At 41.9% G+C, this 144,179-nt stretch overlaps 1 protein-coding gene across 2 annotated transcripts; it reads right to left on the minus strand.

Moving 5' to 3' along the window:
• Positions 1-618: 618 nt before the first annotated feature.
• Positions 619-116,831, minus strand: LOC124612742 (2-acylglycerol O-acyltransferase 2-like). 2 transcript variants are annotated; one of them, XM_047141124.1, is made up of 6 exons: positions 116,744-116,831; positions 52,690-52,914; positions 22,078-22,343; positions 16,948-17,122; positions 15,310-15,500; positions 619-1,012 (listed from the first exon to the last, which is right to left on the minus strand). In XM_047141124.1, the coding sequence occupies exons 2-6, from the start codon at positions 52,911-52,913 to the stop codon at positions 852-854; spliced, it is 1,017 nt and encodes a 338-aa protein (XP_046997080.1). In that variant the 5' UTR covers position 52,914; positions 116,744-116,831; the 3' UTR covers positions 619-851. The 2 variants fall into 2 exon arrangements, with proteins under 2 accessions (XP_046997080.1, XP_046997081.1); XM_047141125.1 differs by having other exon boundaries at positions 116,740-116,791.
• Between the last annotated feature and the right edge of the window lie 27,348 nt (positions 116,832-144,179).

The raw sequence follows: 144,179 nt of genomic DNA on the forward strand, positions 1-144,179 counted from the left end.
TTTTCCTCTCTGCACTTGAATATTTTATTTCCAAACAACATTGGGTAAATTCTCCAAAAGGATTGAATATTTTCAATTTTTTCAGACTAAATTTTATCCATAACAAAAATTTACTGTGCACATTGCCAAAAAGAAAAAGAATTCTGTACCAACCAGGTTTAAGTGATACAGTATATGCTAATCAGAATAGCTGCTACAAAATAATTTTGTCCTTATTCACACAAATAATTGAGTAACCAGTAATAAATTGACAAGATAAATCTCAAGTCTCTTCAGCACAAAATTATTCTTACTTTATACTTATATTAATCCCTTGAATCTATTACAGTTACATCTATTCTTATAACTAATCACAGCCATTACTGTCTTGGAAAAGTTTACTCCTTACAAACCTGCCACAATACAGAAGTTTGAAATAAAATACCGGTATCAATTTATAGTTCATTGAATGTGTTTTCTGTTTTATATGTGATACTTAATCTTCAATAAATTTTAATCTAAAAAAATTAGATTTAACATAGTGTTATACTTCAGCATTGCAGCAGATTTGTATCTAAGCAAAAGTTAAGTAAAATTTGTATATTTATCATACAGACTGTTTTGCTTCAGAAGACACACACACACACACTAAATAATTTCATTGAGCAAAATGACTTACAATAATTTGTACAATTTCTGGCATATTTAAACAGGAGTAACAGTGGTCCTTTTCCTATTAACTGAATGCAGGAATGTGAATGCATTCATATTACAAGAAAAAATCAAATGCATATTATCCAATACTGTAAACGACAGACAATTGGAAGTGATGTATAAAACAGAGTCATATGCTCTGCTGACAACTAAGATAGTTATTCTTCAATTTCTAAATGTACATTGTCTGCATCTGAAATGTATTTGTGCTTGTACTTCTCAAAAAAGTTTACAAGTTCTTCAGAGAATTTATTGTGGAGCTCAGTGATTTGTTCCTGTGTCGGGTCTTCAACTTTCTTCACTTCAATTGGTGAGCCAACTGTAAAAAGAACATGTTAATGTGTTAGTTGGTTTGTTATAAACAATTAAATTTATTTCCATTTTCATTCACTTACTTAAGGTCACAAAAGTGAATATTTCTACTATGTATTGATAAATTCCTCATACTGTAATAACAAACGACAATACTGACTTCACAAAATCTTATTTATGCACTTCAGTGCTATCCTAGAAATACTTTTTTTCATTTCAGTCAGTTCCAGCAACAAACTATACAGGAACAAGAGTTCAGGCCATTATGTACAGCATTTTTTGTTCAAACTGTCAGTGTAAAAATGGAACAACTGCTGTCTTGACTCTCCACATCCTTGATCAGGATACCCAACCGAAGTTTTTGTCTGACTGATGTCATTATCAGTCTTTTCCCTTGCAACAAAAGTGACATTTAATTATAACCCACCTCATTTATGTCGGTGAATTATTTAATGTACCAACGCATGTGTAGCCAGTTTTCAATATTTTTGGCACATTGAGTTAAAAATATTTTGGTACCTAATTGACTTTACCATTCAATGAAGGGTACCTACATTTCCCATATAACATGTTACCTCTTGCTGTTTAACCTTAATTCAGCTTTATGTTTAGTAAAGGGAGTTCCTGGACTGACTTCAGTTTTCTTTGCCACAAAGTAGCTTACTATTTCCTTCTCAAAACAGAAAGACATCAATCTCCTAAATTTCTGTCCAACAGTTGCTACAGTGGATGATCATAGTTCATTTATAGTCTGATGCTGTCTATGTAAGTCACACTGTGGTTGGGATTCCACATTAATATTTAGGTTCACTTATAACTATATGCGTGAGCTGCTGCTTAAAGGCAGGCAGTTCTATGAAGAAGAAATGACCTGATCCCTTGTTTTATTTTGATATCACATTTTGTTGATTGCTGTTATTTTTGGCTATTTGTATCGGTGTCACATGTTGGCTATTTGTACTGGTATCTGCATTTTACGTTGAGTTACATTCCATCTTGCATTTTCCATTGTTGAATTGTGTAGTGCTATGTAGCTTCGGAGTTTTTTTCAATATCATGTTTCATTCTTTCTTGTTAGCTTTGGCTATTAGCATTACTGGCAGCCTTTAGCTTTTTGTATTGGTATCAGAATTTTAAGTAAAGCTCATAGGTCAGGTAACATTTTTGTTAACAGTTCTAGTTTGTTTGCGCAATATGCATTTTTTCATCTTCGAAAGCAACTATCGTATAGTGTTTTTCTTTGTTTCATTTTGTATGTTTTACTATTATCAAGATTTTGAGGCAGTTATTTTAGGTTTTTATCCATCCCTGCACAAAACCCCCAATTTCTCCTGATTTTCCCTGCATATTCAATGTTTATTATTAAGAATTTGTATGAGTCTATTTGACATTCATTTTTTGCGCCATGGGAACGGACAATGTCATTGGTCATCATTTTGAAATCACCTTTGTGTTGCTTTTTTTGTAGCCTATAATGCATCATTGGTCAAAGTCAGTAGATGATATTCAACACCTGGATAAACCATAGTCTTCAATCATAAGAATCTTTGACTACTTGTCCACTGATGTAAACAATCTGATGGAAAATAACATTAACTTCAAAACAAACAGAAATCTTATCTGGTTGACAACTACTCTGTTCTCTAGAAGAATTTAAACATTTTTAAGCTGATGAGGATGTCAGTACTTATTCTGCCCTGACTGGACAGAATGTTGTTAAATTGTAGAGTAACAATACTAATTCAAAATAATACAGTCCCAGATAAATTTTACAATGAAAGTAGTCTTAACATTCTCCAAGAGCATTACTCTGATTTCAGCCTCCAGGTATTAGTGTGTGCCGGCATTTCAAGGCAAAGTACTTGACAAATACAAATTTCAGAATGGTTAAAAAATATGATAGCTGTATGTTCTTGTATACAGATTACTTATGCTCTTAGAGTAATTATTTGTATCAAGTTCAGCTGGGCTTTTAGGGCACTACATTCAATCTGCAAATTATTTTGTTTAAGGTTATTCATAAGCATCCCTGGGGTATATGAAGATGTTTGCATGTAAACAAGACATACAACCAATGAACACTTGTCAGTGGATAAAGCATCTACCAAAGTTTGTAAATCATAGGTGCTCAATATGACCATTTGTAATACTGAGGCAGTTCAGCATTGACGTACTCATTAACATATGAAGGCAAGTGTGGTGGAGCACCATCTTGTTGTAAAATGAAGTCTTCATTGTACTGCTGGAAGTGTGGCACAACCCATTGTTGCATTGTGTTCAGGGACATGGAACCACCTCACAATTTTTCTACAAAGAAAAATGATCCATAAACTTTTGAAGAGGACATGGCATGAAAGATGCTAACTTTATGCGAATCATGAATGCATTCCACAATCTTGTGTGGATGTTCTGTGCCCCAAACATATGCATTATGACGATTCAGCATTCCAGACATGTGAAACATGACTGACTGAAAGCCAGCCTCTTTGCAAAATGATTTCCCTCCAGTAGTCAGTACAAGTCATTGTGAAAGTCAGAATGAAACTTTTTCAGAGTAGTCAGTGCATGTAACAACTGCAGATGATAAGGTTTTACACACATATGTATGTTTAATAGGTCAGACAGTTTATTGCAGTATCTGCAGTTCTCTGCTTGGACATGTCTATTCTATGGGCTCCTGCCTATTCTATGGGCTCCCATCCATAAACTTCTCTGCTGATTACATCTGAAATCTTTTCTTCACAGTGTTACACCCCCAGAATGATATTCCGGATAGGTGTGAAAATATCCGAAGTTTTTCTGGCCAGTACCAGAGCCACAGTAGAAGTCAAGGCACACTAACGTACAATATCTAGATTGGAATGACAACCCAGAACAGCAGCCAGTATTGCATGCAGCTTGAGCACACCACCAAGTTAAATTGCCATAAACTACCCGAGCTAGTGGACTAAGGTGTCAACAAAGTGAAGTGACCCCATGAGGAAAGCAGGATAATGTCATTCTGTTGACCATGTGCAGGGAAGTAACAATACCAAAGACATACACAAGAACAGCTTTCAGTGCACACGGTGCAAAAGCAAGTGAACAGGAAGAGTGAAGAATGGAGTTAGTATACCACAACAGGGTGTAGGCTGCTGACAGGTTCAGAAAACTAGGGCACATTTGGTCATTTTTGCCGCACAGTAGCATCACCACTGCAGACTGATCTGTAAAAATACCTCTACTTCTGCAGCTTACTTCCCAGTTTGTAGTTTACCAGTCCCAAGGTGGGCCCTGTGACACTCCATCTGTTGCCCACCTAGATGACTACAATTTATGCTGCAAGAGCCAGCCCATTGTGAAGGACTTAACTGCCACAGGCTGCTGCTTCCCCATCATTTATGCCTTCAGCCTCCTACCACCAGGCCGCTTGGAGGCCTCGTTGATGGTACTTAGTGAGTTGTTTAACTACCATCAACTCAAAGGAGCACAGCAGCAGCTGCTGCCACCGCCCAACATATGTCTGCGAGTTGTAATGGTACTTGAATTATGTAACCATTACAGCACCTCATCTGAACCTCTCGATACCAGTAATATTCTACTGTGTTTCTGTGAAGTAGTTTACATATTTCTGAGACAACATTCACATTTGATTTCATTTGTGATACATCAATATGTTTATGTTGCAATGATATTATTCTTATGTGTATTCTTTCTTTTGCCACTATGATCTTTGCCATACTTTTAACTCTGATTTTTGGGCACATAAGCAATAGTTAGTTAGTTAGAGTCGGACCTTGAAAAAGTCAAGTCTTGGACGTCATGTTGGAAAGACTCATAACGTAGCCAGTTTATAAAATGTGAACTTTAACAGTGACTGTGAGGAAGATGTTTCCAAGTATATTTTGTATTGTGAAGTGAAGTTGTGTGTGTTACGTGATATTGCAATAAAAGCAATTAAAAGGTAGTGTAACTTAAATTCGGAGTGCTGATTATTTTTTTACATCACTATTGTGCTAACTTTCAAAGATTCATCTTCAAGAATGGTTTGTGAAGCGCATCTACAAAACTTTTGAATATAGCAGAATAAAACCTAGGCCTTTTCGCATCTGAGCTTGGAATCACCACCACCTAGATTTTCGACGATTGAACCATGATTTTACAACAAGACCAGTGTGGGAAACACAAAAAGATGAGTGCCTAGTTTATTCATTATTACATGAAATGACTTTATTAACTGTGCTCTAATGACACCTGCCACATAACAACTATGTTGTTGCCCAAAAATGCACTATTTAGCAGCGTGAGCAACACCACAATCATTATTAAATTTTGACCTTTGTTGTGGTAGGGTTGTTAGAGAGTGAACACTGGAATCACTGGCTGGTCTCTCTCTGAGGGGCCATGACTGAACACTTCATGACTACAGCCAACTTATGCCGAGCTGTTGGCTGCCTTTCTTTGGCACAATCAACAGGATCAACGAAAGTGCCCTGGTAACCCACTGGCCATGTCTTATGCTGTCAGCACCAATGCAGGCAGGCAACACTGACCAACTTATGGCTAGCTAACCGATGTTGCAGGGTGCCAAGAACACACACCTCTCTCAGTGGCATTCAGGTGTGCACAACACGCCGGCCTCAGTGCATACCGGTGTGGCCAGCACCCTTATGCTCCCCTGACTACTGGCAACCTTGAAGAAAGACAACTGCGTAACTATGAATAATAAATGTGTATTTAGAGATGTCATATTAGCCCTTCTGGTGTTCAACAGGTCCTCACCACCAAGTGTCATTCTATGCCATCTTGGCAACATAAAGACCACAGATGCAGTCTTCTATATTTGGTGTAAGTAATTGGATACCATTGGTAGACATTTACACGTGGTACCACACCTGCACATCTGCAGTATCAACAACCTACATTATCTGTCAAGCTGCTCCTTTAGCTCTCCTGCTACATTTTACACTTGCCAAATATCCGGTGTGATGAGAGACTCATGCGTGCGTGCATGCGCGCGTTCATCTGGTTTGTCATATGAACTTTGAAGTGTCATTTGTTAAACTACAGAAGTCTGGAGATCTGTCTCAGTTCCATGACAATTTTAAGGAAGCTTTCTTTCACCTGGTCAGAACCCATATTTTAATTTGTCTCTATATGAATTGCCACATATGCAGGCTGTGTCAGATATATGTAACATATGTAAAATGTTTGGAACGAGGCACATTAGTTTGCAGATTCTTTTTGGGCCACAATATGTTGCAAGGATTAATATAGTCTGTTTCTCATACATGCATTGTGGGTACAGTTTACCAATGTTTTTCCTTGTATGACAGCAGATGGAGGTTACACAAATTGTTTACTGTGCATAACAAGCAGCATTCTATGTCTGCATACATTTGTAACATGTGGCAATATGCTGTTTAAGACTTTTCCAACGTCGGATAATGTAGTGGAAGTTGCACAATATTTCGACAAGACAGCTGCTCATCATCTTCAGGTGCCAATGATTGCACAATGTTATCTGACATGACAGCTGTTAACTGATGAAGCATATGTGACAGTGTTACATGAGACACTTAAAGCCTTGAAAGGGCAGATAGTCACATGGTTGGAAACCACAACCAAACAGAAGGAGTTGAATGAAGCATTATTAAAGAAAGTAGCACCATTGGAAACTATTAGTGAGCAAATACAATCTGATCTGGGTGAGGCAAAAGCCTCATTCAATATACCAGTTCCTTAAGTTGATCCCATAGCAGGTAATCTAGCAACTCATTTTTCAGCAAAAACAGATGAGGCGTGTACCTATCAGTGATGTGAGGACCACTGCTAAATTTAGGCAATCGGTTGGACAAAACTTGTTTAAATATGATAAGTTACAGTTAGTGGGTGATGCAAAGACATCATGTACAACAAGACCCTTAGCAAGGCACAAACATTTGATGTGCTGGCTACTGGACTCATCCAGCATTATCACTAACAGAAAATCATGAGGGTTTTTTTTTTTTTTTTTTTTTTTTTTTTTTTTTTTTTTTAGGTAGAAACTCAGTGGATTGTCTCAAGAATACAGCAAGTGAATGAAGTCCTCCTCTGATAAAGTTAAGCACAGACTAGAGCTAACACTGAATGTAGAGACTAATGTTTTGCACGAGTTGGAAAATGGAACTTCAGTTGTGTTTTTGAGGGGTATTTCCACCAGTGTGTCAAGAAGACTGAGGGTAGAAAATCAAAGCGATTTGGTCACTGTCATTAGGATCACTACACAGCTGGAGGAAATTGACATTGTTATTCTGGGACAAAGTGACCATAGTGTTTTCTCCTCTGAGGTGAAGTGTTCTAGATGTGGGTGTATAGGATACATCAAGAAGCAGTGCCATCAGACAAAATGTTATGAATATGTAGCAGTAGGGCATGAGGTGCAGTGTAGCTAATGCAAAAGGCAAAATAAACACTGTCTGGGTAAGTGTTCATTAAATGCACAAGAGGGTGCCTCAACTGTCCAGCGGCATTCTCAGTGAAACAAAGTACTGTACAAATGTGAACAGAAATAGAATGCTGCTTGTTATGCATAGTAAACAATAGGAAACTAGTTTTTGGTGGACATGGCTGCCCATGTGTATGTCATTGGTCGGGATCTCTTAGACAGGAAGAGAGAGGGATTACATGGGTAAGGTTATAATGTCCTCATATCATTGGGGACAACACTGCTCAGGTTTAGCGTTGTACCATGCATGGTTTGTTTTGTTTTTATACAATATTTGAATGAAATCATCTTCACTGAACTTGTCACCCACAACTCTCTGTAAGTTTGTAACATATAGCAGTTTTGTTATAGTTTACCAAGTCAAAATACTAGTTCTAGTACAGGAAATCTTTTTTTAATTAACAAAGCTTGAATAATGCAAAAAGTACAAGTTGGAATATCAACAGTATTAGGAACCACACATTGTGCAACAGGATGGTCTACTTTGCTCTTGGCCAGAAGTTTGGCAGTGGCTGTTATACTGGCAGTCAGCTGACTGGTAGTCATACCAATCCTCTAAGCTGTGCAAGCATTGCAGCAGAGCTGGTCTACAGCATGCCTGCTTTGACAAGAGGCCCAGCTTTTCTGAACTGCACCGATAATAGTTATCGTTACAACACATTCTCTGCTCCCAAAATTTTCCTGCCTATGGTATCCTACTGTCACCACACCATCAAACAGTTCGTGCCTTCCCTGCTCTATACCTCTCCCACATGCTGTGCTGTGCTGCCTTTTTGTAATATTGTAAATACTATAGAAAGTATACGAGAGTGAGAAAGTGCTTTCTTTTGTACTGTATTTTTGTTGGTCCTGTTTATGCATTTGACATTGGACAAATTAATTTATATATATATACAAGTTACAGTTATTTCTATGCATACATAGTACAATTAAATATTTTATATAATACTCTCCATACATTTGAATATTCAGTGGAGAAAATGCAGTGATGCTGAAAACATGTCTTTGGAAAATTTTTTAAGTTTTTGACTCCAGTAATTGTTTTTATGTTGTTGGGAAGCATGTTATAGATTTTTAACTCCCATGTGGAAATTACCCTTTCGGCACAGGGATGCTTTGATTTGGGTGATCAAGTTTTTGTTTTGTCTGGTAAAGTGATGATGAATCATTTTTTGCAATCTATTATCCTTACCATTTACATTTATTTTAACGAATAAAATATTTTCCATAATGTAGATGTATATCCATATTTAAAGTGATTATTAAAGTAGGCTCAATACACACTCTTTACTGTCTTATCGCTGCAGGAAGATTTTAGTGAACAAACAAGGTGGCAGCTCTTTTTCAATTTTGCTTTAAGATATCCTATATACTTATTCTACTTTGCATTGTTTTGTAGTCATAATTTTAAGAATTTGGCATCTGTCCCGTGACAAATGAGTTCACTATTGATACAAATGAGTTGTACATAGCCCTGTTCACAGCACTGATATTTTAATGCAATAGTTTTTTTTCTTTTTATTAAATGCTGATTATTGTGTGCCACTTGCCAAGTTTACAAGTAACAATATTTACTGATTACTGTAATTCTTCCTAACTTTCCACCTTTAATATGATAGAGGTGTCATCTGGAAATATGACTTTTTATTAGTATCCACATTTAAACTTAGTTCATTAATGAACAAAAGCAACAGAAATTGTCTCATCACTAATCCATTGCATATTTAATTAGATTATAATCTGATAAGTGTTCAGAAATAGTTTTAAGGTTGACAGTGGGCTTGATGCTCACTGCTTGCTTATGATTGCTCAAAAAGAAATGGATCCATCTGTTGAACATACCTCAAATTTCTTACTTACCAGTCTTTGGGAGCAGACTCTTATGATCTACAATGTCAGAAGCTTTCACTAGGTCTACAGACACTGCTCTTCATTCCTTTTTAGTGTCTGTCAAGCTTAAGGTACGTTTACATCTGTGCACCTTGGGACTAATCAACACGTTGCTATAGCTTTCCCCACATGGAGAAAAACACCCCGTTTGAATGGAACCACTAGCACACACAAACTGAGGAAGAGAAATGCACCTACACACATCCCAGTACTTGCGTGCGTGGCAAGAACAGTTGCACAGCGATTAAGTGAAAGGCTCACACATGTAGACGCACCTTTAGTACGTACTTACCACACTTCATAAACGGCAGTAATTGTTGACTTCTTATTTCTAAATTTGTGCTGATTATTACATAGTATTTTGTTCTTAATTACAGTTACCCTAAGTTTGTCATGCATAACCCTTTCTGTTTATGAAATGCAGGAGGAAACTATGGTAGGTGCATAGTTACTTATATATTTTTATGCATTGAAATTACATTAGACAGTTCAAGTAGAGCAGAGAAAGTGCCTGCTTGAAGTGAGCAATCTCAACAAATGTGTAGGTAGTTAGCTGAACCAGATCAGAGCACTTATCTTTAATATTGTTGCAGAGACTCTATAAGTGCCTACAAGTTGGAGTTTTGTCATTTTATTGCTTTTGCTACTTAATCTTGGGTGACAATTGTGATTTACATTGATCTACTACACATGCTTATTAATTGGATTTAGTATTGTTATTTATGTTTGATATCGTTTACTGTCTGCAATACCTGTAAAAAATAATGTTAAGTCAGTTGGCTACTTCTAAAGAGTCTGTTACTTTATTTTATTGTGGTAGTGTTGTATTTTTACATGATGCTCTGTTCTCACTAGTTTCTGTTTCTATGACACTCCACCTGGTGATTGCTTTATGTGCTGAATTATTTATCATTTTGCATTATTTTTGGTACTCTCATTACTTTTCTTAGTATTTTGGAAAATTTTTGTAATGTGTACTTCAGGTGAAGAATTATTCAAGTTACACATTTTATGTATCAGTCTTCTTCAGGCTTGAGACCCCTCATTCCATAGTGATCCAACTGTTTGCTCTACGATGTCCTTTATGGTTACAGTTTTCTGTGAAAATGCAACTTGAAGGTAATACATTAATACATGAAAGAAGTGTTGTATGTGTCACTTAGGTCAGTAATTTTAGAAACTTATCATTTTCTTTGCACAGTAATCTGTTTAAGTAGTTTGTTATCCTGACTGTAGCACCTACATGTGGTACTTAAAGACATGTGGTACTGAATACTGCCTTTTACCTTCAAGGTTAGTATGTGAAGTAGATAGGCACTAAAGCCTGAACAGAACAGTTTTAGTGAAATGTTGAATAAACGTTGTATAAACTTTATTTTACTAGAAACTGATCTAAAGCTGTTTCACAAGTGTGTATTACTCAGATAGCAGCATATACTACAGCATTTAAAGTCTAGTAAGTAGTAAGTTTCAAAAGAACCTCTGTCTACTTTTTGTAAGAAAATCAATTTTTAATTTGTTAATAATTATGAAGTCACATTCCATTTTGTTTTCTTTGTTTAGTAATGATTCTAATTTATTTAAGAGAAGTTCAAAATTTCCAGATGGTGTTTGATAAACTTTAGCAATAACCAAACTGCAGTCTCATTGTCCTCAACATTTCTTTGAGTTAAGGGAATAGGGCCATCAAAATCTACATTTGCCTCTATGTACATCACTACCACACCTTACTCGCTGTCATTCCTGCAATAGTAGGAAGATATAATGAATGTAGTTATTTATGTATGTTTTCCCGAGGGCATGCAACTTTACTGTATGATTAAATGATGATGGCGTCCTCTTGGGTAAAATATTCCTGAGGTAAAATAGTCCCCCATTCGGATCTCCGAGCAGGGACTACTCAAGAGGATGTCGTTATCAGGAGAAAGAAAACTGGCGTTCTACGGATCGGAGCGTGGAATGTCAGATCACTTAATCGAGCAGGTAGGTTAGAAAATTTAAAAAGGGAAATGGATAGGTTAAAGTTAGATATAGTGGGAATTAGTGAAGTTCGGTGGCAACAGGAAGAAGACTTCTGGTCAGGTGACTACAGGGTTATAAACACAAAATCAAATAGGGGTAATGCAGGAGTAGGTTTAGTAATGAAAAGGAAAATAGGAATACAGGTAAGCTACTACAAACAGCATAGTGAACACATTATTGTGGCCAAGATAGATACGAAGCCCACACCTACTACAGTAGTACAAGTTTATACGCCAACTAGCTCTGCAGATGAAGAAATTGAAGAAATGTATGATGAAATAAAAGAAATTATTCAGATAGTGAAGGGTGACGAAAATTTGATAGTCATGGGTGACTGGAATTTGGTAGTAGGAAAAGGGAGAGAAGGAAACTTAATAGGTGAATATGGATTGGGGCTAAGAAATGAAGGAGGACGCCACCTGGTAGAATTCTGCACAGAGCACAACTTAATCATAGCTAACACTTGGTTTAAGAATCATGAAAGAAGGTTGTATACATGGAAGATCCCTGGAGGTACTAAAAGGTATCAGATAGATTATATAATGGTAAGACAGAGATTTAGGAACCAGGTTTTAAATTGTAAGACATTTCCAGGGGCAGATGTGGACTCTGACCACAATCTATTGGTTATGACCTGTAGATTAAAACTGAAGAAACTGCAAAAAGGTGGGAATTTAAGGAGATGGGACCTGGATAAACTAAAAGAACCAGAGGTTGTACAGAGTTTCAGGGAGAGCATAAGGGAACAATTGACAGGAATGGGGGAAAGAAATACAGTAGAAGAAGAATGGGTAGCTTTGAGGGATTAAGTAGTGAAGGCAGCGGAGGATCAAGTAGTTGAAAAGACTAGGGCTAGTAGAAATCCTTGGGTAACAGAAGAAATATTGAATTTAATTGATGAAAGGAGAAAATATAAAAATGCAGTAAATGAAGCAGGCAAAAAGGAATACAAACGTCTCAAAAATGAGATCGACAGGAAGTGCAAAATGGCTAAGCAGGGATGGCTAGAGGACAAATGTAAGGATGTAGAGGCCTATCTCACTAGGGGTAAGATAGACACTGCCTACAGGAAAATTAAAGAGACCTTTGGAGATAAGAGAACCACTTGTATGAACATCAAGAGCTCAGATGGAAACCCAGTTCTAAGCAAAGAAGGGAAGGTAGAAAGGTGGAAGGAGTATATAGAGGGTCTATACAAGGGCGATGTACTTGAGGACAATATTATGGAAATGGAAGAGGATGTAGATGAAGATGAAATGGGAGATACAATACTGCGTGAAGAGTTTGACACAGCACTGAAAGACCTAAGTTGAAACAAGGCCCCCGGAGTAGACAACATTCCATTGGAACTACTGACGGCCTTGGGAGAGCCAGTCCTGACAAAACTCTACTATCTGGTGAGCAAGATGTATGAAACAGGCGAAATACCCTCAGACTTCAAGAAGAATATAATAATTCCAATCCCAAAGAAAGAAGATGTTGACAGACGTGAAAATTACTGACCTATCAGTTTAATAAGCCACAGCTGCAAAATACTAACACGAATTCTTTACAGATGAATGGAAAAACTAGTAGAAGCCGACCTCGGGGAAGATCAGTTTGGATTCCGTAGAAGTACTGGAACACGTGAGGCAATACTGACCTTATGACTTATCTTAGAAGAAAGATTAAGGAAAGACAAACCTACGTTTCTAGCATTTGTAGACTTAGAGAAAGCTTTTGACAATGTTGACTGGCATACTCTCTTTCAAATTTTGAAGGTGGTAGGGGTAAAATACAGGGAGCGGAAGGCTATTTACAATTTGTACAGAAACCAGATGGCAGTTATAGGAGTCGAGGGGCATGAAAGGGAAGCAGTGGTTGGGAAGGGAGTGAGACAGGGTTGTAGCCTCTCCCCAATGCTATTCAATCTGTATATTGAGCAAGCAGTAAAGGAAACAAAAGAAAAATTTGGAGTAGGTATTAAAATCCATGGAGAAGAAATAAAAACTTTGAGGTTCGCCGATGACATTGTAACTCTGTCAGAAACAGCAAAGGACTTGGAAGAGCAGTTGAACGGAATGGACAGTGTCTTGAAAGGAGGATATAAGAAGAACATCAACAAAAGCAAAACGAGGATAATGGAATGCAGTCGAATTAAGTCAGGTGATGCTGAGGGAATTAGATTAGGAACTGAGACACTTAAAGTAGTAAAGGAGTTTTGCTATTTGGGGAGCAAAATAACTAATGATGGTCGAAGTAGAGAGGATATAAAATGGAGAATGCCAATGGCAAGGAAAGTGTTTCTGAGGAAGAGGAATTTGTTAACATCGAGTATAGATTTAAGTGTCAGGAAGTCGTTTCTCAAAGTATTTGTATGGAGTGTAGCAATGTATGGAAGTGAAACATGGACGATAAATAGTTTGGACAAGAAGAGAATAGAAGCTTTCGAAATGTGGTGCTACAGAAGAATGTTGAAGATTAGGTGGGTAGATCACGTAACTAATGAGGAGGTATTGAATAGGATTGGGGAGAAGAGAAGTTTGTGGCACAACTTGACCAGAAGAAGGGATCGGTTGGTAGGACATGTTCTGAGGCATCAAGGGATCACCAATTTAGTATTGGAGGGCAGCGTGGAGGGTAAAAATCGTAGAGGGAGACCAAGAGATGAATACACTAAGCAGATTCAGAAGGATGTAGGTTGCAGTAGGTACTGGGAGATGAAGCTGGCACAGGACAGAGTAGCATGGAGAGCTGCATCAAACCAGTCTCAGGACTGGAGACGACAACAACAACAACAACAACAACAACAACATGATGTATGTCTACTTAACTCAGGCTTGCACCAGTGTTCATAAATGCATATTTCTGAGATATCCTTTCGCCGTTATCTATTAGTAATACATTAGTTTCACCAATGTTGTTATCAGAGATTTTACATATAAACGTTATAAATGTTTAAATCAGGCTCATTCACAGCTTGGTAGCTGCATGTAATATTTCCAGTATCTTACGCCTTTAGCTTATATTCATATTGCCAATAGTGTCACCACCTTCATTGTTCTTGTTCACACACCAGTCCATAGTTCTTTACAGATCTATACTCTTGCTTTGTTTTGGCAATTTCACTTTGTTACAGTGTTTTTTAACCCATCTATCCATTAATGTGTCATTTGTTTTATTTGTACATCTGAAAATAAGCCCATTAGGTGCCCTCCTGTTTCTCCTTTTCTGCGTATTTCTGCCTATTTCTGCTCACATACTGGTCCATAATTTTCTTTCTGTTCTGGTTTGGTGGTTGTTCTTCTTCAGGGCAGTCTTTTTATTTACTTGTTTGTTCATTTGTGTATGCTGTATTGCTGGTTCTATACTAGGCTTTTTATATTTGCTAAATGTATGAAAGAGGCAAGTCTACTGCAAATGTGAATCTTTATCTGTTTAGATGTAAATCATGAACTGTGTCTTTGCTTTTTTCCAGACATTCCATTTCAAAACACTCCGACAGTCTCTTCCTACAAACAGTAGTAGTAGTAGTAGTAGTAGTAGTAGTAGTAGTAGTTGTAGTAGTAGTAGTAGTAGTAGTAATTGTAATTTTTTTTTACTATGAAATGATAGGCCATTTTTCCATTCAGGTCTTGGGCATCATATTTAGAGGTACTTTCAAGTGGTTCAAATGGCTTTGAGCACTATGGGACTTAACACGTGAGGTCCTCAGTTGTTCCAGACTGAAGCACATAGAACCGCTCGGCCACTCCGGCCGGTTTAAGAGGTACTTTAAAAATTGTTATATTCATTTTGTGTCTTAGTTTCAATATGCATCCTAGAGGATCTGTAACGTTCATTGTCATTTGAGTAATCAATAACTATTAATCTATTGTTTACTGTGAAATCCTTAGTTAATTTATCCAGTTTTTGAACAACTTAATTTTGAGCTTACACAAACTTACCAACAGTAGTAACAGGATTCCTACGAGGTACAATACCGAAGGAGTACTGAAACAAACCACGACCAATTGGAAGCACTGGTGCCATTCCAGTAATCTTGCGGCAAAAGTGCTGGAATTTCAGAAGTCTTGTACCTTCTAGTTGATCATAGAGATCAGTCTCCCCAAATGAGATAACAGGAACCAGTGGACAACTGAAACAAAAGTGAAACTTACAATTCATTTTCACTTATTTTCACCTAGTTTTAATTGATCTTTTTTCCTTTTGCTTTCAGTAATAGTTCTTTATTTTTGAGCCAGTGCAATTAAACAACCACAAAAATAAAAAGAGGTTTAACAATGACTTGGAACTTCACAGATTCAAGAAGCATAAACTAAAAAGTCACTTTACTATCTAGGCACTAGGCTTGGAAGCACCAGTAATTACAGATGAGCATCATATTTATTTTGCAGATAAACAGCATATTACAATTTCAGTAATGACGTGTGTGTGAGGGATTTTTCAGCATCTGTAAGTCATTTCAAGACATGGTCAAAGGTGTATGAAACACTAGCAGACAATGTGATTAAGCTGATTAAGTGTTATTTGGGGCTGCATGATAAGATGAGTCTTTTTTTTTTAATATTTCTCGTGTATTCATCCAGATGGCATCATCCAGAAGACATTATATTTTGTTAAGCCGGGAACCCCGCCTTGTAGCTGGATCTCTGATGTCTCTGCATGATGAACCAATAAAGGAAGACAGCAGCTTTCGGGTAAGCAAGATCTGGGACCAGTATGGTGCATTGCCAAAGCACAGCAATAATCTATGTGCAAATACACTTCTGCAATGGCAATTTAAGAATGCAGATCCATTGTTGAACATGCCAGTAGCTACCTGCATCCAACACCAACTGAAGCACAATTGAGGACATTGCATTAAGAGAGAGAGAGAGAGAGAGAGGGAGAGAGAGAGAGAGAGAGAGAGAAAATGCCTGAAGATGGCAAGACGTCTGTTTACTAAAATATCACAGTTTCTGACTATTGCTACCCCACTGAACAGCCGAGAAATAGTCAAAATTTTCTTACGGCCAGAAAACTAAAATCACGCAAGGTGAGTGGTGTTTTGTCGCTTGTTAGCAACATGGCAGAAACTGCCAGAACAACTTGCTCTAGTGTGTTACACCTACTTTGGAGCCAGCTATCCTTGGCAAGACTTTTCAGTGTATGTGGACAGAAAGAATTACTTGTCCATGCAAATGTCAAATCTCTAAGAAGGTGAATATTATGGGAAGAATGTTTTGATGTGGAAAGTATCATTTGTCAAAACAGAATCACTGATTATTTTTAAATGCAGTGTGGACAGGTAAGAGAAATCAAAAGTGAAGGACACCTCAATGAAAGTTTACCTGTTGATGAAACAAACATGTGATGTGGATCTGACAGAAGGTCTTTAACTCTTCAGAGAAGTGGACAGAATGACTATGAAGCAGTGAATGTTTCCTACCAGTAAGACGTGGTTGTGTATCATGGATAGGCATTTAATATGAGATTACACATTCCCAATGCACGATCTCCATATATGTTAGCATTTGTTAATATTACAAAAATTTCTGCAGCACTGAAGCATGAAATGATAAAAAGAAAAATCTTGTACATACCCATGTTTCAGTGCTAGCCTGATGAAACCACGTCGTCGCTTCAGAATTACTCGATATGTGCGAGGTTTGCATTTCAGTGCTTCAGATGCACCACCCACAATTAACACAGCAGCATTTCCTCCTCCCGGTTTGTCCATAAGATACCCAATGCTTTCTGCAGAAGCAGAACATCCACCTAAAACAAATGATTTTTTTTTTTTTTCTTGACAGTTCAAAAGCGGGTTGACAATTTTCTACTGTGAAAACTGAATTAATTGAAGTACAGTTTAGTTTGTTCACTCAAATTCTAGTCTACATGAAACTGCTAAAAGTTACAAAGTATCTATTACCTGTGGCTTGGTGCTGCAAAATACTAAAGTAGTTCTACAGTTGACATTAATGAACTTCGTAATTATTTTGGGCAAAGCTGTGATACGAACATCACAAAACAGAGTGCAAATGAACAAGTGTGACAGCTTGTGAGTCTGATTCTGAGCGATGTCCTTTGCTTTGACATATCTTCAGTAATGCCTAGCATATTTTAACATTTGAATCTAATGTGATATTAAAAACTGTTTCTTTGCACAGTGCAATTATTATGACTGATTGAATGATTAATGAGGTGGACATTCCTTCATTTGATAACTTAACCTTCTACCATTGCTATGATGATTACATTTCTAGCGTTCATGTAATTCTGCAGCCCATTGTTGGGGTCCTGTTTCCACACAGTCGTCTATCGTATGTGTAGCTCAGAACTTATGTTTCAGAAATATTATTTAATATTACGCTGATTGTTTTCATATTTTCACTATACAACTTTTCTGTAAGCTATTTGATGTGAACTGTCATATTACAGGTACAATTTCTGGAGGAGTATTATCTAGCAGAAGGTGAACTTTATATGAAACTTCTGTTTTATGAAAGGATTGGGTAATATATTCTTAGAGTATGTTAAAGTATTTCCTGATGGTTAATTACAACCTACACTCTGCAAGAAACACTGAGGTGCACAGCAGAGGGTATGTCCCCTTGCACCAGTTATTAGAGTTTCTTCCTATTCCATTCATGAATGACAGACAGGAAGATTTGTCCGCCTTCGAGAGTCTGCCAGTTCAGTTCCTTTAATACCTGTGACACTCTTCCATGGATTAAACAAGCCTCTGACCACTTGTGCTGCCCTTCTCTGTATATGTTCAATATCCCTTGTTAGACCTAGCTGGTATGGGTCTCTCTCACTATAGCAATATCCAGAACCAGTCACATCATTTAAAGTAAGTCGCCAATCTCTCTACCACTTTGAAATCTTAAGACCTTACTGGATATTAATGCAGCTCTTTTCATATGGAACTTCATTATAGATAACTGCATCACCTGCAAAAAGCCTTATTATACCATTAATATTTTCCACAAAGCCATTAAAACATGACATTAATAGTAAGGGTCTCAACCTTTCCCTAGGGTACACACAAAGTTACTTCTACATCTGACTCTCCAGCCAAGATAACATGCTGCATCCTCCCTACCATAATGTCCTCAACCCCATGCGTTCATGCTTTTGACAATAAGTGTAGGTCTGGTACCAAATCAGATGTTTCTTTGGTTCTATTGGTAACAGAAAGGTAGGATCAAGTGCTGTGGTAGGGACCATTTCTATACACAACAGAAGGATTGTCTGTGTCAGTATCCTACAGTACTGGCTCAAAGTATGAATATTACACACTTTTGCCTGGGTAGGCAAATGGAGCAAATTATTTGGTTCTTTTTACATTTCATGTGGTCTATGGTGGGACTTATGAAGGGACCATTAGTTCATGGGCAGTTACATAAAAACTCAAAAAGGTGGTTTTTTTACAATTTTTGTATCAAAATCCAGGCCACACATTCTGAGAATAATATGCACAGCAAATGGCTGAAATTTTTGTGATATATTTCTAAGATCCTGATCTCAAAGAAACCCTTAAAATTTTCTTGGTATCTTTATCCATTTCCAGAAGAGAAGTTTGAAATTACACTATTTTTACATGTCAAATACGCATGTAAAATACGCATGTAAAATACGCATGTAAAATACGCATGTAAAATACGCATGTAAAATACGCATGTAAAATCTGGTGTGAGGCGAAAATTTAGTTCATGAAGTGATGTAGCTTGGGAGAATATGCTATAACGTGACATATCTGAAGGATTCTGGGAACCCCATGTTGTACTGAAGCACATGCAAACTTTTGTGTATGTAAATTGCGGTCTGAAGTGTAAAATTAATTTTGTGTTATTTCAGTTTAACATAAATAAACTATCAAAATTTTACTGACCCATAAAATTCTTTTTATATGAGTGACACGTCTCGTGCCAAGGAAAAGAAAGTAACAGTGAAAAAATGCTAATTGAGCATGAAAAATGCAATTATGATTCTGTTTGAAAGACTGGTTGAAATGTGGGGTACCAGCTGCCTCATTCTACCTCCCTCAGCATGTTTAAAATTTTTCCAAAAATTTTGCCATGTAAACATACACTATGTGATCAAAAGTATCTGGACAACTGGCTGAAAATGACTTACTAGTTCATGGCACCCTCCATCAGCAATGCTGGAATGCAATACGGTATTGGCCCACCCTTAGCCTTGATGACAGCTTCCAGTCTCACAGATATATGTTCAATCAGATGATGGAAGGTTTTCCAGGGAATAGCAGGGAGTACTGCACTGAGGAGAGGTATTGATGTTGGTTGGTGAGGCCTGGCACGAAGTCGGTGTTCCAAAACATCCCAAAGGTTTTCTATAGGATCCAGGTCAGGACTCCACGCAGGCCAGTCCATTACAGGGATGTTATTGTCATGCAGCCACTCTGCCACAGGCCATACATTATGAACATGTGCTCGGCCATGTTGAAAGATGCGATCACCATCCCTGAATTGCTCTTCGACAGTGGGAAGCTAGAATGACACTATCACACCATAACAACAGCGCCTCCGAATTTTACTGTTGGCACTACACAGGTTGGCACATGACGGTCACTGGGCATTTGTCATACCCACATCGGATCGCCACAATGTGTACCATGATTCGTCACTCCACACAACATTTTCCCACTGTTCAATCGTCCAATGTTTACACTCCTGACACCTACTGAAGCAGCATCTGGTATTTACTGGTGTGATGTGTGGCTTACGAGTATCTGCTATGCCATGAAATCCAAGTTTTCTCACCTCTCACCTCACTTTCATAGTACTTGCAGTGGATCCTGATGCATTTTGGAATTTGTGTGTGATTGTCTGGATAGATATCTGCCTATTACAACCCTCTTCAACTGATGGCAGTCTGTCGGTCACAAAAATGATTATTTGCAACAATGTTAAACAATGCTATAAATATCTGAAATTGTGGTTTTCTTTTCATTTTAGTATCATGGTTTCTAAAAGGAAACTCATTCTGTTTGGTATTAAGCAGATACTCTAAATTTTGTTAAGTTGAACTGAGGTTCCGCACAGGAAGATATTGCTGCTGCACACAGTGCTGGATGAGCAACTGCTTATTACATCAAAAAAGAAAGAGTTATTTGACAGTACAAAACCCAGTTCGAGAATGAGTTAGTAAAACAGAAGGTTATGTGAAAGAGAGGGAATGAAGTGGTCATAGCTGTTTACAGTATGAGAAAGATAGATGAAGATATCATAAGCATGTAGGAAAGTAATAGTGAAAGTGATGAACAGGCCATAGCAGGAGAGAACAAGATCTCTCACACTGATAGTGCCATAGCTGCAAACATGTTCCTGGAGTATGCTATGCAGCAACCTTGTACAGTACTGATGTTATTGCTCATAAAGCAGCTGCGGGATAAATCTTTCTACTGTCACATGTCACTGTGACAACTGAAAATTTGGGGCATGTATCATAGTGAGTTATACTACTGGACATATACAGATGTAAGGACCAACTTTTCTATGAAAATGAGTTTTTCTTTGGCTTTAACGAAGTATAGTCTCTGTATGTTTCAGACAGTATCAATGATCTGGGAATTCCACTAAGCCAGCACCCACACATCCAGGAATGGCCAGATTACTGAGATTCTTGTGTATTAAAGTAGTTTGTGTGAACTCCATAACCATAATGAAGTCATAAAAAGCATGAGGGCATTGTCTAGTAGAACTACACTATGATGGAAGAAGAATGGGGAGACGGCAGCAAAAACATTAAAGTGAGAGTAAAAATACTGGATAACTATTGTGAATGTATGCATATCTATATTTCTTTTCAGTATTATTTCTCATCATTCTATCATTCACCAATTTTCTCTCTTCAGTCTGTGTGTAGCACATTTTTTCATTTCACTACACCTCCACAACTGTTTTATCTTTCATACAATGACAAGAGCTGTTGTGGTGTAGGCATATCACTTTAAAACATCAACTTCTCAACAAAAGTATTTTTGATCATTTAATTAGACATATAAGAATGAGTGTTTCCCATGATAGTTACTGGCAGTTTCATTTATATAAATCTGCATTCCATATTCAACTACAGTGCAGTGTTATAGGAAATATTACCCTTTAAATATGACTGTCATTGAATTCACATGTCAGATCATTTACTTACTTGTTATTGAGTTGCCCTGTATATAGTTACACTCAAATGGCAACTTTTTTTTTTTAAATGCATTCTTGTGTATCTGCAGACAATCATGATTTCTCTCTCTTTCCTTTTTCCCTTCCAGTCATGGAATTAGTTAAAACACTAAGCACATGCAACAGAACATTTAAACAACTATCTATCCATTCTGGGATACAAAAGTATTTTTAGTTATTTGACTAGGATAACTAGGGAGGGGGGGGGGGGGGTTGATGTTGCTGATAATATTTTGATTACCAAATAGAAATGTTATTAAGTGCAAGTATGACTGCAGGGTTTGTGTATTGTATGCTTCCATATACTCTGATCCTTTCAGTCAAATGTGCCACTGCATAAAGCCCAATTCTAGAATTTATAACATAACTATCTTATGAAATGATAATTAGTAAAGTGTCTCCAATTCTCATAAAGATTCATATAAAATTTTTCATTTAATTTATAGACCCTTTATTTTTTTTTTATATATTAATTCTATGTCACAAATAAACTATCTGATTATTGAAAAAGTAGAAAAGTAAACCAACCTAAGGATAAGCAGAGCTCTCTGAAGAAAGGAACCTTGAAATGTTGTTCCAGTGTAAGAGGATAAACAGTAATTCCTGGGAAAAGTTTGTCCCACCCCATATAATCGGTGGAGAAGCAGCCAAAAACCCCTGCACTCAGCACACCATGTGGAAACGCACAGAACAGGTAATTGCGATTTGGATCCAATGGTTCAATACGTTCAAGGCGTAATGGAAAGAAGTCCCTAAAGTAGCGCCACCACAGCCATCGCCGTGCCCATTGTAACCTGTAACAAATGAATGTGTTATGTCAGGTGTCCAGTTTCAGAGTATATTGTAAATGGCAAAGAATAAATACTCAAATGTGAATGGACATGATTAGAAAAGGTCAATATCAGTCTCTGCAGTTGTCATTTACTTCATAATGGGGTTTAGGAACACACACACACACACACACACACACACACACACACACACACACACACACACACACACACACACACACACACACGTCACAAATATTGTTAGTATTCATACTGCTCTAATCTTTATCAGGTTGAAGTGTACAAATACCATGAGCTTTCAAATTTAAGTCAAAAGGTAGATCTATATTTACTTACCAGAAAAAAATGAATGTAAGGGTAATTGTTTACTTCGAACTATGGAAAGTGCTGATGATTTGAGCTTTTAGATATCTGTTTCTTCTGTGCTCAAAAAAATTAGATCAAGTTGGGGCACCAAAATGTGCACACATATAATGATTCAACTAGTATTCATAATATGACAAGAAAGTCATTAATTTTAAATACTATGTTGTTGAACCTGTGTTAGCTACTGAAATAACCACAGTCTAAAGAGGAACTGTGGGGCTTGACATCAGAACCACTGATATTTGGTCATTTTTAGAACTGACACTGGATTATCACTAAATGTTAATAAGACCCAGTTTGTGCATTTCCAAGTAAGGAAAAAGTTGAGGATGAATTAAGTATTACATTGAATGGCAGTGAGTTACTACAAGTTGAGTCAACCAAGTTTCTGGGAGTACACATTGACAACAGTCTAAAATGGTCTGAATATATTTTGCATCTCCACAAAAAACTGAGCTCAGCAACATTCGCTGTTCATATGATTTCCACTGTATGTGACCGAGACACCACAAAAACTGCTTTTTAGTTATTTCCATGCATTATTGCTGTATGGAATAGTTTTCTGGGGTAATCAGCCACTATCAAAAAATAATATTAATTGCCCAAAAGAGTTATTAGGATAATGAGCGGAGTCCAGCCTAGACATTCTTGTAGGAACCTTTTCAGAAAGTTAGGGATACTGACAACTGCATGCCAATATGTCTACTCCGTGTTATGTTTCATTGGTAAAAATGGACAATCGTACAAAACCAACGACTCATACCATACTCACAATACCACGAGGAAGATGGACCTCCATTATGAATCAAAAAACCTTACTATTGCACAAAAAGGAGTCCATTACATGAGCTGCAAGATGTTCAGTGCTCTCCCACCATCACTGAAATTACTCATCCATAAGCTTCCCAAATTTAAACAGCAGCTCAAACAGTATTTATTAGATAATTCCTTCTATTCGGTAGAAGAATATTTCAGTAGAGTTAACTGTAATTGATTTTTTTCATTTACTAATTTGATGTGCTATTGTGCATTACGATACTCACAATCACTGTTAACATACTGTGTCTTTCATTTAGCTATTAAGATATACCATATTTTTAATGTAATTTTTAATGTAATTTTTTCTATACCTATTAATATGTATTTTGTTTTATACCAGATATCCTCTTGCAAGAGGTACTTGTGTGTATTCCTTTTGTGTTATTTGTAATAATTCTGACACATCCTACATCCATGTGAATGCCTCGCAGTATTGGATATGTGGGATATAAATAAATAAATAAATAAAAATAAATAAAAATAAATAAATAAATAAAAAATCGCTAATGACCCAGGTGTTTGTTTCCCTTTTATAATCCTGTGTCAGAGGGTTATTGTAGCTACTATTAAATCTTTTCTTTGAAGTATTGGATATTTTATTATAATCTCACCAAAATAAAATAACTTATCACCTTATAAATTATGAGAACTTTTCTGAGTGTCCATATTAACTAGCATCACACACTGAGCACAAATTATAATCTTTTGATGTGCATTTTTTGCAGACAGTTTTTTTACACATACCATACTTTACAAATGATTTGTTTCCAGCACTTGGACTTGACAAGGCAACATCTGGCTTCTTTTTCAGACCAGCCTCAATTTTCACGTAAGGATGCATAGTGCTGACAATCAGGACATTCTTGCTGCTCTTTCCCTGATAAACAGTAATGTCATTCTTCGACAACACTGTACTATGTAACACTTTTTTAGCTTTTTGACAGAGGCTTGTATTTCCCTGCAAGATCACTTTATGGTGCCCACATTACTTTTAGCATTTGCTTTCAAGGTTTCAGACACATCCAAGGAGGTTAAAAAATGGTCATTTATAACATTTCTTCCTGTATTCAAAGGAGGTCAGGCCAACATGTAAACTTAATTGTTGCAGTTGGCAAGTATTTCTATGCAGCACACAGATAAACAAAAAATAAAACTATAAACATGCATATCTTCTTCAGCATTAAGTAAATCACTATGTAGTGTAAGATCATCATCTTACAAACTACAGGTTGTGGCAATTCTTACTCAGATGGAAACCCCAGTGGCTCACCTTCAGATTCACGAGTCAAAATCTCTCTTGTAGCATTTACAATGTCCTCCTCTGTTCTCAGATATTTTTCCATAATAAATATTTATGTTGCAAGCACTATTTATATAGTTAGAGTCCCCTATTAACGTCTTATTTCATGGAACAAAGCACTGGCAGTGAGATACTTGTGCACACGTTCAGATGTGTTTCAACCTGATCTCTCCCCTCTTCACTGCTGCAGAACTGAACCATCATATACTGACAAAGTGAGTTTTGAGATTGCGGAGCAAACAATATTTCAAAATAAACATGAAGACATATATGATGTGAGATTGCTAAAACAGATGTAGCATAACTGACCTATCCACACTTCTAAGTGAATCTTTATTTTTCTCTTTCAGTGTTTCCCCATAAAAAGTAAAATAAAATATGATTGTTAAGCAACTTATTTGCTACAAAGTCATAGAAATTCAGCAGTTTACACAATAATATAAAAAGTGACCTATGGAAGAATTAGGGGATGGGTCATGACCAGCTGCAGTTATGTTAAGAGTACACAGATTACCATCAGTTGCTCTGCAAGGGGAATGGGATGAACAGGAAAATTAGAGGGAGAAGGAACATCATAGGCTGTGTGCCTTTATCTTTGACTATTTACACACTTGGATATCCATAGTTTCCTCGGTTAAAAGTCTGAGTTCAATTATTGCCATCACTTTCTTCATTGTGTGAGAAGCATAACATGTAACTTCAGTATTCACTTAGGTGTTATCATTTAACACAATAATGTACAAATCTGGCATTTTACAGTTTCTAGAATGTAATTGTGTGTCACAGATGCTCTTCAATCACTTTTCTTTTCATTGATTACATATAGCTTTATTACAATTCTTGCTTGCAAGGACAGATTGACATTTGCACCATGAAAGAAAGCCAGATCTCCCAAGGGAATTTTTATTTTATGAAGAGCAGTTAAGTGGAAACCTGAGACCCTCATTCAAAAGTAATCACCACAGCCATCAAGACATTTATTCAACTGGAAGAAGAAATGCTCAGTTCCTGTTTTGTTGAAAGGTGTCAGCTGTTGATGGATACACAACTACATCTGCTATTGGCTCCATCTGACAAACTGATGTCCATGCATATCTTTCTTTAGGTTGCCAAAGACATGCAAATCACATGGTGAAAGGTCTGGGCTGTACAGAGGATATTGCAGTGTTTCCCAACGAAAATGCTCACTCATAGCCTTTGTCGACTAGTGGTTCTTTGCTGAGGAACTTGTTTCCATATGATCACCAGAGCTGTGCTGTGAACACATACAGACAATGTCTGCTACACAGCTTTCTGAAGAGCAGTTGAACCATAGGCACTAGTTGTATGATAATATGACAGTTGGATGAACACATTAGGCCAGTCCACAAATTACATAGGCCAGAACCCAACAGCAGCTTGCACCTGTGATGTGACATTATGCCATTACCCTACCACAGCAGTGACAGTATCTTAATTTTATAGTGGTGCCACCTGTTGCAGACACTGTGTTATGGCAGGTATTCAGTTTTCATTTGACTGCCCCTTATAGTAGTGTGTCTGAAGTTTACTAGCAACACAATGTCTGGCATTGTATGCCAATCAACTCCAGGAATGCAGGATTATTGCTGTATAAGCACTAACCTGTTCCTCGGAGTGGTCTGGTTCAGCTAAATTTTATATGCCAGTTGCCAAGTTAGTAGTGGCCTTGGAAAGAAGTCAGAGTACAATAGCACTTCACAGCACTTCAAACTGGTGAATCAGCAGCATCTGCTCACAGAGCTGTGCATGTACTCAATCAAAAACCTTACAGTGTAATGTTAGTACATCTCTTTAATACAGAGACTGTTGTTCAGCTTACGTACTGCAACTGGCTATTGCAGCCAGTACACAATGGGGAGGCTGATCCTGAAATGCTCTTTTTCTGATGAAGTATGGCTGTATTTATTGAAGCATTTGGACTAACAACTGACATATGAATTTTGAAAATCCTGAATCACCTCACTGTTGTGTGAAAACATGACCATTGTGTTCAATTAAAACAAAAAATAATTTTTGAATAATATTTTTTTTATGAAACCTTAACTTCTGATAGGATATTCTGTATCATCAGGAAAACCTCTTAATACTGTGATAGACATGTTGACAATAAGTGCTCTTACACTGTCTTGTGTGAAATAACTGTGGGTTTTTTCATTGATTGTTAGTTCTGTTAAAATTGCTATATATAGTTCACATACCTTTGAGGCAACATGGTTTGATGGAGGACAATCAGTCCAATCTCCAATGACACCAGCACTCTACAAACCACTATAAAGCGTGTGTCAGAGCACACTTGCCATTGTACCCATTATTAGGGCTTTATTACTTCTCATTTACATATGGTAATGATTGTGTTTGCTGCGTTACTGCAAACCTCGGTCCCATTTTCACATCATGCAAAGACTCTCAATGTAACTGATGAGGATTTTCTGAACTCCAATGTCAATTTGTTCTTCAAGTTCAAGTACCTCAATAAAGGCAGCCACAGTTCAGAAAAAAAGAGCATATTAAACTGGACATACTTGTTGCAGTATATGACACAAATTGATTGTTCCATTAAGACTGTTTACCTTTGAACTATGAGAAATTATCTGAAGAAATAATAATAATAATAATAATAATAATAATAATAATAATAATAGCAAATAATAGCAATTACAGAATACCCCAGAAGACATGACAATGTAGCAAAAATAATACATCAACAGCTTGCCTTACAACATAAACTTACAAAACAACACATTCCCACATACAAGTATGCACCACAATATGTACTGGAGAACGATGAATACAAATTGTACTGGAACAGAACCATTATAACAGATAAAACAACACCACATAACAAACCTGACATCATACTCACCAATAAAAAGAAGAAATTAACACAACTAATCAAAATATCCATACTCAATACAACAAATATACAAAAGAAAATAGGAGAAAAAATTGAAAAGTACATCCAACTGGCTGAGGAAGTCAAGGACATGTGGCATCAGGATAAAGTTGACATTATACCAATTATACTGTCAACTACAGGAGTCATACCACACAATATCCACCAGTACATGAATGCAATACAGCTACATCCAAACTTATATATACAACTACAGAAACCCGTAATTATTGATACATGTTCAATTACCCGAAAGTTCCTAAATGCAATATAACATATACCGTACAGTTAAAAGGAAGTCACGCTTGATCAAGGTCCGCGTCACTTTCCATTTTTGACCAGACATAACGTCTGAGAAAAGAAATAAATAAATAATAATAATAATAATAATAATAATAATAATAATAATAATAATAATAATAATGGGCCTCTGGTATGTTCTGCCAGTCATTAAAGGCAATGAAAAGAACAAACCACTAATAGGGCTAACCCCCCTTTTAGTGTGATTAGTTGGTTCAGGACAGAACTAAAGAAGCCTCGGACAAGCGCCGTCATGGTCGGGGACGACGCTTGAACCCTATGCCCGCCCACAGTGGTAACGACACTGCTAGCCAACTGGAAAATGATTTAAATCCAAATAGAGGTGTTTTGCAGGATATGCTTCCTGCAACCACCCTAGAAGGAAAACAAAGACAGAGGATGAGATGGTCAGATGAAGTTAATCGACACCTCATGTTCTGTTATTACCAAGCAACAAACCTAGGAACCAACACAACTGGATACAGATCACAAGTATACACAACATTTATTACCAGATACCCATAATTAAAATTTTCAACAGAACGACTAGCTGATCAGATCCATGTAATAATAAAAAATAACAGGATACCCCAGTCAGAATTAGAAAACATCAAACAACAAGTACAACAAATACTGGAACAAAATAATGTGCAATCAGAAGAAGAAGAAAATACAGTAATGGACTCAAACATCCCAGAGCAAACAAAGAACAACACGCATCAATTAAACAATCAGAGGAAAACGAAATCTTAGGACAGCCACCAGAACAAGCACAAATAGAACACGAAGTGACACACATGTTAGATATAGAAGAATAATTTTAGCTGATATATATATATATATATATATATATATATATATATATATATATATATATATATATATATAATACAAAGACACAAATACAGACATTAGACCATTCTTGCATAGACCGCCAAATAACCCCCAAGTTGAAACAACAATAAAAACTATCAACACAATCATACACAACAAAATAAATGAAAACTCAACTATGGAAGAGTTACAATTACTGGTTTATATAGGAGCACTCACTACACTAAATATACACACTAGGCAGAGATCAGAACCAACCAACACACACAAGAAACCCACAAAACCAGCATGGCAACACAGGCTACAGATCAGAATAGAAAAACTGAGAAGAGACATCAGACAGCTAACAATTTATAAGAAATTAAATGTCAGAAAAAAAACGAAAAAGGTTAGGTAAAATCTCACAACAAGAAGCGATAGAGCAATTAGATGAAAAGAAGCAGAAATTACAAGCATTGGCCAAACAACTTAGAAGATACAAAAAAAGTGAAAATAGAAGGAAACAAAACCAAACATTCAACACAAACCAAAAGAAATTTTACCAGACAATAGATAACACACACATTAAAATAGACAATCCACCAAACATAACAGACATGGAACACTTCTGGAGCAACATATGTCAAACCCGGTACAACATAACAGGCATGCATGGTGGATACAAGCAGAAACAGACACATACAAGATAGTACCACAAATGCTTGAAGTGATAATTTTGCAACATGAAGTCACCCAAGCAATTAATTCTACTCACAATTGGAAAGCCCCTGGAAAAGATAAAATAGCAAATTTCTGGCTAAAGAAGTTCACCTCAACACATTCGCATCTAACTAAATTATTTAACATATATCTAAAAACAAAGATGATGTGACTTACCAAATGAAAGTGCTGGCAGGTCGACACACACACACACACACACACACACACACACACACACACACACACACACACACACACACTCTCTCTCTCTCTCTCTCTCTCTCTCTCTCTCTCTCTCTCTCTCTCTCTCTCACTCACTCTGTGTGTATGTGTGTCTGTCGACCTGCCAGCACTTTCATTTGGTAAGTCTTTGGCAAGTCACATCATCTTTGTTTTTAGATATATTTTTCCTACGTGGAATGTTTCCTTCTATTATAAATTATTTAACAGTTACATTGCAGACCCATACACATTCCCTGATACACTTACACAAGGAATAACTTCTCTGAAACCTAAAGATCAAGTAGAGACAGCAAACCCAGCAAAATATCACCCCATAACACGCCTACCAACAATATACAAAATATTAACTTCAGTCATTACGCAGAAATTAATGACGCATACAACACAGAACAAAATTATAAATGAAGAACAAAAAGGCTGCTGCGAAGGACCACGAGGATGTAAAGAGCAACTGATAACAGATGCCGAGGTGACATATCAAGCTAAAACTAAACAAAGGTCGCTACACTACGCATACATTGATTACCAAAAAGCTTTTGATAGTGTACCCCACTCATGATTACTACAGATATTGGAAATATACAAAGTAGACCAGAAATTGATACAGTTCCTAAACATAGTAATGAAAATTTGGAAAACCACACTTAATATCCAGACAAATTTAAATAATATCACATCACAGCCAATACAGATTAAGCGTGGAATATACCAAGGAGACTCACTAAGTCCTTTCTGGTTCTGCCTTGCTCTGAACCCACTATCCAACATGCTAAATAATACAAATTATGGATACAATATTACTGGAACATACCAACACAAAATCACACATTTGCTATACATGGATGATCTAAAACTACTGGCAGCAACAAATCAACAACTCAACCAATTACTAAAGATAACAGAAGTATTCAGCAATGATATAAATATGGCTTTTGGAACAGACAAATGTAAGAAAAATAGCACAGTCAAGGGAAAACACACTAAACAAGAAGATTACATACTGGATAACCACAGCGACTGCATAGAAGCGATGGAAAAAACAGATGCCTATAAATATCTAAGATACAGACAAAAAATAGGAATAGATAATACAAATATTAAAGAAGAACTAAAAGAAAAATATAGACAAAGACGAACAAAACTACTGAAAACAGAATTGACAGCAAGAAACAAGACAAAAGCTATAAATACTTATAAATGATGACTAATGACAACCTCAGCTGCTGACAGGTGTTGTTGATCTACCTCAATGTGGACAGCTGAAAATGTGTGCCCCGACTGGGACTCGAACCCAAGATCTCTCGCTTACATGGCAGACGCTCTATCCATCTGAGCCACCGAAGACACAGGTGAATAGCGCGACTGCAGGGACTTATCCCTTGCATGCCTCCTGTGAGACTCACATTCCCAACTGTCCACAATTCTACACATGTATTTTACCTTATAGACATTTGCCCACCCACTCATTACTCACAGGAAGCGTGCAAGGGATAAGTCCCGGCAGTCATGCTATTCATCTGTGTCCTCAGTGGCTCAGATGGATAGAGCATCTGCCATGTAAGCAGGAAATCCCGGGTTCGAGTCCCGGTTGGGCCACACATTTTCAGCTGTCCACATCGAAATATACCAACACCACCTGTTGGCAGCTGAGGTTGTCAGTTAGTCGTCATCATTTATTCCAGGGGAAAGCAGCATGGTCATCAACAGTAACTGCTCTTTCGAGAACAAGTTACTGTCTTTGTATATAAATACTTATGCTATACCAATATTGACCTATTCATTTGGAGTAGTGAAATGGAGTAACGCAGAACTAGAAGCACTCAATACACTTACACGATCACAATGCCACAAATATAGAATACATCACATACATTCAGCAACAGAAACATTCACAGTAAGCCGAAAGGAAGGAGGAAGCGGATTTATCGACATAAAAAACCTACTTATGGACATTTAGACAATTTAAGAAAATTCTTTATAGAACAAGCAGAAACTAGCAAAATACACAAAGCAATCACTCATATAAATACATCGGCTACACCATTGCAATTTCATAACCACTTCTACAACCCTTGAGATCACATAACATCAACAGATACGAAGAAAGTAAATTGGAAAAAGAAAACACTACATGGCAAGCACCCGTATCATCTAACACAGCCACACATCGATCAAGACGCATCCAACACACGGCTAAGGAAAGGCAATATGTACAGTGAGACAGAAGGATTCACGATTGCAATACAGGATCGAACAATAAACACCAGATATTACAGCAAGAGTATTATTAAAGATCCCAATACCACAACAGATAAATGCAGACTTTGCAAACAACAAATAGAAACTGTAGATCACATCACAAGCGGATGTACAATACAAGCAAATACAGAATACCCCAGAAGACATGACAATGTAGCAAAAATAATACATCAACACCTTGCCATACAACGTAAACTAATAAAACAACACGTTCCCACATACAAGTATGCACCACAAAATGTAATGGAGAATGATGAATTCAAATTATACTGGAACAGAACCATTATAACAGATAAAACAACACCACAAAACAAACCTGACATCATACTCACCAATAAAAATAAGAAATTAACACAACTAATCGAAATATCTATACCCAATACAACAAATATACAGAAGAAAACCGGAGAAAAAAATTGAAAAATACATCCAACTGTCTGAGGAAGTCAAGCACATGTGGCATCAGGATAAAGTTGACATTGTACCAATTATACTATCAACTACAGGAGTCATACCACACAATATCCACCAGTACATCAACGCAATACAGCTTCATCCAAACATATATATACAGAACTACAGAAATCTGTAATTATTGATACATGTTCAATTACCCAAAAGTTCCTAAATGCAATGTAACATATACCGTACAGTTAAAAGAAAGTCACGCTTGATCAAGGTCCGCGTCACTTTCCATTTTTAACCAGACATAACGTCTGAGAAAGGAGAAATAATAATTTATTATTATTATTATTATTATTATTATTATTATTATTATTATTTCCTTCACTTTCTCAGACGTTAAGTCCGGTTAAAAATGGAGTGACGCGGACCTTGATCAAGCGTCACTTCCTTTTAACTGTACGGTGTGTGTTATATTGCATTTAGGAACTTTCGGGTAATTGAACATGTATCAATAATTACGGATTTCTGTAGTTGTATGTATATGTTTGGATGTAGCTGTATTGCATTGATGTACTGGTGGATATTGTGTGGTATGACTCCTGTAGTTGATAGTATAATTGGTATGATGTCAACTGTATCCTGATGCCATATGTCTTTGACTTCCTCAGCCAGTTGGATGTATTTTTCAATTTTTTCTCCTGTTTTCTTTTGTATATTTGTTGTATTGGGTATGGATATTTCGATTAGTTGTGTTAATTTCTTCTTTTTATTGGTGAGTATGATGTCAGGTTTGTTATGTGGCGTTGTTTTATCTGTTATAATGGTTCTGTTCCAGTATAATTTGTATTCATCATTCTCCAGTACATTTTGTGGTGCATACTTGTATGTGGGAACGTGTTGTTTTATAAGTTTATGTTGGAAGGCAAGCTGTTGATGTATTATTTTTGCGACATTGTCATGTCTTCTGGGGTATTCTGTATTTGCTAGTATTGTACATCCGCTTGTGATGTGATCTACTGTTTCTATTTGTTGTTTACAAAGTCTGCATTTATCCGTTGTGGTATTGGGATCTTTAATAATTTGCTTGCTGTAATACCTGGTGTTTATTGTTTGATCCTGTATTGCAATCATGAATCCTTCTGTCTCACTGTATATATTGCCTTTTCTTAGCCATGTGTTGGATGCGTCTTGATCGATGTGTGGCTGTGTTAGATGATACGGGTGCTTGCCATGAAGTGTTTTCTTTTTCCAATTTACTTTCTTCGTATCTGTTGATGTTATGTGATCTAAAGGGTTGTAGTAGTGGTTATGAAATTGCAGTGGTGTAGCCGATGCATTTATATGAGTGATTGCCATGTGTATTTTGCTAGTTTCTGCTCGTTCTAGAAAGAATTTTCTTAAATTGTCTACCTGTCCATAATGTAGGTTTTTTATGTCGATAAATCCCCTTCCTCCTTCCTTTCTGCTTAATGTGAATCTTTCTGTTGCTGAATGTATGTGATGTATTCTATATTTGTGGCATTGTGATTGTGTAAGTGTATTGAGTGCTTCTAGGTGTGTGTTACTCCATTTCACTACTCCAAATGAATAGGTCAATATTGGTATGGCATAAGTATTTATAGCTTTTGTCTTGTTTCTTGCTGTCAATTCTGTTTTCAGAATTTTTGTTAGTCTTTGTCTATATTTTTCTTTTAGTTCTTCTTTAATATTTGTATTATCTATTCCTATTTTTTGCCTGTATCCTAGATATTTACAGGCATCTGTTTTTTCCATCGCTTCTATGCAGTCCCTGTGGTTATCCAATATGTAATCTTCTTGTTTAGTGTGTTTTCCCTTGACTATGCTATTTTTCTTACATTTGTCTGTTCCAAAAGCCATACTTATATCATTGCTGAATCCTTCTGTTATCTTTAGTAATTGGTTGAGTTGTTGATTTGTTGCTGCCAGTAGTTTTAGATCATCCATGTATAGCAAATGTGTGATTTTGTGTGGGTATGTTCCAGTAATATTGTATCCATAATTTGTATTATTTAGCATGTTGGATAGTGGGTTCAGAGCAAGGCAGAACCAGAAAGGACTTAGTGAGTCTCCTTGGTATATTCCACGCTTAATCTGTATTGGCTGTGATGTGATATTATTTGAATTTGTTTGGATATTAAGTGTGGTTTTCCAATTTTTCATTACTATGTTTAGGAACTGTATCAATTTAGGATCTACTTTGTATATTTCCAATATTTGTAGTAACCATGAGTGGGGTACACTATCAAAAGCTTTTTGGTAATCAATGTATGCGTAGTGTAGCGACCTTTGTTTAGTTTTAGCTTGATATGTCACCTCTGCATCTATTATCAGTTGCTCTTTACATCCTCGTGCTCCTTTGCAACAGCCTTTTTGTTCTTCATTTATAATTTTGTTCTGTGTTGTTTGTGTCATTAATTTCTGTTTAATGACTGAAGTTAATATTTTGTATATTGTTGGTAGGCATGTTATGTGGCAATATTTAGCTGGGTTCGCTGTGTCTGCTTGATCTTTAGGTTTCAGATATGTTATTCCGTGTTATTATTATTATTATTATTATTATAGATGTAATACTAAAATAACTGTTTGGAGAGAGAAAATAAACCTATTTTGTAAAAACAGTGCATTGGAAGATCAATCCCGCATCATGCAGATATGTAGTAGCCAGTTGCATTACTGACATCAAGCAACAGTATCTGAACTAGTTACTTTGTGAGTTTTCAGTTTTGTTTTGTTTTGCTTTAGGGCACAAAAAACAACTCAGGTCATATGCACCCAAGTCAGAACTATAGAAAACGAATACAGAGGGGAGTTAAGTGATTATATGTCAGTCCCAATTGACAGAAGAGAAGATAGCTAAAAACAGGCACGTGGGAAAAAGGCTAAAAAAGAACAGAGGTCCAAAACTAAAAATTAAATGTCCTTCACCACATTGATTCAGCAGATAAAATGTAAAACGCGGTTGACAGCCCGCTTGTCATTCGCTAAAATGGCTGATGAATCAGATGGCAAACCCAAGCTGGAAAGAAAATGGTTAGAAAAAGGGCAGTCCATCAGGAAGTGACGGACAGTTAAAATTTGGGCACAATATATACTAAGTGGTGGGGTAGTGCCACTTAGCAAATGATGATGGCTAAAAAGGCAGTGCCCAATATGCAGCCAAGTTAACCTCCTCCCAGCAGGAGGGCCGAGAGGTGGTCATCAGAGGCACTGGGTGAGGCTTAATAAGCCAAAGCTTATTCCCATGAAGGTAGGACCACTGACAATGCCAAAGGGACATCACCTCCTGACATGTCAATGCAGAGTTCGTCAGAGGGAATATAGGCACTCGCAGGCTGAGGTACGAGGCCTGCAGCCATGGCAGCAGCATCAGTAGCCTCGTTTCCTGGCAGACCGACATGACCAGGAAATCACTGAAACACGACACTGGTTCCACCAAGAGTGGTCAAGTGACAATTTTCCTGGACCCGCTGCACTAACGGATGAGCAGTGTACAGAGCGCATAGACTTTGAAGGGCACTGAGTGAGTCTGAGCACAGGACACAATTGAAAAGCCTGTGTCGCCAGATATACTCCATGGCCTGAATCAGGGCAAAGAGCTCGGCTGTAAATACTGAGGAGTGTGCTGGAAGCTGATATCAAAAGAAACGGGTGACAATAATGAAGGCACACCCGACCCCATGGTCAGCCCAAGAGCCATCAGTGTATACAAAGGTTCTATCGCAAAGTTCCAGGCAAATGTCCTGAAACTGAAGGTGATAGACCAAGGCTGGAGTAGTGTCCTTAGGAAGCAAATGAAGGCCAAGGTTAACACTGGCTGCTTCACAAAGCCAAGGTGGTGAAGGGTTCACATCCACTGGGAATGTTGCAGGTAGTGTGAAGTTACTCTGCTGTAAGAAGTGTCCAAAGCGGACTCTAGGAGGCAACAGAAGAGGGACAAGCCCCATACTCACGATCAAAGGAATCATCAAAGATGGAGGCATATGAGAGGTGGACACACATGGCAGACAAACTGCATGCATATCTGCTGAGAAGAAAGCCATGGTGGTAACACAGTGGTAGTTCAGCAGCTTCAGCATACAGACTCTCAACCGGGCTAGGGTAAAAGGCACCCATGACCAAACAGATGCCACAATGGTGGATAGAGTTCAGCTGGTGTAAGAGGGATGGGTGTGCAGATGCATGAACAAACCACCCATAGTCGAGTTTCGAATGGGCAAGGGACCAGTACAAATGGAGAAGGGTGGCTTGAGCGGCACCCCATGAAGTACCATTGAGGGACCGCATACAGCGGGCTGCCAAGTAAGATACATGGGAGAACCAAGAGTGTTTCCTATCGAGCATGAGCCCCAGGAATTTTGTAGTTTCAACAAATGGAAGGGCAACAGGCCCAAAATGGAGAGATGGTGGAAGAAACCATTTGCGCCACCAGAAATTCATACAGATGATTTTGTCAGTGGAAAAGCAAAAGCCACTGTCGATGCTCCAGGAGTAAAGACAACCAAGACAGCACTGAAGACACCGCTCAGTGAGACATGTCTGTAGAGAATTGCAATAGATGGCAAAATTGTCAACAAAAAGGGAGCCGGAGATGCCCAACGGAAGACAGGCCATTATAGTGTTAATAGCGATAGCAAAGATTACAACTCCTGGATAAAGGTGTCCGACAAGGCAGAACCCACATGCACCTTGAAAACTCGGTCTTGTAAAAATGCCCAAACAAAACAGGGCAGATGCCCAAGGAAGCCCCACGTATAAAAAGTACAGAGGATACCAGTTCTCTACCAGGTGTCGTAGGCCTTCCCCAAATCGAAAAACACAGCTACAGTCTGGGATTTCTGCAGAAAACCATTCAGGACATAGATGGACAAAGTAACAAGATGGTCAACTGCAGAAAGCTGTGCTCTAAGTCCGTAAGTCCACACTGTGCATTCACTAGTGAATGGCGAGACTCTAGGCGCCACACCAGCCGGGCATGAATCATATGTTCCATCACCTCGCAAATGCAGCTGGTAAGAGAGATGGGGTGGTAGCTAGAAGGAAGGTTTTTGCCTTGACTGGGCTTTGGTATGGGTATGACAGTGGCTTCACACCAGCGTCCAGGAAATGGACTGGGATGGACTGGGATGGACTGGGATGGACTGGGATGGACTGGGATGGACTGGGATGGACTGGGATGGACTGGGATGGACTGGGATGGACTGGGATGGACTGGGATGGACTGGGATGGACTGGGATGGACTGGGATGGACTGGGATGGACTGGGATGGACTGGGATGGACTGGGATGGAAAGGGGGGAAAGGGGGGAAAGGGGGGAAAGGGGGGAAAGGGGGGAAAGGGGGGAAAGGGGGGAAAGGGGGGAAAGGGGGGAGACTGTTCGCTTATCAGTGACAGAATGCAGAACATTCCCAGTAATACCCCAGACAAGTTCCCCAAGGGAGGGGAAAAAGAATACTAAGAGAATAGACATGCAGGACAGAAGAGAAAAAATGCTGCAAAGGCTGGGGCCCCATGGTAGCCAAGCACAAACCCACCAAAGAGTGGCGAGCCCCCTGGGGGGTCAGTTTGACTTGGTGCACAACTGTGAGCAACCAGTCTTAAATGCTACATGATGCAATAGAGTACTCTGATTTATTTATGAGACCTGTTTTAACTCTTCTGTTTTGACTGTAACTGATGCCACCAGACATGGTGTGAGGAGTAGATTAGTGCATACACAGCAGATAGGGCATTCCTTGATGGAACACTGAATATAGTGCTTGCAACTTGCAAGAAACACCCAGTAGATCTTGATTGTATCTTTTCCTCAGCACAAATATACACTGCCAGGAAAAGTTAGTACATCCTTTTAGAGGTTTCCAGTTCACTCAAGATATATTGTTGCAACAGTGAATGTGGAGTACATGAAATATTACCTTTACAGATTTATAGCACTAGCACTTCTAAGGCACCTGATAACGATTCATGTTGAAACATCTCTATTAGTATATTGTGTAGCCTCCATGGGCAACAATGCAGGTGCTGACTGGCATCTAGCTGATCATACACAGATGGTGAATATTACTCATCACATCCAGTCCCACATGTGTTTAACTGGAGACAAGTCCAGAAATTGTCCTGGCCAGGGAAGTTGCTGCACACTTCACAGAGCATGTCGAGTTTCACAGGAAGTGTGTGGGTGAGCATTGGAACAACACATCACCTTCCTGTTGCAAGAATGGCAAAAGAACAGGCCCGACAACAATCTGCACATATCAAGTCCTGATTAGCATTTCCTCCAGACCATAAGGCCTGGGGTGGTGCAAGTGTGTCCTGGACAAATGCACTCAAGGAGACAGCACTACCAGGTCTATGTTGTATGTGTAGATGACAGTCACTTGCACACAGGCAGAATCTACTTTCATTGCTGAAGACCAGCGTGCACCATTCCATCTTCCAAGTGATCCTCTGATGGCACCAGTGAAGCCATGCATGTCGATGCTGTAGCATGAATAGAAGATGGGCTAGAGGAGTGCATGCCCATAGTTCCACTATTAATAACTGGCTTGCAACAGTTTGTGTGGACATCTCTGGGCTGTGGTGGCTGTACCGTCTGCCCCTGCTGACTTACAATACAGTGAACCCTAGCAGAGATCTGAGCTGCTTGAACATCCAGAACCTTGGCAACACGTGTGAGAATGTCCACATGATCACTGATAGCAGCATTGTTGCACAACAGAACTTCAATTTTTTGTAGCAATTCATCCAAAGTACCATCACTCCTCTTGGAAGGTCAGAAGTTGGTCCCTTTCAGATTTGCTCAGTTGGCTGTAGGAAACACAAATGCCTCCGTGCCATGGTTGCCTGCTTGCTTGCTTCACACGTTTGCTCCACACTGAGCCTTTTGGCTGTGAGCATTCCTGTTAACAGGCAGACACAGATGCTCTGGTAGCTGTGCCACTACAATATCTGCTGGTGGATGACACTGAAATCACTATCAGTGTATCTGTTACCCCATCTACATCTACATGGTTACTCTGCAATTCACAATTAAGTGCCTGGCAGAGGGTTCATCGAACCATTTTCGTACCACTACTATGCTACCATTCCACTCTTGAATGGAGTGTGGGAGAAAGGAACACCTAAAACCTTCTGTTCGAGCTCTGATTTCTCTTATTTTATTCTGATGATTATTCCTCCCTACGTAGGTAGGTATCAACAAAATATTTTCGCACTCTGAAGAGAAAGTTGGTGATTGAAATTTTGTAAATATATCTCGCTGCAAAGAAAACCGCCTTTGTTTCAGCGACTGCCACCCCAAGTCGCGTATCATATTGGTGACACTCTCACCCCTATTGCGCGATAACATGAAACAAGCTACCCTTCTTTGCACTTCTTTTATGTCCTCTGTCAATCCTACCTGGTAAGGATTCCAAATCACGCAGCAATATTCCAGCAGAGGATGGACAAGTGTAATGTAGGCTGTCTCTCTAGTGGGTTTGTTGCATCTTGTAAGTGTTCTGCCAACAAAGGGCAGTCTTTGATTCACCTTTCCCACAATATTATGTGCGTGGTCTATTCAATTTAAGTTTCTCATAATTGTAATTCCTAAGTATTTAGCTGAATTGAGAGCCCTTCGATTTGTGCAATTTATCCTATACCCAAAATTTATCAGATTCCTTTTAGTACCCATGTGGATGACCTCGTAATGTTATTTCCAAATTATACTCACTGTGCACAGACATCCATTTTGATATGACTGTCTTCTTGGGAGGACAGTGTAATTAGAGAATGTGTTAATGATTTACTTGACTCACGTGTACTTCTGTGTGTTAGATTCCCACACTAACAATCACGTTCTAGGACACCAACCAAGCACAGTATGTGGCTAACCAATCATCCATGTACAAATAGTAATAATCAAAACTCAGTCTGGCCATAAATCATAGATTATACAGCATCCGACTGCAAATGAAGTGTGTGATATGCAAACATCATGTAACCTGTATCACTGATAATAGCCTACTTTTTGACCACTTTTCCATCAGATTAGATTGAGGCACAGCTACCGATGTCAGATGTGTACAGGTAAATATGGTCAGACTTCAACAGCCAACATTAAATTAGTTTTACTAGCATATATTGAAATGTGCAAGTAAGCAAATTTCTACAACTGCTGCATAGAACAAAATGATTAAGTTGGTTAAGCTAAAGACTGCAAGTTGAAGACATTGAAATCCTAGAACTCGCCTCAATCATTCTTTTGCTTTTTGTATTATTTTGGTGACTGTTTCATTGGGTGTATCTCCTCTCTTGTATGATTGCAGTATGTATGGTACAGTACAAGTGTGGTGCTATGCATGGAAAAAATGATGAGGGGCACCATAAAAACAACACCAAAACAAAACCCTCATTATATATGTGCTTATCTTTCAAACTAGATAGTTATATGAAGTTATATTTCATTGGGTCATTTTAATCCATGTTTTTTTCTATATTAAACTGAAGTAAAATGTGATACCAGACTTTGAAATGATAGTGTAATTATACAAGTTGAAATTCACAGGTCATAAAAGAATGAGCACGAGATGAAACAACACTCCAAAACCACCACCTTCACCAGGCCTATAATTTCAGCAATGACAACTAGTGACAAATTTTTGGCTGTTGAAGTAGCCATAATATTCCATACAGTGAAGTGCAATTTAAGTTATAATAGTGCAGACTGTGGCGAGAAACTTAAGATAATTACTAGTTGACTAAGCTGTAGTAGGAAATACGTGCCTGTGAATGCACAAAGGCAGAAACAATAGTGAAAATGTTTCATTTCTTAAGAATGTTGACTGTGTAATTTTTCTTCAAGACCCTAGTAGTGACAATTTTTTCAGTTGCTACAGAGGCTTTGAATTTAAAAAATCAAAAATGTTCCCCATAATGGTTTAGTATTTTTGTCTCCTTGATATTAAAAATGAACTGTATTGAACAGGTGGATTAAAGTGCATGTGGGATTTATAGTCTGAGTAGGGCACAATTGGAAAATATGCTTCAAGTTTTGAAAACCTGTCATTTTCCATGGACAATGTCAAGTAAATTTTGGAAAACAGAACTCTGTAGTGAAGCTCTTACATGATGAAAATGATAGCACAATCAGTGCAAATAGCTGTAAGCTTATTTTACACAATGCTTGTAATCCATTAGATTTAGATATTGAGGTATATGCCCTAAAGATATTCAGTCACTTTTCTTCTTCAGCTAGATGGAGAGAGGAACCTTTTTTTTCTCATCTGTAGACAAATGGTCAGAATTCTGTTGCACATTACATTCATGCTAAATCATTTCAATGTTTCACAAATTATCCAGATTGTCTCCTTCCTCCCTGTGTAACCAGGGAAGTTAATTTCAATGTGCTACAAGAGGTTTTAAAATATTCTGAATTTGGTATAAATGAAGATTAACTGTACGTTGAGTTCTTTAGTGTAAGGAAAATTTTAAATGAGAAAGTCAACCTTGCTGGTAATGCTTGTCAGCACTGGCTGTTTGTGTTTTGCGATTCTAAATGCAAAGGATTTAGTGTACTGAAATAGAAAAAAAATCATGTTTTGAGTATTGCAGGATTGAATGCCCACACAAGGAGTTTTCAACTATGAACAATAAGTGGACTGATGTGAGACAGAAGTTCTGTTGAGCTCATTAAATGTGAACTGCAAATCTTAAAACATTAATTTAACTTGTTAAGAATTTTTCAGACATGCAAAAGGTAATAAGTTTCCTTCCAAATGCAAATCAGAGTGTAAATATTGGTAAACATGTTTGTGCATGCAAGTGTTTAATGTATTTTAAGTGAGAGAATGAGAATTCCACTGGTCTCATGAAAGTAAAAATTGTAGTGGCTGTGAAATTTTCCCTCTGCCTTTGGTGGTAGAACAATGATGCATTAAAAAGACTACATGTTTATGATGATGTAGACACAAATTGGGTATTTAACAATTATGACAAAGAAATTTGCTACTCACTATACAGCGGAGATGCTGAGTTACAGATAGGCACAAAACACACACACACACACACACACACACACACACACACACACACACACACACACACACACACACACCTGCAATCTCAGGCAACTGAAACCACACTGTGAGTAGCAGCACCAGTGCTGGATGTGAGTGGCTACTGGGTGCGAGTTAGGGGGCGGGGAGGGGGAGGGATAGTATGGTGGGGGTGGTCGACAGTGAATTGCTGCAGGTCAGACAGAGCAGGGCGGAGGTGGGGGAGGGGTGGGAGTAGAGGAAAAGGAGAGAAATAAAAGACTAGGTGTGGTGATGGAATGACAGCTGTGTAGTGCTGGAATGGGAACAGGGAAGGGGATGGATGGGTGAGGACGGTGACTAATGAAGGTTGAGGCCAAGAGGATTATGGAAACATTGGATGTATTGCAGGGAAAGTTACCACCTGCAGCAATTCAGCACTACACACCGGAAGCAGCTACTAGGGTAGCAGAGTACGTGTGGCGTGCACACGGGGGTTTTTTAGGTTAGAGGGACCCCCCCCTTGGGCGAAACGATAAAATACCTGACGGCTTACCAGAGAGGACATTATCATCGTTGATAAAGAACGTCCGTCCTCAGAGACCAAAAACAGGAAAAGTTAACGTAATATTGGTAAACTGCAGGAGTATCCAGGGCAAAGTTCCTGAATTAGTATCTCTTATTGAAGGAAATAGTGCGCATATAGTATTAGGAACGGAAAGTTGGTTAAAACCGGAAGTGAACAGTAACGAAATCCTAGACACAGAATGGAATATATACCGCAAGGATAGGATAAACGTCAATGGTGGAGGAGTATTTATAGCAGTAAAGAATTCAATAATATCCAGTGAAGTTATTAGCGAATGCGAATGTGAAATAATCTGGGTTAAGTTAAGTATCAAATGTGGGTCAGATATGATAGTCGGATGCTTCTATAGACCACCTGCATCAGCAACCGTAGTAGTTGAGCGCCTCAGAGAGAACCTGCAGAACGTCGTGAAGAAGTTTCGTGATCATACTATTGTAATAGGGGGAGACTTCAATCTACCAGGTATAGAATGGGATAGTCACACAATCAGAACTGGAGCCAGGGACAGAGACTCTTGTGACATTATCCTGACTGCCTTGTCCGAGAATTACTTCGAGCAGATAGTTAGAGAACCAACTCGTGAAGCTAACGTTTTAGACCTCATAGCAACAAATAGACCGGAACTTTTCGACTCCGTGAATGTAGAAGAGGGTATCAGTGATCATAAGTCAGTGGTTGCATCAATGACTACAAGTGTAATAAGAAATGCCAAGAAAGGAAGGAAAATATATTTGCTTAACAAGAGTCATAGGGCACAAATCGCAGAATATCTGAGTGACCACCATCAAACGTTCATTTCTGAGGAAGAGGATGTGGAACAAAAATGGAAAAAATTCAGGAACATCGTCCAGTACGCCTTAGATAAGTTCGTACCGACTAAGGACCAAAGCGAGGGGAAAGATCCACCGTGGTATAACAATCATGCACGAAAGGTACTACGGAAACAAAGAAAGCTTCATCATAGGTTTAAGATTAGTCGAATCATAGCTGATAAGGAAAAGCTGAACGAAGCGAAAAAGAGCGTAAAGAGAGCAATGAGGGAAGCATTCAACGAATTCGAACATAAAACATTGGCAAACAATCTAAACAAGAACCCTAAAAAGTTTTGGTCATATGTAAAATCGGTAAGCGGATCTAAATCCCCTATTCAGTCACTCGTTGACCACGATGGCACCGAAGAAAGGCAGAAATACTGAATTCAGTGTTCTGAAACTGTTTCACTGCGGCAAATCGTAACACGGTCCCTGACTTCAGCCGTCGCACGGACGCCAAAATGGAAAATATTGAAATAAACGATATCGGAATTGAAAAACAACTGCTATCACTTAGTAGCGGAAAAGCATCCGGACCAGACGAGGTACCCTTAAGATTCTACAGTGATTATGCTAAAGAACTTGCCCCCTTTCTATCAGCAATTTATCGTAGATCGCTGGAAGAACGTAAAGTACCTAGCGACTGGAAGAAAGCACAGGTCGTTCCCATTTTCAAGAAGGCTCATAAATCAGATGCGAATAATTATAGGCCTATTTCGCTTACGTCAATCTGTTGTAGAATAATGGAACATGTTTTGTGTTCTTGTATTATGACGTTCTTAGATAATACATGAACCATGGACCTTGCCGTTGGTGGGGAGGCTTGCGTGCCTCAGCGATACAGATAGCCGTACCGTAGGTGCAACCACAACGGAGGGGTATCTGTTGAGAGGCCAGACAAACGTGTGGTTCCTGAAGAGGGGCAGCAGCCTTTTTAGTAGTTGCAAGGGCAACAGTCTGGATGATTGACTGATCTGGCCTTGTAACAATAACCAAAACGGCCTTGCTGTGCTGGTACTGCGAACGGCTGAAAGCAAGGGGAAACTACAGCCGTAATTTTTCCCGAGGGCATGCAGCTTTACTGTATGATTACATGATGATGGCGTCCTCTTGGGTAAAATATTCCGGAGGTAAAATAGTCCCCCATTCGGATCTCCGGGCGGGGACTACTCAAGAGGATGTCGTTATCAGGAGAAAGAAAACTGGCGTTCTACGGATCGGAGCGTGGAATGTCAGATCCCTTAATCGGGCAGGTAGGTTAGAAAATTTAAAAAGGGAAATGGATAGGTTGAAGTTAGATATAGTGGGAATTAGTGAAGTTCGGTGGCAGGAGGAACAAGACTTCTGGTCAGGTGACTACAGGGTTATAAACACAAAATCAAATAGGGGTAATGCAGGAGTAGGTTTAATAATGAATAGGAAAATAGGAATGCGGGTAAGCTACTACAAACAGCATAGTGAACGTATTGTTGTGGCCAAGATAGATACGAAGCCCACGCCTACTACAGTAGTACAAGTTTATATGCCAACTAGCTCTGCAGATGACGAAGAAATTGAAGAAATGTATGATGAAATAAAAGAAATTATTCAGATTGTGAAGGGAAACGAAAATTTAATAGTCATGGGTGACTGGAATTCGAGTGTAGGAAAAGGGAGAGAAGGAAACATAGTAGGTGAATATGGATTGGGGGACAGAAATGAAAGAGGAAGCCGCCTGGTCGAATTTTGCACAGAGCACAACATAATCATAACTAACACTTGGTTTAAGAATCATGAAAGAAGGTTGTATACATGGAAGATCCCTGGAGATACTAAAAGGTATCAGATTATATAATGGTAAGACAGAGATTTAGGAACCAGGTTTTAAATTGTAAGACATTTCCAGGGGCAGATGTGGACTCTGACCACAATCTATTGGTTATGACCTGTAGATTAAAACTGAAGAAACTGCAAAAAGGTGGGAATTTAAGGAGATGGGACCTGGGTAAACTAAAAGAACCAGAGGTTGTACAGAGATTCAGGGAGAGCATAAGGGAGCAATTGACAGGAATGGGGGAAATAAATACAGTAGAAGAAGAATGGGTAGCTTTGAGGGATGAAGTAGTGAAGGCAGCAGAGGATCAAGTAGGTAAAAAGACGAGGGCTAGTAGAAATCCTTGGGTAACAGAAGAAATATTGAATTTAATTGATGAAAGGAGAAAATATAAAAATGCAGTAAGTGAAACAGGCAAAAAGGAATACAAACGTCTCAAAAATGAGATCGACAGGAAGTGCAAAATGGCTAAGCAGGGATGGCTAGAGGACAAATGTAAGGATGTAGAGGCCTATCTCACTAGGGGTAAGATAGATACCGCCTACAGGAAAATTAAAGAGACCTTTGGAGATAAGAGAACGACTTGTATGAATATCAAGAGCTCAGATGGAAACCCAATTCTAAGCAAAGAAGGGAAAGCAGAAAGGTGGAAGGAGTATATAGAGGGTCTATACATGGGCGATGTACTTGAGGACAATATTATGGAAACAGAAGAGGATGTAGATGAAGATGAAATGGGAGATATGATATTGCGTGAAGAGTTTGACAGAGCACTGAAAGACCTGAGTCGAAACAAGGCCCCCGGAGTAGACAATATTCCATTGGAACTACTGACGGCCGTGGGAGAGCCAGTCCTGACAAAACTCTACCATCTGGTGAGCAAGATGTATGAAACAGGCAAAATACCCTCAGACTTCAAGAAGAATATAATAATTCCAATCCCAAAGAAAGCAGGTGTTGACAGATGTGAAAATTACCGAACTATCAGCTTAATAAGTCACAGCTGCAAAATACTAACACGAATTCTTTACAGACGAATGGAAAAACTAGTAGAAGCCAACCTCGGGGAAGATCAGTTTGGATTCCGTAGAAACACTGGAACACGTGAGGCAATACTGACCTTACGACTTATCTTAGAAGAAAGATTAAGGAAAGGCAAACCTACGTTTCTAGCATTTGTAGACTTAGAGAAAGCTTTTGACAATGTTGACTGGAATACTCTCTTTCAAATTCTAAAGGTGGCAGGGGTAAAATACAGGGAGCGAAATGCTATTTACAATTTGTACAGAAACCAGATGGCAGTTATAAGAGTCGAGGGACATGAAAGGGAAGCAGTGGTTGGGAAGGGAGTAAGACAGGGTTGTAGCCTCTCCGATGTTGTTCAATCTGTATATTGAGCAAGCAGTAAAGGAAACAAAAGAAAAATTCGGAGTAGGTATTAAAATTCATGGAGAAGAAATAAAAACTTTGAGGTTAGCCGATGACATTGTAATTCTGTCAGAGACAGCAAAGGACTTGGAAGAGCAGTTGAATGGAATGGACAGTGTCTTGAAAGGAGGATATAAGATGAACATCAACAAAAGCAAAACAAGGATAATGGAATGTACTCTAATTAAGTCGGGTGATGCTAAGGGAATTAGATTAGGAAATGAGGCAATTAAAGTAGTAAAGGAGTTTTGCTATTTGGGGAGCAAAATAACTGATGATGGTCGAAGTAGAGAGGATATAAAATGTAGGCTGGCAATGGCAAGGAAAGCGTTTCTGAAGAAGAGAAATTTGTTAACATCCAGTATTGATTTAAGTGTCAGGAAGTCATTTCTGAAAGTATTCGTATGGAGTGTAGCCATGTATGGAAGTGAAACATGGACGATAAATAGTTTGGACAAAAAGAGAATAGAAGCTTTCGAAATGTGGTGCTACAGAAGAATGCTGAAGATTAGATGGGTAGATCACATAACTAATGAGGAAGTATTGAATAGGATTGGGGAGAAGAGAAGTTTGTGGCACAACTTGACCAGAAGAAGGGATCGGTTGGTAGGACATGTTCTGAGGCATCAAGGGATCACCAATTTAGTATTGGAGGGCAGCGTGGAGGGTAAAAATCGTAGAGGGAGACCAAGAGATGAATACACTAAGCAGATTCAGAAGGATGTAGGTTGCAGTAGGCACTGGGAGATGAAAAAGCTTGCACAGGATAGAGTAGCATGGAGAGCTGCATCAAACCAGTCTCAGGACTGAAGACCACAACAACAACAACAGATAATACAAATCTCCTTCATCATATCCAACATGGATTCCGCAAACAGAGATCATGTGAAACTCAGCTCGCCCTATTTGCCCAAGAAATTCACAGTGCCGTAGACACTGGCGAGCAGATTGATGCCGTATTCCTGGACTTCAGGAAGGCATTTGATACGGTTCCGCACTTACGTTTAGTGAAAAAAATACGAGCTTACGGAATATCGGACCAGGTTTGTGATTGGATTCAGGATTTCCTAGAAGAAAGAACACAACATGTCATTCTTAACGGTTCAAAATCTGCAGATGTAGAGGTAATTTCGGGAGTACCGCAGGGAAGCGTGATAGGACCTTTATTGTTTACAATATACATAAATGACTTAGTTGACAACATCGGTAGCTCCGTGAGGCTATTTGCAGATGACACGGTTGTCTACAAGAAAGTAGCAACATCAGAAGACTCGTACGTACTCCAGGAGGACCTGCAGAGGATTAATGCATGGTGCGACAGCTGGCAGCTTTCCCTAAACGTAGATAAATGTAATATAATGCGCATGCATAGGGGCAGAAATCCATTCCAGTACGATTATGCCATAGGTGGTAAATCATTGGAAGCGGTAACGACCGTAAAATACTTAGGAGTTACTATCCGGAGCGATCTGAAGTGGAATGATCACATAAAACAAATAGTGGGAAAAGCAGGCGCCAGGTTGAGATTCATAGGAAGAATTCTAAGAAAATGTGACTCATCGACGAAAGAAGTAGCTTACAAAACGCTTGTTCGTCCGATTCTTGAGTATTGCTCATCAGTATGGGACCCTTACCAGGTTGGATTAATAGAAGAGATAGACATGATCCAGCGAAAAGCAGCGCGATTCGTCATGGGGACATTTAGTCAGCGCGAGAGCGTTACGGAGATGCTGAACAAGCTCCAGTGGCGGACACTTCAAGAAAGGCGTTACGCAATACGGAGAGGTTTATTATCGAAATTACGAGAGAGCACATTCCGGGAAGAGATGGGCAACATATTACTACCGCCCACATATATCTCGCGTAATGATCACAACGAAAAGATCCGATAAATTAGAGCAAATACGGAGACTTACAAGCAGTCGTTCTTCCCACGCACAATTCGTGAATGGAACAGGGAAGGGGGGATCAGATAGTGGTACAATAAGTACCCTCCGCCACACACCGTAAGGTGGCTCGCGGAGTATAGATGTAGATGTAGATTCAGAAAAGCTGGTGTTGGTGGGGAGGATCCATATGGCACAGGCTGTGAAGCAGTCATTGAAATGAAGGATATCATGTTTGGCAGCACGTTCAGCAACAGGGTAATCCACTTGTTTCTTGGCCACAGTTTGTCAGTGGCCAATCATGCAGACAACTTGTTAGTTGTCATGCCTACATAGAATGCAGCACAGTGATCGCAGTTTAGCTTGTAGACTACATTACTGGTTTCACAGGTAGTCCTGCCTATGACGGGACAGGTGATGTTAGTGATAGGACTGGAGTAGGTAGTGGTTGGAGGATGTATGGGACAGGTCTTGCATCTAGGTCTATTACAGGGGTATAAGCCATGGGATAAGGTGGTACAAAACAATCCCCCGTGCCTTATCTTTCCGGTCTCCCACCAACACCACCACCACCACCACCACCACCACCACCACCACCACCACCACCACCACCACCACAAGTCCCACCGTCTGGCCACAGAGGAGCATTCCCTCGTGACTCAGTACTACCCAGGATTGGAGCGACTGAATTACATTCTCCTCCAGGGTTTCAACTATCTCTCATCATGCCTTGAAATGAGGAATGTCCTGCCCACTATCTTTCCCACCCCTCCCACAGTGGTATTCCGCCATCCACCAAACCTACATGATATACTCCTCCATCCTTACGCAACCTCCACTCCCAATCAGTTACCTCATGGCTCATACCCCTGTAATATGACCTAGATGCAAGACCTGTTTCATACATCCTCCTACCACCACCTACTCCAGTCCGGTCACTAACATCACCTATCCCATCAAAGGCAGGGCTACCTGTGAAACCAGTCTCGTGATTTACAAGCTAAGCTGCAACCACTGTGCTGCATTCTATGTAGGCATGACAACCAACAAGCTGGCTGTCCACATGAACGGCCAACAACAAACTGTGGCCAAAAAACAAGTAGACCATCCTGTTGCTGAACACGCTGCCAAACATGATACCCCTCATCTCAATGACTGCTTCACAGCCTGTGCCATATGGATCCTTCCCACCAACACCAGCTCTTCTGAACTGTGCAGGTGGGAACTTTCCCTGCAATACATCCTACATTCCCGTAACCCTCATGGCCTCAACCTTCATTAGTCACTGTCCTCACCCATCCAGCCCCCTCCCTGTACCCATTCCAGCACTACACAGACGTCATTCCACCAACACACCCAGTCATTTTGTTTCTCCCCTTTTCCTCTACTCCTCCTCCCCAGCTCTCCCCTGACCTCTGTCTGACCTGCAGCCTTTCACCCCCACCATACTATCCCTCCCCCTCCCCACCCCAGGCTCCTTCTTACCCCCACCAAGTCACCACTCCCATCATGCACTGGTGCTGCTGCTCACAGTGTGGTTTCAATTGCCTGAGACTGCAGTCGTGTGTGTGAGTTGCGTTTGCGTGAGTGTACGCATATGCATTGTAACATTGATGAAGGCCTTAATGGCTGAAAGATTTAATTGTGAGACTTTTTTGTTGTGCCTATTTGCGACTCTGCGTCTCCTCTACATGGTGAGTAGCAAATTCCCTTCTTATAATTCTTACATTCCATCATGGATTTTCCAATGTTTGATTTTTGCAACTGTAATATTTTACAGCTATATGATACAAGGGAACTTCAAAAAGTAGATAACCACATCATCATCCCACACTAAGATCAGTGACCCATCAAGAGTAGTCATTTTCAGGGGAGAATACATATTCTGGGTTCCCTGTCTACAGTTTTGCTGTTGAACAGGTAATAGATGCATCGTAGTATGATTCACCATGAAATTCTGGCATACGTGGATGAAGTGCAATATCACAGCCAGCAGTACAGAAATTGTACAAGCAGTTTAACCAAGGCCACATAAATATGGTTGATGGTGATCAGGGAGGAAGGACATCAACATTGACCACAGACCACTATGTCAAGGTGTACAAGTGCAGGGGAGGAGGAGGTGGTGATTGTTGCATTCCACTTATGATGAGAATGTACAGGTGGATGAGTGATCAGGATTTCAAAATGGGTATCAAGGGCCGATGTTAAATGGTATAACAGAAAACTTGGCCAAATAATGGTAATATACTGCGGTGTATAGGACAAGAGGTGCACCTAGCAAGGAAATTACCAGGTGCAGACCAGTCTAGGAGGATGAAAAACTAAAGAAGTGGTTAACAGAAGGGGAGGCAGTTTGTTTAAGTCCTGTTTGTGGCCAGTCATGGTGTGCAGAGACAGATGCTCTTCCTCCCAAGAAACACATCTGTTCTAGTCGAGGTCTGGATCACAATAGATAAGCAACTGCGTTCTGCTCTGCAGAATCTTTGAGAGTCCACACATGTGACCTGCCTAGCACAAATGATATTGGCTACACTGCTGGCATGAATTCACCAGCAATTTCAACAGAGGGCTGAAAGTGTGTGCGTGTTAGCAGCTTTAACCAGCAGAACTACCGTGATCCTGAAAGCCAGGCACCTCATGTCCGTAGACATACTCAAATTTGCTGTGGGTGATGGTAGCTTTTGATGTAAAATTTTTAAACCAATTCCCTAAAATATTTCTTAACTTGCTGCCACACTGTACACAGGCAATCAAAGAAATGATTGCAGTGATCACATACTTCCAATGACAAAGACATTCACACAGTGGATAGCAGATCTGTAATGGACCCATAACCAAGGAATTGATTTTTATCACCAAGAAACCGAATGGTTGCTATAATATATCTACTGTTGTTTACAGATACCTTGTGACTATATTGAAATATAATGACATGTACCTGTCTCTCTCGGAGGTATTGTGCAGCATGTTACTTTTCCTGCTGCAGTAGTGTGCAACTTACATTTTAAGTTCTGTCATAGGTTAACGTTATAAAGGAGAAGCATGGATGCATATCACTAAAATATCATAATGAATAGGGAACTGAAGAGATAGCTTTTATCCAGCAGTTACAAGGTGTGATGGATAATTTACTATTTCATACCAGTTATGACTTATCACTCATGATTGGACAGATTATATGAAGATATCAGTTTTAAAATACAACAGCAGGAACACTGGAGACACTTTACAGTTGAACAAAAGATGCTTAAATGTCATCGTAATGATTCACATCTCAGAAATAATTACTGAGAATTTCTTTAGCAATTCACTATTTCAGACAATTTTGCTTTAAGTACTGTAGATAATGTATGAATGACAGTAGTACGTTATTTTGAGGGCTACTACTGGGAATCTTTCTTACATATTTGTTGACAAAGATTTTATCCATCCTACCGTCATTTTGATTGTGGTGAATTATAGATTTCATGTCTGTGACTGAAGATTTCTTGCTCAAGTTAGACATGAGCAATACAGCTGAAGACACACTTATTTCATTGATTTGATGATCTGCATTTGCACACTTTTTATAAGGTACCCTGTCAGTAATGACAGTTAACATCATGCTGTTGAAGTGACAGTAGCTAGAAATACTTGGGGTTAATTACCTGCGACCACCGCGACGGCAGACCTCCCAGTCATAGGCACACCAGGCAGCGTAGGCAAGTGCAATGTAGCGCAGGCGTGTATACAGGACTAAGTAGACTAGCAACAGCCATGACATTAAGCCGCCAAATGGCAGAATCACAATCCACATTAGAGCTGCCAATGTCTGCAGGCGCCGCTCCAGTGGCACGAACAATGGTGCAAACTTTATTCCCAGCAGCTCCATCCTGCAGCAATGAAAAGTTGACATTTATGATATGGAATCACAAAAATGATCTTTCACTGGCTCATGCCTACTGATTCTCCTTGAAATGGGGCTGACTCAACCAGAATTACATGTAGATACAGAGGGAGGGAGGGAGGTTTAATGAAATGTTAGGTACATGCATGTATTTCTTTCTATGCTTGCCTTCTTGTGATTTTGGCATTGTCATGTGGTCCTGAGAAGATAGTTGTATTCTGAATGCTGTTAAGAGTTTTTCCTTTTTTTTTAATTATTTGTCATCATTGCCAAAGTTAATAATGTGAGAAATATAAACAAGTACTGCATATGTCATTGTTGTAAGCAGTATATAACCAAGAGTTTTCATATGGAAAACCATACTGATATTGAAAAACTGAACTGCGATTGTATTTAACAAGTGATATTGGATATATGTGTGTATAACTGACAAAGCACATTATAACTAGGTAATTCTGTAAGAAATACATAGCTCTTTAGAAAAAATATCATGTTTGTATCAGAAAGATTAGATTTGTAAAAGATCATAACTCAAATATCCCATTCCATCACAAGAAGTCTCTTAAGAAACTATTTGAGACAATTAATTGCAATTACATTTACAACAAAGAAAAATGCTTGAATTCTTAAAAGCTTATAAATGCTATCATGATTGTGGTTGTTGGTATAGGTCTCAATTCTCTCAGTTTTCGTATCACTACTATTTCATTCATTTGTTCAGTTCATCCTCAGTTATGTCATTGTAATCGTTGCCTGAGTATTGACAAATAAATCAAATGCATGATCACTAAAGTCATAGGATAACACTTTTAGACTGACTTCAATTTTGTTTTAAAAATTAAGTAATGCCATTTTTGGAGTAGTTTATACAATTTTTCATCACAAATTTAGCCAGTGTGATGTAACTAATTTATTGCTACTGCAGTGAAACCAATTACCAATCAAAATAAGGTTATTGCACAATTGGCTAATGGCAAGTAAAAAGAAGGAGCACTTCAGTCTGCACTCAAACATGTCAAAACTGCCAGGTTTTTCTCTCAGTTATGCATCTATCCCTATTTTACCACCACCTACTGAACAGAAAAGCTGCTGTTGCTTTAAGGAGAACAGAGCCTCTGCACCAAGTGTGTGTTAAAATTAAGACTAATCAGCATCTATGCATGCACTCTGTAAGCCACTAGACACCCCATATTCGACAACTAGGCAGGATTCAACAAACTATGAACACGGACAAGATGTGGGAGCTGAAGGACCTTGTTACAGAGCCTACAGTCATACCCCCACTGATCTACTTATGTGCGGGTAAGAATCCTATGTCAAAATAGTGAATTTTCTTTACTGATTATCAGTTTTGGCTCGTTATTGGACCATCGTAATACCAATCTAAAATAATGTTCAGCGTGCAACACTCATGAATTACACATTTTTTATGGTTAAGTTGCAGTAAAGGATGAGGTCCCTGTGAAAAATCACACCTTGTACCATATTTAGAGACTGGTGGGGGGTAATAGACACAGGAATTGTGCCAAGATGGGTACAGGCACGAAGGGCCACAGATTGGGCAGCTGAAGCAGTTTTGATCAGCAACGAACCCGACCGCATCTTGCTCAGGGAGTCCACTTCACCAAACTTGTCTTCAATGTGTTCCACAAAGAATAAAGGTTTGGTATTGGTGAAAGTATCTCCATCAGTCCTGGTGCAAACTAGATAATGGGGGAAAGGTTTCACCCCTAGCCGACGAGCCTGACCCTCTTCCCAGGGGGTAGCCATGGAAGGGAAGGCCGAAGGGGCAAGAGAAGCGGCACTTGAAGAATCAGTTCCATGCAGAGAGATGGCCGCAGAAGAACGGCCAGAGTTCTGGACCCATATGCGTTTCATTTGCATACTGTCCGCTCTGATACCACCCACTCCAATCAGGGGCTCTCGTCACAGGCACCACCCAGCCACAGCAAGGGCCGTCTGGCACGGCGGCCATTGCCGGGAGTTCCGATGCTCCAGGAGGACGAGCAACCACTCCAAGGCATGCGTGAGGTGGTCACAGCTCAGTTGGTTGGTTGGTTGTTTGAGGTTAAAGGGACCAAACAGCAAGGTCATCAGTCCCTTGTTTCAAATAGACTCCATTCTGCTAACGGGACATCTCAGTAGAGTCAGAAAAATAAAACGGATAAAGGGGAAACGTAAAAGGGCAGTCATGTTGTCATTAGTAAAAACAAATGAGGGAAGTTGGCAAGAGAACGAACCCAACACTATGCTGAAACAGCATAGGCAAGACCACCTGTGACTTAAAAGGTACAACTGCTATAATGCAGAAAGTACGTATGGGAATAGAAAAACTAACCAAGCCTTAAAAAGAAGGGGTGAAAACTGAGTAAAAGGGAAAGAAAAGAGGATTCCAGTCAGGGAGGTGAATCGGGAATCTCTGAACACTGCCTACAGTGGGAGACACCCACACACTCACCGCCCTGCCCCAACACCAGAGGGAGATTAAAAACTTTAAAACTGAGAATAAAAACCACTCTCCCGGAGGAAACCTAGAACCAGAGAGACCATCCGGGAATCGTCAGCCAACATCAAAGGTAAAGTGTGGGGGAGTCTGTACTTAGCACGCAGAGCCAAAAGAAGGGGGCATTCAACCAAAATGTGGGCCACTGACTGGAAGGCTCCACAACCACATAGCGGGGGTGGCTCATCACGCAAAAGGAAACCATGGGTCAGCCTGGTATGGCCAATGCGGAGACGACACAGTGTGGTCGAGTCCTTGCGGGAGAGGCTAAAGGAAGAACGCCATGGGCCTGTATTCACCTTAATGGCACGAAGTTTATTAGACAGTGGAGTAGCCTCCCAAGAATTGGCCCATGACTGTGCAAAGTGGGATTTGATGTGAAGCCGTAAATCCGCTGCAGGAGGGGTTACAGAAAACGGGGGGTAAGTAACTGCTCCCCCAGCCAAACGATCAGCGAGCTCATTACCCGGGATACCCACATGGCCCGGGACCCATAGGAAGTCAATGGAACAAGCAGCACGGTGAAGATCAGCGAGATGGTCATGGATGGCAGAGACCAAGGGATGGCGCGAAAAACACCGGTCAATAGCAAGAAGGCCACTCATCGAGTCCGTACATAACAAAACGCGGTTGTGTTGGGATTGTTGAATAAAGGTAAGGGCCTGGGAAATGGCCATCAATTCCGCAGTAAACACCCCACATGAGGGTGGCAGTAGATGATTTTCCGTTCCAACAAAGGACGTGAAGGCATACCCAACATGATCAGCAGATTTAGAACCATCAGTGTAAAAAACAACAGCATCCCGAAACTCCCATAAAATTTGGCGGAAAAAGGAACGGAACACCACCGGGGGGATGGAATCTTTCGGACCGCGGCGGAGATCCATCCGAATTCGAGGCCGAGGAACTAACCAAGGAGGGGTGGAGGGGAGGGAGCGAGGAAGACAGGACAAAGAAGGAAGCCGAAAATCACGGGTAAGAGACGCAAGGCGCAGCCCAACCGGTAAACCCGCCCGAGGGCGGGAGTCAGGCGGGCGACGCCCATGGTCTGTGAATAGGATAGAATAGGAAGGATGAGCGGGTGAAGAACGGATAGTAAGGGCATAAGACACCAGAAGCTGGGACCGCCGAACAGAAAGGGGGGGGATCCCAGCTTCAACCAGGAGACTATCAACAGGGCTAGTAGGGAAGGCACCGGTGGCCAAACGGATACCACGATGGTGGACTGGATCCAGCACGTGCAGCGTGGAAGGAGCAGCTGAACCATAAACTTGACAACCATAGTCCAAACGTGACAGAACTAGAGCACGATAAAGACGGAGGAGGAGGGAACGGTCCGCACCCCAGGAGGAGTGGGCAAGGAAGCGAAGGACATTGAGTTTACGGAAACATCCTACCTTCAGGAGTCTGATATGGGGCAGCCAAGTGAGCTTGTTGTCGAAAAGAAGACCTAGGAAACGAAACTGTGGAACCACAGGCAATCTTTGTGCAGCGAGATAGAGCTCTGGATCAGGGTGGACCGTAGTACGGCGACAGAAGTGGACCACCCGCGATTTTAAAGGAGAGAATTGAAACCCGTGGGAGAGGGTCCATGCAGAGGCACGCCGTATAGCCACCTGGAGCTGCCGTTCTGCAGATGGCATCGAGGAGGAACTAACCCAAATGCAGAAATCATCCACATACAGGGCAGGGGCGACCAAGGGACCGACAGAGGCCACAAGTCCATCGATAGCAATGAGGAAAAGAAGGACACTCAAGACAGAACCCTGTGGGATGCCCGTCTCCTGGGTCCGTGGAGAACTAAAAGCAGTACCAACTCGAACTCTGAATGACCGATGGATCAGGAACTGGCGGATAAAAATCGGGAGTGGGCCCCGAAGACCCCACTGATGAAGGGTTAGTAAGATGTGATGGCGCCAGGCCGTGTCATAGGCCTTGCGAACGTCAAAAAACACTGCAACCAAATGGCGGCGCTGGGAAAAAGCCTGCCGAACTGCGGATTCCAAGCGAAGCAAATGATCGATTGGAGATCGTCCCTCTCGAAAGCCACACTGGTAAGGGGACAATAGATCCCGAGATTCGAGGACCCAAGTGAGCCGACGGGCTACCAGCCGTTCAAGTAACTTACAACCAACATTGGTCAAACTAATTGGCCGATAGCTGTCAACAGATAGGGGGTTCTGACCAGGCTTAAGGACAGGAACCACAATGCTATCCCTCCACTGAGAAGGGAAGTCACCCTGGAGCCAGATACGGTTAAACACCCGAAGAAGATGGTGCCGTTGTGGAGCACTGAGATGTTGAAGCAGCTGGTTATGAATGGAATCTGGGCCAGGAGCCGTATCATGAGAAGCAGATAGAGCAGAAAGAAATTCCCATTCAGTGAAAGGTTCGTTGTAAGATTCTGACTCACAAGTGGTGAAACATAAGGTGACAGCTTCAGCCTGCTGTTTTTGATGAAGGAAAGCAGCTGGATAGGAGGCCGACGCTGATGCCACTGCAAAATGGGTCGCAAGATGTTCTGCGAGAACTAATGGGTCCGTACAAATGCCAACTGGGAGGTGAAGGCCTGGGAGGGTGGACTGCCGATGGCAACCTTGGAGAGAGCGAAGTGTAGCCCATACCCGTGACAGAGGGACAGTGGAACCAAGGGAAGAAACGAATCGTTCCCAACATATCCGCTTGCTCTGTTTGATTAAATAACGGGCTTTAGCGCGAAGGCGCTTAAAGGTAGAAAGGCTGGCTACAGATGGGTGCCTCTTAAAGTGTTGCAAAGCTCGACGGCGATCACGGATGGCAATGGCAATGGCCGTACTCCACCACGGGACTTGCCGACGACGAAATTGTCCAGATGAGCGCGGGACAGCAAGGTTAGCAGCGCGAACAATCGCGTCAGACACGTCACGTAGGACGTCATCAATACAACCCGACAAAGAGGGAGAAAACTCGACCTGTGCAGTATATAGAGGCCAATCGGCGCGGTGGAAAGACCAACGAGGTAACCTCTCCATCGGGGAGCGGGAAGGGAGCGTGATAATCAACGGGAAATGGTCACTATCACAAAGGTCGTCGTGTGGCGACCAGTGTAATGAAGGGAGGAGAGAGGGAGAAGAAAGAGAAAGATCAATGGCAGAAAAGGTACCATGACCAGCACTGAAATGAGTAGGGGAGCCATCATTAAGAAGGCACAGGTCGTGGTCTGCAATAAATTGGTCGATAAGAAGACCTCGTCTAGATGGAAAGGCACTGCCCCACAAAGGATGATGAGCATTAAAATCCCCAAGGAGGAGGAAGGGAGGAGGAAGTTGCTGAAGAAGGGTGGTTAAGGCAGCAGGTGTAAGAGTCCTGTCAGGAGGGAGATAAAGATTGCATACTGTGACTGCAGAGTCTAAGTGGACCCTAACAGCAACTGCTTCCAATGTAGTTTGGAGAGGAATCCACGTGCTAGCAATGTCTGTACGGACCAACGTACAAACGCCACCAGAAGCCCGCAAGGGTCCGACCCGATTTCGACAGAAAACACGGAACCCACGGAGGGTCGGTGAGTGAGCATCAGTAAAATGAGATTCCTGGAGAACCACACAAGCTGCTGAGTAGGACGAAAGAAGGGATTTCAATTCCGGAAGGTGACGATAGTAGCCATTACAATTCCATTGGAGAACCACAGAACGATGGTTTAAATGAGGGCTGAACACGCTAAATCCAGTCATACCGCCGGGTCCCCACCTGTCACCGACAAGGAGGGGGCGACATCCATAAACGACAGGTCAGAATCCGGTTGTGAAGCCGGGGAAGGGACCTCCGGTGACACCAGAGGCTCTTTGTCCCGGGACTTATGTTTCTTCTTCTTTTCAGGCTGAGATCGAGGAGGGCTGTGTGGCATAATGGAGCCAGCTGCAGCAAGATCAGGAACAGAAAGAGACCGGGCGACCTGGGGGCCGATAGACCGCGGCTCTCGCGGTCGCCGCGCTGCAGCAGACCTTTGACCTGGAAGGTGCCGGGAAGGGGCATCCCGGGAGAGGCGCCCTTGACCGGCAGACGCCGAAGGAGTGGGACACTTCTCCGGCTGGGGAGGGGGAGCGGCGCCCAGAGGAGAAGGTGTGGGAGCCGCAGGGGAGGGGGGAAGGAGAGGGGTCCGGGACGGGGGTAAGGAAGGGGGAGGAAGGGATGAAGATGTAACCAAGGCGTAACTAGATGTCATGGACACAGGGTGCAATCGTGCATATTTCTTACGGGCCTCTGTGTAGCTTAAACGATCAAGAGACTTATACTCCTGTATCTTTTTTTCTTTCTTATAGACTGGGCAATCTGCTGAACGTGGAGAATGACTACCATGACAATTTACACATACAGGAGGGGGAACACAGGGACTCCCCTCATGGAGTGGACGTCCACAGTCACCACAGAGAGGGTCCTGGGTACAGCGAGAAGACATGTGGCCAAAACGCAAGCACTTAAAACACCGCATAGGAGGTGGGATGTACGGCTTCACATCACAGCGATAGACCATAATCTTAACTTTCTCAGGAAGGGTATCCCCTTCAAAGGCCAGGATAAAGGCACCAGTATCAATACGATTATCTTTAGGACCCTTCTGAACACGCCGAACAAAGTGAACACCCCGCCGTCCGAGATTGTCCCGAAGTTCCTCATCAGTTTGAAGGATGAGGTCTCTGTGAAAAATTACACCTTGTACCATATTTAGAGACTGGTGAGGGGTAATGGACACGGGAATTGTGCCAAGATGGGTACAGGCACGAAGGGCCGCAGATTGGGCAGCCGAAGCAAATGAAGCAAGGGAATACGTCTGTGTGTTTCCCGACGAGCCCTTATTTTTCTCGTCTTCGCGGTCGTTATCGAAATGTACGTTGATGGCAGTAGAATCTCTCTGCAATTTGTCGCAAATGCCAGTTCTCTAAACCTTCTCGTCAGCTTCTCGTGAAAAGAACTGGGGTTTGCGTTTGAGTTCACTGGGCACTCCCGTAATGTTAACGAGTCAATCGAGGCTACCAGTATCAAATATAGCAGCACACCTCAGAACTGCTTCAATGTCTTCATTTAATTAGATCTGGTGTGAATCCCAAACACTCCAGCTATACTCAAAAAAGCGTCATGCAAGTGTTGGGTCCGCGATGTGTTTTACAGACGAGCTACACTTTCCTAGAATTCTCCCAAGAAAACGAAATCGCCTTCCCTACAACCGACCCTACGTGCTAGGGTGGAGTCTATTCAGTGAGAAATATTATCAAAACTACATTGACCTAAGAAGCGACAGCGTAAATAAAAACCGTCATCAGGCTGAGAACTTTCCACCTGGTCCTCATACTACGATGTAATAAAATTTCAGAGTGTGAGGGTGATAAAGAGCTGTCATGCATCATCCACTCAGAAAATCAGAAAGATTGCTAAATCTAAATGTCGTACACTGTCAAGCTACGCCTCAAAAAGTAATGTGTGAAAAAGTAAGCAGGTTGTATTGTTTGAAGTTTGCTGCTCCATGAAAGTGAGCGAAATAAATTGTGAATAAGGTAATTCATTACAAGTGACGGAAATCTGAAAAAAGAGTAATGTCATCAGAATAAGCTACTCAAAAAAAAAAAAAAAGCTCTGAGCGCTATGGGACTTAACTTCTGAGGTCATCAGTCCCCTAGAACTACTTAAACCTAACTAACCTAAGGACATCACACACATCCATGCCCGAGGCAGGATTCGAACCTGCGACCGTAGCGGTCACGCGGTTCCAGACTGCAGCGCCTTTAACCGCACGGCCACACTGGCCGGCCGACCGTAGCAGTCCGGCGGTTCCGGACTGCAGCGCCTAGAACCTCACGGCCACCGCGGCCGGCTTCAAAATACAAATCTGGGATCCTAAACGAAGGACGGCAGGAACTCTATACAATATAAAGTAGGAAGTTAAAGCTGCTTTGTCACATATTTAGAGCCAGCATATGCTTACCATGGTGGGAGGGAGAAAAAAGGGGCAGAACAGGCCGAGGTGGAATGTCTTCGAAGACCGTCAGTCAATACTAGCAAACTATGAAAAGCTGGAAACCGAACAAAATGCCAAGTCATAGTCTTTTACAACACTGTTTTCTTCCTACAATTTTGTTTCTCTCAGTAGTGACATATTCCAGCTAGTGTGTTGTACTTACACAAATTAATATTTCTTACTTGCCCATGAAACAATCATGAAATAAATCAGAACGATTCTTTTAGTAATGGTTTTTCTCGTATAAAATATTTATCATAAAAAATCACTGAATAAATTCATATATGCTAAGAACACGGAGCTTTGTAATGTAAGAATGGGGTAAGTGGCGCTTAGGTAGTTGGGGGCGATGTGTGTGGTTTGTGGTTTCTGGATGTCAACAGAACGAGCATTTTATTGCTTTGTCGACAGGGTTATGTACGCATGAGAACGTTATGTTACCACACAAATTACGCCTTCTGAATTTATTGAATTACTTAACTCACTTTTGGAGCACTTACAAATCTGCAGTGGACTACAAAAAAGTAACTGTCGGGGTGTGAGGAGGAGGAGGAAGGAGAAATTTAGGAAGTAATGTTGAGGTGGTCGAAGATCATCAGCTCAGCAGGTTAAGGGCGAGGAATAGCTCTCTAGCTCCACCATGAGCTGATTCAGGAAAATATCTTAGCATTCACTTAAGTTATTTAGGAAAACGCAGTAAATTCTACGTAATGACCGCACGGGGATATGAACTCAAGAACGTACCCAAAATTGTGTGTAAGCCAGGACGTCACCTCCAAAAGTGAAGAAAGAGCCACCTGTCAGTATCTGAGAGCGATGATAACATTGAGAGCAGAGTATATTTGAAGAGGATACGTTTATCGGTACCTGACTTTCCAGATAATGTCGGTTGAGAGGAAAGTCTTGGTACTTCAGGAACACACGAAAGCGAGTCGTGATTGTGCCGTTTGTCGGGTAAAAAATGCGAACTTCACCGCACAAACCGGCACGCAGGTGCTCCTCAAGAAATCAAGAAAATCCTTAATAATTTAAAATAATAAGCATCTGGAGTACTAGATCAACATTACTATTTTACATTCAAGTATCAGTTGTCGAAATTGTGTGCTCTGGCATGGATTCACTTCGCTTGGATGCTCCGAAACCTTATTTAGCTCGTAATGTAACCAGAATTCAGAAAAAACTACAAAGATTGTTATGTAGATGATCTGTTGCTTTGAAGGATGATTTTCGTTTTAGAAACAGAAGTACAACTTCAAACAGCCAACATCTATATTGTACAGCATTTATTGTGATGACTGGTTTCAGCAAACTACGCTGCCATCATCAGAACTTCTGCAGTACAGTTCACTGAATCTTAATCAGATGGGTATTGTACAATGTCACATAGGTCGATACATCATGAACATGAGATCAATAGTATATCAGCAAGTCAAGCATAAAAGAACTATTACATAAAATAACGCACAAATTGCACTCATACATGCTCCTGTTCGTACATTAGCAGAATGGAGACTCTCGACTTGCGGACACATGGTTCACGACATGGGGAATTTGGGTCTGACCGTGGAGCATGCTCGGATAGCCTAATGGTAAGGCGACCGCTAGCGATAAGCGGGAAATCCGGGTTCGAGTCTCTGACTGGCACAAATTTTCGTTGTCATTCCATATGGTGAGTCCATATTCACAATTGCGAATACATTTCGTGTAATGAGGATGAAGTGTCATAGTGACAAAAAAATAAACACTCGTCTTTGGCGTTTTGAAGAACGGCCGTGGAATAGATGCACAAAATTATAGAACTGTATCTCTGACGTCTATTCGAAGAGAAGATAAGCAAATAAGTAAAACAAAGACAGTAGAAATGACCAACAGGCAAGGAACAACCTCAAATACATTTCTAGAAGAAGTCAAACTAGAATCTGTTTCCCATTTCAACTACCTAGGAAGAATAAGATTAAGCAGGAAATACTCAGGACACAGAAAGAATCCATTTTTTACAGTCAAATCAGAAATCCTGTCTTGAAGGATAAAAATTCCACGAAAAGCAAAAGCGACCATGTACCACACCTGTTCCGTACCATATGGTTTATGAACATGTGTCTTACCTCGGCAGAATTCAGGCAACAAATGTATTCATTAGAACTATGACCCAAAAAACTAGAAAGGCCAAAATCAGGAATGAGGAATAGAAAAGTAGCTGGTATTGAGATTCCTGTTACCAGTGTCAAAGAAATGCAGGCTTCAGTGGTAATGGGCGCATAATGAGAATGAACAGCGAAAGACCAGCCAAAAGGTATTTCAAGCTGAACGTCGTAGGAAGAAGACCACGGGGAAGACCAAACGCTGATACAGACTGCAAGATCAGATGTGGAGGAGAAAGTACACAAATGGGAAGTTGGCATGGAACATAGGATGTCTGAAGACATAGGAGATGACGAGCGCTTCCACACCACATACGGGAAAACGGAGCTCGACGTCGACGACAATGATATCTGTGATTGCGGTCTGTTGTTGAATTTTCAAACACGTTTTATATTCTCATATTTCTCGAGATTAAAAATCTCCTGTGTAGGAAAACGCAACGCTTCCCGCAAACAAGAATCGTTTGAAATCCAACCAGCTCGCCCCGTTCGTCCACGAGAGAGAGAGAGAGAACAGTAGAAACCGTTTCGAGTAATTGTTCCCAGACTTTCGAAATACTTTCAATAGTGTTCCCGCACTGCCGCCTAATTAAAATACGAGCGCATGTAGTATCACATCAGCAGTGTGATTCGACTGAGGAGTTCCTGGCAAACAGAAGGCAGCGTTTTATTCGTAACGGAGAGAGGTATCTTCTGACGTAAAAGTAGCTTTAGGCGTACGCCGAGGGAGTGTTACTGAACAAATAATTTTCACAATACATATAAATCACCTAGTATATAATGAGCTTCCATGAGGATTTCGTAAATGATGCCGTTGTACAGAGAGAAATCGTAAAGCTAGAAAATTGTTGTGAAAAGCATCGTGTACAAATAGGTGTGATGACCCAGTACTGTTCGATTACAGGATTGTGGGTAACAGGAAACGTACATCCATTAAAATATCTAAGTATGCGTACGGAAGTCAAACGACGATATAAATTAATCCCAGGGAAGGCAGATGCCACGTAGATTCATCGGGAGAATCTCTAAGAGAAAGATGTAGCTTACAAGACTCTCCTTCGACGAATACCTTAATATTTCTCGTCTATCTGCGATCCATACCGGATAGGATTCACAGAGGAAATAGAGAAGATCGAAAGAAGATTAGCGCGTTCCTTGAAGGTTCATTCAGCAAGAAAGAAAGCGCCCGTGCCATGTTTATCCAACGCCAATGGCAGACGGTACAAGAGTGGCATTCTGCATGTGTGGATTACTGTTAAAATTCTGAGAGCTTACGCCTCTAGAAAAGGAAGCCAACATATTGCTTCCTCCTACGTATGTTCCTTGAAAGACCATGGGAGTATAATTAGGAAGATTCGAGCTTGCACGGATGTTTACCAACATTTTTCTTTCCACAGACTACATGCGACTGGAACAGGAAAGGGGGAAGCGACAGTAGTACACAAAGTACTCTCCGCCATTCACCATTAAGCTGGCATCCGAAGCATGGATGTATATATAAAAATCGTAAGAGGTTATACAAACTGCCTAAAATTTGGGGGCAGCTAAATCATGTTCCATACAACACGACGTCTCGCAATCTGGGATGAATACAGTTTTCCGGGTTTGGAGGGATTAGTGATGATCCAACACACTACTCCGAACTAACGCCGAGATCCACAAATTTCCCCAAGTTTTGGAGCCGCTAACAGTATTTCGCTGACAGCCCTGTGTGGAGAAAAAATAAACTTCCACCACAATATCTGATAAAATTCTAAAAATTATTCCATTGCAAGCACTGTGAAACGTCACTATTGTGTTGCATTTCAAAGACGGAAGGTTTGTCACAAAGACAGTAGTTCTAGAAATAATCATATCACCACAGTCTGAGGTGACAAAAGTCATGGGATACTTCTTAATAGCGTATCGGACCTCCTTTTGCCCCACACAGCGAGCAACTCTATATGGCATGGACTCGTTGGAAGGCCCCTCCGGAAATATTGAGCCATGCTGCCTCTACAGCCGTCCATAACTGTGACAGTGTTACCAGTGCAGGATTTTGTGCGCAAATCGACTTCTCGATTATGCCCATAAAGGTTCAATGGGATTCGTGTTCGGCGATATGGGTGGCCAAATCATTCGGTCGTATTGTGCCGAATGTTCTTCAAACCAGTCGCGAACAACTGTGGCCTAGTGACATGGCACATTGCCATTCATAAAAACTCCATCGTTGTTTGGGAACATTAAGTCTTTGACTGGCTGAAAATGGTCTCCAAGTAGCCGAACGCACTCATTTATAGTCAATGATCGGTTCAGGTGGATCAGATGACCAAGTACATTCCACATAAACACTGCTCTCACCGTTCTGGAGCCACCATGCATTTGCACAGTGTCTTGTATGCAACTTGGGGCCAAGGCTTTTTGGGGTCCGCGCCACACACTAATCCTACCATCAGCTCTTGGTAACTGAAATCGGGACTCACCTGAGCAAGACAGTTTTCCAATCGTGTAAGGTGTCCAATCGATATGGTCACGAGCCCAGGAGAAGCGCTGCAGGCGATGTGCTATTAGCAAAGGCACTCGCACCGGTCTTCTGCTGCCATAGTCTATTAACGCCGCTCTGTCCGAACGGATACTTTTATGTCCCAGATTCATTTCTGCGGTTATTTCACACAATGTTGCTTGTCTGTTAGCACTGCCAACTCCACGGAAACGCCGCTGCTCTTGGCTGTTACGTGAAGGCCGTCGGCCACTTCGTTGTCCGTGGTGAGAGGAAACGCCTGAAATTTGGTATTCTCGGCACACGCTAGATTCTGTGGACATCTCAATTTTTAATTCTCTAACAGTTTCCGAAACAATGCGTCTAGCTCCAACTACCGTTCCGCTTTCGAAGTCCGTTAGATCCCGTCGTGCAGCCATAATCACGGCTGAAACCTTTTGTCATGAATCACCTGAGTGCAAATGACACCACCATTGCACTGCCTTTTTACGCCTTGTGTGCGCGCTACTACCGCCATACGTATGGGTGCATATCGCTATCCCATGACTGGTCACTTTATTGTAATTAACAATATACCAAAAACCGAACAGAGAAAACACACTTCCATCTCAGAGTCCCTCTAAAACTAATGTGCCCATACCGTTTACTCCATGTCAGCAACCTGGATATTATCTGAAAAACTCGTACGAGAGTTACGTTCGTCTTGAACCACGCCACCTATAACTTCTTTCAAAGATTTCCTGAAGGCAAGAGATCATCCCGAGCATTTGTCCGCCCATTCGTAGAAACGACCTCCTTCGAACTTAGTATGGGTAAGAAAAGCAGAGAAGCTAAGGAACTAGTGTTTAACATCTAGCCGACAGCGGCGACGTTTCTGGCAGTTACAAACAAGTGACGTTACAGGACAAACCCCAACTCCGACAACATTTTTCAAGTTCTCCACGGATATTTTCTGAATACTTTGGTGTATTGGATCTGTGGGCTCCGATGGTCCGGTTCAGAGTAACACTGTAATTCCAGTCTGTTCGGTTACCCCAATTACCTCTGTTTCTATGAAAATACGTTACCAACAGTGAAAACGTTTATTTTCAATCACCAAAAGGCTCAATAGAAAACACAGAGTAATGCAACAACCTCAAGAGATGCTGTCGCTGCGTAACAACTCAGCACGGCATCGTGCCGCTCTACCGTCGCATTCAGTGAAATCACACACGAGTTGCACTGATGTGTGTGTTAACGTACAACTAGTACTGCCAGGAAAACAAATCCGAGATTGAACTGAGCAGTAGTCAGTGTAAACTTGAGGGCGAAGAGGAAAATGGATGTTACTGTTGCCAACACCAAATACCGTTACTAAATGGAACAAGTTCATTTCCAAAAAATAGAGCATATATTTTGCATTTGTACTGTTCTGCAGATGCCTACAGTCCAATAAAGATACGAAGTTAAATGGGAACAAGGATAACAGATCAAACGAAATATGCCTATTCTAACGAGTCATCGGAGACAATATGTTCCTGATATCGAAGTACCGAGTAAATATCCTTGAACCATCTCCAGAATTTTGTCAGTGGAATTAGAGTTCGCCTTGTATATGGTTTCCCCTTCAAAACTGACTATGGTATTAAACGGTACGTTTCCTCCACAAACGATCGGTACTGCAAAGTACGGCAACAAGATTTCTGTCACACGAACTCTGTACCAGACGACGTTGTACCGATTCACTAAAGCAGTGGTTTCCGACGTAGAGGTAATTACCCCTGAGGGGTAAAACGTATTTTTATGAGGAGTAAAAACAAACGAGTTCAGTTTTATATCGGTCTCTAAAGTACACTATTACTAAAAAATTATTACTACTATCACTATTTCGTAAGACCGTAATACTGATTTATATAAATTTTCAATATTTGTGTTTTTTTTTAAACACTAACCTTAACGCATGACAATGTGGAGGTTACAGCTTGTGGAACTAATGTATCAAATATATTTTCGACAGATAGTCCGTTGAGATATATATATCACACATCCTAAAATATCTCATGAAAATTCCTGCTCCCAGTCAGTTCGAGCACTGTCAGAAATTACTTCATTATTTGCTCCATTGATAGCAAATCAACTAAATGACCGAACACCACAACCGTGACTGTAAAGGCTACTGCAATGCTGTAGATCCTACATAAAATTACTATTGACAGTGGTCAGATACAAAGCAATAGCAGCCTGGAGTCTTGCAATTTTTGCCACTTCAGAAGTAAGGAGTCCAGCAATCAAGTGATTTGTAAACATTGCGTATAGTGGACACATGTTAACTTGAAATGTGGGTGCAGCGTGTGGGTGAAGCAAGCGTCGCTATGGAGAGGAATGGGGCAGAGGATGTATGTTTCGTATTAAGTGCCTACCCTCCATGTGCATAGATTCCTTTCTTTTCTGGGAAGAAATAGTAAGTAGCAGACGCAGTGCACTCAGAATTACTTTCTCATTGTAGCAAAAAGGTCATTCGAAATAAGTAAAACCAGTTTTCTTTGGCTCATTAGCTCGTGGATTAATAAAGTGCCTACATTTATCTTTCGTCATTTTAAAAAGGTGTTCGAAGACAAGGCTTCTTCATTGTAAAGTTTAGTTAGACACTAATTTTTTATGTAGAGGATACAGAGATCTACTCTATCTGGGAAGAGTGATATCAGAAAGGTTGGGAACCACTGCACTGAAGTGAATAATCGACATTTCCACACTACAGTTACCCTTATAGGTGAAAATCTTTGGAAAAGAGTAGTTCTTGCATACGTTATAAGCAGTAAATGATAACTGTTGAGGTGCTGAATGTGGGAGATACCGGATCATATCCTTTACAGCCATAAACTGGCGCTTCTGGCCACTCAAAGATACTAGCGAGGTTTTCAACAACTTCAGGCGAATGCTGGGCTGATTGTTTATACCGACCACATCTTTTATGGGTCCCAAGCATTCTCTAAACAACGCTCCACCTACACTCACTCCGACAACACAGTAACTAGTTATAGTTCCTTTGGATCTTAGTGGAGATGACGGTGGTGAATTGACTGTTGACAGATACTTTACCGGGTGCAGCCAATATGTCGAAGTAAACCACTTCTCTCTTTATCAGAGAGATATCTGTGAAATTATGGTAATGCTACACGTCACATGAATGCAACCATCAGTATGACTATGTACCTGATATATTCTGGTAAAACCTGTATCAATTTTTGGCGGATAAGGAGGGAAGAGAAGAGTTAGCTACTCCAATGTGCATAATATTCAGGATTATTAGACCCTCTCCACTTTCCTCAAACTTTGACATCAGAAAGGTACGTAGGGCCAGTATGTCCAATCTTCCCTAGTGTTTATTGTAGACGGTATTTTGGCAAATGTGGTGGAAAGCTTTCGCTTGTACCTGACATGTTTATTGTGCGCACTGGGTCCAAGCGTTGCACCATTAGTTGATGTTCAGTGTAAACAACCAATGCTGGCAAGTATTTTTCATTCTCTTCTCACTACCGCAGACCACAGGTTCTGATTTCAAGTGAAATGGAACAGCAAGTGGATATTTCTAAACGAACAAGCGCACCAAAGCCGTTTTCAATGGCTGTGAGCGTATTGTTGATGTTTCAGGTGATAAAACTACGAACTTATTTGCAGATTTCACTAAAGCGGATGATAATCCATCATATTTGTCTACCAGTTCAGGTTAGTTTAATCATTTCAAGCATCGGTTCGGCGTCCATTGTAATGAAACATGGGGGAGGCAACGTAGATGGCTATACAAAGAGCAAAACTGTAAACATTTTTTACACGTTAAAGCCCATTTTAACCAGTATCAAACGGGTTTATTTTCTGAACTAACAACTAGCCGAACAATCACTTGCATCCGTGAAGAAATTGGTCCTAGTTTTAAGGCTGCTACGAATAGACAAATATTTTCGTAGGAAACGCTTTAGAAAATTTTAACTTGATCCCATTAAATCTTACACTCTTAAAAACAGACGACAATGAAGGGCTCTGATAGAAGTTCACTGTCGGACAACAAAAGCTTGAATGACATTTTCAAATTTCTGAAAGAAAAAATCGGATCCAGATATTCATTACTGATGTCCCTAGCCGTCAAAGTGCCATTGAATGAAATGGAAATATCCAGGCTCAGTTTGAACTGTGTTCTCTAACGCGACAGACCAGGTTAACAAACCAACTATCAACAAACTAACAGCTTTTCCAAAGGAAGTTGACGCTTCAAACGAATCCAGAGCGCCTACTTCAACTGCAAATGATTCGGAAAATCAACAAATTGGATTGAACGTAGCAGCAGAAATATTCTGATGCAGATGATCAAGAAACTATTTAGGTTGTTAAACTAGACTTTTGATGACTTAATAAAGCTGCCGTGCTGCGTATGTTAAGAGTGTTGTGTGAATCTTTTCTATCGCTGATTAATTTGTTTTCTGAATAACAACAACTTACAAAACGATGATGCAGGTTATTTTTCGTAAAAGCTGCACAGTGATTGTAGGGCAGGACCCAATATTTCACATATGAGGTAACTAATTTTATCAGTAGTGAGGTGGTATATGCCTTTAAACTGAAGAATAATGAAGTCACTGGTCCGGATGGAGTTTAGTTAAAGTTACTTAAGCTAAGCAGAAGTCGATTGGTCTTAGCCTCCCAACAACGTTGTTCAGTGTTATCTGTGCATCAGTAAAGAAGATATCTTATGACTGGCCGAGATAAATTTCTATACTACTGCCAAAGAAAAACTCCTTACGTCTTGATGACTATCGTAAATTAGTTTGATGTCTCACGTACTCAAAATATTTCTGCGAAAAACACACACACACACACACACACACACACACACACACACACACACACACACACACACACAAGAAATGTGAATCCCATTTTAACGTGACCCGGTTTGGCTACCGAAATGGGGGTTTTAACTCGTGAAGCACTCTTCTTAAAAATACTACTGCTGAGATGCAGAAATACAAATGTCAATGTGTTCGCTTGTTTCAGCGACTATAAAAAAGTCTGACTGCGAGAGACACAAAAAGATGAAGATTTTGGGGTCAAATGCTGTAGACCAAAACGATTTACTTATCAGGAACAGCAGAATTGGCTAAATTAGTGAAGGCTTCGTCAGCGTTGTATACTGTTACCTCGCTTGTTAGCAAGTATTCTGAAGAAAGTTTTGTAGGTAGTGTTGGCGGTAAAAAGCAACGGGATCATTATAAACGGAATGATACACAACAATATTAGGTACGCAGATGACATCGTTGTCAAAGCAAATGATCTTCCTGCACTCCAGCTCATTACAGACGTTTTAGTCCAGCGCAGGGAATAATGTAGCCGAGACCAGTGTTAGTCTTCTTTGAAAGAAGAATCCAAGCAATCTTGTCAAAAGTAAATAAGATTGAACAAGCATCCCCTTTAAGTACTTATGTGTTGGACTAGCAGTGTGACTGCAAGAAAAAGATCAGATCTAGAACAAAACAGGCCAGGAGACAATTTATTAGCATAAAGAACTTTTCTTGAGATCGGATATTAGTCTGCAACTGACAAGGGAACCTCCCCATCGCACCCCCCTCAGATTTAGTTATAAGTTAGCACAGTGGACAGGCCTTGAAACACTGAACACAGATCAATCGAGAAAACAGGAAGAAATTGTGTGGAACTATGAAAAAAATAAGCAAAATATACAAACTGAGTAGTCCACGGGCAACATAGGCAACATCAAGGATAATATGGGCCTGGAGCGCCGTGGTCCCGTGGTTAGCGTGAGCAGCTGCGGAACAAGAGGTCCTAAGTTCAAGTCTTCCCTCCAGTGAAAAGTTCAAATTTTTATTTTCGGACAATTATCAGAGTTCAGGCACTCACACATAATTTCGCTCTCCAAAATTCCAGGACATGTTCAGATTTGCTTGGACATATGCAGGATTTGACGGTCTACACACGGAAAAAATTTGAAAACGTTAAAAACAAATGTTTTGACAGAGCACAGTGAAAACTGTGTGACTGTGAAACTGTTGCAGTCATTTGTTACAGTTTATGTGACAAACTCTTATGTTTTCATCACTTTTTTTGGAGTAATTATCACATCCACAAGAAAACCAAAATCGGGCAAGGTAGAAGAATATTTTTACTCATTCACCAAGTGTAGAAGTTAGGTGGGTCGACAACATATTCCCGTCACGCGACGCACATGCCGTCACCAGTGTCTTATAGAATATATCAGACGAGTTTTCCTGTGGAGGAATCGTAAGACCTTGCGATTAAACGTTTTCGGTTCCCATTGGAGAGGCCCGTCCTTTCGTCTACTAATGGCACGGTTTTGCGGCGCGGTCGCAAAACACAGACACTAAACTTATTTCAGTGAACAAAGACGTCAATGAACGAACGGACAGATCATAACTTTGCGAAAATAAAAAATTAAACTTTTCACCCGAGGAAAGACTTGAACCAAGGACTTTTCGTTCCGCAGCTGCTCACGCTAACCACGGGACCACTGCGCTCCTGAGCTCACGTCCTCCTTGATGTTGCATATGCTACGCATGGATTACTCAATTTGTGTATTTTGTTTATTTTTTTCATAGTTCCACACAACTACTTCCTGTTTTCTCGATTGATCTGTGTTCAGTGTTTCAAGGCCTATCCACTGTGCCAACTTATAACTAAATCTGGCGGGGGTGCGATGGGGAGGTTTCCTTGTGAGAATGCGAATGATTCGTTGCTACGTGTTCATTTTTCTCTATGTGTGCGAAAGCTGGACCATTGACCAATATCTAGAGAAAAGAACTGATGATGCGTTTGACATGTATCTTTATCGCCGTCTATTAGGCATACTTGGATGCTGAGAATTTCAAACTTAGGTCATCGGGTGAAAGAGCAGAAAGAACTGTAGCTCACTGTAAAACAAAGGAGAACTAAATACCCAGGATACATAAGAGGCAAAAGATACCAGGTATTAAGACTCGTCATTGAAGGGAAAATACAAGGAACAGGTCTGCTGGCAGACGAAGGAACTCGAGGCTGAAGGACATGGATGGTACCACTGTCTTCCACGCTGCAACGACACATGCAGATTTGGCTAAGTGGAACGCCAACCTCCGCCAGGAGAAGGCGCCTTGAGAATTTTTACGAGATTTTGTTGGAGTTCTGGCAAATGGTCAAAAGTATTAATTAAAAATGCGCCCCTGCAGGTCTACACTAAAGGGAGAGATCATTTGGTGAACAAATTAACAATAATTTGGGCAAGTATGGAGACAGTTTGAACTTTCCGAGTTCCGGTGTAGTATTAGACTAAAAGTGAACCAGTTCAACTGTTTAAGGGAAAAATGCGTCAGATCAGAGTCCTTATATTCTTTGTGTATTACCCTCGTATTTAAGAGACAGAACGAACAATACAACTGTGTCATACGATACACAAACGGAACTAAAGCTTTTAGTGTGGTTGCGAAATAACCTCGTTTGCATGTTTAAGGTAACTAATTCAGTTTTTATCTCGGCATGGAAGTTCTGTTTAATCATCTGAATGAAAAACATTAGAGAGCGTATGAACCACGCAATTCACTGACATTATATGTAACTTATTAAGTGTTGCTGTGATTCGAGAAATTTGTTCTGTTCCATAGGTACATATGAAAAAAATTAACAGACTACACGATCAGATGCAAATGATTCAAATGTAGAAGCAGAACTGTAACAAATGTCTCATATACGTAGAAGAGTCTAATTTATTGATTGGAGTGAGGGGAAAATGGAGTTCAACACAGGCTCGTTAATGCCCGATGGTTGGTTGATGGATTGATTTTCTTGGGGTGGGGAGGGGAGGGGGGGGGTGACATGTAAGGGACCATACAACAAGGTTATCAGTCCCTCGATCCAAGAGTGGTGCATCCAGAAGTAGAGACGCCCACCAAGAACGTTTTCTTATCTGATAGATTCATAACTTGAAACTGAGAAGGCTAAAAATTACCATTTTTGTAGCGTCAATAATAAAACCAAGAAAAGGAAATCGAAAAGTATGCTGGTGAGTGTCTCCATGCGACAGGAAACGTCCCACCCACAGCTCTCACAACCCTGATCCATTTACAGTCAGGAGCGCCCACTATTCCAACAGAGCTACACCTAGTATAGAAAACTGGGTGTGCCAGGAAGGAGACAAACTGAATCTAAATGTGATTAGAACAAATGAAAGAGGGATAGAAGAGTAGCCTGGTCAAGGAGGTAGTGTCGGGGAACCTACAGACGTAGCATACAGCTGGACGCACCCCATTCTCAATCACCCTGCCTCCGCTCCAGAGCTATATTAGAACCTTATGACAGAGTAAAAACCACTACCACGGAGAAAACTAAGAACCAAGTCAACCGTCCGTGATTCGTCCACCAGTATTAGAGGCACCGATTCCGGAAGTCCATACTTAACACCGAAGGCCAAAAGACGGGAGCATTCCACCAAGATATGTGCTACTGTATGTAAAGCTCCATAACTACAATGTGGGGGTGGCTCGTTACACAAAATGAACCTGGCATGACGAGTTAATGTCCATTACGTTATGTGCAGTGCACTTTCCGGTGGTGCAAGCAGTATTGCTGTCGAATGCAGTATTTTGCTGTGCTGGGGTTCGTGATAAAATCAACAGATTGATGCTATTATATGGCGACACCAATGAAGCTGTTATTTTGTCCCTTGGTACGCGTCTTTAAGTTATCAGTTCTGCCTTTATTAGCTTAATTTCTGAGTGCAGTACAAATTCTAATAGAATCAATTTATATATAAAAGGGAGTCTGTATTGTCAAGTTTTCCATTGTCGCAGAACGATCTATGATTATGATTGTCTCTTATTAGTACGAGCCTCTGTCTTTTTTAATAGTAATAAAACCATAATATGTCCAGAATGATGATTCCGCAAAAAAAATTAATTAAAATAATAATTAAGGAATGGATATGTTACCAAATGGTACCGTTATCTTTCACACATTAAGGACACAACAAAACAACATTACATTCTCGATAGTTTACATAAAAAGAACTGAAATGCCCCACAGGTGTAGAAAACAAAGTGCAAATAATTATTAACGCTGTCATCCTGAATAGTTTTCATTCGACTTTGAGAGCTTCAATAATAACGTGTTTGCCCTCTGTGAGCTTTTATCACTGCCTGACATGATCCGTATATCCGTTGCCGTTCTTCAATAAGAGCCCATGAGAATTGGTTGTTGATTTGGGGGAGGAGCCAAACAGCAAGGTCATTAGTCCCACCACATTATGGAAGGATGGGAAAGGAAATCGGCAGCCCTTTCAAAGGAACTATCCTTGCATTGGTCGTAAGAGATTTAGGAAAATCGCGGGGAACATTAATCAGGATTGCCGGACGCGGGTTTGAACTATTGTCCTCGCGAATGCAAGTCCAGTGTGCTTTCCACTCCGCCACCTCGCTCGGTCCATCGGAGTTCTTGGAAAGTGTGGTGGAATGGGACGACCACAAACACGTCTGTCAAGTATGCTCTACATATGCATAATGGGGCTTAAGGTCAAGACTCTGCCGGCCATTCTATTACTTCACAATGTCCAGGCTTCACAAGCCATCCCTGCTGACTCCCGCCACACAAACCTCGACATTAGAAGCAATTCAGGGCCACCACCGTATGCCGCAGCCACCACATGATCCAACAGGATCTGTTCAATGCACTGCCTGGAAGTAAGGTGACCGTGAACAAAGACAAGATCTGTGTGGCTGCCAACACTGAAGCCTCCCCATTACATCACAGACCCTTAGGAATGTCTATTTCCTGGACAAGATTTGGCACGTACTTCTCACCACGGGGGTCTGCACACGAGCACGACCATCACCTTTCGTCTGGGCATGTATCGACTCACCTGTCAGTAAGACGTTTCGCCACAGACTAAGTTTGCCAGTTCACATGGGAATGGCAGAGCTCATGGCGAGCTACAAGATGTGTAAAGCAGGGTACTCGAACAGGACGTCTGGGTTGTAAGGTCCTTTCTCGTAACCCGTTCATTACAATCTCATAGGACACAGCGGCTCCATTGACCTTTCCGACGCAGTCTTCCAGTCCTCTGGCGGTATTCGTACGACACCCGAATCGCGGATGGTCAGATATCGATCTTCGCGTGCAGTTGTAAAGCATAGGCGACTTTGTCCAACTCGCCTGTCTCCCTGTAGCTTGTCCACAACCTATGGATGAAACTTTGAAAGTCATTGGCATCTGCAGCAACACGACCGGAAGTTCATCCTTTTTGGATAAAACAGACCGCCCTTGCAACTTGCACTGTATCAAGATGTCGCATTGTATGTGCCTAGTTGAATACAACGTCCACAAACGACAACTGCGATCTGTGTGCCTCACTAGAAAACACTGGGACCCCAGTACACCCTACCTTCTGAAGGGTCGCCTTACACTACTGCATAACAAAACCAATAGACACCTAGTAGCTTTAATTGTTACCTACACAGAAAGCGAAGATCAATCCATGCAGTAAGACCACAGGTACCGCCTGAATCAAGAGATTTAACACGCCGGACTTGACGCATGATGCCGGCCGCTGTGGCCGTGCGGTTCTAGGCGCTGCAGTCCGGAACCGCGGGACTGCTACGGTCGCAGGTTCGAATCCTGCCCCGACCATGGATGTGTGTGATGTCCTTAGGTTAGTTAGGTTTAAGTAGTTCTAAGGGACTGATGACCTAAGATATTAAGTCCCATAGTGCTCAGAGTCATTTGAACCTTTTTTTTTTTTTTTTTTTTGACGCGTGTTCCCCTGATTCCTTCGAACAGTGTAGAAGCGTCTCTGAACTGTGACAATACTGTCCTGACCAATTTAGTGACGGATTATGAATCTTGTATTTGCCTCTGAGTGCATACATACAACAAAAGTTTCACATTTTTAGGTCGAAGTTGGGCACGTTATAGCTGTTTATAGCCTCAGTAAATAAAGTGTTTATGTCGTATAAATCTGGAAGCTTCTATAGGCCTTAGATAACTAGCTGTTTACAAAGGTCCTCTACCACACGTTAAATATAACTGCGATCAGCGAATTCCCCCTACACGAAATTTTACTAACATTTTGCAGGCTTACAGGACAAACTAGGAACAAAATATCGCTTCTAACATTCTTTCCCCAGATAACATATTTCCTGATAAAATCATAATATATATTCAGGATCTTGTATTACACAGAAATCTACGAAGAGTACTTCGGTACACGCATACTAATAGTACGTACGTTAAGGAGAAGGAAACAGGGCTGTAAATTGACACTCAGGCACATGTTGGCAGCACGAATTAACTCCCGCTTGATGACATACTGAAACTCGTCATTTCGCTGTCGTCTAGGCACCTAACAAAACATGTCAGATGGTAGCGTAGAAAATTATTTTATTACAGATGGGTCTTGAATAGAGGTAGTGTTACGCTTGTTGCACATTCAAATATATTATGGGGCTGTCACAAATTTAATTAACGAATGTTCGGAAGTGACGCAGGTACGGACAAATGTGTCTGGTTTCCCTCTAGTAGCTTTACTCACGAAAGGTGCTGTAGAATACTTAAGTCTGTATTCCACCAAATGCGACCACCACTTAGTTCGCATTACGGCAATCGTAATATATTTTAAACAAACTATCAGTCTTGCAAGCTTACCATTACGAACAAATTATGCTCCGCTATGTAATTATATCATGTGTTTTGCGTCTCATTTCATTTCATTTTGGGGAAATGCTTTAACGTGTTAAATTTATCAGTCTTCCAAATACAAAATTAATTTTATCTGCAACGCATTTGGTTTAATCCGCTGTTCTGAAAGAATCTGATGGTAATACGCTCATTTATCATCCATTCGGGTTGACAGCAACAACTGTCAGTCCGCACACAGGCATATTTTATGTTTCAGCGTCATTTACTGTATACATGATTTATGGAATTTCGTAAAACGCAAAAAGTTTTTGTTTCGTATAGCAATACAAGTAATTATGGGGTGTGGTCTCTGAGTAACAGACGTTCTTCACTGGCTCCGAAGTATTAAATTTGAGTTTCGACTGATGTTTACGACGGCCGTTATTTACGCTATATTGCAATGAATTACTGTTAATAGAAATGTTTTTAAGTAATAGATATACGTCTTTTGAATATTTTAGAACCACAAATAGGCGTAACAAACGTGCGTAGTGAACTGTGAAGCAATCTGCTCGCTTCCGATACATTCGAAAAGAGAAAATATTTATATTCCGTTTACTTACATCCCTAGCACTCCAACTGATTTGGAAAATTGTTATTTAATTGAGGAAATTTATGAAAACGAATCTTTCACGTCTGAGAACAGTTTCCTTTTCGGCATTCACGTGTTTCCCGAAAAGATGAACCTCTGTGTTCATTATTAAACGCGTTGCTTCAAAGGAACACTTAACGGTATCACGGTCTGTCACAGCACCATATTAAATTTTAACAGTGGGTTTCAACCCTTGTCTTGCAGTCCCCTCCACGTATTACGCTAACAGAAAAATTTATGCTTTAGCTCTTTCTGTAACGAATATTCTACTAGTACACAGTGCAAGTTCCGTTTCGTCAGCATTCTCAAATATTCATACCGATTTCTTTTTTCTTCAGAGAGTCACGAACGATTTCTCTCCTAAGCAGCTGCCTTTTGGTGTATTCTTAACCAACAAGCCGAAGTAACAATAATGCCAAGAAGGAATGCTGATAGCTGTGCAGACATTTAGAATTCCCGTCTACACTTGGTTATCCAATTATTTATTCACTAGCATTTATTACGAATCTCGCGCACATCTTACATGTAAAGCAGCCTCTGCTCTAGTAGACATTTATAACACCGTTAAAAAACAATGACACAAAAATGTGTCTGGAACAACAACCCACACAACAATAGGCAGAAGATGAAAGCCAAACGCAAAGGTCTAATGTTCAGCCACATATAGGGCACTGTCTGTGTCCGTAAAGATGGTCTTGTGCGTAAATGGTCATGATGGAACGGTTCAGGTGGTGTTCAGCGTTCTGATACATAATACACGTGCATTTGTCATTCCTATTAATGAATGCTCATCTAACGAGGTTAGCCTATCAACTTGAAACCTCTGTCAGTCGGCTGAAAGTTCATAGATAGTGTATTGCAGTCTCAGCTAGTCCGCATTCCCTCTGGCAGTTCAGAGAGGATGTAATACTAGTTTATCACAGTTTCAGTCATTGTTCCTCACGAATAACTATATGTTTAGGAACCCCGCTCTTGACCAGTCTCTAAGGCTGCTTTTGTGTCCATAGAGGGCGGCGTTCGTCTGTCATCTACTACTTGTCTCGTATGGAGCTGCTATGCAAATCAGCTATATTTTATCTGTGGGAGTCGTTCTGAGGCGCACTGACAATGCGCTATCGTGATCTTAACTTCGAATTGTATGGCATGAGTATGGTTCTCACAGTTACGTTACGTATTCCGCTTCAGAGAAAGTCACTGCTAGAGCTGATGTTTGCAGCCCCAACGTCTGGCGATCCCACGTTGTGCTTACAGCTGCAGACTGATTTCCGGGCACATATTTTCGTATCTCTGTTCATTCCCTGCTGTTTAAAGGTAAGAACTCTGTCCAATTTCATACTTACGGCAAGTGTTTTACAGTGTCGCTGTACTGTAATTGACGCAAACTCACTGTCTCTTTGCGTCTTGTCTGCTCCTGAGATGAACGGCACACGCATGGGTGTGGTCCGAGATGTTTTTTAGTCATAACGCAACAAGAGATGTTACAAAGCCACGCAAACAGCTTCGCTTTTAATTCTTCAAAAAATGTGTCCCCGGACTGCCACTGTCGTATCACCGGTGTAAGCGATCACCGAATTCTTGAATAGATTAAGTGGTTCTTCGTGTACATACGTTGCAAAGCAGTGGTGCAAGTACGGTCCCCCGAGCTAGTCCATTTTTCTGCGTTTACCTTTGACCATACTGTGTAGCAGAAACGTCTAATTCAGTGCTGATCAGCTATCTCGGCCCTTACAGCAGATTCCAATTTTTTTCCATTCATTCGTAACTCCGCAATAGTGACAAATTTATTTAATATATACTGTAATAATATCTGCAGTTATGTCTAGAGTATGAATCAAATTCGCACACACTGACGTCCCCGCACGATTCCTTGCATACTAACAGTATAAAAATGTCTAACAAGATTTCATGTCCTGCATATTTTCGGAAAAAATAGACGTCAAATAAATGCGATTTGGCAACACTAATATGTAAGGATACCTTGATTGAATTCTGTATAGCTGTTCTCCGAGTTTAGGCGTAATATTTCACTCTAATTTTAGGCTACGTGATATGGTATCTGGCGTCTTAAAGTTATACGGAAAATACAGCAGATCTTATGCAAAACATGTGCAACTATTCAACACTAACAGGGAAATGTGGAAACAAAGGCTTTACTAATCCACTTGTTTACTGTATTGCGCCGATAAATGTGGAAGAAGTGTAGCGCGATTCCACGCTGCTCTTTGCGATGCCGTTATACTGCGAAGCGTTCAGAGTAGCATGATCCAGGGAGATCTAAGAACTTTTGTGAAAGACGTCACCGACACTGTATTTAAAATGTTACAAGTAGCCGCTCTTACTGAAGGTAGTATATATATCTTCTTATTGATAGGTTTTGTAGTTATTCCTGTCCTATGACAGGTAATGTATTTTTAGCTGATGGTCACTCAACATGAGTCTTCCTAATGTGTGACCAATAATTGCTATCACCAATTTTAAAAGAAAAAAAACACAGTAAGCTACAAGCATTTTGGGCTGATCAAAAACGAAAAATGCTGCTAGGCCTGGAATAGAACATTAACTATTCTAAAGCAAAACCAACCATGCGCTAACTAGGGAGCGCAGTGACAGTATTAAACCAAAGTACTTTTTCGCACATGCGATTACAGTGTTGCCAAAACGCCTTAGACGTCCGTATTATACCAAAAATATGCACGGGACCAAATTTTGCCAACAGACCTTTTTGTACTGCTAGTATGTAAGGAGTCAAAGTCCATCAAGCTTTATTCGTCGTGTATAACAAAACGGTTATTCCCAAACTGGCGTGCAGTGTAGACTGAATGGAACCCGTGGATTTTCAACGTTGAGGAAATTTAAGACTCCTGCATGCGATGATATTTGTTGAGGACCTACAAATTTCTAGCACTCTCCAGCAAATGGAAATCCTACCTTCGTTCTCTCTTGAACAGCTTTTACGTATTCCACATCAAATCGCTTCATAGCACCCAAGCTACTCAATTGAAACGACGGCTCATAAATGTATCTGCAATTCATTAACCAAATACGATATTTATTCCTCCATATTACGCGTAGGCTACTTATCAGCAATGAATTTTAACTGGGTACACTCCGTTGCTAGGAAGTTACATCAGCAAAGACTCAAATTGGTACTCCTAAGAACCGTGACGCGAGATGAAGTAGAACTTATTACAACACATAATTACACTTAATGCTGTCTTTCGAGACACGTGGCGACAGAGATGTCATCAAAGCTGTATCCACCACACAAGCCCACAAATTTCAGGTTATTAGGCAGCGTAGGCCACAAATAGCAAACCTTAGTCCCGCTCAACATTAAACCTATAGGATACAATTTGTAACACTGAGGCAGTATACTACGGTGTTTGCAGCCAACCTAATTCAGTTCTCAGTTGTGTTAACTGCCAAGTAGTAATCCTTGGTTTGGTTGCGGTTTGCGAAAGTTTTGCTATCTCTTTAACTTTATACTCGTATGTGTGTATCGGTAGTCATACTGCGTTGCGGGTTCGTCCTGTTTAGTGGCTGGTGTTATATTTCAAGGGAGAAACCACTTTCACAATCTGATATGAACACTCAGGTTCTAAAAAGGGCAGCGACGTCAGCGTCGACAACCATCAACCGTCTCTCTCCCTCCTTCCCCCCCTCCCCTCCCCTCCCTCCAAGCATCCACCGCTGTTTTTGTTTCATTAAAAACTTCCTTGCTCCATCAAACAGCTATTCGCATACCTCAATGTTCCACCCACAAACATTTCATTTTCATTACCATCATAATTACGTCCTCCAATCTTGTCTGGTGCGCAATCCATTTGTTTGCCTGGAATTAACAACATACATCTCCCATGTTGCTTACTGAGTAATCCCTAGTTTCTGATTCATCACTGAAAATCCGTCTACCGTCGGCAAAAAATTCATAACATACACCTGCTTCAAATTTTCCTCTTTAGACACATCTCAAGCTTAGTTTTGGTAACCCTGTTTAATTTACCAGAAGCATTCTAGTAGATTTTACTAAATTTCTGTTCCTTCCCATTCAGATAATTGCCACTAATTCAAAATACTCATATGGTTCTATTAATTGACTGATAACTTACGAGCACATCGAAAAGAAAGTGCCATTCCAAATCTTAGTTATAACCGAGATTGAGTCCCATTTTAAATGTGTTGAATTATCTTCTTTCAATCAGCGTAAAAATATCTGTACTATAGAAACAGTATCACCGTCCTTAGTGAGACAGCCAGCCCGTTTATGTTCCACTGAAACGTAACCCAGTTTAATGATCTGGAAAGTGCTACCAGAACTGATAACAGTTTTTGTGATACCGAATTTCTCTGCCTCATTCGTCTATTTTCTCGCTATCGTCATGACATTGATTGACCTGAGTCACATAATTACATTCTTCAATATACTAAGATCAGTGCTTTGTTTCTCACGTGCTGTCAGCACAAATTTTATTGAAACTTAGTTAAAAACTTTCTGGAGATTATGAATCCCAGGGAGGCTTGTTAATCGTACTGTTTCGTTTATAGTAATAAACGTACGTACTTAAACTTCCTGTACTGCACTCATAGGTAGCACACCGCGCCTTGTAGACGTCCACCGCGGCGCACAAGGGGCACAGCACCAAGTTATAACACCTGAAGACGGACTTATAGGAGCCCGAAACCGGTCGTGTCATGATAAAAGAACATTACAACTGAAGCGCTATTTTCAACCTCTGGTATAATGCTCAGCTGCGAATGTTCATCCAACAGGATTATTTGTAAAACTAAGTTTCATTTGCTGCTAAACATCCTTTCTTCCCAATAACTATTAATTGGAGAGAGAGAGAGAGAGAGAGAGAGAGAGAGAGAGAGAGAGAGAAAGCGCTATAGTTCTATTTGCGCCACGAAGAATCAGAGCAAGAGGGCAAGGACGCCAAGACGAGTCTCCTAATGCAATGGCCTGATAAGCCCATTTCTGTGACCCAGTTCTTGTAGGTTACGCTTTACTCGACTTCGTGTGATCGCAGGTTTTCGCGACCGCAATCAGATTCCATAAAATTGACTCTCGGTTGTAAGCCGCTCGTGTAGTGAAATGTTGAACTAACATTTCCGTCCAGTGCCGTAATTGATCTCGTTACGCTCGTATGTGAAGGCTGCATTCGAACAAATATTTTAGCACTGCGCCATTGTGCAGGAACTGTACTGAGAGTTACAGGGAATATACTGAACGTAATTTAACTGGAACATATCACAAAACCAGAATGTATTTAGCTGATGTGAGCGTGACTCAGGACCGGCTCCAGGGATTATAGCACCCCGTGCGAAGATTTCAAGCGCCGCCACTCTAGACACGCAAAACGATATTGCCAATCTTGCTCCAGTTGCGAAGTACTGCTACGAACGTGATGTAGACACTGAGTTACGTTGGCAACCATAGATGATAACTGAGCAGCGAAGAGCAACAAAGTTATGATCTTTGCTTTGGACCCATATCTAAGTATCAGAGAAATCGTTGAGCCAGCTTTTAGTAAAATTTGCCATACAGGGTGGCCGAGGAGGAATGGTCAATATTCAGGGACGACAGGAACGATGATTCGACACAAAAATATCTGGTAAACATAGGCTCTAAATGCATACCTTACGAGATATGAGCCATATTTTTCGAATTTTTATCTGAAGATGCCATGAAACGTGCCTAGCTAGAGAAGCATTGCGGCAACATAGCGTGCACTGGAAGCCCACCAAATGCTTTCGAGGGTCATATTACAGTGCCCGAATCAATAAGTCTGCTGTTGGAGTTTGATTAGTGTCGTCGATGAGTTCAACAACGACGTTTTCTTTGCCAACATCAGGCCTGTTCACTCGTGTTTCACCAACGCATCTATGAAGTTTTATTGGTGTTTCAGTGTAATACCAGTGGCGAACCTTTGGTGTCGTCGACGTACGTAAACTGCATCTCCGATATGCGGCAAACTGTGATACACACTGCTCAGTATAGGCGTGTTTTTGCAGCGTCATAATTTATCTTACTACCGAGTTGCAAAGCGGATGAATGTCTTAACAGCTTTCTGCCACATGATGTTGCTGTTTTAGCAGTTTTAACGTGCATCTAGGTTAGTTCATTTGAGCATAGAAACCCGAAGAGGTTATCACCACCAAAAAATCAATTATTGTACTTAACGATATAAGATTAAAGTGAAAATTACTTAATTGCAGTGACGAGACAAAATTTTATTCTTGAGCCAATGCATAGGTAGCGGACAAGATATTCTCTGCCTTACCCTTCTGTCTTCGGGCTCCAATAATACACAGGAGGCAGTCTTAAACACGACACTAAAAAGGAGCTATCGTAGTACAAAGCTTTCAGTCTGGGAACTGGGTACGCTAAAACGGTTCGAGTGGTAGAGCAATGCACGCTACAGGCGTTTGGGCCCGATTTCCAGTCCATGCAATGAAATTTCATCGTCCCGTTTACTTTTAAAATGCGGATCCTAGTTAAGAGCGCCAGAATCCTTCGCTTACTCAAAATACATCCTAACAAATATTTCAACCGTAACTAAAGTGTGGTTCAAGATATCCAAATATCCCAGAATTTGGAAACCATTGCCAGAATATTGTTCAGTGTCCTAACTCCGCTATTAATGTCTGTAGCACAGAGAAATAACGTATGGATTCTTTCATAACACGAGGACAAGTGCAATTGAATCTCTGCTGATGCTAACATAGAATTCTGAGTGACGTCTTTGGAGAATTAGTACGTCATATTCTGAATTATTTGCACTGTTAAAACCCACGCGCCCATTGTATACATATACGAAGATCCGGCCCTATTCTCGTGATTTATTTGGTCGAATTTCCTCACTTTAAAGTTTTCTTCAGTAAATCAAATATTTTGATCTCATTCGCTTAAACTACTACTAGTAGATAACCAGCAGCACGTGCCGTCCAGTTCAGTACTAGTCCTTCCTGATCACTCAGTTACACAAAAGTCAGGTACGAAAATACATGTATTTTATCCATCACACCATGAACGAACGCCGGTTAAAATTACGTTGTGTGCAAATAATGAAATCCCTCGAAGGAACGTAAGAACTTCAGGAAGTCGTCACATGTTGTCCACGATAAGACGACTGCGCAAGAAAGAGTGACGCATTGTCAGTTTTCTGTGCACAGTTCTGGATCGGTACGGATAGAAGGTGATCACAAGGGGAAGTGTGGGGGAGGAGTGACATGGCGCGTTAACTGGAAACATACTGCAGAGCTGAACTACGCGGGGCAGTAAGGAGATTCTGGGCAAAATGTCTCAATTGCACACAGATTCACCTTGAAATTCTGGTGACTTATGGACGAAATGTCGCGCCCTAGCGATAGTGAAAGGGTGCCAACAATGTTATCAGAGCCACACACACGTGGATGATGCTGATTGTGAAGATAGGCCATCGACATCGACCATAGGCGACAATGTCCAGCCAATCGAGAAACAGATTCGCAGCAATCACAGAATGACTATCGCGGCCACAGCTCACAAGGGAAGCTCTCCACCGCTCCCCCGTAAGATTTTGTGGTAAGACGGCACAGTGGACAGCCTGTCAAAAACTGACCACAGGTCAACCATTAGAACAGAAAGAAGGTCCACTGAACTGTGAAAAAAGCAAAATAGAAACAGCGAACAGTCCAAGGTAAAGAGGTGCATCGTAGAGATGGGCAAACTCTTTCATTCTTGGGAACTGGTTCACTGGTGATCGCTCTTTTTTGGAATTGAAAATTAGTAGCATAGGTGACTGAAGATGTAAGCCGCCACGAGGGAGCACTTGCGTCCCCCCTGGAGTACAGAGTTTTTGTTCATAACAATTTTCACACACTTTTCGTGATTCTGCAAAACCTCTTATTTAGCCAACTGTAGCGTTATGTGGCTGATCACGAGTACAGACTGCTCTTCAATTGCGCGCGATTTGTTGACCGCTACGAGCAGAATAGATAAATAAGTAATAATTAAGCAGCGAAGAAATAAATAAGCTAACGCAAACAACAACTTCGAACAACGCATGAGGATTGGTGGGCAATAATGAGCAGTCTAATACTCGGGGCCGATTTTTCGTGCGCCACCCTGTACTACTGAAATGACGTAGAAGTTACTATATTCTCTTTACAAAATGTGACACAAGACACTATTATGGAGCGCGGGCTTCATTCGATTGTAAGTTGGTCTGCCTTCCATAACAATGAACATGCTCTTTTACCTTGGATCATAAAAAGGAAAATGGCCACTCGTGTATGCCTTGCCAACTTCCTTTGCATGTGCAATAAGAAAAATCTTGCCTTTTTACTAGTATTTCTTCCGCTGTTTATCGAAATAATGAAGTAAGGTGATATGCCGTTTTGTTACCTGAAAAGATATATGTATTGCATACCACGTGATTTTTATGTAATGTACGTAATTATAAAATACATTTTAATTACCTGTCATGGGCGCTGAATAGAATATGAAAACAACCAGAAGTTCGGATTTCAGGAAAGGTTTGAAACAGATCTAGAATGGGCGTGCGCAGTGAACGAAACGAGTAACAACTCGATACTGAACTATGAGCAGTCGGCAGTGGCACTGCGACGAGTGGCCACGCGAAGGACGAGTTCGGCCAAGCGAGACCGAGACAGAGAGAGACGGGAACGGGACCGACCGTACCCCGTTCCCGGAAACTATAACCCATTACCGCCGGAATTCATTTTTTCGTGATTTTTTAAAGAATTTGCGTTATGTCTGTAAAAGGCATAAATTACACAACAGAGTTGTTTCGACGAAAGTCATTACCGTCATTAGCGAGATATTTGATGTTGCCATATGGCAACGCTATGCGCTTTCAGTACCTAAATTTATATGGATTACAACTTCAACTAAAGTAGGTTATTGAAATTTCTTATTACATATACAAGTTTTGTGCAAATTTATTATTCAGTCTTCATCATACAGTTGATACCTTATAACAGTACAATTAATAATCAAAAATTATATCTTGAACTCAGCATTATTTTGCATGAAGTGGAATAAAACAGTCAATACACAGTCCCACATTACACTTTGAACACGTTCTCACAATAGATTTACAGTCCTTGTGTGCACACCTTTTCTTCTTCCCTTCTGTGTGCTGGACGAGGTGGTCAATCTTATCAAACCTAATTGAATCTGATATGTGGCTGTCGGATCATGCCCTTGATGCAGATGGTCTCCCGGCTCCTTTTGGTAAAGCTTGGTGTCTTTGCAAGTACACTGTTGCTACTTCTCTCTTGAAATCAAGCTGAGAAATAGTTTGGTTTCTTGCTTTATTATACAAAATCCTACTGTTTTTTATGGCGACATCTAACATCCATGTGAAAAGACACCAGTACCATTTCTTGCTTGTTATTGCAATGCGATAGCATATAGCATGCTAGATTCTGATCCATCTGATCAGTACCTCCCATAAATGTATTATATTTGGCTACCAGTTTTGGTCTGGGAATCATTATATTTCGCATTTTTAGTTGCGAGAATCTCTTGAGTTGGCCAACTTCTTGTGCACCACAAGAAGAAGAGATCATTGTAACAACTGAGTTGTCCAGCCACCGCACATACACAATCTTCATCTGTGTCTACATTCGGATCTGGGGGCTCAACAAACACATAACGTTCAATATCGTCATTATAAAGAATCTCCAGCGCCTCAGCAAGCGAGAAACCTCTTCTAAAACAAAGAGAAAATTCGTCCTTTTACTGAATACAAGCGCCTAGCGTTGCCATATGGCAACACCGACGTTCAAACGGCCTAAATGAACGCAGTTTATTTCACAGGAAGTAGTAAATTCCAAAGAATATATATATATATATATATATTATATTTCCAACGCTGCTTACGCCGCAGAATTTAAATATATTGTTAAAACTACTGCGTTGCAGTGATCTTTATAGTCTTGCAGAACGGAATCCAGTGCTTCCAACACACTCGCTTCGTTGATGTCGTGGGATCAACGATTTTTAAAAAAGTGTTACAAACGTTGCCATATGGCAACGCACGGCCGCAATCGAAGTGAACTATGAAAGACCGTTCCTTAGAATTCGTTCCTCGCTCGTTCCGTTCATTTTTATGAATCGTTCCTTTGGTTCCGTTAGTTCGCGAACGACATCTCTAGTGCATCGAGCAAAGTGTCGGTGTCGTGGTTGTGTGGTCACAGTGCTGGAAGGGGGGGGGGGGGGGTTGTGTGTTCAAATTTCCATTTATTTTTTTACATAAAATTATGAACTGTCCGTCCGGTCATTTATGTGTGTGTTCGTCGTGTAACGTCCGCCTGCACCAGCGAGGTGTAAGAAAGAGACCTCCAGACGTACGTACCTCCTATTTGTTGTATCCAGGTACCACGTATTATGACGCTCACCTTCCGTTTTGGAAGTTGTGTCTCTTGCATTATTTTTTGCAACATAGTTCACACCAGTTTGTTTTTTTCATTTTTGTGGCAGGACTATGGAGCATCCCACCTGCTCTCACTATAACATTTAGTTGCGTCGGTAACTATTACATGACTCTTTCTATAACCAATGTATAGTGACAATTCCCAAGACTACAGAAGGAGAAAGTTACGTCAAATGACCGGACGGAAAGTTCATAACTTTGTGAAAACGTGTGGCGTGAGGGAGGTTTGAAAACGGAACTCCCCTTCGCAGACCTGTTTTCATGCTTGATCTGTGTTCAGTTTATGACAGGCTGTCGAATGGTCCATCTTCCCACAAAATCTGAGGGGGTTAGATGTCCATGCCAAATAGTTCTCGTTTCGTCGTGCGCGACCGTCTGCAGTATCGGAAATTTGCACACGCCGGCTTCTGCGTCGCTGTGACCTGCACACAAAGACGCAGTATTTATGGCCATAAGGAACAAGATGCCAGGAAAGTTAAACAAAGAAGGTGTCCCGCGCGACAGTGCAGCACTCGACGCGGCGCGCACAACACTAGCTTTGCTTCAGTGTTTTCTACGGGAGATTCGGAAGCATCCGTCACACAGTTCATATCTTGCACCATGCAATTTCCATCTTTTTCGAGAAGCTGAAAGAACATCTTGGGAAAGTTTTTTAAACGACGATGATGTTCACATACTGGTCTTTGAATTGCTCTATCTTCGAAGAATTGAACGATTGGTAGAACGTTCCGACTGCTGTTCACAAAGACCTGGTAACTGTGTTGATAACTAGTATCATGTATCTGTGTCACTTAAGTTTAGTGCAGCATTCAATAAAAGTTACTTGGCCTGCCATCATTATGTGTAATTTCTTGATGTCCCCTCGTATGTCACTGTAGAGGTACGCAGGGTAATCAGTCCAGACACTAAAAACCAGCGACTGTTTTATATGACCAAAGTGAACGTCGCTCTTTTGTTAACCATGACCATCAAAATTTAACAGGCAATGCCTAACAATTGAACATAAGAGTGCGCCACATTTATGGACTCAGCTAGTCTCACTGACTTCGAGTTTTGGCCGGTACCGAATTCCAACTCGCTGTATAAGAAATCTGAATATAATTAGTGCATAGACTTATTTAAGAATTTAACCAGAAAATGTGCGATACATGAGCAGTCCCTTTATAGTATGTGTTCTCAAGCTCCTCTGTAAGAAGTAACGCAAGGAAAGACAAGGTTCTCTTCCGTATGTACAGTAGTAACACTTCAAGCGCTGACGTCACCAAGACCGCCAGAAACGCCTACAACAGGAATACCTATAAAAACGCATGGCCTTCCAGCCGATTTGTTCACTGTAACAGTGACTGCGTCTCGCCTGAAGTGCAGCACATCCAACGCCCACAGACGAAAACTTGTCCCCATAACTGGGAGTACCGTTACAATAAATCTGCCGTTATCTCTCCCTGTCTCCCGGTTTTACTTCACACCACTTCTCAGAGCATCCTTATATTTTTCAAACTGACACCACGCTCTGTTTTCGCTGACATCCGATTGAAAATGCGTCACAGTTGTCTCAAAACAATTCAGAAGAAAATGCAGTATTTCATTTTAACAAATGAAAATTCCTAGGAGCACCAGCGTGCTCAGAAAGCTCTCGAGAACAACTACAGGTTAACTGTACAAGTGTCAAACGTGCTGCAACTATTTTATGTTGCACACAGTGCATTAGGATAGAACATTCCACAGGTTCAACAATACTAACTCTAGAATAACAACATTTTATTCTACACAACGCATTGCTATAGGCTAAAAGCCTGTTGCAGAGGACGAGTACTATTGTATTATAAGGATTTATTCCAGATCCATTCACGTACGGAACTGGAGAGGATGAGTAACTGTGCATCCCTAAAAGAGCTATTATTTCCTAGTTCCATAGATCATTCGCGCGTTTTATATCCAAACGTTTTTCTGACGATAGATTTATAATGTAGGATTCCAGTACACCATATAATTCCTCACTCTTTTGGCCACAAAACCCTCTTTTTCGACAATCTCCGTTCCATGTGACGGCCTTACGCCACCTCACTGTGGGGTGACGTTGGGGGGGGGGGGGGGGGAGGAGGCTGTATGCCCTCATGGTATCACTTTACTGGTAGACGTCGGAGTCGGCATCTTGCTAATGGGAGTGTGTTTCAGCACTACCAACAGAGCCGTCCAGTTGTGCAGCGAAGTTTCGGAGAGAGTCGCAAATCATCTCCAATGAGTGTCCGCACATTCCAACACTGCAGGAATCACAGTTATGAGAAGCTGGTTAGCACGAGGGAGATCGGGCAGGTTCGTGCGACCTTGTTGCGATGATGACAGACGCCTCGCCCAACGACTCACCGTGCTTTTGTTCACTACCAGATCTCCGTAAACACTTTGCAAGCACCTCTGAATATCTGCGATGCTCTGGTTTTCCGCCAACAAACTCAATGACAGCTCGGCTTGGATAGCACCTGCGTTGTGACGCCATTTCGAAGGCTACGTATAGCGCTGCCACCTATTGGGACTTCATGAAACTATGGGACCTGAAGCGGGAAATTTCATGATGTCCAACAACCAATACCGCATTTTTCCAACCGAAACTGGCACAAAAAGTGCTTCATTATTTATTGAACGCCCCTCGTAAAAACAAATGTTAGGGACTCACTGTAGCTTAAATGTAGTAACATAAGTAAATTTCTACTGAGCTGATCACGAAAGACGACTACTAGATCAAGTATTCTAACGGCTCGGTTTTGTGCAGTCAGATTTGTGCAGTTTGTTACTTTTTACAGAAAATCTTGCCACTAAACAATCAGTGGAAAAAGTAACATATGTTAATTTGTAAATTTAGTAATTTTTGAAACCAGTAATTAAGTGAATAGCACAAGTTAAAGTGTAAGTAGAGCAGTATATATTTGTTCAATTTCAGATGTTTATCAATGTGTGTAATTTTATGTTCACAATATTCTCGTCCTATAAGGGGCTGACGCCGGTTTTTGGAATGTTTTAAGTACGTTTTCGCGAGATAAGCAATTCCCGATTGTCTTTTCCAGTAGTAGTTAGAATCTCCATTTTTGGCAAACCTGTGTGTATTCGCGTCGCCATTTTCTCCGTCCGGAATATTTCAGTACTTATCTTTTGTAGATAAAACCGCGGTTTCCAGTATCATGAAATCTGTCCCTGCCATTTATAATGGAGATTAAGTAATTCCTCTCCATATATCCACAGAAATATAAAAAAAGATGTACGTATGTATGTTCCACATCTCCTCCTAAACCACTGACCGATTTCAAACAAACTTGGTACACATTTACTGTATAGAAAGAATCACCGTGGGGGTTAGAACCACCCACCTGTCAGTCGGGTGGCGGTGGGAGGTGAGAAAGCAATATAGCCCACGACATGCGAATAGCCATACTTTATTTGCCCAATATTTGAGAATGAGAGCACTTAGAGAGTTGCAACAAACTGTGCACATAATTTCAAACCTTTAAGAAACTACTACTCGCTGGCGCTCACATATCACTGAATGTACCAGAAAAATTATGAGATCCGTGTATGACACTTAGTACAAGTCTTACGATGCCAAACACAAAGCGTGAAAAACTGCTGCATATCACAAACTGTTTAAATTTATTACTTTGTTGCTATTAACTACTTTTAACACTTTTCACAGACAGTATCCGTATTTGCCCTTGAATGTACTGACAAAAATTGTATCTGTACTGCACATTGTTCAGGAGATACGACGTCAAACACTGAGATGCAACAAAAAACTACACAATGCATGACGTTTTAGTTTATTACCTCTTTACTACTAATTCTATCACAACTCATTTTGCATACACTAGGCACACATGCCTTTGGATGTACCTGCAAAGTTATAGGCCTATTACTGTACAGCTCATATTTCAGGAGGTATACTATGGAGGTTAAGAACCACCTTTGTATTTGGGTGAGCGTGGTCACATGGAGATAAAAGGGAGGATGAGGACATGGATAGATGGTGAGGGGAAGGAAGAGAAAGGCACAAACAGGTGAAGATGGTTTACAGAGGGGAGAGTGGGAAGGGTCAGACGGGCAGAGCAGGAATGGGGACAGGGGAGAGACTGGTAGAATGTGAGGAGGAGGAGATGTTTTAAGAGAAGATTGGAGTAAATGAATAGCCAGGCAATGCCGGGTCTCTCAGCTAGACTACACATACAGTAACGAAGACTGACTCATCCAGACTACACAGTCACTTAGATTGGTGTTGGGATGCTGAGAAGAACCACAGCTCTACCATGTGCTGGTTATCAAACCACCCTTTTTTTGTGGTTTTAAGGCGCCCAACTACAATGGTCATTAGCGCCCAGACTAAGTTAGGAATGCACCGCGAGGCACAAGGTTAAAACAGCAACTAAAAGGGACAATACTATAAAAGACAGAGGCAGAGGATTAAAAAACAGCATAATCAAATGTCCGTAGACAGGTTTGTCTAGTTGATAAAACGAAGAACGCGATCAGCTGCTCCTGGGTCATCCGCTAAAATGGCATCTAGAGTACATGGCAGGCCAAGATCAAGACGCAGTGTGTTAAAATCCGGACAGGACGTTAAAATGTGGCGGACCGTCAGCAATTGCCCACATGGGCAGAACGGCGCCGGCGCAGCCGTCAGCAGATGGCGATGGCTGAACTGGCAGTGTCCAATTCGTAACCGGGCCAAAACGACCTCCTCCCGCCGAGAAGGGCGTGAGGACGACGGCCAAGCCGCGGGAAGAGTTTTCAAGGCCCGAAGCTTGTTATCCGTAAGTGCAGCCCAATCGGCATGCCACAGCGATAAAATGCGCCGACAAAGGACCCTGCTACAATCTGATGAAGGGACACAACAAGAAGCTGTCCGAGGCTGGAGGACCGCAGCCTTGGCCGCGGCATCTGCAGCTTCGTTCCCAGGGATACCGAAATGGCCAGGAACCCACATAAAGCTAACCGGAGAACCGTCGTCCACCAGCTGCTGAAGAGAGCGTTGGATCCGGTGCACGAAAGGGTGAACCGGATACGGATCACTGAGGCTCTGGAGTGCGCTCAGGCAATCGGAGCAGATGACATAAGCAGAATGTCGGTGGCAGCAGATGTAAAGAACAGCCTGGTAGAGAGCAAAGAGCTCAGCTGTGAAGACCGAACAATGGCCATGGAGCCGGTACTTGAAACTTTGTGCCCCGACAATAAAAGAACACCCGACCCTGTCATTGGTCTTGGAGCCATCTGTATAAATGAAGGTCATATTAATGAACTTCGAACGAAGTTCGACAAAACGGGAGTGGTATACCGAACCGGGGGTAACCTCCTCTGGGAGCGAGCTGAGGTCAAGGTGAACGCGAACCTGAGCCTGGAGCCAAGGTGGCGTGTGGCTCTCGCCCACTCGAAAGGTTGCAGGGAGTGAAAAATCAAGGTGTTAAAGGAGGTGACGAAAGCGAACTCCAAGGGGTAGCAGGGCAGAGACATACAACCCGTATTGACGGTCGAGAGAGTCGTCAAAAAAGGAACGATAAGACGGGTGGTCGGGCATTGACAGTAGCCGACAGGCATACCGACAAAGCAGTATATCGCGCCGGTAGGTCAGTGGCAATTCACCAGCTTCAGCATGAAGACTCTCGACGGGACTAGTATAAAACGCTCCGATCGCAAGACGTAAACCCCGATGTTGTATGGAGTTGAGGCGGCGTAAGATGGATGGCCGTGCAGAGGAGTATACGAAGCTCCCATAATCCAGCTTGGAGCGGACGATCGACCGATATAGGCGAAGTAGGACGGTTCGATCCGCTCCCCACGACATACCACTGAGAACACGGAGGACATTTAGAGAACGGGTACAACGGGCAGCCAAATATGACAAATGTGGAGACCAGCTAAGTTTCCTGTCAAATGTAAGACCTTAAAATTTTGTTGTCTCCACGAATGGGAGAGCAACGGGACCGAGTCGTAAGGACGGTGGGAGAAACTCTTTGTAGCGCCAGAAGTTAATACAGACCGTCTTCTCGGCAGAAAAACGGAAGCCATTGGCGACACTCCAGGAGTAAAGACGGTCAAGACAACGCTGAAGACAGCGCTCCAGGAAACATGTACGCTGCGCGCTGCAATAGATGGTAAAATCGTCCACGAAAAGGGAGCCTGATACTTCAGCTGGGAGGGGCAATCCATTATTGGATTGATCGCTATGGCGAAGAGAGCGACGCTCAAAACTGAGCCCTGTGACACCCCATTCTCCTGGCAAAAGGCGTGTGACAGGACAGAACCCACACGTACCCTGAACTGTCGATCCATTAGAAAGGCACGAATAAAAAGAGTGAGGCGACCGCGTAGGCCCCATGTATGCATGGTGCGGAGAATGCCCGCCCTCCAACAGGTGTCGTAAGCCTTCTCCAAATCAAAGAATACAGCCGCGGTCGGGAGCTTCCGCAATAAGTTATTCATAATGAAAGTCGACAAGGTAACCAGATGATCAACAGCAGAGCGGCGCCTACGAAATCCACATTGTACATTGGTAAGTAGGCGTCGAGATTCGAGCAGCCAAACCAAACGAGAGTTAACCATTCGCTCCATCACCTTACAGACACAGCTGGTAAGCGAGATGGGTCGATAACTGGAAGGCAAGTGCTTGTCCTTCACCGGTTTAGGAATCGGGACAAAAATAGACTCGCGCCAGCATGTGGGAACATGACCCTCAATCCAGATGCGATTATAAGTACGAAGAAGAAAACCCTTACCCGCAAGAGAAAGGTTCTTCAGCATCTAGATATGAATAGAATCAGGCCCTGGAGCGGAGGACCGTGACCGGACAAGAGCATTTTCGAGTTCCCGCACGGTGAATGGGGCATTATAACTTTCACGATACGAGGAGCGGAAGTTAGGTGGCTCAGCCTCCTCTGCCTGTTGGGGTAGGAAGGCAGGGTGGTAATGAGCGGAGCTCGAAACCTCCGCGAAAAAGCGGCCGAAGGCATTGGAGACATCCTCAGGGGCTACAAGGACGTCATTCGCGACAGTCAAACCAGAAACTGGTTAGTGGACCTTAGTGCCAGATAGCCGGCGCAGGCTACCCCAGACAACAGAAGGAGTAAAACTGTTGAAGGTGCTTGTGAAAGCAGCCCAGCTGGCTTTCTTGCTTTCTTTAATAACACGACGACACTACGCACGTAATCGTTTATAATTGATACAATCCGCCACCGTAGGGTGGCGTTTAAAGGTGCGTAAAGCACATCGACGAGCACGTAAAGCGTCTCTACATGCTGCGGTCCACCAGGGGACCGGTACGCGACGTGGAGAAGTAGTGTGAGGGCTGCAATATTCAGCAGCAGTGAGAATGACTTCCGTGAGGTGTGTGACCTGACTATCGCAGCTTGCTAAGGTTTGATCCTGAAACGTCGCCCTGGAATAGAAGAGCCTCCAGTCTGCTTTGGAGACGTCCCAACTAGTTGAGCACGGACAGGGGGTATGATGGAGATGGATAACATACGGGAAGTGGTCGCTCGAATATGTATCAGAAAGTGCATACCACTCAAACTGGCGTGCGAGTTGGGTAGTACAGATAGAGAGGTCTAAATGGGAATAGGTGTGAGATGTGTCCGAAAGTAGGAGCGCCAGTATTGAGGCAGACAAGATTGAGGTGGTTGAAAAGGTCTGCTAACAGGGAAGCCCCTCAGGCAGGATGCTGGAGAGCCCCAAAGGGGATGGTGGGCATTGAAGTCTCCAGTTAAAAATGGTGCAGGTAGCTGAGCAATAATTTGCATCATGTCTGCCCTGGTAACTGCAGACGACGATGGAGTGTAAACAGTACAAATGTAAAATGTAAAAGTGGGGAGAGTAATTCGGAGGCAACTGCCTGCTGGCCAGTGTGCAATGTGATGGGATCATAGTAAATATCATCCCGGACCAGCAACATAACCCCTCCATGAGCCGGAATACCTGCCACAGGGGGTAGGTCAAAACACAGAGGTATAGTGTGCCAAGTCAATTGGATCGTATGGGCGTAGCTTCCTTTCCCTGGAGAGCTACGACGAGCGGACAGTGCAAGCGGAGCAGCAACTTTAGTCCTCTCGGTTGGAGCGAATGCCGCGAATATTCGAAAGAAGAAGTGCCATCGTGAGAAGAAAAAGAAAAAGGAGAAGTAAGAAGGGGTCACGTCGAAGGCCGCTGAGGGCCTGGCTTCGAGCGAGCACTACCGCCGCTATCAATAGGCGGAGAGTCATCATCCATTGGTTCAATAGGTTCATCGGCCATCTTGTTAAGATGGCCGGGAGGGGGAGCATCCTCCGCCGGTGAACGGCCAGATGTTCGGGTACCAGCGGTGCGGCCAGGCGAAACGGATGACGGCCTGGGGCGGCAACTGCTGGGTGGCGCAGGAGAAGAAACGCGCCGTGGCGGAGAAGGAGAACTTTGCTTCCTATGAGCCTTCTTGGAAGGTCGTTTAGTGGAAGTACTGGTCGATGGCTGGGAGTTCGAGGTACGTAGGAAGTCTGCACGGGACGGTTCCTTCTTGAAGGCCCGTGCATCTGACTTCTGGGTCTTCGTCTTGGCAGAAGCTGATGAATGTGCGTGTGTCTTAGGGGTGACGGGAGTAAGAGGAGACGTTGACTGGGCGATCTTAGCACTGGCCGAACGGACGACCGTAGTTCTGAAGGTCAGATCGCATGTCTACATCGCCACCTCCCTGGTAGTCTAAGGAGAGGCGAGGACAGTACTGTATTTCCCTGCTGGGAGCAGCGTGGGCTTCCTACTAGCAAATAGCTTGCGAGCAGCCGAGGTGGACACTTTCTCTTTGACCCGAATTTCCTGTATACAGTGTTCTTCCTTGTAGATGAGACAGTCCCAGGAGGACGCTGCATGGTCACCCTCACAGTTCACACAACGAGGAGACGGAGGTGGACAGTCACCCTCATGGGCATCCCTGCCACAAGTGACACATTTAGCCGCATTAGAACAAGACTGGCGAGTGTGATTAAAACGCCGACTCTAGTAGCAGCGCGTAGGTGTCGTGACATAGGGGCGAACAAAAATAACTTCGTAGCCCGCTTTGATGCGCAACGGCAACTGAACACTATCAAAGGTCAAGAAAAGTGTCCGGGTCGGTACAAGGTCATTGTTGACCTTTTTCATGACCCTATGGACAGCCGTCACGCCCTGCTCAGCGAGGAAAGACTGAATCTCCTCGTCAGTCAATCCGTCGAGTGATCCAGTATATACCACACCACGCGACGAATTCGAAGTGCGGTGAGCCTCCACCCAGACAAGGACGTGTACAGGAGTGTGGCCCGAAGCAGTTTTTGTGCCTGAAAAGCGCTCTCAGTTTCTAGTAACAAGGTACCGTTACACATCATGGTACAAGACTTGACAGATCCGGCTACGGCATCTACGCCCTTCTGGATAACGAAAGGGTTGACAGATGAAAAAACCTTTCCATCCTCGGATCGAGAAACTACGAGGAAGTTTGGGGCAGGCAGTAGTACTTTTGTCACTGGTTGCTGGTCAAGTTTCCGTTTTTGGGCAGAAGTCGAGAGAGAAGAAGAGAAATCCATTGCGGAGGAATCCTCCATGATTGCCAACGTCTCCGATGGTGCGCTCCTTCCTTGTGGGGACCCTCTCAAGGTTCACTCCCGTCTTAGGTGAATGTTTACGCCTCAGGTCACACCTCCCGAGAAACGGATGGAGGGACCAATCGGCATGGTTGGAAGGTGTCAACTCAGGCAATCACCCCTCCGTGGGCAATCCTTTACCAGGGGTACGTGCGTGACTTACTTGTCTACCCAGGGCGGGGAATTACAAGTTACCCCCATCACCGGCTACATGTGCAAACATGTGGCTTGGCCTTAAGGCACGCACAGGCAGGAAAGAAGAAAAAAGGAAGAGAAAAAACAGACTGTCTCGGGGGAGGAGGAGGAGGGGGCAGACGAGGAGGAGAAGGAGGAGGAGGGGGCAGACGAGGAGGAGAAGGAGGAGGAGGGGGGCAGACGAGGAGGAGGAGAAGGAGGAGGAGGGGGCAGACGAGGAGGAGGAGAAGGAGGAGGAGGGGGCAGACGAGGAGGAGAAGGAGGAGGAGGAGGGGGCAGACGAGGAGGAGAAGGAGGAGGAGGGGGCAGACGAGGAGGAGAAGGAGGAGGAGGAGGAGGCAGACGAGGAGGAGAAGGAGGAGGAGGAGGCAGACGAGGAGGAGAAGGAGGAGGAGGAGGCAGACGAGGAGGAGAAGGAGGAGGAGGCAGACGAGGAGGAGAAGGAGGAGGAGGCAGACGAGGAGGAGAAGGAGGCGGAGGCTAGGAGGAGAAGGAGGAGGCTAGGAGGAGAAGGAGGAGGCTAGGAGGAGAAGGAGGAGGCTAGGAGGAGAAGGAGGCTAGGAGGAGGAGAAGGAGGAGAAGGAGGCAAGGAGGAGGAGGAGGAGAAGGAGGCAAGGAGGAGGAGGAGGAGGAGGAGGAGGAGAAGAAGGCAAGGAGGAGGAGGAGGAGGAGGAGGAGGAGAAGAAGAAGGCAAGGAGGAGGAGGAGGAGGAGGAGGAGGAGGAGGAGAAGAAGGCAAGGAGGAGGAGGAGGAGGAGGAGAAGAAGGCAAGGAGGAGGAGGAGGAGAAGAAGGCAAGGAGGAGGAGAAGGAGAAGAAGGCAAGGAGGAGGAGAAGGAGAAGAAGGCAAGGAGGAGGAGAAGGAGAAGAAGGCAAGGAGGAGGAGAAGGAGAAGAAGGCAAGGAGGAGGAGAAGGAGAAGAAGGCAAGGAGGAGGAGAAGGAGAAGAAGGCAAGGAGGAGGAGAAGGAGAAGAAGGCAAGGAGGAGGAGAAGGAGAAGAAGGCAAGGAGGAGGAGAAGGAGAAGAAGGCAAGGAGGAGGAGAAGGAGAAGAAGGCGAGGAGGAGGAGAAGGAGAAGAAGGCGAGGAGGAGGAGAAGGAGAAGAAGGCGAGGAGGAGGAGAAGGAGAAGAAGGCGAGGAGGAGGAGAAGGAGAAGAAGGCGAGGAGGAGGAGAAGGAGAAGAAGGCGAGGAGGAGGAGAAGGAGAAGAAGGCGAGGAGGAGGAGGAGGAGAAGAAGGCGAGGAGGAGGAGGAGGAGGAGAAGAAGGCGAGGAGGAGGAGGAGGAGAAGAAGGCGAGGAGGAGGAGGAGGAGGAGGAGGAGGAGGAGGAGAAGAAGGCAAGGAGGAGGAGGAGGAGAAGAAGGCAAGGAGGAGGAGGAGGACAAGAAGGCAAGGAGGAGGAGGCAAGGGAAAAAGTAAGGAAGACAGTGAGATGGAGAAGGACAAAGAAAGGAACCAAACAAAGGAAAGAAGAAACCAAAATAAGTGAAAAACCAAAATGACTACAAATATAAGTCGTGGAACCGCAGTCTCCGGACGCAGGTGCAAACTACCCCCTTGATGGGGAGGGACTCCTTTTAGTCGCCACTTATGACAGGCAGGAATACCTCGGGCCTATTGTAACCCCCGGACCTGCAGGGGGGATCAAACCACCATCTCTACCCCTTGGAGTAGAGGATGAAATAAAGATGGGTGGTCAGTTAGGGTTACTTAGCGAAACACAGAGCTGATGAGTTCCTCACTCAAAAGGTAGCTGATCTGGAGTTAGTAACATCTGGGAGAAATTTGATCGGATTATGGAAGTATGTAGGAGTGGTAAAATCGAGGTCTCTCCCCAAGGCTCACCTTTGATGAGAGAAACCCCTTCACATATGACCCCTGCAAACCCAATGAAGGACAAAGACCACCTCAGGATAATTCCAGGTGATTCGTCATAATGAAAGTGGGAAGGCTAAAAACGTAACGTATCACATGGAGCGATGATAACAAAATGAGAGATAGTTAGGTCAGTAGGTATGTGGGGCCAAGCAATTATCTTCCAGAACTGCGAGCATGTGGGGTGGGTGGGGGGGGGGGGGGGGGGCAATCCCTTATGCAGGCCCATCACACATCCCACCTCCAACCGGTTGTTGCTGCTGCTACTGCTGCTGTTGCTGTTAAAGAGGGGAACACTACCTATTATTCAGAGTGCAACTCCTAAAATGGAAAATAGTTGATGTCAGAGAAAGGGGGCTATCTGCATTCAGAAGCAATTAAAATAGTAAGAAGGATGACCAACGCAGCTGGTGAGAGGTAGGATCGAGGAGCTCTAGACCCAGCATGCAGTGGGAGGTACCTCAATCCCGACAATATATCTTCCCCCTCCTCCCATTCCGCTAGAAATTTAAAACTTAGTGATTGAGGATGAAAATCACTTATTCATTGAGAAAAAAAGAGATCCAGTTCCACTGTCCACGAGTCATCTGCCAATATTAGAGAAAGAATATGGAAGACCATGCTTCACAGTCATAGTGAGCCAAACAAGAGGGCATTCAATCTAGATATGAGCTACTGTCTGTAATGCTCTACAACCACAACATGGGGGTGACTAATTACAAAGGAGAAAATTAAGTTAAGATAGTATGACTGGTGCAGGGTTGACATGGGATTATGGATTCCTTCTGGGAGGAAAATGAGCTCCTTGTAGCAGCAGCTGATAGTGCAGAGCTTTTTAGAGGAGGCAGTAGCCCACCAGATGTTCCACTTCCAAATGAGGAGAGATCTTATTTGCACCTGCAAATCAACACCCAGAATCGTCGAAGTCAATGGCGGGCGGGTAATCGATTCTCTAGGCATATGGTCGGCCATTTCATTCCCCGGGATACCCACGTGACTTGGGACCAAGAGAATGACTGCTGAGCATATAATACACCTAAGTCAGAGGAAAGGTCATGACTAGCAAATACAACAAGGTTACATGAGTAACGTCAATCAGTAGCCTGTAGACTGCTCACTGAGCCATTACACATTAAATGTGTCTAGAGACGTTGTTTAATAAAATGTAGGGCTTTGTTCATGGCTACCTGCTCTACCATAAAACCGCAACATGTTCCTGGCAACAACATATGTTGCTGACTGGTGGAAGATGTAGAAGCATACTGCATTTTATCCATGGTTTTAGAGCCACCTGTGTGAATAGCAGCAGCACTCATACTCCTGAAGAGCATGGAAAGCACAATCTAAGACGTTAGGCGAATGTTGTGGCAGAGGGCCTCGAGAGGCACTCGATCTGGTAAGGGTGTCAGGAAGGGGAGGAGTCGATGCCCTTACATGGAGAATTCAATAAGTAGAAGGATTAGGAAATTGTTGGACGGTGATGGTACCATCAGAACTGAAGAGCAGATCCCTTGGGCAAGCACAGTGTTTACTGGACTAGACTGGAAGGTGGTCAGTCCCGCTTCACTATAATGGACTGGGTCCAACAATTTACAGCTGAACGTGCCACTCAACCGTGAAAGACAAGGATTAGACAAGGACTTGGTAAATCTGAAGGAGAATAAAGCAATCCATGCCCCCAAATTTGTTGACAAATGAATAGGGGGCAGCCATGCCAGCTTTTTATCAGGTAAGTCCCAAAAAGCGTCTAAAAGCATGTAAAACACTAGAAAGGAATGACCAAGGCAAATGCCGACAAAGGAAGGGTCGAAGGGACTGCAGACCCACCATGCAGCAGGAGACACCTCAATCCCCCCCATATATATATATATATATATATATATATAGTGTGTGTGTGTGTAAGTTTTCTATATGCAAACTGAGGTGACGAATGGAAATTTGTGAGAAGGCTGGGATTCGAACCTAGGTCTGCTACTCACTAGGGAGATGCATTACCACTATGACACACTAGCACAGTGGCTTTTAAGAGCTTCATGGACTAACCTAGCTCACCACCTTCCTCACACCGAATTTCCTCTCACGCATCAGCTCACTTGGTCTCGCTCCCAAACTCGAACAGCACTGCAAAGGCTCTCCAACTGTACAGTAATACCACCTAAGCATAGAAAGAAATAGGTGATCCTGCCTGAAACGCAGGTATATGTGCTGTGAACTATATAGTTCCAGGAACCTTTCCAAGTCTCTAACATCTATGATATATGCAAAGCCACTGTGCAGGGTTAGGTCTGCCTTGTGGAGATCAAGGTTCGAATCCTGGCCTTAGTAAATATTTCCATTAATCACTTCAGTCTGCGTATATACAACACACATTTTTAAGACTTTAAAAGGTTTCTGGAACCACTTACTTCCATAAAACTGGATTTTACTGTTGTGCATATCCAGTGTACTAGGAACAATAAATGATTAAATTTGTAAGTGATTTGGGATATGAAAGCTGTGAAAGTGTACCGTACTTTCACCTTTGGCAGCAACAACGGCTCTAACCCTGGTTGGGAATCGAGTCTACTAAGTCTGAGTGACAGGTAGGGGGCACGTCATTCCTCGCTGTTTCAACTATGCCAGAGTTCATCATTCATCGTAGGTAATAGGTGGTATGCCAGTCCCCCGGCAACAAATGACAATTATGTTTCCAATGGGCGACATCCTGATGTGGGAAACTCCCATCGCAGCCCCCCCCCCCCCCCCCCTCCGATTTAGTGGTAATAGGTCCAGTGGATGATGATGTCGCGGTCTTCAGTCCAGAGATTGGTTTGATGCAGCTCTCCATGCTACTCTATCCTGTGCAAACCTGTGCTGTCCGGTGGATAGCCTGTCAAAGGCTGAACACAGATCAAGCACGAAAACAGGAAGGTATACTGAACTGCGCAAAAACAGCAAAATCGAAACAGTGAATGGTCCAAGAACAGTAAGTGCAATAAAGAGCAGCCTGAAAGAGCAATGACGTTATAGGTAAGTGGTCATGGTGTTGGACAAGCCAGGTTCAAAACTCCATCGTGCGATTTTTAATTTTTTTCACAATATTGTGAACTGTCAGTCCGGTGATTGCAATGTGTGTTCTCTTTCTGTAGTCTTGACATTTGTCGTACTATCCATTGGTTATACACTGAACAGCCAAAGGAACTTTTAAACTTACCTAATATCGTGTAGGGCCCCTGCGAACATGCAGAAGTGCCCCAACACAACATGGCATGGACTCGACTAATATGTGAAGTAGTGCTGCAGGGAAATGACACCATGAATCCTGCAGGGCTGTCCATAAATCCGTAATAGAACAAGGGAGTGGAGATCTGAACAGCACGTTGCAAAGCATCCCAGATATGCTCAATGATGCTCATGTCTGGGGAGTTCGGCAACACGCGAAAGTGTTTCAACTCTAACGTGTGTTCCTGGAACCCCACTAACAATTCTGGACGTATGGGGCGTCGCATTGTCCTGCTGGAATTGCCCGAGTCCGTCTGAATGCACAATGGACACGAATGGATTCAGGTGGTCTGACAGGATGCTTACGTACGTGTCACCTGTCGGTCATACCTATACGTATTAGGGGCCCCACGTCACTCCAACTGCACAAGCTTTACACCATTACAGAGTCTCCATCAGCTTGACCACTCCCTTGCTGACATGCAAGATCCATCGATTCCATACTCGTACACGCCAATCGGCTCGATACAATTTGAAACGAGACTCATCCGACCAGGCAACATGTTCCCAGTCATCAACAGTCCAATGTCAATGTTGACGGGCTCAGGCGAGACAAAGCTGTGTGTTGTGCAGTTGTCAAGGGTACTGAAATGGGACTTCGGTTCCCAAAGCCCGTATCGATGATGCTTTGTTGAATGGTTTGCATCTGACATTTGTTGATGCCCACCAGTGAGATCTGCAGCAATCTGCGGAAGGGTTGCACTTCTGTCACGTTGAACGATTCTATTCAGTCGTCGTTGGTCCAGTTCTAGCAGGAATTTTTTCCGGCCGCAGTGATGGAGATTTGATGTTTTACCAGATTCCTGACATTCACGATACACTCGTGAAATGGTCGTACCGGAAATACCCATTTCATCACTGCCTGGGAGATTCTCTGTCCCATCGCTCGTGCGCGGACTATAACACCAAGTTCAAACTCACGTAAGTCTTGATAACCTGCCGTTGTACCAGCAGTAACCGACGTAACAAATGAGCCAGACACTTGTCTTATATAAGCGTTGCCGACCGCAGCGCCCTATTCTGCCTGTTTACGTATCTCTGTATTTGAAGACGCATTCCTATACCAGTTTCTTTGGCGTTTCAGTGTATGAGTCGTACGGTAAGACTACGTTACCATCACAAGTAAGTGTGATGAATAGTGAGAGCATGCGAGATAACTTATAGACGTCTCACAGAAATGAAAACAAACGAACGAGTGTGAACTATATTACAACAAAGGAATTAAAGGTTCAAAACTTCCAAAACGGAACAGAACTTCAGAAACGTTAAAAACAAATGTTTTGTCAGAGCATAGAGAAACTGTGATTGTGAAACCTGTGCGTTTATTTGTTGCAACTTACATGACAAACTATAATGTTTTCGTCATTTTCTTTGGAGTGATCACATTCACACATACGAACACCTATATCGGGCAAGGAGGCATATCTCATTTACCAGTTGTACAAATTAGGTAAGTCGATAAGCTATTCCTATAATATGACACACCGTCACTAATGCCGTGTATGATACACCAAACGATGGAAGATTCGGTTGGTTTGTCGACTTGTCATCAAACGTTTGCGGTTCCCATTTGAAAGCCACTTCCTTTCGGCTCCTAAATAGAGTAGTTGTGCAGAATCAAATGGTGTTATAGCTCCCTAACATACACATCACTGTTGACAAGGACGTTACACCACGACACTGACAAAAATAAAGCGAACAGCGAAAAGAAAAAAAAAATGACACGAGGGAGGTTAGAACCACCACCACCACCTCTAGGCGGTGGTGTTAGAACCCGGATCGACAGCTTGGCACTACTAGTCTTAGAACCAGAGCAGGATGTGGATCAGGCAGTCCCCAGGCAAGAATATCGATTATTGGCGTCATCTACCAAAACTAGAATACAGTGGATTCAGCTATGATTGCTAGTACGATCCGGAGACTATAAAAAATCCCACGCTGCAAAAAAGTTAGAAACTGGTGTAACGCACCGAAATTTCAAGCTGTGCGGCCAAAATTATTTCAAAAGTTGGCTGGATACTCCTCTTACACCCGTGAGTAGGTGTGATTGTGCATACGTATAATAGGCTCTTTGCGTATTTAACTTACAGAAAAAGCTACAGTCTCTTGGCCTTACTTGAAACACTTTGAACTTCGAAGCCATGAGCCTCGCAGCAACTATTCTTTTAGCAATATCGTTCTACAGAGGACACTTCATTTCCTAGTTCTCATTTCATGCATTTGTCAACTAGTGATGAACCGAATGAAAGATTGAAATGTTTCCTAAAATATTTGGCGTAGTATTATTCCAGAAATGGGATTTATTTTTTGAGACAAGCCATAAGTACCCTGAATTGTATGCCTGGAGTCCAAATATCTAAATTCACGTGAGATTTACGTGACCCTTGTTCAGGAAATAATTGTGCGATCATGTATGAGTTTCACTTGTGCAAGTGCTATAACACGGTTCTTATTACCAATACCCCGCACTTCTTGCGGACAACTGCCGAAACAATTAAGTATACGTAGTAATTTCCTTGTTACACCAAAGAGAGAAACTAAAGCTGTATGGGACACTACGTCGTCCATTGTTTACTGGGAGAAAAATCAGACATTTGACCATTTCCTAGAAGGCTCATCCTCCATGGACGTCGTCCTACGTATTGGTTTTGCAACAAGGAAACCAATTAAAAATGCGTCCTGTTCATTTTTGTGTTAAACTCTTGAAAGCACTGCAGTATACCTATATAGTCATTTCCTGTAAGCTTTTCGAGACTCTTGGCATGGCAACTAAAAAAGTAAAACGAAAACACTTTTCATCTTATTTTCAGAGGCAATATGCACCGATAAACGTAATATACGAGGTGCATTTAAGTTCTAAGGCCTACGATTTTTTTTCTAATTAACTACTCACCCGAAATTGATGAAACTGGCGTTACTTCTCGACGTAATCGCCCTGCAGACGTACACATTTTTCACAACGCTGACGCCATGATTCCATGGCAGCGGCGAAGGCTTCTTTAGGAGTCTGTTTTGACCACTGGAAAATCGTTGAGGCAATAGCAGCACGGCTGGTGAATGTGCGGCCACGGAGAGTGTCTTTCATTGTTGGAAAAAGCCAAAAGTCACTAAGAGCCAGGTCAGGTGAGTAGGGAGCATGAGGAATCACGTCAAAGTTGTTATCACAAAGAAACTGTTGCGTAACGTTAGCTCGATGTGCGGGTGCGTTGTCATGGTGAAACAGCACACGCTTAGCCCTTCCCGGACGTTTTTGTTGCAGTGCAGGAAGGAATTTGTTCTTCAAAACATTTTCGTAGGATGCACCTGTTACTGTAGTGCTCTTTGGAACGCAATGGGTAAAGATTACACCATCGCTGTCCCAGAACATGGACACAATCATTTTTTCAGCACTGGCGGTTACGCGAAATTTTTTTGGTGGCGGTGAATCTGTGTGCTTCCATTGAGCTGACTGGCGCTTTGTTTCTGGATTGAAAAATGGCATCCACGTCTCATCCATTGTCACAACCGACGAAAAGAAAGTCCCATTCATGTTGTCGTTGCGCGTCAACATTGCTTGGCAACATGCCACACGAGCAGCCATGTGGTCGTCCGTCAGCATTCGTGGCACCCACCTGGATGACACTTTTCGCATTTTCAGGTCATGCAGGATTGTGTGCACAGAACCCACAGAAATGCCAACTCTGGAGGTGATCTGTTCAACAGTAATTCGGCGATCCCCCAAAACAATTCTCTCCACTTTCTCGATCATGTCGTCAGACCGGCTTGTGCGAGCCCGAGGTTGTTTCGGTTTGTTGTCACACGATGTTCTGCCTTCATTGAACTGTCGCACCCACGAACGCACTTTCGACACACCCATAACTTCATCACCACATGTCTCCAACTGTCGAATTTCAATTGGTTTCACACCACGCAAATTCAGAAAACGAATGATTGCACGCTGTTCAAGTAAGGGAAACGTCGCCATTTTAACTATTTAAAACAGTTCTCATTCTTGCCGCTGGCGGTAAAATTCCATCTGGCGTACAGTGCTGCCATCTCTGGGACGTATTGACAATGAATGCGGCCTCATTTTAAAACAATGCGCATGTTTCTATCTCTTTCCAGTCTGGAGAAAAAAATCGGAGGCCTTAGAACTTGAATGCACCTCGTATTTTGATACAGCTATGAAAGCGTTGTACTGACATTCGTCGTTATCAACCTTTCTTTCTGCAACGTTTCCCTGTGTGGGTAGTATAATCAAGACTTTTTTTGCAAAATTCTGTTCGAAAGTTCCAACATTATGTTCTACTTTTCTAGATACTGTCGGTACGTTTCAGATCAATACTTGACGCCATTTTACATCTCGCAACACTTTTTCAGAAATAACATCTGAACTACAAAAAGCGAAACGTAATGCACAGTGCTTTAGGAATTCGTTTAGTGTCATGCGAAGAAGATCAATGATCACCGCTGAAAGGGCATTATTCCAGTAGTAAATGGCTCCAAAGATGATGTCGCTGTACCGAAGTCGCAAAAACGTTTACAGAGTGTAGAATAAAGCCCTTTTCATGTACAAAGATGTTTTTGTGTCCATAGAATCTGGTGCCGTTGTTAATCTTTGCCAAAATTTGGAGGAAGGCCCTTTCAAAACCCTATTATCAATTACAGTTTTGTGAACTATTTTTCCTGCAAACATGTCGTACGGAGCCTATTAACTGCATCCTTCGGTGTTACCTGCGGTTAACCAATTATTTACAAAGAAATGTTACTGCAGTAACTCACTAACCACGTAATTGCGCTATCACAAAAGTTCTCTTGAAGAAACTGAGTCACGAGACATTTGTGCCCCAGCATACCGTGCGAAAAAAAAAACTATGGGAGAAGCTGACAATACACATCGCTTACAATTCATTCGTTTACTTAATGAAAAAAAAATTATACGACCGATTATCGAATTACAAAATGTGCCTGGGAAGGGAGTAAATTTCGCAACTGTTTGCGACATGCCTAGAATGGAAAAGATAATTGTCTTGGTGCATACGGAGAGCCAGAAATCCACAGTAAAAAGTGTTTGTAGATCTTTCCCTGAATTTTTGTTCTCTGCATATATTTAGAGATTTCAGGCTTTCGCTAGAAGCGTGCAGGCAATAAAGAGCTGCTCGTGCAAAAAACATCTTGTCCCCAGATGAATCTCTGCCACTTAACGTTGTCCTTGACTCATTTACAAGGCCACTTTCAAAGGGAACTGCGAGCGCTTGAACTGGAAAGGAAAGTTTGTTGGAACGATAGGAATTTGTGGTATCTATACAGTTTCTCCATTGGCTCTGCCGGTGATGGTGGCCTGCATGGTATGCTTTCTCAGCTCCGTTGTGCCCTACCTGGCGCCAGCACACAATCTTAGCGCATCCAAGTGCTGTGAAATATTTTCATCAGTATATGTTACACTTTCACGGAGTTCATTGATTTTATCCTACGTGAACATTTCTGCCGTCTTAGATTTATGTACATATTTCATTTGTCAAAACAGTATACAGCTAATCTCGACGCTGAACTTTAAGTACTGATTTAATAGTTAACTTTCATGAATGACTAGTTTCATTACCCTTTCCCCGCAAGCAGTAATCACGTTTTCGGAATAAAAATTAGTCCATTTGTTATTCCGGGTGTAAGACAATTCCATTCCAAATTTCTTCCAAGCCCGTCAAGTCATTTCAGTGTGAACGAGTAGAAACACTCAGACTTTCGCATACGTTTCATAATACCGATTGTTTAATACACACAACAATTTATTTTCTCCACAATTATTTTTGAATTATTAAATATAATAAACCCCACTCCATGACCGAGGACGGGCACAGAGTAGAAATATCCATGCGATATTACTGCTCGCGGAGCAATGTCCACTGCTGCTATTGTATTCCCAAGCTGAAGTCTTATTTAGGTGAATTTTAAGAACTTTAATTAACGTTATCATCTCACTTCGATGAAAATCGAAAAGGGAGTGGTGTGACAAAGAATAAAGTATATGTGACAAAAAATGTTTTCTTACGGCACTTGCACAAGTACTTTAGCGAAAACCACAATGTCCACGTACCAGTTTTTTTGTGATGCATACAAAATTTAAATAGTGCTTTATCTAGACCTTGATTTCTCAGTAAAACTTTCTTCACAGCCGACTCAAACTATGTACTCATTTCCAACAGAAAACTACAAAAGACTATCTTTAACTTTGTGATCTCTATACGTTTCGATGTGACGGTTGAATGAATTTTATTCAAGTCACCAGTGTGTGTAAGAGCTGGGGAAGCTACGAACGTAGCAGTAACTTTCGTGCAGTAGCAGCTTATCAATTTACGTGTCATATGTCATTGGAAACCAAAGCATTCCACAAATACATTGCGTAAATGCTCCGGCTCACATGTTGCAGCGCTGTTCCTGAGGCTCCTGCTGACCCTCAGTGACGTCACATCGTCGGCCAGTAGCACTTTAGAACTGTCACTGCCAAACCGTATTTCTTCTACAGACCTTGCATATTCGCGTGAGCCATATGATCCGACGTTAGCGAGCAGCAGTACCGCAGAACGATAAACCGCTGTCCAGATACGCCACAATGCTGCCACTGTCAAATTCCGACACGCAGGCACGAGACTTCAGACAAACATTCAGTTGTGATTTCTAAATGGGAAACCCACTGCGAAATTTTCCTCTTGCGCAAAATGTATATGACGTGAGTCCTGTGTGTTCCGAACGATTGCATATCCAAGCACGCTGTACACGTCGTTCCGTCTGTTGCATACGACCTTCGTCGTGCTGCAATTTAAAGGATCGGCAGAAGTTTTAGAGAAACAATGGAATCTGCGTGGGCGATCGTGCAGTCGAACCCCGCTCTCCCCGGAAGCTAGTCCAGTGGCATGATCACTGCATTCTATTTTAAAATTCGGTTACCATTGATTAGTTTAAAATAGGAGGTATTGTAACATCCCTCAAGCTCTTATATGGATTCCACTGATTACCTCTTCCTCAAAATGGCTTTCGAAAACTAGGATACTGTGGACGCAAGAACACTGGCGCGGAGACGAAATCTTATAACTTGAATACGGTTCTAAAAGGACGAATTGAACACGACAATATTTTACATAGATGAAGAGTGATAACTTGTAAATACAAATGATTTATGAAATCTAGCCTTGTGTCTTACTGGAAATTGTTTACGGTATTGTGAAACAGATGACAACGGGAGCTCTGGCGTTTGTCACTTTGGTTGCGTCTACCAAAATAGCAAAGACTGCTACTGGCAGTTGACGTGCTTGTCAGTCGCCCAAAGTGTAATAATAGTCCCATATATTGTTAGAAGAAGCATAAAATATACTATCCTGTAGACCAGAACATAAAATTGATTCAATTACCCTAAGGTCCAAATCATTAACAGCTCTTTGTATAACTAAGCCCATATCAAAAACCTCTTAAATTTAGGATCAATAAAATTCATAAAGTAACCATGATCAATTGTAAGCACGTTTGTGATGTCAGGTGGTATAGAATTGTACTGAATTAGTACGGAAAGAATCTGGCGCGCGACTGTTGACGGGTTGCACCCTTTTCCTGTAACGATCTGTTTGCGTCTCGAATGAGACTTTACATGGTGCTTTATTTGCGTGCCGCTGTTCGCTGTCACCTTCAGATTTACTACTTCCCCCTGCCAGTATTGTTTGGTATCCTGAGAGGCAAGTTTCCCATCGTACAATTCAAGCTGGATAAGGTAGTCTTAATGGCTCCTTTAACTCAAATTTGTCCGCGGCCATACCCCTTTTGCACATAGTATAACAGTACATTAAGCCAGCCGGTGTCTGACACTGCTGCAATTGCCCTTTTCTGCCTATGGAGCTTCGTAATTCTGGAGGAAATAAATGCATCATTTCGGAACCAACATCTGCATCTCCTCGAGGAATAGACGCAGTCATGTACGAGGTGGAAGTGGTCTCCGTCTTCTCCCCGGAACAGAATTTCTCCAGTATATCTTTTTGAGAACTCAGTTGTCTACGCAAGATGTCAGCATCTCCCGGCTTTTCTGTGACAATGACGTCACTGTAGTACCACCTGGTAGAGACCTCACATAATTTAATAAATCCTGTAAACCATGGGAACATGAGTAGGAAGTCAGATCGTATTTTGTCAAACAATAATTGGTTATATTCAAGCACGTCAACAAAGCACGTGATGTTTATTTCTACCAGACACCTGCCAAACACTTGAAATATACCTACAAAAGTGAACATAATAAAGAAATAAAGTTAAATGGCAGCATATGATGGCCTAACAATTCTATAAACGCCTATTAGAGTATCGCTTACAAATACTTTGTAAAAAATAGAAAACGAGTATATAAACTATGCGTTGCCCATAACATGCCAGTCTTTAACCAAGACGTTGGGACGTTTACACATAGGAAGATGTATGGCATCCCCCACCACTCCCTCTCCTTTGGCTCTGCCACTAACACCATTCAAATTGCTCTTCTCACGGTCCTGAATTTTTTGTACTTTATCTAACTTCTTTAAGTTTTCACTCACTCACCCCCTCCCCCCTTTTTCTCGACACAAACCTCAATGGAAAGAGAATATTTAAGGTAACAAAAAACCTGTCAAACCCTTAAACTTCCTGGCAGATTAAAACTGCGCGCCGGACCAAGACCCGAACTCGGGGCTTTTGCCTTTCACGGGCAAGTGCTCTGCCGACTGAGCTACCCAAGCACGACTCACCACCCGTCCTCACAGCTTTACTGCCGTCAGTACCTCATCTCCCACCTTTCAGACTTGACAGAAGTCTCTCGGTGGGCGGGGAGGGGGGGGGGGGGATAGGAGCGGCATTTAAATTCCACACGAGGCGGCAAAATCCTGGAGCCCGCTCTGGAAGCACAGGCCTTGGTATTTCAGGAAATTATCTTTGTGAATTAGGTTGATATTGGAGCTGTAGCACTTCATATATCTAATAAAGCCGTCATAAATGTTTTCTTGATAACCAAATGAAAATTCCTTTTTAAATTGCTCGCTTGTAGCTTAGCTGTGTTTACGTTCTCATTGAGACGTGTAGGCGCTATATTGTGGGAGGACAAGATGAGGCGCCCCCTAAATTGATCCTTAAAATAAACCAAGCCAAAAACTGATTTGGACAATGCAGTGGTCTGTAAAGCACTGTCTTAATACAAGGTTTGTCTAATTTGCTATCAACATTTTGTCACGAGTACTTGTTGAAAAGGACCATGGTAATAAGCGACCTTGCATATTTACATGAAAACATTCCCTATATCCGACTTAAACCAAAACGGCAGGCGGCCTCGGGAAACATCGAGCACTGCTCATTCCAAGCAGTCCCGACCTTACAAAGCATCACACGAACTTGCTCTCTTCCTGTCTGATCTTCCGAGTCCATAAACAGTTCACTTTATTGAAAGACAATATTAATGTGGAAACAAAGGCACGATGCAGCTCGGCTGTTTGCACATTGTTTAAGTAAGTTAAGAGTTTGTTGCTAGAACAATCTTAACATCGTGTGGAACTACCTCAGACAAACACCGAATTACTTACCAGCATTGATTTTCAACATTGCTCGTGGGTATTTATTTAGAAAACAAGAACGTGAAAACTTGTCAGCTTGGGGTAGTGGATTCAGACTAAATTGTTTGCAACGCAGGGGATAAATGTTACCCCTTTCGTCTCCAAATACAGACCAAAACTACTTCAAATAACCTGGCAGACCCAAGATTGCAATCTCAAATCAGGAAACTCGTGAAGTTTAGCTTATTATACACCACTTCTATGAGGGAAGACGGGCATTGCGAAGACCACATCATGCCAAAATCCTACAGATTAATAACACTTTAATAAAATCTACTCACACTGAAATATTCGGTATCAGTACAGGAACTCGCCCCAGCCACGATATTAAACGTTATGGGAAATAGTGTTCCAAATTGGGAAAGGAAAGTTTTAGTATACTTGTTAGTGTGCACAAGAAGTATAAGCTTAAGCTATGGTATAGTCATCTATGTAAAAACATTGCCCCTCAACTTTTAGCAAGGTTTCCCAAAGTATGCTAAAATTGATTTTTGGCTCCGTTTACCGCATTTGTTAAAATCTGGAGACACTGCCGCTTAGTTTAGTGCACGAATCTCTTAAGTTTTGCTTCAATGGACTAGATGCAAGCTCACACACCTTTTCAGACAGACGCACGTTTACGAGACCAGTGTTTCACAAAGAGAAAGTTAAAAATATAGCAAAAATTTAAAAACTACGAGCGAGTATTTTTGTTCGAAGCATTTACTGTTGAATTTGTAACTCAGTTACGGCTGCTACATTACTCGTAAAAGACAAGGACGTAAAGTGGTTTTAATCCACTGGCCTTCATAAACGTTTATGACCTTCGTTTGCCCCGCGAAAGTCCTGTGCGACAAACAGGTTGTGCTCTTGAGTCAGGAATCTGCGCAAACGAAAGGCAGCCCTCGGAAAACCGGTTATGCGCGCTGACGAGTCGCTTCCTTCCGCTTTTCCGAAGAATTCTGGCGCATATATCGCGCGACGGTATTTTCCGCACGCGACAACCTTCGCCTGTTCCTCATAAGCAACAAAGAGGAAAGGCACCTCATCTCCTGAACATTTGATGTCTATGTTTAACTTACGCGATTGAGAAACCTCCAAGCAGTAGACTCGTCAGATTTTTCAACTGTCAGGATATCAGCATCATAAGCGTGCATTATTTATCAGTTTGCGCGTCCGCAGCCTCCGGAAGTTCAACGCTCTCTGCAACTATTTTGTATGCGACGACAGTGGCAATGCATGAGGCAGACATCTGGTTTAATATCCTCACTAGACGAGGCATTAGTTCTTTTGAAGTGGCCGCAAGTCTAGATGAGTGAAGAATCTAGAAACATATTACGGTCATTCTCCTCCCCCCCTCAGTGTCGCCGCCGTAGATGACACAGTGATAAGATTAGACTAGTTACGGAGGAGGAGATTAGTGTTGAACATCCCGTCGACACCGAGGTCATTAGAGACGGAGCACAAGCTCTGATTAGGGAAGGATGGGAAAGGAAATCTGCCGTGCTCTTTCAGAGGAACCGTCCCGGAATTTGCCTCAAGCTGTTTATGGAAATCACGGAAAACTTAAATCTGGATGGCCGGACGGAGGTTTTAACCGTCGTCATCCCGAATGCAAGTCCAACCACTGTGCTACGTCGCTCGGTGACTAATTGCATTACACCCAGAGGAAAAGAATCATTCTTCTCGTGCTCGATATACGGATGGAATGGGAAGCTACCTTAATACCCAGTGTGATGTGAAGTAGCCTCAATTATGCATTAATTCTGTGAATATTAACAGTTCCAGTTTAATGTTTTTACCAGTGTTGACAATCCCCTGACAAATTAGCGGGATAGTAAGTATTGTATACACATGTTTCATGTTCTTATGTTATTCTTTCTGACATGTTCCACAACCATGAGAATTCTCATTTTTGGGTCTATGGAACGAAAACAATCTAATCTAGTGGTCTACAGATGGATGTAGATTCAGACACTGCAAGGGTTCTACCTAAAACATCTGATTAACAACATCTCAAAAAAAAGTTTATGAATGAATAAACCGCCATTTGAGTGTATTACTGTATCGCTTATACCATCTAGATCTGCTTTTATGTCATCAAGTATAAAGCTAAACGTTCTTAGATCATCAACATGTCATGCCTATTAAGGCAGTCCAAAACAGGTAAACAAGTCTTATTTACCTGCTTTGGAGTGCCTTAACAGATAACATGTTAAAGCTCTAAGAACTTTTAGCATAGTACTTGACAATGGCATAAAATCCGAAATATAGATAGTAAAGAAAATACATTAATATACAGTCAAACGGCGGTTTATTCATTTAAAAAATTGCGCGACTGTGGCTCAACACCACTGGAGCTTTAAACTCGCCGAGGCCAAAGGCAAACAATGTCTCCAGGCTGCAAAATGTCTCCAAGCAGACTGCTTAGACAATTCACAGAAAGCTTAATGATTTTGCCGTATATGTAAATCGATATGATGGAACATGCCTCACGTAAAGATTTTTCTTACAAGAGCAGAATTTCAAGTAAGCTACATTACGCTGTGAAATAGCCAAATCCATATCTGCACAAGTCTCGTCCATCCACGGAGTTCACAGATATTTGACATACGGTACGTCATTCATAGCTTTCCCGAACGTTTCCTCAGCACCTCAGACTGTACTACCAGTTCAAACTGATCTGACGACATAAGTCTGAAGTGTTGCTGGGGTTTCCACTGTGTACGAATAATTCCCAGAAAAATTCCTGTTAAAGTTTCGTGTCTCAATGCACCGGCCTTTTTAGAAAGACAATTGCGCGATTAATACAACGGAAACCTTGAAAGTAGATACCTTACATGACTGCAGCACTCTTTATACAAGCGGTATACACACACCAAAGTACTTATCGTATGACAAAAGCGACGCGACGAAGGTAACAAGTTATTGAGTCCAAGACTATCAGGACTAGACACTTTAACATGGAAACAAGTCCAAGTGCGCGAAACTAAATGCGCTAAGCCATACGTTCACTTTTTGCACGCTGTCCCGGCAATGGCAAGTATTCAAACGTGAGACTGTAGTCTCCAAACGTTCTAGAGAAATAAATCAGGTGAGCAGATGGCTACATGAAAATTACCCATTGCAGACAACCGTGACTGGACTGCGCCCGGTGACACACCTGTGAAGACTGTATTAATCACAGCTGCGATGCCAGCGGATTCCATTCAACGTCGTTCTAAGCTACCTATCAACGGATCACCTGATGCAGATATTTCCGTTGTAGTATTAAGGCTAAACTGAACGCAAGGGACGAAATATGCTGGTACTCAAAGGACACATCTACTTCGCAGACGAACTGTAGGAACAGTGATATGGATCCAGCACATAAAAAAAGCGGGGGGGGGGGGGGGGGCGGAAGCTTGGCGCAGACAGCTCGGGCATACAAAAGGCGCGCTGCTTACTTACTGAGAATCCCACTAGGCAGCGCTGCGCGTTCTCCTCCGCTCCGAGCCCCGGCTCACGAACGACTGGCCGTGTCCGCCGCCGCTCGCCCCCCACCACTGCCGCTCCGCGCGCACGCCGGCCGACAGTCCGCTGTTAACATGTTTACCTCGAACGCAATAGCGGCCGCGCTGGACCAGCCCTTTGCCAGTCAGTCGCTAAGCCGAGGATTAGAGCGAAAGGCGACAAGGTTGAGGCGTGCGTGTAGAGAGGCACGCTCCTTTTTTTTTTCCTGGCTGCCGTCTTTTACTATTCCGTGCGTGCCAGGTCGTTGAACTTGATACGCTGCCCAACGGATCTCGCGCCGTGCCAAGCAAAGGCATCCCACCACCTGTCTCGTTTCCTGGGCGTAGTAACGACGAATCGGGCTATTCAAGAATTTTGGTTCTTTGAGGCATCCAATATACCTCACGTCTTGCTTCTACTACATAAACATAAAATTATTTTTAAGCTTCAGTCTCTGTATTTTCGAGGTGTGCGAAAAATGGATTTCTCACCTGCATCACCTGTTCTCCTCCACACCCATTTTCCATTCGTGCGGGAAGCGCAACTACCGATAGGACGCCATAAGCCGAAATATTTCACACACGGGAAAGACTGTTGCTGGTCCTTCACGTCCACAGAAAAAAAAGAGTGCTTCCAATCACAGTACACGAGATAAAAGAGGATACAGACTTGGTTAAATGAATCACTTACCATCCGATTGGTGTCCGCCCCCGGTAGTCGAGTGATAGCCGGCACGGTAGCTCAGCGTGTTCGGTCAGAGGGTTAGCAGCCCTCTGTAATAAAAAAACTGAGTTAACGGCTCAACGACGAACTGAAATGGGTGTCTTGCGACATCCACCCCGAGCAGATGCAACGAACGAAAACGAACAAAATGAGATTTAAAAAAAAAAGTGGTCAGCGCAACGAACTGTCAATCCTAAGGACCCGGGTTCGATTCCCGGCTGGGTCTGAGATTTTCTCCGCTCAGGGACTGGGTGTTGTGTTGTCCTAATCATCATCATTTCATCCCCATCAACGCGCAAGTCGCCGAAGTGGCATCAAATCGAAAGACTTACACCAGCCGAGCGGTCTACCCGACCGGAGGCCCTCGTCACACGCCATTATTATTATTATTATTATTATTATTATCTGATTAGTCCACTGCAGACAACACACAGCCCATGCTACACATTAAGGGGAGGTTTACTATCTTTGGCCCGAAAAAAGTATGTTCTTTGAGAATTTTTTCTCCGGATGTGTTATAGATATCGATGTTAAATTTGGTTAAAATGTTTATTGATATTTCCTCTACAAACTGGAATTTTTTCGACGGGAAATGTCGAAGAGCAAAGGCGGAAGTGCCGTCGGAACGAAACAAAATTTCGATGTAGACCTCCACGCGCGGTATGTCACAGGTCCGGCCGAATTGGCCGTGCGGTTAAAGGCGCTGCAGTCTGGAACCGCAAGACCGCTACGGTCGCAGGTTCGAATCCTGCCTCGGGCATGGATGTTTGTGATGTCCTTAGGTTAGTTAGGTTTAACTAGTTCTAAGCTCTAGGGGACTAATGACCACGGCAGTTGAGTCCCATAGTGCTCAGAGCCATTTGAACCATTTTTTGTCACAGGTCAGCCTGCTCGCCTGAAATCAAAATTGAGTTGACGTTAGCAGAGTATATAAAGTTCTTTAGTAATTGTACCTCGCATAAATTATTTGGACCATAGGAAACAAAATGGCGGCCATTTCAAAGAAATAGGGTTTTTCCATCTATTTTCCGACTTCGTCGGCTAAGTAAAAATGTTTATAGTAGATGGATCGGAATAAAAGTGGTACAATTCCTAGACAATTTAGTTAGCTTCGTCGGAAACAAAGAATCATGCCAATCGGTTCAGTAGATATGAAGTTACCATACCGCGCGATACAGAAAGTCATTTCGAGAAAAATCCGTTTGAAGTTTTGACTACATATAAATGCAATATTACGCAACTTACGTTCAATCTGCTATTCCGGGTCCATAAACTAGTCCTTCCTCTTCCTCATAGAGGGCGTTCTGCTCGATCTGGGCCATCCTGCGCTGCTCCAGAGCCGCTCCTACGGCCGGTGACAAACGGTTGTAAGTAGGCTGTTTAGGTTTTTGTGTTAGTAACGCCACGTAATGCTCTGTATGAAAATCACTGACTGTGCTGTGTGCAATCTGTGGCTGGTTGGCATTGTTGGAATTTTCGCTATTGTAGTGTTGGGCAGTTGGATGCGAACAGCGCGTAGTGTTGTGCCGTTGGATATGAGCCGCCAGCAGAGCTATCAAAATCTTTCATTTGCTAACTATGCCTATCAGTAGTTAGAGCCTTCAGTAGTTGGAATCTTTTATTTAGCTGGCAGTATTGGCGCTCACTGTATTGCAGTAGTTCGAGTAACGAAGATTTTTGTGAGGTAAGTGATTCATTCCATTCTTTTGTAGGGATTATTGAAAGTCAGATTGCGTTGCGCTAAAAATATTGTGTGTCAGTTTAGTGATGATCAGAATAAGTAAAGAGAGAAATGGCTGAGTACGTTCAGTTCTGCTCAGCTGTTTGAAAATCATATAACGTAGAGGTTTACCAGCACTGTCATTTATAAAGTTTTTTTTCTAAGGGGACGTTACACGGTTTTCGGCCGCTTGAATCCGGTGGTCACCCGAATGCTTGGCGAACCACGTCGAATAGAGTCCCAGGGTGACGTCCATCGTTGTCATGGTCTTCAGAATTGCTGAATACCCTTCGTTGAAGCTGCTCACTGCTAGGAAAGTCGCAGTCTCCACAGTCTTCGTACCAGAATGCAAATGCTTGTGGGCTAGCGTTTAAACACACACGTTCAAACTTTTATTTGAATTTTGTTTGTTTCCTCCCAAGCACCGGTACAATAATTCGTCCTCCGAAAGGAAAAAACAAACTGGTGCGTGAAAAAGGACGATTTCAGGCAGGTGCATTTTTTTGTTCAATCGCGAATAACAAACATTTCCTTCCCGTATTCGGAGAAACCGTTTCAGAGATGGATTCTAAACACTTTTATGGGTCCAAAGTGCAATTTAAAAAAAATCGAGTTTTTGAACCAAAAGATAGTAAACCTCCCATTAAGGTCATGATTTACATATTCATCTATACTCTGCAAACCACTGTGTAATTGATGGCAGAGTACAGCTTCCCGTTCCATTCCTGTGCGGGGAGTGAGCACTGTAGTCTAAACTTGTCTTCGCGGCCCAAAAGGGTGCTATACATAAAGCACTGTGTTGGCTCTGAGCACTATGGGACTTAACTGCTGAGGTCATCAGTCCCCTAGGACTTATAACTACTTAAACCTAACCAACCTAAGGACATCACACACATCCATGCCCGACAGGATTCGAACCTGCTATCGTAGCGGTCTCGCGGTTCCGGACTGTAGCGCCTAGAACCGTTCGGCCACTCCGGCCGGCAAAGCATTGTGTTACGTTGGTGCACAAGTTCGTAGTGTTTTTGTTTTGGTTGTTGATATTCTGGGTGTTATGTGTTTATTTATCTATTGTCAGTTTTTATTTATAGTTCGCTGTTGCTGCTTCACTTATTGTCATTTTGTCATCTGGAGACAGTGAGTGGAGCTGTAGGCGCTGGAACATGGAGTGCCAAGTGGAGAAATTGGAGAATTTCCGACATATTCTTGTCTGAGCTCAATAGAGGGGTGACAGCAGCGGAGGCAGCCAGAAACATGTGCGCCGCGTATGGGATAATGCCACTGGACAGAACACGGTGAAAAAAAAATGTTTTCACGTTTTATGGAGGATCATTTTGACATTAGTGACTCTACACGTTCAGTAAGACCTTCGTGCTATGACGAAGAACGTTTAAACGCATTAATCCATTATCCACGGCAGTATACTCGAGAACAGGCAAATGTGATGAATTGTGATTATTCCATCCGCGTGGGACATTTGCATCGCACCGGGGAAGGCTAAAAAATTCCGTGTATGGGTACCGCAAGCTCTAAGTCAAAATCACAAATATCAGCGGGTGGCCATATGTACATCTCTGCTTCGTCATCAATTGGCCCGTGGTAACAATGGAAAATTGTACTGAAATGCAGGAGGATCTGCAGCGAATTGACGCATGGTGCAGGGAATGGCAATTGAATCTCAATGTAGATAAGTGTAATGTGCTGCGAATACATAGAAAGAAAGATCCCTTATCATTTAGCTACAATATAGCAGGTCAGCATCTGGAAGCAGTTAATTCCATAAATTATCTGGGAGTACGCATTAGGAGTACTTTAAAATGAAATGATCGTATAATGTTGATCGTCGGTAAAGCAGATGCCAGACTGAGATTCATTGGAAGAATCCTAAGGAAATGCAATCCGAAAACAAAGGAAGTTGGATACAGTACGCTTGTTCGCCCACTGCTTGAATAGCGCTCAGCAGTGTGGGATCCGTACCAGATAGGGTTGACAGAAGAGATACAGAAGATCCAACGGAGAGCAGCGCGCTTCGTTAGTAATCGCGAAAGCGTTACGGAGATGATAGATAAACTCCAGTGGAAAACTCTGCAGGAGAGATGCTCAGTAGCTCGGTACGGGCTTTTGTTGAAGTTTCGAGAACATACCTTCACCGACGAGTCAAGCAGTATATTGCTTCCTCCTACGTATATCTCGCGAAGAGACCATGAGGATAAAATCAGATTAGAGCCCACACAGAGGCATACCGACAATCCTTCTTTCCACGAACAATAAGAGATTGGAACAGAAGGGAGAACCGATAGAGGTACTCAAGGTACCCTCTGCCACACACCGTCAGGTGGCTTGCGGAGTATGGATGTAGATGTAGCTAGATGTAGAACGACACCGACCATTCCTATCCTGTACGGTTATTGGTAACGAGAAATGGTGCCTTTAGGCTAACACGAGGAAAAGAAAGGATTGGTTGAGCTCAAACAAAACAGTAGCACCCCGTAAAAAGACCTGCGCGCATCCACAAAACATTATGTTATGCGTTTGGTGGAACAGCAAGCGTGTAGTGTACTATGAATTGCTTCCCCGAGGTCTAACCATTACTGCTGACGTTTAGTGTCAACAACTGACATCTTGGAGAAGAACAACGACCAGGAAGACTGCGCGAAGTGCTGTTACTCCACGATAATTCCCGCCCACATACTGCTATACTGACAAAGACCGCTATACGAATACAAGATTTGGGTTGGGAAGTCATTCCGCACTCACCTTGTTCATCTGATCTTGTGCCCTCAGATTTTTCACTTTTTCCGCTCCTGTCGAACAACTCTCAAGAAACTTCGTCTCCGGGTGAAAATCCGCACCGAACATGGCTCGACGAATTTTTCGCCTCAAAACCACGTGATTTCTACAGTTCCAGAATCTAAAATTTACTCCATCGGTGGCAGACTGTTGCAAATAGTGAAGGGAATATATTACTGACGACTACAGTCTGGGGGTGTTGTATTTATTAAACTTATGGGAAAACGTATTGAATAGGATTGGGGAGAAGAGAAATTTGTGGTACAACTTGACTAGAAGAAGAAATCGGTTGGTAGGACATGTTCTGAGGCATCAAGGGATCACCAATTTAGCATTGGAGGGCAGCGCGGAGGGTAAAAATCGTAGAGGGAGACCAAGAGGTGAATACACTAAGCAGATTGAGAAGGAAGTAGGTTGCAGTAGGTACTGGGAGATGAAGGAGCTTGCACAGGATAGAGTAGCATGGAGAGCTGCATCAAACCAGTCTCAGGACTGAAGACCACAACAACAACAACAACATGAGAAAACGCTACGAACTTATGCACCAAACCAATAGTATATTCCTTTATTCCTGACTTAATTCTCTGAGTCCGAACAATATAAAAAGAACTTTAATTTTAAAAGTTTTCACAAAATTGACGTTTATGAACATTCTGAGCAACGAATACAAGAAGAAACTGGCAAAAAGTAAATAATCAATTGTCTTAAGGACCTCCTTAAAGCAATTTCACTTTGGAACCACTGGGATGTAGTAGTTTTCAGCCACACATCATTTCGTAAGATATATTAGAAAGCAGTTTCTCATTTTTTCTAGGCCCAATCCCATATCTCGAAACTTCCATGAACTCATAATAACTGAAACGATAGTCCTTAATAATAAGCAAAAGTAGGCCTAAAATTTATAAATTTATATCAAATGTACATACTGCTCCACTGGTTTCATTTCGAAACAACTCATAAAAGCAAGAATACAAACTGAAATTTACAATAAAATATCTTTAGATGTTCTTACTTCTACTGTCAATGTTCTCTTCAACAAGATCCCTATAAAAAAAACGTATGTCGCAAATCATACTGTCTGGTAGCACTATCTCTGCGCTGACTATTACTTTGAACGCTGCTACAATGCGCAACATTCGTAGGAGTACCTCAGTGAACCAGTAGATGTCTCCATCTTGCAATAGTGCTGGTGGTTTCATACGATAGGCACTGGTACTTAATTAATAAAATTGTGGTTTCAGGCAGAAACTACTGGTATTAAAAGGGTTCATGCTATTTCTCGAAGCTTTGTAAAGAGGCTTCCACGGGATAACTAACGTCTGTCTTCAAACGTCTGCTACTTCAGATTTTTTTAGAATTATCTTGATTACCGCCCTTCAGTACTCCCTATTCTTCGTTATTTGGTACGGGTTCCACCCTTGAGCGGTATTGTAGGACGGGTCGTTCAAGTGTTTTGTAAGCCATCTCTTTTGTAGATTCATCGTGTTTTGCCTAGTATCCTACCAATGAACCGAAGTTTTCCGTGTGCCCCACCTACACCTGAACCAATGTGCTCCTTCCACTTCATATCTCTACATATTGTTTCATACAAGTATTTGTATGATTTGACTGATTACAATTTGGCTCAATGAGGTCATATTACGTTTCTCGCTTTTGTGAAATGCAAAATTTTATATTTCTGAACATTTTAAACGAAGTGCCATACTTTGTCCTGCATTGAAATTTTATCAGGATCTTATTGGATACTTTGTCCTGCATTGAAATTTTATCAGGATCTTGTTGGATACTTGCGTATCCTTTTTAGGCCGTATTTCATTCTAGATAACTGCATCATATGTGCCAAATCTGAGGTTACCATTAATATTGTCTGCCAGGTCAGACTTACTTGGGAAGCGGCTGAAACTACACCTACACCTATCGACGTCATGTGTTGGATACTGACTTTTCAGAAAAGGAGATATTTTAAGCTCCAACAGAAAAATCGGTTTTTTTTCTATTAGAACAGTACAGACAGACCACGGAAGGAAACAAAATTAATCTTCTGATAGTGCTGATGCGCCTGCAAATTCGAGAATCTACAAATAAGCTGTACAAAGTGGACTGCCTTCTTTAGATGAGTGGAGGTCGAGTTCTACAGACCAAACGCAGGAGAGACTTCATGCTACTGTAAAATACTGCCTCCAGCCCAAATTCGGAGAAGAAGAGAGTTCGCAATTTTTTTCTCCTACATTCAACTAGTCACTCACTGATTGTCAGATCCCGTAAAGGTACCAATTTACGGAGAAGTTTCACTCGCTGTTTCAAACAGCGCCTAACATTTTTTTACGAGATTACGATCGGGTGGTTTGCTGGACCAATCGAGATGGGATAGAGAGACTGAGTGTTTTACAGACCAGGAACGTATGCGTATGTTGAAGTCAGGTCAACACGTGGCCACCGCGAGTCCATATACAGAGGGGTCCAAAAAAATGTATCCACTGCTTAAAAGTCCATAACTGGCAAAGTAATTGACGGAGTTGTCTCATCTTGGGTAGTGTAATAGTTTGTAGTTCCAGCAAGTTCTGAAGTGGTATTTTAAGTACGAAAACATTAATGAGGTTCAACGGCAATGGCGAAATGAGTATCAGACAGAGCCACCGACACGTTTAACGATTCGTCGCATTCGAGACAAATTTGAAGACGAAGGCTGTGTTAAAGATGTACACAAACAACGATCTGGACGACCTGTAACAGTAGCAAGTCCAGCTAACTCCCGTCGTATGTTACAACAATTCACTCGCTTACCACAGAAGTCTGTGAGACAGTGTGCTCATGAAACTGGAGTGAGTCGCTCAAGTGTTTGGCGAATTTTGAAGACAGCAAAGTCGAAGTGCTACATCCCACGATTGCTACACGCAATGAACGAGGACGACCCAGATCGTAGAATGGATTACTGCGAGAGGTTTACTAACATGGTGCGCAACGATGAAGAGTTTGCAGAGATGAGTGTGTGGTCTGATGAGGCACAGTTCAAACTCAGTGGTACAGTAAATCGCCACAATTGCATCTACTGGGCCGCCGAAAATCCGAACGTCCATGTAGACAAAGCCGTGAATTTGCCACGAGTAAATGTGTGGTGTGGGTTGTCTTACCGGGGCTTGATTGGGCCATTCTTCTTTGACGGCACACAATTAACGGTGAGGTGTACCTTCAGAAGCTTCAGACATCCATTTTACCTGCCATCCGAGACTTGTATGGAGACGGAAGAGTTTACTTTCGACAAGATGGTGCCCCAGCCCACTACCAAAATCGTGTTAGGACGTATCTCGACGAAATTCTACCAGGAAGATGGTTAGGCCGCAGAGGTGCTGTGGAGTATCCATCACGTTCCCCAGACCTAACTCCTCTGGACTTTTACTTGTGGGGAACACTAAAGGACGTCGTTTATCGACAAAAGCCGAGCACAGTGGATGAACTTCGAGAATCCATCGTACATTCATGTGCAAATATCAAACTGAACACGTTGCAGTCAGTAGTTCGTGCTGCAGTTCGGCGGCATCGTTTGTGTGTGGATGTTAATGGTGACCATTTCGAACACCTACAGTGATATCTTTAAGTTGGACTTTAAGCTACACTTTCACCAAAAATGAGACAACTCCGTCAATTAAGTTCGCAAGTTATGGACTTTTAAACAGTGGATACATTTTTTGGACCCCTCTGTATATTATAAAATTGGATGTATGTGTTTATGGGTAGATCTGTCGCTAAGCTGTGGTGTGTGTGTGTGTGTGTGTGTGTGTGTGTGTGTGTGTGTGTGTGTGTGTGTGTGTGTGTGTGTGTTTTCGACATCTCCTGCTGAACCAATCTACCGATTTCAACCAAACTTCGTACTTGCTACACATATACCTTGCTGTCAGGCAACAATCGCTGTGGGGGTAAGGAACACATATCTACCACTAGTTCAGGAGATATAACGTCATAAACAATGAGATACATGATGTTTGCATTTATTACTGCTGTGCTACTAATTTTATTCACAATAAATTTGGCATTTAGTATGCACATCTGACGCTAAGGGCACCTACAAAATTATATCTTGGTAACACACACAACTGACGTCGTAAACATTGACTGAGGCGCGTGAAAAACTGCCGCATTGTGCATGATATTTAAATTTGTTACTTATTTGCTACTAACTCTATGCGGAACGCATTTTGCAGGCAGTATCCACATATGCCGCTGAATGTACAGTACCTACAAAATTATATCATTGTAAGAAACATGGATCAGAAGATATGATGTCATAAACACCGATAAGGGAAACTCTCCATCGCGCCCCCGTCAGATTTGGTGGTGAATTGGCTCAGTGGACAGCCGGTCAAACACTGAACACAGATCAAGAAAGAAAACAGGAAGAATGTGTACTGAACTGTGAAAAAATCAAATTAATAACAGAGAAGGGTCAAGAGTAATATTGAGCACAACTGGACAGCCGTGAAGTTGTTAAGCCGGCACAGTAGCTCAGCGTGTTTGGTCGGAGGGTTAGCTGCCCTCTGCTCTTCTTTTTTTTTTTTAATGAGATCGAAAAGAAAAGAAAAGTGGTCACGGTGTTGAACTATAAAGTTGACGAACCGGGTTCGAAGCCCCCTAGTGTCGTTGATATTAATTTTTTTCACAACATTATGAACCGTCCGTTCGACCCTTTAAATGTTTGTTCTCTTTCTGTAGTCTTGGCGGTTGTCGTACTATACACTGGTTATAGAATATGAGTCATGTGGAAATAATATCCCGCCGGAGGTTCGAGTCCTCGCTCGGGCATGGGTGTGTCTGTTGTTCTTAGCATAGGTTAGTTTAAATAGTGTGTAAGTCTAGGGACCGATGACGTCTGCAGTTTGGTCCCTTAAGAACTCACACACATTTGGACATTTTTTTGGAAATAATACGTTACCGTCGCAAGCAAACGTGATGAATAACGAGAGCAGGCGAGATACCACATACACGTCTAACAGAAATGAAAACAACAAATAAACGGTACGGGCTACGTAACGAGAAAGGAAATCAAGAGTCAAAACTTCCCAAATAAATAAATATCGTGTGACTAGGGCCTCCCGTTGGGTAAACCGTTCGCCGACTTTCGCGTTGATGGGGATGAAATGATGATGATTAGGACAACACAATGCCTAGTCCCTGAGCGGAGAAAATCTCCGACCCAGCCGGGAATCGTACCCGGGCCCTTTAGATTGGCATTCTGTCGCGCTCACCACGCAGCTACAAGTGGCGGACCACTTGCAAAATGGAACGTAACTTCAAAAGCGTCAAAAACATATGTTTTGATAGGGCACAGAGGATCTGTGTGATTGTGAAGCTGTTCATTAATTTGTTGCAGCTTATGTTTTCATCATTTCCTTAGGAGTGATCATGTTCACATTCATACGAAAACATAAATCGGGCAAGGAGTCATACCTCTCTCATTTACCAGTCGTACATATTAGGTGCGATGAGAAGAGGTTCCTATCATATGACACACGTACTGTCACTAACGCCGTGTATGGGACACCAGACGTGTTTTCCGATGGAAGATTCGGTTGATTTGTCGTCCTGTTATCAAACGTTTGCGGTTCGCGTTCGGAAACCACTTTCTTTCCGCTGCTAATAGAGTAGTTGTGCAGAATCAACTGTCATTATAGGTGCCTTCCTTACACCTCACTATTGCAAACGGACCTTACACCATGACGCAGACACATATTTGAATACAGCGAACAACGAAAAAAAAAAGAGAGAGAGAAAATTGTGGCACAAGGGAGTTTTGAACATGACACGCCTGCGTGGCAGTCCAACCACGACGCCATCATTTTCTGCCGTTCCTCTATGTTGGATTTTCTGTCCTTTGCTTTTTTTTCACAGTTCGGTACACCTTCTTCCTGTTTTCGTGCTTCATCTGTATTCAGTTTTTTACGGGCTGTCCACTGGACCCTCTTGCTACTAAATCTGAGGGAGGTGCGATGGGAGTTTCCTTTGTGAGACGCATGAAAAAAAGCCGCATCATGCATGACGTTTTAATAGTTTTATTCTTTGCTATAAAGACACTCCTACAGGCGAGTCACTTTAACGAAATCCCTGTCACCTGGCAGAGCTTTTGACAGCTTTCAACTGTGGAGCGCAAACAATTGCCATTTATAGAGCTATGAAGAGGCGTCACAAAATCGCGTTGAAGATACGCGAAGCAGATGCGTTCAGCGTACAGATACTGTACGTTTGTAATAGAAAATTGGCAAACTGAATGCCCGGGCAATGCCGATTTTGTCAGTTGATATCAAAATGAGGTACTGATTCATTTTCACAGAAACCTGGAAAGCAGTCTTAAGATATGGTTCGAAAAACAACATCAGAAGATCACAAAACTATCCTCCGTCCTGAATTTCACCCTCCACGTACTGTGGGTTAAATTGCGGTATTGGTGCGCTGGACGTCTCGTATCATACGAAAAAAGGCAAAAGAAGACTTTTCACACAACGCTAAACGCCTCCACTCAGCTGCTGTCGAGTTTGTTGTTCGGCTCACTAAAGAAGTACAGCTTTATGTGCTACTGTGCGTAAAGGCTTTTTGCGACGTACCAAAATTCAAATAGCTACTGCATGCAGTTCCTTTCGAAATTTGCGTTCTTAAACTGGTTGATAATGACCTTCATTCACTATCGGTAGCAATTCCTGTTGGGTCTTATAGCGAGCGATTGTTATCGACAAGACGTGACGCTCACCTTTGGTCCTTATCGGTTATGATCTCATTACGCCCATTGTTCTTACGCTATCTCCAATGACTGCGCATGACGTGGTGCACGGTTCCTTGCAGCCCGCGTAGGTACACCAACAAAACGAGCAATTTCATTCCCTGTGTAATCATGGGCCACAGGCATGGCGGTTATCACTGAAGCAATCTACTGGGTGTTCAAAAAGTCTCTCCGCAGTGCCGAATGATTGTTAGCCGCGCGTGCCGTATGAATGTTCGCCTGACTGGGTTACTTCCCTTCACGTGGAATCTCCCAACATTCCACTGTTTCGTTTATCTGAGCCAGCGCCAATAGTATCGTTGGTGTGTGTCGCTACGTGTTGACGTGAACGTTTAAATTTAGTTCCTTTGTTCGTTTGTTTCGTTTTTGTCACTGTTAAAATGCTAACCATTGACGAACGTGTGTTTTTAGTCGAACAAGTGTTCAAAGCTGGCGGTAAATACACAGTTTCAGTTCGTCAAACATTTAATTCAGTTTTCCCGGAGACAACACTCCCACACCGCGATACTGTGTGAGATTTGATTAACAAATTTCGAAGTACGGGTTAAGTGACACATACAACGAGAAGTGGTCGTAATAGGGTTTTGTCTGAGGATAAACTACTCGAAATTTCCGATAAAATGTCCATTAGCCCGAACAAGTCAATAAGAAAAATGCCCAGGAAATCGATGTTAGTGTCGGAACGGCCCACAGAGCTGTAAGGTAAAAATTAGAACTTTTCCCATACAAAGTGATAGTAGTGCAAGAAGTGAAAAATACTGATCATGGCAAGAGACTGCATTATTGTCAACGGTTCAAAAATTTCGTTCAACAAAGTGGAAGAGATATTCTTAATGAAACGTTTGTCACTGATGAGGCGTGGTTCCATTTACCCGGGTACATGAACTCGCAAAATTCTCGTATGTGGAGTACTGCAAATCCATTGTGTATTCGTGAGGAACCACTTCATTCTGTGAAAATAGGAGTTTGGATTGCAATTTCTAGACGTCGGGTTGTGGGTCCCATATTTTTCAACGAAACAATAAACGCACAGTGATACCGATGTGATATTCTGTACCCATTCATAGGAGAACTTGAATTAAGTGAAATGCTGAACGGTTATTTTCAACAAGATGGTGCAACCGCGCATACAGCTCGCGTTTCAATGTCACGGCTTGCTGATGTTTTTGGTGATCGCATAATTTCACAGGGACTTTGGCCTCCACGATGGCCTGACCCAACACCACCTGACTTTCTACTGGGGTGCAGCGAAAGCAACTGTCTATAAAAAACCGTCCAAAATCCATCGATGAACTGGAAACTGCAATATCGACTTACAGAAGACTTACAGAAGAAATGTTACAGCTTGTGTTTGGAAACATGATTAAACGTATTGAATTGTGTATTCAACAACAGGAGGGACACTTTCAACATTTAATTTGAAAATTTGTAAGTAAAAATGAATATTCAATAAATTAATAACTGGTATTGCACTGAGTTTCATTTCGGTATATTCACTGCATCAAACGGCACAGGCGGCTAACAATCTACGGCACTGCGGAGAGACTTTTTGAACACCCCGTATTTTCAGTTATAGCCTATCGATTTTTTTTTCAGAGCCAGTTTAACATGACCGCTCAAAACGACCCGTTTCTGAATTAACCGATTTTCGGTTTTTTATTCCTATTATTTCCCTATTAAACGCAGAAATCGAGCAAAGATTAAAAATTTTTTCTCGACCAGCTTCAAGATATGTAGAATAAAAATGTTTAATTAAATAGGCAAATAAAATAAAACAGTCCGTGCACCGTTCGCTGCTTTTCTCGAAAAGTGATACGTAGTTGAATACAACAAAAATCAGCAGTATTCTCCTATTGATACTAATTTTTTGGAACTCTAGTGAAAAATCACGTTGTAATCGAGAATCATACCGTTATTTGGACATTACGAATAGTCAGCGCTAAAGGATGAAAACTGAGGTGGAAGAATTCTATTTTTCGTCTTAATTTGTCCGTTTTCAAGGGCTGCAGGTAGGTAAAGGCATATTATGTAGACGCATGCAACTACTTCAGATACTGTCTATTTTTGTCGTAATGCATGAATGAACTGGTAAGTCTGAAGTTTTCACCTCATATGATGTCGCAAGTTTCTTTGGCTCCTTCCATTTTTAATATTTTAAAACAAATGGAGCACTGTACTTCATTGATACAGCGCTTCGTAAAATACTTGCTAAGTATGGTGCCATTATGTAATACAACTGATATCCGACAACGACAATAAGAAATTTGCCATATATACCAGACAGAGCAAGTCTTGCACACATCATGTACATGGTTATCATCTAATAAGGCTCACCACGTGGCAACAGTTACACTATTGTCTCAGCAACGCTGTACCAGATGCTATGACATGTGTTTGTAGCTCGGTTCTGTCTGCGTTGTCATTAAAATCGCACTGATCGCATTTCCCGTTTCCTATTATAACACAATATTTAAAATCAATGAAAAATTTACAAATAAAAATTATTCTTTTCTTTAAAAAAAAAGTTAATTTAACAAACAAAAATTTTAGCTGTTGTGGCTAATTGATAATTCGCTTTTTAGCTGATTATTAGTAAAAAAATAAAAAAAACACCTGTTACAAAAGCAAAACAAATACCGAAAAATACTCGTCATTCAGAACTAAAATACCGGTACTGGTTTTAACCAATCAATTTTTCCCATCCGTAAACTGGGCCGTGCAAACACGACAGCTCCTTTCAGCCGTTGTGTCGCGTCTCCACGTTGATTCATGTTGCTGCGCTGACTGCGCACGACTGACTGCCACATATATGGCACTTCAGTGCCATGTCTTACATCAGCAGTGGAAGGTCACGAGTCCACCTCATACTCGTTCTACGCCAGCGGTCAATCTTTTTTGCTAAAGAGCCAATACGGGCATTGTGGGGTAGCACCTCGGGACGCATATGTATCGATCTTACTGTTATGACCTTCAACAGACTACCTATGCTAAGGAAGTGATCAGATGCCCGCCAGCTCTCGCGCACTGATCGTTAAAAGTCGGCTCCATTTTAAACACTTCGTGTCGACTGTTCTTTGTTTCATAGTGCTACCACCCGCGATTCGAAACTTGTGACATCGTATATGGTAAGGGGGGAAAGGTATATGCGTTGAGGAGTGATTGGATTGTCATACAACAAAAAAGTCGTATGAACGTATCTCATGTGCAAAGGGAAAATGGAATGCCGCAAAATGGTAAAAAATCACATTTTCATTTTTTAAGCCACCCGTGGTCTAGGTGTAGCGTCTTTGATTAGTAATCAAAAGTCCTCGATCCCGGGTTTTAAGTTTCTCTCCCCATGAACAATGGACCTTGCCGTTGCGTGACAAAGTTTTGTGATATCTGTGTGAGCGGGCGATTAATTGATTAATAACAGCAATTGTACTCACATTTAAATGCATTATACAATATGAGACAGTTCATAAATGTTAATAATGGCATTATTCGTCTATTCATTTCGTTGTTCTACTCATTGCGTTGGATTATAAAGAAAAAACACTTTTTATGTGTAGTTGCGTGTGTGGGAATAAAAGCATAATGTGTCCATTAATGCTAGCACTTTTCCTGTATACATAACCTGTTAAGTGACTCGTTCCGTCTCATTCCAATAAAGGAATCGTTCAAATGATCTATGGAACATGTAAATAGCTACGTTACTAACAACAATTTTAAATTAATATCATATTCATTGCACAAATATGTGCTGCATTTGAAGATAACCGTCTCCATAACGCATATTCACAAATCCACGTTACTTCCATTTTATGCCATAGCAGCTCGTTGGTAGGAGGCACACACGCTCGCAAATTCTCAGTACTGGAAGATACACAACGGAACATCTCCGTCTCACTTGCCCTGACACCCCAGTGGCCGCGCTGCCCTTGATGATGATGATGATGATGATGATGATGATGATCAAATGTTCAAATGTGTGAGAAATCTTATGGGACTTAACTGCTAAGGTCGTCAGTCCCCAAGCTTACACACTACTTAACCTAAATTATCCTAAGGACAAACACACACACCCATGCGCGAGGGACGACTCGAACCTCCGCCGGGACCGCCGCACAGCCCATGACTGTAGCGCCTGAGACCGCTCGGCTAATCCCGCTCGGCATGATGATGATGATGATGATGATGATGTATGGTTCGTGGGGCGCTCAACTGCGCGATTATCAGCGCCCGTACAAATTCCCAACCTTTGCACAGTCCAGCCTTGCCACTTTCAAGAATGATGATGAAATGACGGGGACAACACAAACACCCAGTCATCTAGAGGCAGGTGAAAATCCCTGACCCCCCCGAGAGTCGAACCCGGGACCCCGTGCTCGGGAGAACGCGACCGCGAGACCACGAGCTGCGGACCACTGCCCTTGAGGTAAGCAACCAACTTTATTCAGCTCACAGTCGACTTCACTCAACGTCAATGACAATTAAGCATATCTTCAAATATTACTATCTCTGCAAGTAGTTTTGATTGCTGCTGAGCAGGAAAACTAGTATTAAGAAGCTCTTAACATTCGTGTTGATGGTTTTCGACTCGGCTGTTTGTTGCTTGATGCATACTATTATAAAACGCGGCTGAGAACCGCTGGCCGCACGAATAGGGTAAATCTACCTACCTCGGTGCCGTACGGTATATCGTGGCAGCAGACATAACCTGCCTTGAATTGGGGCAGGCGTTCCACACTAAGTTCCAACCGTCCTCCAGAAATAGCGGGAATGTCTTCACGCGGGAAAGACATTCGGAATGGAAGTGGTCGCTGGGTGCAGGGCAGGTAGCTCATTGTGAGTTTAGTGGAGGAAAACACGCTGTTTGTTAGGCTGATCTCGTAATATAAGTTTATTAAGTTGTCAAGTAATTCTTGAGACTCTTCCAACCAACTAGATTAACTAACAAACATACCTATCATCTTAGTCGTCAGAGTAGGATTTAAATGCACTATTACTGAAATGAGCGCTTAGGAAAACGACAACTTCCCTTACATTTTGTGTCCGTTTCAGACACAACGGCTCCAGCTCCAAGCATGTGAAGAATGAAAGCAGCAGGGGAAAAGGGGTTTCCTATCGTGGCACCCTTTCTGACGTTTCAATGTCGCTGTCGCAGAGTGGCTCGGTTGACACCGAACTTTTTTGAAATTGATTCGATGAATTTTGTCGATGTCTTGTTACATAGAGACTATCGGTTCTGATAGTGGATTCCCATGTGAGCCACGTGACACCAGATACATCGGAAAATATCATTGTCACAGTAGCATCAGATACGACCCATATTCTACTATCACTGGATATTTCAGACCCTGAAACAGGGATAGCACGGAAATGTGAAGTACTTTCAAGAAGGCAGTCCTCTCAGACCTGGTGTTTGTGATTTTCGTGCACTACTCAACACTGCTTTTTTGAAGGTAGTTTCGTGGAGGAACTCATATGTGCATTCAATAAAACTGGATTTTTTCTGAGTACTGAAAAAGTTCCCGATGAATCTGACGCAACAGATCCACAAAGTCGCAACTCCTCTGTGGAAGAAGCGTGTAGGTCTATGGATATGATCGGAATGAGCCGCCCGTTTCAACAACAAGCCTCACACCATCAGTTGATAGTATTTGATGGATGTCATTCCTAAATTTACCTGAGAATACCTGGTGGTAAACAGAAAAGAGAAAAACGGAAGTAAAAGAATAAGAAAAATGATGACATTTGCGCCATATGAAACGACAGCTACAGTTGTGGAAAGAATAAAAGTGTTTGGATTCTGTGTTGTTTCTGTCTGCGACGGTTCAATAATAGTTTTTAGGATTAGGTTAGATTCATCTGATGCTACTGAATTTAACTTGAATTTTTTTGTATATGTTAGCATTGATGCTTAAAATGAGTGAAAATTTTCTTAAGAGAACAATGCAAAGGAAAGTTCTAACGGTTTTAAGCACATTATCACGAAGTCAACTGTCCGCCCCCGGTAGCTCAGTTGTCAGCGTGACGGAATGTCAATCCCTAAGGGCTCGGGTTCGATTCTCGGTTGGGTCGGAGATTTTCTCCGTTCGGGGACTGGGTGTTGTGTTGTCCTAATCATCATTATTTCATCCCCATCGACGTGCAAGTCGCCGAACTGGAGAACGGTCTTCCCGACGGGAGGCCCTAGTCACACGACTTTTACAAAGTTAAATGTATAGTGTCACGAACTGGGTATGCTATAACGTGATTAGGTGGCATGCACATTTCGTTCCCAGCATTTTATAAATTCAACAATTTTGCATTAATTGATTGTTTCTGTTACGGGCTAGTAGAACAATGTATTGGGCTCTTACAGGTAAAATATGCAATTTTCAGATAAAGTAATTGTTTTGATTTCTTATTTACAATCCTTATCACCACGAAGTTAGGTAGGCTCACACTACCGCATTCGGGCCATATGCGGCCCGCGGGCCATAGTTGGGCGACCATTGTTCTACACCTACAGATCCCTTCAGCGACCAGGGTTCCTTCTTCCATCCACGGCGCGGGCCTGTGACCAGACTGTTGTCCTGACTGTAGGTGGAGTGCAGCCTTTCTTGTTGTGGCACTAGGAGGGGGAGGGTAGGGGCCTATAGGTCCGACCCTTTTTATCCCCGGGAGATATCTGGCACTAATTTGATAGCAGACTGAATGGGGCGAATGCCGGACATTTGCCACACCGGACATTTGCCACGCTGGACATTTGCCACACTTGCCCCTTCGCCAGGTAGCTTGAGTACCGATCCCTCAGGTAAGGGACGCCCTTCCTCGCACTACCTCCGTCCGCTTTCAAACCGCCGTATCCACATCTTACTCGATACTACCAGTACGTAAGGGACCTTCTTCTTCGACATCTTGGCCAAATACAGAGCTTCTTTTCCGAAATCGAAATATTTATAACTTTTGGGAAACGAAAGCAATACCGACTATTATGTCAGTATGTAATTAGTTCTGCCAAGTATAAATATAGATTCCTCTGTCTGTACGGTAGCTTCCTTTCACGCTTACTGATTGCGATAGAGACAGTCCATCGGTATGTGAGCAACAAGAAAGGAACGATGAAACGAGAATGCAAATGTACGCTAATCATTTCTTTTTTATCACTGCATTTATGCCTACTTTAATTACTACAGCTGCATACCCAAAAAAACAATAGGGAAAGAATAAATGGATTTGTGAATGTTTGAAAAGAAGAACGACATACTCCACATTAATTTACTCTCTAATAACATTAGTTAATAAAATGTAGCGGGACAATGTTCAAAACAACTGAAAACACGTCTACTAAATAGAGATAAGAACATCTATGATTGACATGTCATCTAAAGTCGACTTACAATTTTAAAATGTTAGAAATAAGGAAATGAAGTAATACAGAATGCTACGCTTGTAACGTACGTTGTTGTTCTACATTGTTTAGCTCTGGTATTTACAGGGTCACAGAGAAAGCATCTTAGGTTCTGGAGGGAGAAGCCGTAATTGTAATTATCTGCGCTACAACAGAAACAAGAAGGACAACTTAAGGAAAAATAATGTAAGCTCACAATCGACTTTGAAGCAGATAGTTCCTGTGACTTAGTATGGGCAGAGGTCATACTCGACAACCGGAATAAATTAATAACTGGCTCCTTTTACCGGCCCCCTGTCTCAGATGAAACAGTTGCTGAACAGTTCAAAGAAAAGAAAACTTGAGTCTCATCCAAAGACCTTGTAAAAAATAACTAGACTCACTGATGGCGCTGCAGTCGCGGGATAATTTGAACCTTCGGCTGGACGCCATTATAGTGGTTGTAATCTGATGTGTTGTGTAGTACTGTTGTTTATGAAGACCCTGATTCAACGTTGTATATTTGTTGGGACGTACATATAGTATTTGTTACTCGTAATTCTACTGTCTATACGTTCCAATCAAAAGAAGTACAATGGTGAAGAGTCGTGCAGCGATTAATTGTACAAATAAATTCGAGAAAGGTAAGTGAATATTTTAAGTTGTTTTGTATGTCAATGCACTTGCTTAATAAATGTTTTTGTTACACGGTATTAGTATAATGTCTGTGCATCTATTTGCAGGTTTCCTTTCTCAAAACCATAGCTGTTACAAAAATGGTTTCACGCTGTCAGGAGGCAACATTTCCGACCGACAGAATACCATTTTATATGTTCTGATCATTTTGAAGAAAGTTGGCTGATCTGGAGTGTTTTCATGGTCTAGGTTAGGTTGAAACTTGATAATTTGGTCGTCAGTTGCCAAAGCACTATAAATATAGTGGGCAAATCTTCGAGTATTTTGATGCATTTTGCGTACACCTATCGTAAATGAAGTACGAAAAATGCTAGGGGTCCAGTACGTAACTTTTAGCTACGACAGATTCCATGTAGTACGTAAGATAAATTCATAAACAGTGACTAGTTGCTGTTTGTTCATAAATTAAAAAGTATATTGTAGTAACGTATTTAAATGAGGCATTATGTTTGTGACCTAACTCAAGGGAAGGCATTTTATAACCAAAAGCGATGTATAAACATTCGAACTCCGCGCGTCAGTTTACCACTCTAATGGCCGCCGCCCAGCTATTCAGTTTGTCCGCTCTTCACAGTCGACCACTCGTGCGGTTGTGGGGGCCTGGTCTCATCACAAATAGGTAACCTACTCATACATTTATAGTTGGCAGTTGCTTCAACCTACCTTCCGCATGTTGACAAAAATACATTTTCATACCCTATTGTAAATAGAAAACAACTTCCGTAATTGTTCTAAATGCTTTTTTTTAAAATTATTTTTAACAATTAGTTGACGAGGCCATTCAAATTGTAAATGGTTACGAAAACACACTTGACCTCTTAGCCACAAATAATCCTGAGCATCACGACGGATACAGGGATTAGTGAACACGCAGTCGTAGAGAGGCTCACTTCCGTAACAAAGAAATTCACCAAAACTAACCGCGAAATATATCTATTTATAAAAGCAGCTAAAAATTCAGGTGACGTCTTTCTAAGAGAGTCTCCAATCCTCCCAAACTATGTAAATGGAGACCATATGTGGCTTAAGTTCAAAGAAATAGTATCAACAGCACTCGAGATATTCATACCAAATAAATTAACAAGAGACGGAACTGATCCCCCATGGTACACAAAACACGACAGAAAGCTGTTGCAGGAGCACCGCAAAAGGCACGTATAATTTAGACGAACGCAAAATCTCCAAGATTAATTAAGTTTACTGAAGCTCGAAGTTCGGTGCGGATTTCAATGCGAAATGCATTTAATAGTTTCCACAACGAAACTCGCTCTAGAAATATGGCGGAAAATCCAAAGAGATGGTCCCATGCTAAGTAAACCAGCGGAAAGGCTCAGTAAGTACCATTACTGCGCGACAGCGACGGTAATGTTACTGATGACAGTGCCACTAAAGTGGAGTTAGTAAATGCATTTTCCGAAATTCCTCCACCAAAGAAGACGAAGTAAATATTCCAGAATTCGAAATGAGAACAGCTGCAAACATAATTTAGAAGTAGATATCCCTGGTGTTGCAAAGCAACTGAAATTACACTGTTAGTGACAGAGGAAATGATCAAATATCTTTTCAAAAAGTCTCTAATGTATAAGAAAAGTAGGTCTAATACATTTGTTTCTGATGTTCTTTAGTAACAATTAATTTTCCGTAGTAAGCTTCTTGCTTTTACTGACCTGTTTAAAGATAATCAACAATTTAGTAAGAAATTTTAATTTTTAAAGGACTATATCTAAATGTACTTAAGTAGATTTACATGTACTATAAATGTTTGCAGCTAAACTTAAATAAAAAATATTTGAGGTGCCAAAATTGTCTACCTTAGCATCAGATCAGTTTTGGGATGTCAATTTAAGGTGCAATTCAAAGGTTCAGTTCTCATTTTCTTTCACGAAAGCGTATACTATCAGTTTAACAAACCATGATATTTTAGGCGATAGTTGCGATTCTGAAGCTTCAGAAAATTATTTTAGAACTCACAATTATTTAATAGTATGGCCATAATATTGGAAGGCAGGAAAAAGTTATCTTAACGTGACAACAATAGGGATACTTTTGTGAGGCTTGAAACACTTTTTAATTTTTACATTAAAGCCCGATTCGCATCACACTTTGCACAGGCTTTGGACCGTGAAAATGATAAATGACCATCTACCAATCTGGCGTGTGTAAAATCAGCCTAAACACGCTGAACTAATGTTCACTCTATTTACAATAACAACTTAATATTAGCTCCGATAATGCTGCTTCAATGTTTTAATAATTTTATGTCAGTAACCTGCGAGGACTCGGTGGTCTTCATAGTTTTTAATACATTATTTTTAACGTATTTTAGTCCAGTTTCTGAATATGGGCAATGGCTTTAAAGCAAGGCCTAATGTTGCCAGTCTCTTCATAATTCTTTATGATTCTCTCTATCCTGTCGTCCAGCTTCATGTACTTCTTCTTCCTCTTCTTACCTTCACGATTCATTTCCAATTTCATGTACATGCAGTTTGTGAGCTCTGCTTCCTTTTTGAAGCACTCCACCAAATACTTGATTTTAGGGTGAGGGTTTCCAACAATACTATTTATTTTGTTGTGCCACCCTTCAACAGCATTCGTCGTTCGGTGCCTTTTTCCGTAACAGTCCCACATTTCTATTGTGATATCCTCATTCTCTAGCCAGTTATCCACAAAGTAGTCAAAAAATTGAGAGAACTTTCCGTTATCAGGAGCTTCTGCATGAATCTCAATCCATCCATTGCTTACGTCGTCCGGTTTTACAACTGCCAGCGGTGCGCACATGCTGACGTGAAGTCTTAAATCCTCGTTCTAGCGGTACTCCTCAGTTAGACCGAGAACTCGAGTTTTTCTCCATAAACTCTTCATCATATGGAAATAGAATCCATTTATTTCAGTTGTGGGAAAAACTTGACGAATGGCCGATATCGCAGCTGCCTCAAAGTCCATCTTTACTTGTTTAGGACACCACTCATGAGACTACCTGTTTTATCAGACGAAACAGACGAACATATGTGTCTTTCTTCTTATTAGGGAGCAGTGCAAATACAGTAGGAAGAATGTTTGTTTCTTTAATCGGGCCTCCTAAGTCTACGTGTATGGTGTAGATCTGTGCAAACTGCTTGCTGCATCTCTTAAATGTTCCATCCATAAAAAAATGGGAACATGTTTTTAAACTTTCTTTTCCTTTGCTTCCACTAAAAATCATTATTCTCACCTCTGATCTATCGTCTTCCAGAAGAAAACTACTGCCATCTCCCATTTTTAATAGATCTTCATGAAGATCAATTTCATAAGAGTTCTTAGGCTCTTGTTGGTTGCCCCACTCTTGACTTCATCGACGACGCATGGTTCTCTTAATAGATTCTGAATTAGGCATCACTGTAACAAAGTCATAAACTTTATTATGTAGATTTCCCATTTCATCCACGTATATCTCCGTTAACTGTGTAGTTTCTTCTCGAGACCTTCTCTTCACTCTTTCCACTTGCTTTCTCACTTTCAGAGCTGCATCGTCAGGTGGTCCACAGAGATGTTATAATACGCTCAACACTTCTCCATTCCTCGAATGCAGCTTTCCCTTACAATGATCCGCTTTTCGACGTAAGCACATCCATGTAACAACACCTTCTTTGCATTCCCTCTGTTTAAGATACGCATAACCTTTGTAATGAGCAGGAGGCCTGCCCTTGTTCGTTGTAATAACTTCCACACTGATGGTCGCGTTAGGAACTTCGAAAGCAAACTGGGCGGGCGGGTGAGCAGGAGGAGGAGGAGGGGGAGGGGAGACAAGGGACCGAACCCTTCGGAGCAGGTAAAACCGTGGCAAATGTCTGGCGTGGCAAATGTCCGGTGTGGCAAATGTCCGGATACCAGTGCGGCTGGGGATGCCCCTATCCGGGACTGAACATGAGACCTGCAGGGCCGGAGTCGAGCGATCTACCCGCTAGACCACCATGGCTGTTGCAGTTTTAAAGGGAGTGATTAATGTTATGTCTGGAGTATTTAAATACAATGACGTAAAGAAATCACAGCGCCAAGAAGGAGTTGCACGACATAAACTAAAGTTGGTAGGCGTGTTTGTACATCTTAAAGATGTTGTCTACTCAAATTTTGCGCCAGTCGTATGAGAGTAGCGCCAGTAGAGCCTCTATGTGGATGCAAATCAGGTTTGCTTTAAACACACGCTGTAACGGTCGTGAGAGTTAGTTATCTTTCAGACTAGACGTGGTGAGCTGATGTTAGTCAAGAATGCCTTTAAGGAAAGAAAGACGCTGCATGGGGGGCTTAATTAAATATGATTCGAAATACTTTTGGTTTTTAGTAGCTGTATGTCCGATTACGCTGTGTCTCGTAATCGGTTGGCCCTGACTAGTATTATTACGCTATCTGACTGCAAAGAACAACAACAAAGAATGAAATGAAAATTTTCGTTAACACAATTAATTAATTAAGTCCCCAGCAACTATGAATCCTACGAAACCAAAGCATAAGTATAACTGTTCTGTATGTGGAAGTATGACTCAACGCACATCTGGCACGGTTCTTCTTCAACAAGACAAGAATTTTTAAATACCAATTTTACTGACGTGATAAAAGAAAATTACAAATACTATAATTGCGTAAGGAACGCAGAATTGAACTCTAATACAAGAACACACGCCAGATGCTTTGTTGACTGAACCTGTAATGACGCATTATTTAGGATACTGAAATTAAAAACAAACTGAGTTAGTTACCTCATTTATATTGATGAAAATCATTCTAATCCTTACATTATATCTCAACCAGAACTCTCCAATATCACATCTCAGCGAGCACTGCCTAATATCACATCTCAACAAACACTCTCTGCTACAACATCTCAGTACAGACTACCACGAGACCTCGACAGGCACTGACTACTACGAGCTCTCTCCAAGCACTGACTTCTACGAGTTCTTAACAGGCACTGTGGAGGCGGCTTAATAATACTCTTTGGCGCAATCTCTGGCGCAGTGGCTCAGTGTAGTCACCTTTCATATGCCCCTCCTCCACAGGCCAGAATTTGATGGTATTTTTGCCAGCATTGGTGGTGAAAATACCACCAAATTCGTCCACAAAAATACAGACAAAAATAAAAGATGATATTAATACCTAAATATCACATAATTAGTTAAAATTTTGGCTTTGCACTGACCTTTCAATAACCTAATATATAAAATACAGCAGGCAATACAAATTCTTTTCATACATGTGGCTTTACATAATAGTTTACACAATACATAAAAAATCAGTTTATACAAATGATCACATAAAATACTTTTAATTATTCAAAAAAAAAAAAACAAATAGTTGATAATTCCAGCCCAGCAATGGTCAACAGGTGCAAACACCAACAAGTGACATCATTTCAGCAGAAACAGTCCATCAGTTGCACCCAGCAATGTTGAGAGCAGGTGCAGACACCAACAAGTGACATCATTTCAGTAGAAGCAGTCCATCAGTTGCACCCAGCAATGTTGAGCAGGTGCAGACACCAACAAGTGACATCATTTCAGTAGAAACAGTCCATCAGTTGCACCCAGCAATGTTGAACAGGTGCAGACACCAACAAGTGACATCATTTCAGTAGAAGCAGTCCATCAGTTGCACCCAGCAATGTTGAGCAGGTGCAGACACCAACAAGTGACATCATTTCAGTAGAAACAGTCCATCAGTTGCACCCAGCAATGTTGAGCAGGTGCAGACACCAACAAGTGACATCATTTCAGTAGAAACAGTCCATCAGTTGCACCCAGCAATGTTGAGCAGGTGCAGACACCAACAAGTGACATCATTTCAGTAGAAGCAGTCCATCAGTTGCACCCAGCAATGTTGAGCAGGTGCAGACACCAACAAGTGACATCATTTCAGTAGAAGCAGTCCATCAGTTGCACCCAGCAATGTTGAGCAGGTGCAGACACCAACAAGTGACATCATTTCAGTAGAAACAGTCCATCAGTTGCACCCAGCAATGTTGAGCAGGTGCAGACACCAACAAGTGACATCATTTCAGTAGAAGCAGTCCATCAGTTGCACCCAGCAATGTTGAGCAGGTGCAGACACCAACAAGTGACATCATTTCAGTAGAAGCAGTCCATCAGTTGCACCCAGCAATGTTGAGCAGGTGCAGACACCAACAAGTGACATCATTTCAGTAGAAGCAGTCCATCAGTTGCACCCAGCAATGTTGAGCAGGTGCAGACACCAACAAGTGACATCATTTCAGTAGAAACAGTCCATCAGTTGCACCCAACAATGTTGAGCAGGTGCAGACACCAACAAGTGACATCATTTCAGTAGAAGCAGTCCATCAGTTGCACCCAGCAATGTTGAGCAGGTGCAGACACCAACAAGTGACATCATTTCAGTAGAAGCAGTCCATCAGTTGCACCCAGCAATGTTGAGCAGGTGCAGACACCAACAAGTGACATCATTTCAGTAGAAACAGTCCATCAGTTGCACCCAGCAATGTTGAGCAGGTGCAGACACCAACAAGTGACTTCATTTCAGTAGAAGCAGTTCCCTTAGTGGCACCCAGCAATGTTGAGCAGGCGCAGACACCAACAAGTGACATCATTTCAGTAGAAGCAGTCCATCAGTTGCACCCAGCAATGTTGAGCAGGTGCAGACACCAACAAGTGACATCATTTCAGTAGAAGCAGTCCATCAGTTGCACCCAGCAATGTTGAGCAGGTGCAGACACCAACAAGTGACATCATTTCAGTAGAAGCAGTCCATCAGTTGCACCCAGCAATGTTGCGCAGGTGCAGACACCAACAAGTGACATCATTTCAGTAGAAGCAGTCCATCAGTTGCACCCAGCAATGTTGAGCAGGTGCAGACACCAACAAGTGACTTCATTTCAGTAGAAGCAGTCCATCAGTTGCACCCAGCAATGTTGAGCAGGTGCAGACACCAACAAGTGACTTCATTTCAGTAGAAGCAGTTCCCTTAGTGGCACCCAGCAATGTTGAGTAGGTGCAGACAGCAACAAGTGACATTATTTCAGTAGAAGCAGTTCTAACAATGGCACCCAGCAATGTTGAGCAGGTGCAGACACCGGCAAGTGACATCATTTCAGTAGAAGCAGTCCATCAGTTGCACCCAGCAATGTTGAGCAGGTGCAGACACCAACAAGTGACTTCATTTCAGTAGAAGCAGTTCCCTTAGTGGCACCCAGCAATGTTGAGTAGGTGCAGACAGCAACAAGTGACTTCATTTCAGTAGAAGCAATTCCATTAGTGGCACCCAGCAATGTTGAATAGGTCCAGAGAGCAGTCCATAATATTCACTATCACTGATCACACAGTTCATCAGCAGAAAT

Source organism: Schistocerca americana, chromosome 4 (assembly GCF_021461395.2).
Source record: "Schistocerca americana isolate TAMUIC-IGC-003095 chromosome 4, iqSchAmer2.1, whole genome shotgun sequence".
Classification (NCBI taxonomy): Eukaryota; Metazoa; Arthropoda; class Insecta; order Orthoptera; family Acrididae; genus Schistocerca; species Schistocerca americana.

Bases quoted from the DNA above. Each gene is read 5' to 3' on its own strand.
- LOC124612742 (XM_047141124.1), bottom strand. From the start codon at position 52,913: ATGGAGCTGCTGGGAATAAAGTTTGCACCATTGTTCGTGCCACTGGAG. The intron at 15,501-16,947 runs GTATGTACAAGA...CTTTTGTTTCAG, and splicing joins AGGCTAGCACTGAAACATGG to TTGTCCACTGGTTCCTGTTA. The intron at 1,013-15,309 runs GTAAGTTTGTGT...TTCTTTTTACAG, and splicing joins GAATCCTGTTACTACTGTTG to TTGGCTCACCAATTGAAGTG.